The following is a 144,179-nucleotide window of genomic DNA, read 5'->3' on the forward strand; positions in this document are numbered from 1 at the left end:
GGAAGGAAGGAAGGAAGGAAGGAAGGAAGGAAGGAAGGAAGGAAGAAAGGAAGGAAGGAAGGAAGACTGGGGGCTTGCTTATGGCTTCCGGGGACTTAGTTGATCATCATCATGATGGAAAGTATGATGGTACGTATGTATGGTGCTAAGAGCTACGTCTAGATCCGTAGACCGAGAGGGAGGAGGAGAAGAGAGAGAGAGGAAAGGAGGGGCAGAGGAAGGGAGGGAAAGAGAGCGATGGTGGGAGAAAGAGAGAGAGGGGAGAGGGAGAAAGGGAGGGAAAAAGAGAGGAGGAGAGGGAATGAGAGAGAAGGAAAGAGAAAGAGAGAAAGGGAGGGAGGGAGAGAGCGCACACATGACTGGGTCTGGCATGGACTTTTGAAGCCTCAAAGCCCACCCCCAGTGGCACACTTCCTTCTAATCCTTTCAAATAGTGCCACACATTTGAAAGAGCATTCAAATAGATTAGCCTATGAGGGCCATTTGTATTCAAGCCACCACATACTCCATTGGAGAAAACTCCTTCCCACTCTCCCATGAGCTATCCATTGTAAATAACTTCTAAGTGGGATCGCCCCCGCCCCTCCTTATCCATGCTGGCATTTTGTCATGTAGTTCTTGTGTGTGCTATCACACAAGATTATATGTGCATCAGCCCTCTTGTGTCTGGAAGATGCTGTCTCCTTGGAGTCCTCCTCCACCTCTGCATATTACGACCATCCTAACTCCTCTGAAGCATAGACCACTAAGCCTCAAGGTGGGAGGCTTGATAAAAACTTCCCATTTGGGGCTGAATACTCTACAGTTTCCCAGTCTCTGAACAATGTCCACTTGTGTTGCTCTGCAATAATCCATCTACTGCAAGCAGAAGCTTCTCTGTTGAGGGCTGAGCAATGCATTGGTCTATGGGGGTAGCAATGTGTCATTATGAGTTATTTTATTGCCCTGTTCATTTAGCAGAATAATAGTAGTAGGTTATCCCTAGCCACACACACCGGAAAAATGGTAGTAATGAGTCACAGGGAAAATCCACTTGTCTTAAAATAGAGTATCACTATACACCCTATTTGAGTGGCTGGAACTCATGGAGATCTATCTGCCTCTTCCTCCTGGGTGATGAGATTAAAGGCATGTACTATAACACCTATTTATTTATTTTTAATTACTTGCATGGGTGTGAGGCTGTGTATGTGCATGTGAGTGCAGGTGCCGAAGGAGGCCAGAAGAGGTCACTGTTTCTGCCCTGGAGCTGGAGTTATGGACATCCCAGCTGTCTAATGTGGGTGCTGGGAATTGAACTCAGGTCTTCTACAAAACCAATACAGCACTCCTACCTGTTGAGCCATCTCTCCAGATTCTCAGCTATAAATTCTGATAGCCAAAACTCACCTGTATACTTACAGTTCTACATGAGGTCATCAATTTCGATATCTTGGAGGGAAAAAAAAGATAAGGACAGACACTATGTTTACTAGCATAGTTGGAGACTTTAATTGCACCTACACCTTTTAGATTACCTCAGTGTTTCCCCAAGTGTAAAAAGCACACCAATGGTGGTATAAAGATGCTGTTTAAGTGGCACATGGATGAAAGGTTTTAATGATTTTGTGTTTGAATGTGTAGTAGAACAGACACCTAACTATTATACTAAACCAGATGCTTCACAGATATTGTTGCTTAGAGCAGCAATATCTCCTGTATTGCAGAGATTGTTTTAAGTAAAAAGATTAAGAAGATAATATACCCATGAGTGCTGTATTAAAACATATGAGCAAAAAACATTGAGATGGTTTTCAAATGGCTGGAATTTGAAAATTAATGGACTAATTTCTTACAACCAGAGTTTGAGGAGGTAGGAAAGAAGAAGTTAGGAGCCACAAATTAGTACATGTGTTCCAAGGCCCCACTCACACTGTTTCTTCCAAAGCAGCAGACGCACTGACCTCACGAAGCTGTGTGTGCCCAGGAACAATGTTGCGCAGGGCTGTAAAGCATTCTTGCATGGTGAGCACATACACCATCTCCATCAAGAGGTCTGGCTTTGATGTGCAAGTGTTTTCTTTGTGGATGAGTAACACTAAGCTTCCAAGAAGCATCAATTCCAAGGGGGAAAGTTTTCGATTATTGTACTGTGGATAGTACTCTCGTGTGGTTTCAAAGTTTAGCTACACTTAAGAATTTTTTTCAAAGCATTTCTAAGTTAAAAACTATAAATTAAGGCAAGTCGTATGACAAATGGGGCACAGGGGGGCAAGTAACAGCACAAGAAAATAGGGTAATTTGCTATTATCTCACCCTTTCGTTAACTGGAATGGAATTCCAATATGGCAGGCAGAGTGTCTGGTTAAGGAGTTGGGAACAATCCAAAGTTAAGTCTTACAGGAAATTATTGTTTACGGTGGGTGGTTTGGGTTAAAATTAATAAATCACACAGGACATTTTCATTTTTCAGTTTTATTTTTATCAAAACAAAATAATTTAACCATATAAAGAAGGAGGAACATTCATCAACCAAGAAGCCAAGCGCTTCCCCATCATGAACAAGGGGTAGAGCTGTGAGCCCCAACTATCTGCCTGTGTGATCTGGTGAGTCACTCTCTAATGCTCCCAGTGGCCAGGACTGACTCTCTCCCAGGCTCCTTCTCCCCAGGGTGATACAATATGCTCACAGGTCTGTGTACCCCTTCAGAACAAATTATGCATATCACCACATCAATGCAAGGTATGGAGAATACGACACAGGGTTGAGATTCAGCACTCAAGGGTGTTCTAGATCCTGACATCTATATTTAGTGAGTTTTGAAAGAGACAAACAAATGTAGTGTTCCAGAGGTGGTGCTTCCTAAACCGGGGACCAACGACTATAGTAAAAAAACAAAAACAAAAACAAAAACAAAACCACACGAGCTTCCCTTGCCGCAATTGTAGGGCTGTGACTGCCCAGAGCCAGGTGAACCATGTTCCCCCTTCACCTATTAAATGACATCAAGGGAGCTGAGTGCCGCACGTTCCTGTAACTATAAAAATCTGCTGTACCAGGCAGATTTTGTGCAAAATGCAAATTTCTATGCTGGGGGAAGAAATGAATGAATGATGCTATCATTGTAAGTGATGGATGTGAGCTCGAGGAAATACTTTTTGGCATGAGACTGGGAACCGTTTGTCATTCCCGTGGAGGACAACGGCCACCGGCACTGTGGCAAAGCTGGCGTCCTTCAGATCCAGCTTTAGAAGGGCAGCACTCAGGAAAGGGAAGTTCTAGTTGGCTCTGAGTTACCCACCAAGTTGTTGGCTGTGCGTCTATTAGAATCCAGAAGATTCTCTCCTTCTCTCTCTCTCTCTCTCTCTTTCTCTCTCTCTCTCTCTCTCTCTCTCTCTTTCACACACACACACACACACACACACACATCCCCCTCTCTCTCCCCCATCTCTCTGCCCCCCCTTTCCCGTCCCCTTCTTTGTGATCCCTCTCTGTTTCTTTCCCTCCATCCCCCTCCCCTCCCTCTCTCTGTTTCTCTCCCTCTCCCAACACCACAGACTGTCCTGGTTACTGTGAGGTGTAAGCCTTGGGTCTTAGGCCTTTGCTTCCTCTAAAATGCCAAGTTTAGACTTAACAGGAGGGAAGAACGATTCCTACGGCACCTTACAACAAGGAGGATGAGTCTGGCCACCAAAACTCACAAATCTTTAAGAGTTGGCCAAGTGGAGAGAGATGCCTTGTCCTTCCATGCACCTCATAGTGTGGCCAGGCACAGAAGTTAAGGGAGACAGTCAGTGACCAGTGGCAGGCACCATGAGCAATGACACTTGCCTGGCAAAGAACCTGAAGCCCTCTTTCTCACAGTCCACGCAGGTAACCCTGGAGAGGATATTTGTGCAGGAAGCTGAAGCACCCGTTGCTTCAGCCTCCTCCATGAGGGTCCACAGGAGTAGCGGTGCAGGCAAAGAATGCACTGACCTTGCTGTGAAGCAGTTTTTATGTGTGGAGGTGGGCACTGAACCCAGGGCTTCATGCTTGCCAGGCAAGCACTCTACCACCGAGCTGCATCCTCAGCACTGGAAATAGATGTGCTTTGCCTGAACCGCCATGTGATATGTACTTGGGATATTGTCAAACGGCAGCAAGGACCAACTGGAAATACTAGAAGTTTAATAACTCAAGCTGAGTTTTGGGTTCTATAGGTAAATGTTTTCTTATAATTTTCTTATCATTGTACTTTGCCTTAAGAAAGTTAGATTTATAAAAAACGAGGGACCATGTGTTATATTACATATTGTATATATATATATATATATATATATATATATATATATATATAATTTATATTATATAAAGGACTCCCCATTAAAACCAAACCAAACAATATCTTACTTGAGGATATTTTTCAGCAGCTAGCTCCTCCCAAGGTCCTTCAAAACAAATGTCTGATAAAAAAAAAATCCATCGAAATACAAGGTTCACAAATTCACGTTGGTTTAAAGTAAAGGACTCCTGGCAGGACTGGCACTCACCAAATGACCAGGTGGAGCAGGGGGCCTGGCAAGCTGCCTGCCTCTGCCATAGACACAGGGCTTTAAAGAGATGGAGTCAATACTTTGTAACGTTGGATATAGGCTAGGGGGTGGCAGCTGCCTATAGTGACCCGCAAGAGACAGTGCTCCCACTGTGACATGTGGCATCGTGTGCTTTTTAGGGCTATTCCTATGAGATGGGCCTGGTGACACTCTTAGATCTGAGCAGTCACCTGGAAATCAGGGTCTAGAACAGCGGTTCTCAACCTTCCTGACAGTGTGACCTTTAATACAGTCCGTCACGTTTATGGTAAGCCCCGACCATAAAATCATTTTCGTGACTAACCCATAACTGTAATTTTGTTACTGTTATGAATCATGATGTAAAATCTGTGTTTTCTGATGGTCTTAGGTGACACTGTGAAGGGGTCATTTGGCCTCCCCAGTGGGGTCTTAACCCCCCAGGTTGAGACCCACTGATCTAAAAGGTAATTTTTCTTCCCTTGACCTGCACCTTCTGAGGCAAAGGAGCCAGTTCCACCTACATACATGTTCCACATACATACATGTTCTCTTCCACTCAGTTTTATCTTCATTGTTTCATAAATTCTGATTTATAAGGTAGGTAATTATACTCCAATGATGTGGAATGTCATTCTGTATATGTGTTGCTTTTATTGGCTAATGAACAAAACTGTTTTGACCTATGGCAGGGCAGAATATATCCAGACTGGAAGAGATAGGGAGAGAGTAGGTGGAGTCAGGGAAACGCCATGGAGCTGCCAAAGGTGACAGACACCAGACCTTTACTAGTAAGCCATAGCCTTGTACCAGCACACAGATTAGTAGAAATGGATTAATTTAAGATGTAAGAGTTAGTTAATAAGAAACTTGACCTAATAGATCAAACAATGTTGTAATTAATATAGTTTCTGTGTGATTATTTGGGTCTGGACAGCCAGGAAACTAAATGCAGCCTCTGCATGTAAAATGGTGCCCAATGTGGGGCCTGAACCCATGACCTTGAGATGAAGAGTCTCATGCTCCCCTAAATCAGGAATTCCAGTGGAGGAGGAATTAGATGACCCTTCCCTCAGTTTAACATACTACATAGCAGTAGTAACCTAACAATATCTGTGAATCAGTGCCCCAAAATGACAACTCTGGAGCAATGGCTTCCAAGGGGACATTTCCAGACTATGAAGACACAGCTGCTCCCACAAGGATTCCGCCCTGTAGACACAAGGGAGCTCCTCTGACCAGGTCTCGTTGTGAGGCACAGAGACAGCCATCCCCAAGGTCTCGCCGCCAAAGACTGGGTCGGGACTATGTCCCTCCTAGAGCTCTCCCTCAGCTGCCTGTCTCCGGCACAGGCCAGGGCAGAGATCACTGCGTCATTATCATTTGCTTTAAGAAGCACACAGAGGTCACGGCTAGTTCTTTTCAACTCCTGTGGGCTGGGTTTGCGATCAGTGAGCTAACTGAACATGTATGTGATGGCCATAGACAGAAGGACCTAATAAGAGGAAGTTACTTTTGCTATAGCATTGAAGTTCTCAGTGAATAACTGAGAAACTGGAAAGATGGCATGAAAAACACTCAAAAGTGTATCAAACTTTCTCACAGGTAAGGACTTAGGAAACTAGGCTCATGCCTGTGAGATGCTTCTCGTGGCTGCCTTGCCTGGGAGCACAAGATGTCACGTGAGCATCGTTACCTTAGAGTTAAAGCCAAACATTCGGCCAGAAATCACAAATTGTACAAAATCAACCAAGGCAAGTAGAAAATTGTAGAGGAATGAGCAATGTAAACTTCTTTAAGTTTCTCCCTTGCACTCAAGGGGACGAAGAGGAAGTCTGGGAACCTGAGGCCTGCGTAGAGGGTTGGCTGGCGCGGGGGGTACACCGGTTTGGAATACTGGGGGATTTGATCCGTGCTGTTCTGAAATGCCCAACACAAAGGCTGATTTAATTTGACAGCAAAATAACACCAAGTCCCCAAAATAAAATTACCAAGATGTAAAACAGTATCAAAACTCCAATTAGTTTTATGTCCTGGAAGCTTCTAGAGGAAGCCTAAAAGACTCCGTCATGAGGAACAGGCATCAGTTCAATCTGTACAGATTGCTAAAATGTAACCCTCTAATTGAAATTGCTCAGAGCCCAACATGACGAAAATAATCAGAGGAAAATAAGTGAATTTTCCCCCTTTTAAAAAATGAGTCATGGCGGTGACTATTTTCCTGACTTAATGCAGTGTTCCTTTGCAAGATCTAAAAAAAGAAAAAACAAAAACACAAGACTTTTTTGGCACTGGGGGGGTCTCACAGGAAAGGCACATGGACAAGGGCCATACGTGCTTGTGTTACTGGCGCAGAGACAGGTACTGACCGTTTGCGCAACACTTAAAGGGCCTTAGGCGTTATGACGTATTTACACGGTCCCCTGGCATGGCTGCCCCTGACCAGTTTTGAATGCATCTAGACTTAGTCTCTAAAGTTCACAGAACCATCTTGGTGCCCAGTTCGTACCCCATTCTTTTTCCTCAAGACACCCCAGTGACCCCAAGTATGTTTGCCACTCTTCACTTAGTGATGGAGATATCAGGAGCTTGACCATGTGGGGTCTCCCTGGTCAGGAACAATGTCACATTCGGCTCTTCCAGTTGGTGCCACTGGACTGGATGAAGCAGGTGCAGATGGCTGTGTCAGGCTGGAGCAGCTGTGTATGCTGAGCTTCTTGAGATGGTCAGTCTGGCCATCTTGGCTCTTCCAGGTCAATGTGGAAGAGTCCAAAGTCTGTCTGAGAGGCGCTGGAGAAAGGTATGGCTGGATCTGGGCATGGTGTTGGTTAGAGCTGGCTTGAAGGAACCTCACAGCTTTCACAGCTTATGGATGTTGTATGAGTGGTGACATTATCTCCGAGGATCCCCAGTCCTTGGCCATGGCCACCATCTTTCTCCTGAAGCACATCATACCTCTATAACCAGTCTGTCTTCATCATCACTGCTGGTATCGCTCAACTCCACCCGAGTCTGTTTTCTCATTCCTTCCAAACTCCTTTTTCGGATGGACCTCAAGGGGGCTTCAGAGACCTCTGAGGGCTGACCTTGGTCAGAAGGAGCCATGACACTCCTGGGGGTAATGAATCCTTCTGTGCAACAGGTGCGACTCTCACCTCCTAAAGCTGCACATGGGACGCTCACTTCCCCATGCCCATACTGGGTCCAGGAAGGAACATCTGCCTGGGGTCTCACTTCCTCCTGGTGTGAACTAGTTGAACTTGAACCAGATGGCAGCATTTCTAAATGTGTTCTTCCAGGTGATATTGGGCTAGGTGAGGGTCTCCTAGGCAGGAGTGCCTGCACTATGCTCTCTGGAATGGCTCTTCTATCTGGGGAGCTTTGGGACTCCACACTGTGGGCCTCCAGTGTTCTGTGTCCTGTTCGTGTCCCCGCAGAAACACAGATGGCTGCCACAGAGGTAGCAATGTCACAGTGGGGAAATGTTCCTTTCGATCTAAGGGATGGAGGCGGCTTTGAGTCATCTGGGGAGATACACAGGCTGGCAACTACAGAGACTTGATCCTGGGAAGGCAGCAGCGGAGTCCCTGGGGGTCTCACATCAGAACCCTTACCCTGGGGCAGGGGATCCTCCTGAAAGATTGTCAAGCACACATTGGATTGCAGAGATTGTCCTGACCCATTGGCATGCTCCTTCTCCTGAGAACAGTCATTATGCTCACCAGCAGATGGAGAAACACCCTATGACAAAGAGCAAAGGGGGAAAGGTTAATTGGCACAAAGAAAACTGTGATCTGAAACACGGTCTGCCATGAAAGCAAGGTCTTGAGGTCCCGATGACGCCTCCCTGAGCGTGAACCTCAATAGGAAGTCCTCAATAAGCTTCCATTAATAACTGATCAGCCCATTAACCTCAGCCAAGCCCCTGACTGATACAAAAGAGGTCTCTGTGTAAAGCCAAATAGCTCCGTTACCCAGCTGGTCTCACACTTCCTGTCTCCTGGTCTGCCTAGGGTGCTTTCGCATTGCAGTGACACCCAACATATGCTAAGCATCTTTCTTCTGGGGGAACTAAACACGCAGACTCGGGGTTTTCAAGAAAACCTGCCAACAGTTTCACAACCAAAGTCAACCAGTTGCTTTGTGACATGGGAAAGTCCGAGGATAGCCTCGGGTGTAGGTCAACTGTCTACCTGGCTTACAACAGGCTTTCTTGGTTGTTTCCCACTGCTGGCACCAGAACTTATAGGGGTTTTCCTGTCTCTGCCTCCCATCTCCCTGTAGGAGTGCTGGGTTAGACCCTCAAGATGTGTATCCAGCCTTGATGTGGGTGCTCAGGTCCTCACACTTGAATGGCAAGTGTTTTACTTACTTTTACTGGGGACCATCTCCCCAGCTCCAAAGGTGGCTAATTTTTCAGTATGGAATGTTTGGGATTTTTTTTTCTGGTTTTAGGTTCTGGGGAGTCCTAGAAGGAGATCAGGTAATTTTACCACATAGACAGTGAAATGGAAATAAAAGCATAAGTCGAGATGATGGGTAGATACTGGTGCCTAAGAATGGTGGTTCCCACCTTTAGAGTCAAATTGTCTCTTTCCAAGATAGTTTTTGTGTCAGGGGAGACGGGTTCTGAAGGTTGTTGGCAGTCACCTTCCTTCTCTTTGCTCCCATGACCAACAGGCAGGTTTACACTGGCACAGGATGGCTCTCCTTGCAGATGCAGACCTGCAAGAAGGAGCGTATTTTATATATACAATCATGAAGTGGACCAAGAACAACGAGGAGGCGGTCCAAGTCTCCACAGCGAGCCCCCATTCACACAGTGTGTCCAGGACTCTGATCACCTCCAATTCACACTCAGATGAATGCATTGTCTTCACGTCCTCCAAGGAAGGAAACAGGAACGCCAAGACACCAAGGTGATGACTCCATAACCACACACATTGTACACAGAGTTCGGCATGGTGCCCACTCTCGTCATAGCGCCACCGCCAAATGGGCTTCTTGGGGTTAATTTGAGATCATTTAGAGTAACCTGGTCCTGGAGTCAGGGGGCAAGAGTAGAGAACTTGCTAGACCATGGATAAGAACTCCTTGGTGGTGACATGCCTTGGCCACCACCAGAGTGCCAGGCATCAGGGGGAGAGGTGGGCTGGGATGCTGTCATTTGCTGTGGCTGATGTCACCATGTGGGAAAGGAAGAGACAGAAAAGCCTCTCACAGCTGCTCGCCCTTGTCCCCCTTACTCTCTCATTCACTTCCTCGCAGGACCCCACAATCAGGACAAAAGGACCATAGGGTGGTCCTTCCCAAGAAGGCAGACTGCATTATGAGATGAGCTGATTAAAAAAAAAACTTTCTAGAATGCCTGGATCCCTGGAAGATGCACTGGGCACTGTCAAATCTGCTCTTATTTTGATTAAAGTTATACATGCCAGAGTTTGAAAACCTCAAACCTTTCTACTTGTTAGGAAAGCTAGCAACCCCTGCTGCCCGCCCAGCCATCCTTTTTCATTTGGAGCACTTAGAGCTCCATCTCTCTCCCTCCTGTTGCTATGCTTACAGGTTGACCTAAGACCTCCTTCAAGGCCAGGAGAGAGCAGCTATTCTTCTAAGACCTTCGTTCCAAGCTGGGACGCAGCACACTTGCCTCGCTCAATCCTCTTGACCTTCATGTGCACAGCCCTGACTCCACGCCCTGTGTAGGTGGTGATTCTAAGTCACCACTGAACTGGTAGAACACTGAAACTGCATTGCCTTATATAAGCAAAATTGTTTGCCTCAGAGTTAATAAGTTTTGAGGTCCCAACCTCAACCTCTGTTTACCTTTCTGCAGATACATCACTCCCAAGACTCCCAAATGGCCTCACACTTGAGTTCTCTCTGGACGAGCTAAAGCTCACGCCTTAAGCCTCAAGCTTGTAGTAAATTTTGTGGATTCCCTCTTCCCATTAAAAAAATGGAAGAAAAGGAAGGTGGGAGGGAGGGAATAAGGAAGGGAAGAAGCGAAGGAGAGAAGGAGAAGAGGGAGGGGGAGGAGGAAGAAGGTGGGAAGGAGGAAGAGACAAGAAAATTGAAAGAGGGAAGAGTGAATGAAGGAGGGAAAAGACAAAAAATGATAATGATGATGATATTGATAATGATAATAATGAACAATTTGGTGGTCTTCCTCAGTAGTTTTTCCATTGTAGGCCTTACTATTATAGGATCATCTGGCCACATTGTCAATTCAGAGACCTACAACCAATGCTGGGTGCAACGTTAGGCACTTAGAATCCCTGCAGCAGGTAAGCAGAGACAGGAGGGTTCCCGGGCCTTGCTGGTTGACCAGTCGAGCCCAATGAGTAAGCTCTAGACCAAGGGGAATCTCTATCTAAAAATAAACCCGGTCAATGGCACCTGATGTCCTCTGGTCACACATGGCATCGCCTGCCCAAACCATCTCCTATGGGCATGGGTATCACAAACCATTAGATGCCTAAATCTTCCTGGGCTTCTAAAAGCAAACAAGGTCTGTAGAAATATGCTGTCCCTTAGAGTGGAGTGCGATCATCGATAAAGGTCTTCTCTTTCCACCGTCAGTTTGTAGATTTACTGTGTATGCTCTCCTGAGCAAACCAGCTTTGGTAAAGAACAGAGAAAGACAAAGGTTTAGAAAGTGGTAGGTTCCCCTTCAACACTGCCTCCGCGAGCACCTATGTGTCAGAGCTGTCAGCGACGAAGACACCAGCTGCTGTCTGAACCTCCTCTGTTCAGCAAGTGCGGCCTTGGTCTTCAGCAAAGCAGGCGCTGCACTTCCCGAAAACTCAGAGACAACACAACAGAGATGAGTCTGGTCCTCAGAGGATCCTGTGCTAATGGGGACAGAGATATAGGACGGGGGAGAGACACAGAAAAGAGTTTGAGATAGTGCAGGGCTCGTGAAGCAACAAGGCAGAGGGTAGGGGTATGGCAGAGAGTGGCAATTAGGAGCTGTTGTGGACAGAACAGGAGGTAAGGGAGAAACTGGCCATAAAGGCGGGGAAATACTAGAGAGAGATGATAAATGATGTTGAGAGTGATTGCACTGTCCACATGCAAAGGATACTCTAGAGGAAGGAGAAACAACAGCTAGGAAAGAACCTAGGGACCAAGAGACTGCAGCTGGGCCAATGACACCAGTGTGGGAGGAGGGTGTAAGCAAAGGCAGGGCTGTCAAGAGGTATTTTCATCTCAGAGTACAAATGACTTCTTGGGAAAAGCCAATGTTTTCAGTGTGGATTGATGATGTGGGGGGACTTATGTATACTGTGAATATGGTTTATTATTAGTTGGTTAATAAAGAAACTAATCTGGTCGGTAGCCATGTAGAATACAGTTAGGTGGGAAATTTGAGCAAAAATACAGGGAAAAAGAAGGCAGAGTCAGGGAGATGCCAACAGCCCCTGGAGAACCAAGATGTGAGGTAACACCCAGAAACATGTGGCAATACATAGATTAATAGAAATGGGTTAATTTAAGAGATAAGAGCCAGTTAAAAATAAGCCTGAGCAACAGGCCAAACCATCTGTAATTAATATTAAGCCTCGGAGTGTTTATTTGGGAACTGGCAGGCAGGAGAGAAACCTCCAGTTACAGATTGACATTTGTGTTTTCAAAAATACATGTTGATGCCACCTGAAGATTGGCTTGCAGGGAGAAAAGCATCAGAGATAAGAAGCCAGTTCCCAGGTCTCCAGGGTCTCCTTGGTGGGGGGCAGATTCCATGTCCCAACCAGGGTGATGAAGGAGTGGAGAAAGAGGGTTGGACTTGGGAACTGCTTCTTTCCTCCTCAGGAAGCTGCCACAATAGCCATGTCTATGGCTCCATGGTTGCCAAGGACAGCCACTCACTCTAAGTGGATAGCGCTTCATCCCCACGGTGACAAAATGACCAGGCAATTCATTCAATTTAATGAAGAAATAAAACCAATTAGTATAGGGAAAATAATCAGATTGGCCAAACATCTTTCCAACAGGTTGTTTGTGTCTTTAAGCTTGAGCAGAAAGGTCGTGGGCACATTTGACCGGTAGCTTCTGGCTCATCCGAGAGAGCAAAGGAAGAAAATCTATTGATTTAATTTGCTTTCAACCCTACAGTCTACAGAGAAAAGTGAATTATCTCTAATAATTGTGAAAAATGTCCAAAAAATGTCACTGAAGTGTGTTAAACTAATTTGGATTATTGAAGCAGGACACTAACTTGCTTTGAAATGAATGGCCCCTTTCAAAAAGCAAGCCTGGCTCTGGTCAGACCTTAAAGTGCAAAATGCCATCTGTTTGGGCTTCATCTCCACACACTCTGAGTCACCCCCCATCTTCAGAATCACGGATTCTACCGTCTCCATGCGTCTGCAGGGCCCGACTGCCCACACTCAATTACAGGAATCTTATTAGAGAATTCTCTCACCCAGGCTCTCTGCTGTGTGATCTTCCCCTGATTAAAGGCTGCACTCTTAATAATTTCTCTCAGAAATAATTGCCATGCCATGTCAGGAGGAAGAGACTGCTTAAGCAGTTACAGCAACTGCGAATTTAGCCGTCTTGAAAAGGCTATGAGAGACTGTAAAATAGTTAAAAAGAAAGCGCAGGCAGAGACAACATGACAAAACTGACAGTGGGATTATGGGCCTCTTTAATGTCAAATCTGCTTTGGGCTGTCGCATTTCCAGGCCTTATTAAAATGCTAATAAATGTATTACTCAAATATCATTATCTCAAAATGTGCGTAATTTGAATAATTTCTTTTGGTTTGTCCCAATAGCTCCCCAAATTCCATTCATGTGGAGTCCACAGACTCAAAAATCTGAGGTAGGAATGTCAGCCTCCAGGATCAGCCTGCTGCCCTTCTAAGCAAGCGGAAATTATAAACAGGAAGGTGGGTTTGGCTCTGGAACTCATAATTGATTTGAGATTAAATTGTTCAAAAGTGTCTCTGTCATTAAGGAACACACAATGTGCTGGCAATTAAAACAAGCAATCAGTTAAAAGAGAGCTGGGCAGATCTTTAAAACTAATCATACCGTGAATAGTTATTTGCTCATTTATTCAAGTATTTATTGAATCCATTGTAAGTCTATATTTTTGAACTCTTCCTGTTGAATTGCAGTATTGACCGAACACTGAGTGTGGCCAAAACTGCTCCCAGAGCAGTAAGGGAGGTTGATACCCCTCATGGAAATTACAGTCTAATAGGGGACAGAGATTCATTTCATTCTTCACACATTTTTTATTATTGTCGGGGGCAACATGTACCACAGCGCACATGTGGAGGTCAGAAACAACTTTCAGGGGTCAGTTCACTCCTTCCACCATGTGGGTCCTGGGATTGAACTCAGGTCTTTAGGTTGGATGACAAATGTCATACTCACACACACAAAAATGTCACCAAGCAGGGGTTATCAACACCGTGAAAGACTAGCAAGTACATGCTCAGATAGTAAGGTGATGTCCCAACCTCACGTCTATCCACAGAAAGACTTGAAACCACCACCACCAGGAGGCACACACCTTTAATCCCAGCACTCATGAGATCTCTGTGAGTTCGAGACCAGCCTGATCTATAAGAGCTAATTCCAGGACAGGCTCCAAAGCTATAGAGAAACCCTGTCTCAAAAAATCAAAAAAAATAAAAATAAAAATAAAGACTTGAAACCAAACCATCCAGGCAGTGCCTGTCCCTAGGGGGCTGTGTCACGAATAAATCTGAGTATTCAGCTATCTAACTACCCTACCATTTTCTTGAAGTCCCTGCTGTATACCCTGTATACCTGGTGTGTTGTTTGAGTAGCTACCTTCATGTGTTACTGACGTCTTATTGTTCATGTAATCTCTTTAGGACACAGTATGGTGCAAAGTGGTGGCAGAGGCCTTCGGTCCTCTCAGCCAAAGAAGATGGGCGATTTTGGATGCTGACGGCAGCCAGGAAGTGATGGGAAGCCTAGAAGCCCGTGGGCGGTTGGAGAGCTGGCAGAAACAGCATCAGCCTCCAGCTCTACCAGCAGGAGGGACCCAAAAGAGGGCCAGAAAAGTCTTTTTAACAAGGGGAGCCTCTGGTATTTCTGCTCTAATGCAATCTTTGGAAAGTTCTCCTCAGAGTCATCAGGAGCCTTTTCTTTCAGGGTCACTTTCTCAGAGGCTCTCATCCCCTCGCCTTCTCTGATGAAAGGCAATCAGGCTCCACTCCCCTCACGGACAACCTGTACCTTGACTATGTTTAGGACAAAAACGGTACTTAAAATCTTGCCGGGACTCTTTTTTTTAAAAAAAAAAAATTTTTTAACCTGTCCATTCTGTAAAAGTGAACCCTTCAATACAGAGTGGAGATGGGATTCTGAAACCATAATGGGTGGTGATTAGAGAGATTGCAGGAGTTAAATGCCGAGGTGAACCAAGACTGGCACTTTGCACACCCTGGGTTTTAAAGTCTCTTGTTGCTAAGTGAAGATTGTGTGCGGCTCTCTTCCTGGGATGCAATCAACACACCTGCAGCAGAGGGTCATCACTCCTGAAGATTTACTCACCCGGGAGCGGGGAGAAATTACTTTGTCTCAGCAATTCCAGAGAACTGTGATTTAACTAAGAGTTGTAGAGAAAGAATTAACACTCCTCCATTAATCCTAATAATAATAAAAAAAAGTATAGGAAGGGCATTAAACGAGACATAGGGGAGCCTGTCAGAGAGGGAAGGTCTTCCAGACCCCAGAAACCCCTTCTGGGGGAACCCCAAGGCCAGCCCAGAGGCTGGGAGCAGCTGCCATACCCAAGATGGGCACAGCAGCCAACCAAGGCAGGGCCTAATTTTTTACCGGGATTATATGCAGCCATGTGTATATAGTATTTAAGAAATTGTAGCCTTGCTATGTGTGTTATTAGAAAACTTTTACTTTAGAACCACCTGTTACTGTCATCACCCACAAGTCTCATTCCAAGGATGACTCAGCATGTCTGTATCACACTATCCTCTCTGCTAGTTTCAATTCTGTGAGTGGAGTTGGTTTGAAATGTTTTGAAAGCTGGTTATGAGCCAGACCTTTAATCCCAGCCTTTAAAGGTGGCGCACGCCTTTAATCCCAGCACTCGGGAGGGAGAGGCAAGCAGATCTCTGTGAGTTCGAGGCCAGCTTGATCTACAGAGCTAGTTCCAGGACAACCAGGGCTGTCATATAGAGAAACCCCGTCTTGCAAAACAAACAAACAAGCAAACAAAAAAGATTTATTTTCATACAAAAATCTCCAACGTAATCCACCATATAAACCAAAGACTTTGACAAAATTCAACACCCCTTCATGATAAAAGTCTTGGAGAGAACAGGGATACATGGAATGTATCTAAACATAATAAAAGCAATATATAGCAAACCAACATCCAACATCAAACTAAATGGAGAGAAACTCAAAGCAATCCCACTGAAATCAGGAACTAGACAATGTTGTTCACTCTCTCCATATCTATTGAATACAGAACTTGAAGTAAGACAGCAAAAGGAGATCAAGAGGATACAAATCAGAAAAGAAGAAGTCAAACTCTCACCGTTTGCTGGCAATACAATAGTATAAATAAGTGACACCAAAACTTTTACCGGGGAACTTGTACAACTCATAAACACCTTCAGTAATGAAGCAGGATACAAGATTAACTCAAAAAAAATCAGTAAGTCCTCCTTTATACAGATGATAAACGAGTTGAGAAAGAAACCCTTCACAATGGCCACAAATAAAATATGTTGAGGTAACTCTAACCAAACAAGTGAAAGATCTGTATGATAAGAACTTTAAATTTTTGAAGAAAGAAATTGAAGAAGACATCAGAAAATGGAAAGATTTCCCATGCTTTTGGATAGGTAGAATTAACATAGTAAAAATGGCAATTTTACCAAAAGCAGTCTACAGATTCAAGGCAATGCCCATCAAAATCCCAGCAGAATTCTTCACAGACCTCAAAAGAACAGTACTCAACTTCATAGGGAAAAATAAAAAAATCCAGCATAGCCCAAACAATCATGTACAAGAAAGAAACTTCTGGAGAAACCACAAACCCTGACTTCAAACTATACTACAGAGCTACAGGAATGAAAACAGGCCAGTACTGGCATAGAAACAGACAGGAGGACCAATGGAATCAAATACCCGGAAATTGATCCACACACCTACAGACACCTGATTTTTGAGAAAGCAGCTAAAAATACAAAATGAAAAAAAGAAAGCATATTCAACAAATGGTGCTGACATAACTGGATATCAACATATAGAAGAATGAAAATAGATCCATATCTGTCACCAAGCACAAAACTCAAGTCCAAATGGATCAAAGACCTCAACATAAAGCCAACCACACTGAACCTTATAGAAGAGAAAGTGGGAGGTACGCTTGAATGCATTGGCACCGGAGACTACTTCCTAAATATAATCTCAGTAGCACAGACACTGAGAGCAACAATTAATAAATGGAACCTCCTGAAACTGAGAAGCTTCTGTAAAGCAAAGGACATGGTCAACAAACCAAAACAGTAGCTTACAGGATGAAAAAAGATCTTTACCAAACCCATAACGGACAGAGGGCTGATCTCCAAAATATATACAGAACTCAAGAAACTTGACATCAAAAGAACAAATAATCCAATAAGAAATAGGGTACAGACCTAAACAGAGAACTCTCAGCAGACAAATCTCAAAGGGCTGAAAGACACTTATGGAAATGCTCAACTTCCTTAAGAAAACACATCAGAAAACACAAATCAAAACAACTCTGAGATTCCATCTTATACCTGTCAGAATGACCAAGATCAAAAACACTGATGACAACTTATGCTGGAGAGAATGTGGGGTAAGGGGAACACTCCTCCATTGCTGGTGGGAATGCAAACTTGTACAGCTGCTTTGGAAATCAGTATGGCTATTTCTCAGAAAATTAGGAAACAACCTACCTCAAGACCCAGCAACACCACTTTTGGGTATATACCTAAAGGATGCTCAATCAAGGACATGTGCTCAACTATGTTTATTGCAGCATTATTTGTAATAGCCAGAACCTGGAAACAACCCAGAAGCCCTTCAACCAAAGAGTGGATAAAGAAAATATGGTGCATTTACACAATGGAGTACCATGCAGCAGAAAAAAAATAATGACATCTTGAAATTTGCATGCAAGTGGATGGCTCTAGGAAAACAACATATTGAGTGAGATAACCCAGACCCAGAAAGACAAATAGAATATGTATTCACCCATAAGAGGCTTTTAGACATCAAGCAAAGAAAAAATTCAACCTACAGTCCACAACCCCAGACAACTTAGACAATAAAGAGGACCGACCCTAAGAGAGACATACATGAATCTACATAGGAAGGTGAAAAATATCAGATCTCCTGAGAAATTGGGAGCCTGGGGATCACAGGAGAGGGTAGAAGGGGAAGGGAGGGGAGCGGAGAAATATGTATAGCTCAATAAAAACAATTTTTAAAAAGCTGGTTGTGGGATCGAATTCAACCCTGCCAGTGAATTAAACAAACTGTCCGGGGACCATTGTTGGATGGTTTGTCTTTGGTTTTCCTGAGGAAAAATACCTACACAGTCTAGGTGGTCTGTGTGAAACGTTGGTTCCCAAGCAGAGAGGACTGAAGAGTGTGGGCTGCTCCCAAGGCATCCTCACTGGAAAAGACCTAACAGACAGCACATTCAGAGAGGCTACCTGGACGCAGGGACATCGTGACCAAACTCCTGGAGACCCGACCCTCGCTCGGATCCAGCAGAGAGAGGCAGGGAGGACAGGGGTTCTCACTCATCATATCTGCCCAGAGAATGCAAGGAAAAAACTAGAAATTTGTATTTTATGTGCCTTTTGTCATCGTTATTTTCTAAACAAACATCTCTGTGACCTGAATTTGGTCATTAGAGGTCAGCACTGTGACCCAGCTTCCTCCCCTTTAGTATTTTAGACAACTGAGTACAAGGACCATGAGGGCAAACTTAGCCTTGGGTTTCCCTTTGCAAAAACATTATGTAGCCAGGCATGGTGGGCCTCCGGGACATAGAAGTTAGAGGGAAGAGGATCGGCTATGTGGTGAGTTTGGGACCAGCTTGGGCTACAGGAAGCACTGGAAAGGAAAGGAAAGGAAAGGAAAGGAAAGGAAAGGAAAGGAAAGGAAAGGAAAGGAAAGGAAAGGAAAGGAAAGGAAAGGAAAGGAAAGGAAAGGAAAGGAAAGGAAAGGACTGTGAAAATTGCATTGGGAGATAATTTGGTAGCCTCCTAAACTGAGATAACACTGACAACAGCATCCAAGAGACAAAATGGTTCCTGGAGTGAGAATGTTGGTTAGAAGAAAAGGCAGGGAGACAGTAGGAACCGAAATCAGAAACAGCGATCAGCAGAGTAAAGGTTGGGGAACTAAATGACAAGGTCCCTCACGGAAAGACTTTCTGCCACTGTATAAATAGCATACGGTATATATTATGTGGACAGAGAGAAGTTTGCATAAGATGTAAGAAGGAGGACAGAGCTGCTGGCTGCTGCTCACCTTAGTTCATTAGCTACTGGGACTAAAAGTTTTGACAAAGCGACTTACAGGAGAAAGGGTTCAGTCTGGCTCCTGTTACAGGCACAGCCCATTCTGGGGAGCAGTGCAGGCAGCCAGAGCTCGAAGCATCTCATCATACAGTCAGGAAGCCCAGGGCAGTGAGCATCATCTCACTGTCTCCTTCTGTATGGTCCACAGTCCCTTGTCCAGGGAATGGCACAGTGGGCTACCTACCTAAACTAAAGAGTTCAAAGCACCTCCTTCTTTGTGTGTGCATGTGTGTGTGTGTCTGTCTGTGTCTCTGTGTATGTGTCCATGTGTTTACTTATGGGTATATATGTGTATGTCTGTGTGTGTGCATATGCATGCGTGTGTTTGTATGTATGTGTAACTGTGTATTTGTGTGTCTGTGTGTGTGTGTGTGTCTGTAGTGTGAGTGAGGCCAGGAGCTGGTGGATTTTTCTTTGCTCTTTGCTATTTCTTTTTATTGTAAAGAAAAACTAAAAGGTAAATTATGATGTTGCCTCTAAAATTGGGACTGGAAACCATGAGGATCCCTCCCAGCAGGTGCCCACATGTGTTCAGATGCACTTAAAAGTCAATGAGCACTGTCATTGTCAGAGGGCCAGAAGGGGTTGCTGAGAGTGAGCTAGACCTTCTCAGGTCAGAACGGGCTGCTGAGAGTGAGCTAGACCTTCTCAGGTCAGAACGGGCTGCTGAGAGTGAGCTAGACCTTCTCAGGTCAGAACGGGCTGCTGAGAGTGAGCTAGACCCTCACAGGTCAGAACGGGCTGCTGAGAGTGAGATAGACCTTCACAGGTCAGTAACTAAAGCATGGGTTCTCTAGCAGAGCTAAAAGACTCATGAAAAGAAGAGAAAAGAAGTGTTATTATTTCATCTCTAACCAAATCCGTGATTTTTTTTTACTGACTTTTTCCAGCCTTGCCTCTCCCAAACCATCTTTTGATTCTCTCTCTTATTTTTCTTCTCTTCTTTGATGATAGTTAATCCATCCGAGGAAACTTATTTACCATTCTTCCCCCGCTCAACAAAAAAATCACCATATCAGAGTGGGGAAGTATACTTAAAATCTTCTGCTAAGTCAAAGCTTTAACCATGCCCAGACAAGAAGAGAATACTCCAAAATAACGAAAGGACAAATTACGGAGAAGAAAGGAAACCAAATGAAGTGTGTGGGGGGAGAGACTGCTAATATTATTTGAATTCTTTAGTGTCAAAATTAATTCAAGAGAATCTACTTTATGGGTCACTAATTTCAAACTTTCTTAACTCTAAATGAAATGGTAGAGAGAAAAGTTCAGGCTTGGGAATATAATTGATGTGTTTAAGCCATTGCTTCATCGTTCCTGAAGATTTACAGCCTGCAGAAGGAGGGGTTATCCTGCTTCAGCAACTCTGCAAGCAATAGTGCTTAAATAATGGCTTTGGGAAAGAATATCTCCTATTAATTCTGACAGGAAAAATAATGTTGCAGACCCATTAGCTCTCATCAGAGAAAAGGAGGGAGTCCGTGGGTGAGGGAGCCCTGCAGTTCAGGCTGCCATCTTGATTCTGCTAGAGAAAACATCCTGGAATGGTGCATGACAGTGTGTAGGCCTCTGTGTCCAACCTCCATCTCTTCATGGTACTCACAGGTTGTAACAGACACACACGTAACACCTGGTTCTTCTGCCTCTTATGCATAATAGATAAACATTTTCATCTCTGAATGCCCCAGTCAGAGCAGAAAGGCAACTACATAGGCGTGTGTGTGTGTGTGTGTGAGTACATGAATGCATGTTGTGTATGCATGTGTTTGTGTGTCTGTGTGCACGTATTTGTATGTTTGTATGTATGTGTGCATGTGTTTGTGTGTGCATGCACAAGTGTGTTCATATGTTTGTGCGTGTGCACTTGTGTGTGCATTTAAGAACTTCAGTTAGTTATGTGACAGTTCCATGAAGTGCATGCAGACAAGGAGTAAGAACAGGAGACCTCCCTCTCCCTGCCCTGGCCTGGAATTAAATACAGGTTCATTGCTAATAATTGAAGGAATGAAATTCTGCAGTTGATGTAGAGTACACATGACTGAAGAGAAAGAATTAAACCTAATTATAATTCCTTTGCTCCATGGCAAATGCCACAAAGAGATGGGCTGCAAATCAAGCCATAAGAGCTCCCCCTCTGGTTCAGGTGTCAGAGACGGACACCTACGGAGTCACAGAAATGTCGCCTCCCAAAACCACTCGAGGAAGGACACTATGGCCATGGAGCCTCTGCTCCAGCTCCCCAGAGAGATGAGGTCAGAGGAACAGAGAAGCAGCTTTCAAACTCTCACTTTGTAGCTAGACATTCCCTCTTCCATCACGTGAGGTTTGGAAAGTTGCTCTCTGAAGTAATCATACATTTTACTGTAGAGACCGTCTTTCTTAGTAGGGCTTAGTTCCTTGATATTTAACATTTAATTTAGCTAATTAATTTAACATTTCTCTTTTGAAGGTTATTTTTCCCTGTTTCTGAAATATGTATCAATGTATATACAATCATGTTCACAATCAGCCCTCAAGTTAAAGCTTTTGCCCAAATCATGGCCTACCCCTAAAAATACAACAAGAAGAAGAGGGTGGTGGAGGAGGAGATAGGGAGGACAATCAGAGGAGAAGCAGGAAGAGGAAGAAGTAGGAATGCCATTGTTGAAATACTCTTTGAGATCTGTAATGCCAGAGCCAAACTCCAATGATCTTAGGCTGAAGGGGTAGCTCAGGAGGAGAACACTTGCCCTGCAAACGTGACAGCCTGAATTGTGATTCCCTGCAGGGTGTGTGGCCCTGTGCACTTGTAATCTCAGTGCTGGGGAGGTGGACACGGGCGACTTGGCTGTCCAGCCTAGTTGAGCCCCAGGTCCCAGGGAAAGAGCCTGTCTCAAAACACAAGGTGGACAGCTACTGAGAAATGACACCTAAGGCTGACCTCTCAGCTCCATGCTTCTATGCCCACATACACATTTGTGTACAGACACATGTGCGTGCACACACACATACACACACCTCACACACTCACACACACACACACACACACACACACACACACACACACACACTGGATCATTTTTAATGCTTCTTGCAATCGAATGAGCCTGTGAAAGGCAGGCCCATTTCTCAAAGCATAACTGAGTTATTTGGGAGTGCTCATTTTTCCTTGCATCCTTAAAAAGGAGAAATTGATCCATTTCAATGATAATAGCCTAGCCAGGGAGAAAAAGCTTCCCTCAGTTCCCCATTAATCCTGAGGGTGTGGGTTGGGGAGGGGGGACAGGCTTACGTCAAAGGAAGGGCAGAGGCAAAAAAGAAGACCTGGGAGCTGGTCCCATCAATTTTGGTTTTCCAATCACCTTAGGGAGAGACAAAATTAGGTGCAGTCTCTGAGGAAAGATAAATGTTCAGAGAGAATCATGGTCTTTGATCAATCCCAAATTTCAGAGAAGCAGCGAGGGTGGGGGTGCCGTTGTTCTGACTCGTTCTGAGTGTAGGGCTTAGTGGCTTTCTCCACTATGGCGCTGGCTCTTGCCATCCCTTCTTTCTGAGCGGTAGTAGGAGGGAGGCCTTGGGAAAGCCGGCACCCAGAAACTTCTAAACAGTATTAGTGGAAGGGTGGAGGCCTGAAATCCCTTTCAGAGCCAGGGAACTGAGAAAAAGGGAGAAGAATGAAAGTTGACCAAACTCTTCTTTAGAAAGGAGAAATGTTCGAGCTGAAACTCGCTTGAGAACTCTTTCTGACTTACGAGTGTGTAAAAGAAATTAACCGGGTGGACAAAGGAGCCGCTGGAGTGTTTTCAGCCTGGCTTCAGCTTGCAATCCGGCTGCGCAGCAACCCACTGAAGTACTGTTTTCTCAGCAGAAGCATGGGGTGGTTTCTATGGATCCCCTTTACAAAATAAAGGGGACAGTCATGAGTTCTTTCAGACCAAAGTGGAGAACGAACTCTCAAGAGTCAGCTGAGCTGGATCAGAAGTGGATCACGTGGTCTCGAACTCGGAGGTAGGACCTGATGCTTAAAAGCCCAGGCAGCGCTCACAAAGCAAGACTGATAATGGGACAGATGGGCCCTGATTCCTGGAGAATCCTACAAAGTCACTTTACAAACTCACACCAGCTTTAGAAATTCCCTCTTTTGTGACAGGAAAGTGGAGGTGGAGCACTTGGTAGGCTCACTCTAATGCAATCAGTCTGAGTAAAACTGCACTTGCAATCCAAAGCCTTAGTAGCTCACAAGCTTTGAGTGAACCCAGAAACACAGGTGGGCAAAGAGATGCATTGCAAAATTCTGAGAGAAGACCAACAGTAAAGTACAGCTTGGTTGATAAGGTGCTCACCCACAAACAAAACGACCCCTATATTAAAAAAGAAGGAAAGAAAGAAAGAAAGAAAAGAAAAGAAAGAAAGAGAAAGGAAAGAAAAGAAAAGAAAAGAAAAGAAAAGAAAAGAAAAGAAAGACAAGACAAACAAACTTGGTATGGCAGTATCTGCTGTAATCCCAGAGCTGGGGAGGCGGGGACAGGCAGGTCTGGTCTTTGGGGCTCACTGGCCAGTTCCAGACCAATGAGACACCCTGTCTCAAAAAACAAAGTGGGTCAGGCGATTGTGGGCCATGCTTTTAACTCCAGCACTCTGGAGGCAGCAGCAGGTGGATCTCTGTGAGTTCAAGGTCAGCCTGGTCTACAGGGTGAGTTCCAGAACAACCAGGGCTACATAGAGAGACCCTGTCTCAAAAAAAGAAAAAGTTGAGGTGGGGGGGAGAGTGAAAAGCAACTGAGGGACAACACCCTGGATTGACCTACCTGTGACCTGCACATGTGCGCAAGCAGGCACACACACACACACACACACACACACACACACGATACCTAACAAGCAAAATCATCAACATATTGCCGAAGCTTTCCTTTCCCTCTCTTTAAAGAGCAGCAGCTGACAACCACTAACCACCTAGAAGCATACACAGTGGTGTATAAAAAGCAAGTAGCAAACCATCAACTCAGGAAAGCAGAATGGTTCATCTGGTACAGGAGCGGGCCACCAAGCTGGAGAACCTGAGTTCAGTCCCTGGAACCTGTGCGGTAGGAGCGAACCCAATCTCACCGTTGTCCTCGGACCTCCACACATTCACGCTGTGGCATGACCAACATCCCCAGTTCCCACGTGCAAATGAAGAAATGTGATAAAAGGAAGCCTGGTCTTTCCCAAAAGATTTTGCTCCAGCACTCACCAGTGGAGTTTGTTCTGTGACTGAAGAGGCTTGCAGGGAAGAATGTGGAAGGGGCCTTTCCCTTGGGGAAGGAGTGTAAGCTACACAGGTACCCTGACTATTCCTTGGGGCTGGCAGGTGTTGGGAGGTGAATCTTGGAGTCTATACAGAGAAACTGAAGGCCTATGGTTTAAAAAAAAAAAGAACAAAAAAATACTCAGGCCTTCCTAGAGAAAGAGAAGGCAACGAGCAGAAACTTTCAGCTGTTCCAGGCTCTCCTCTCATGGGACGGTCTTGGGCAGAGCCGAGGCAATATGGCTAGCCTGCACCCACACATACCTGTCTACTTGGATGTTTTCCCCAAAGTAGAGACAGTCATGCATACAAGGCAACCCTCCTCCAACTGTCCCCTGATGGGAGTCAAAGGCCTTCTGACCACACCCACAGAGAACACTGACAGCCAAATGGACAGACCCTAACTTGGACCCCATAGAGGCAGAGAAAGGAGACGTGAAAGTCAGACCTGGCTGCTGAGATTTTACAGAGGGACTCACCCTGGTTTGTAAAACACGGAAGTCATAAATTCAACCCAGAAAAGGCATACGCAGCTCAGGGGCTCATAAACTAGCACAATGGTCTGGAAATAAAGCAGCTCACACGGTTTGCATGGATGCTGACAGAAGTATAACGAGAAAATTCATGAGGGACTGTCAAGGAATGAGGGTTGGAAACACGGGAAGTGGGCTGCATTGAGCTTCCTCTCTTGGGCCCCTAATGACATCAGAACAGTGCAGGTAGCAGCTGGGAAAGTGAGGTAAGGAGTGGACCATGGGAGGGACACCCCAGGGTCTTCTGGGGAAGAATGTCGTAAAAACGACACTCCCCCTGCACGCCTGCTCATCACCTCAAGCTTAGCCTAGGCTACCCCAGCTCCTTGTCCCCTCCAGAGGAAAACAGAGCTAAGTGATTTCTCACAAGGACACCCTCCAGTCCCATGTGTGCTGCAAAGGACTTTCAAGCATACTTCATTATGGCAGAAGTTCCATCCGGGAAAGAAACCCATCCGCAGGCTCTAATAAATACAAGGTGGAGAGGATCCGAGGAGACGAAATAGCATGAGGTGGATAATAAGGAGCGGAGTGGGTTCTCCTGTGGAGATACACCCTTCCTATGTGCTCAGAGTTCCTGATTGCCCTGAGTCTTTCTCAACCCTCAGTCCCACCTTTGACATCCTCCTCATCCATTTCAAAGAGCACAGGCCATTAACCCTTCCCCTTCTGCGTGCTAGCTTTTTCGGAAAGGGAGAAAGGGGATGTGACTTTTCAGGGTGGACATCTTCCAGCCTTCGGCCAGCCACAGTGCCCTGCTGAGGTGGACGCGTCCTGAGCAGGCGATAAGCTCATCAAAGCCTAGACAACCAGGTGGACAGAAAAGAGAGACAAATCAAAAGCACTGATTTCAGAGACCCCAGGGGGGCAGGATGCCCGGCAGGTGGGAAGCAGTTTCCTGTCTCCTAAGAGGTAATCAGCTAAGTATAGGAATAACAGCCTAGAAATCAACCTTGCTGGAAGAAAAACCCCAGGCAGCCTGGGCAGACATGAGCGAGAAGTCTCCAACTGACCTGGACAGAGAAGAGAAATCAGATTTGAAACTCCCCACAGGGAGAGCTATGCCAGAGCATGAGAGATGCTAACCCCTCTGTGTTGCTATAGGGGAGAATTGCCAAGAAAATATGGGTGTCTGGTCCATATGAACCACAGGCATATAACAGTTCATTGTGAACACACACACACACGTTATATAATATTTGAGACTTATTTATGCTTAAAAATATACACACCACGGTGGAGAGTTGGCCCTGGGTTAAGAGCACTAGCTGCTTTGGCCAAGGAAATGGACTTGGTTGCCAGCACCCATATGGTGGCTCACTACCATCTTTAGCGCCACCTCCAGGCAAACCAATGCGCTCTCCTGACCTCCATGGGCAACAGGCATGAATGTGGTACACACACACATGCAGGCAAAACCCTCACACGTATAAAACAATTAAATCTAAAACAAAAATTAAAGAAACATATACAAGCCTGTTGTCCATTTAGAATTCAAATTTCACATCTAGAATTCAACTTTAAATGGTATCTGGTATTTTTATTTGCTTGATCTAACCACCCTACCTTAGGATGGAGGGCGGGGACATGGGTCAAAAAGCAATTTGTTTGAGGACTGAGTAGAAGAGCCAACCACTGTACTCACCCATGCCCAAAGCTCTGTATCATTAAGAGACTGGGGTTGGCTATGGCCAGTTAACTTGGAATGAGCCATAATTATCAATAAATATACCTTTATTGAAGCGGGCACTTAACAAAACCCTCTAAGTGGGAGAATTCTTGATGGGCCTCAGAAGAAAACAGCTTTTGAAGAGGGCATTGAAAGACTCAAGGCACCATGTTGCCAGGGAAAAGTCAAGATGAAGCAGTACATGACCAGCATGATCCTCACACCCTTTCTCTGTGGTGGATGGGCATCTGTGTGTTTAAGACCAGCATGAAAAATAACCTTCAAAAAGTCTATTTGAAAAATGATTAGTACATCTGATCTCAAAAAACTTTTCTGTTCTGGCCATTATTGGAGAACCCAAGGCTATCCATTTTCTTCCCAGTGGCCCCTAACCACTACGAGAGACTAGTAAATACTGTCTATTACTTTGAAGATTCTTTCAGAGTGAAGAGCCCGAACCAGCCTCCCCTAAACCCCAGGGAAAGCATGAGAGAGCTCAGTGGCCGGATGGGAATAATAACCTTTAAAAAGCGCATTAGAGACAAACAACCTGTGGGTTCCCAACAGGGCGGCCAAGCTCCAGTATTGCAGGTTTGAGGACATTTTCTACATGAGAGCTTTGTTATGCTCCTAACTTTCCCCTCAAGATCTTTAAAATGGAGGAGAAAAAAAAAGAAAAAGAAGCAAAGGGCCTTCTCTTAAACTAGGATGGAACAAGAACCAAAAAGAAAAAGGGAAAACCCACAGACTTTGGCTTTTGTGGCCGAACTTGTCCACAGCACACAGCTTGAGACAAGCAAATGCAAACTTTCCCCACCAGAAACATCTTTGCTCAACATCTGAGGTCAAGGGGTAAGAAAACCCTCAGGCTCACAGGAAAAAGAAGGATTGGTACTCAAGAGGAAAGATCTTTGAAGGGTTAAGTCAAGACCTCTCTGCCAGCTGGACCTGGTGGCTCACATCTGTCATCCCAGTACCCAGGAGGCTGAAGCAAGAACATTGCTGTGAGTTCCAGGCCGGCCTGGTCTGAAAACTGAGTTCCAAACCAGCCAGGGCTCTGAATAAGATGGCGTCTCAGCACAAACCGAGACCCATCAGCAGCCGTTTCTTCCTCCACACCTAGAGAGGAGACGGGAGAAGAAAGATGTCATATAAAGTGGAGTATTGACTGAACTAAGGGCATCTAGACCCGGATGAATGCATCTTGTGGCTGCATATATCTAGAAAAGGGTACAACCTAGCCGTGGCAGAGAGGCCTTGGGTAGATCCAGGAGGAGGGACGCATCTATAAGGTCCAAACAGACTCAGGAAGCCACCATAAGGTTGATAGTTGATGAGAGAGAGGTGCGGGCTGAGCAATGGCCAGGATGGGAAAAGTCAGTTTCTGCAGTAACCTCAAGAGGCCATCTCCAAGTCATTTGAAACTTTTGTATACAAATTCAACCTTCAAAAGCCCTATCTTAAAAAGTATTAGTCTATTTGCTTTCAAAATATGTCTCCCGCCTTACGAAGGCCTAGGGCTTATCCATCTTTCTACAGTAAACATCACCGGCTCCTGCTTGCTGAGAGAAAATCCACTCAGGAGCTGCTATTAGGGTGCCTATTTGAAGGAGAAAGCTATACCCACCTTCTGATAAATAGGGAGCGAGGAGCCAGGAGCTGATGGAATAGTACGGGGTAAATAATAAAACTTTAAAGTAGGATTTTGCGCAGGAATGTACCCCGTGGTTCTTTATGTTTTATAGACATCATCTTCTCTCTGATTATAGGTTTGGGGTGTATTTTCTCGGTGAGGATTTTAATGTGGTTCTTATCAAATACTTTGAAGGAAAATATAAGTAATTTACTTCTCCAGCCGCAGTTTGGTTTGGTAAAGACTGTGGTGGCCTCAGCTTCACACTGTAGCTCTGAAAAAGCAGGCACTGACATTGGTACAGGAATACTAACTATGTCTCATGTCAGAGGAAACAGGAGTGGGGTGCAGAGGAGACCCCAAGGCTGGAGGGCAGAGTGCAGAGGAGACCCCGAGGCTGGAGGGCAGAGTGTGCCTTCGGGGGAACACTTTGGAAGGAGGGAGGATGACACTGGCATTGTAGGTTTCTAGGAGACAAAAAACCTGACCCTGGAGACTCCAAGTGTGACCTTGGCCAGGTGGTCAGGGACAAGCACCACAGATTTGGTAAAATGGCTTTCCTTTCTGTGGCCCACTTTCTTAGCTCCACAGACCCTGTCCATACATGAGGAAACATCAGGCAAGATCACCAGCATTCCTGCAACCATCATCACAGAGACTGTAAAGGAAAAAAAAAATATATATACCACTCTTGATGCTGGAATGCAGGGCCTTAGAAATAAACAATTCAGGCCCCTTGCTGTAAGGGAGGGGAAGGGAGCCTTTAGTCCTGTGACAGGATGTGAGTCAGGATATTTACAGTCGGCCATCAGGTCTCCAGCTAGGAAGGCAGAAAGAGATAAGAAAAACAGGTAGCACAACCCCCTCCTTGGTATCCAGGTGGGTCTCCAGCCAGGACAGGAAGCCCCTGGACAACCCCCCTCCTTGGTATTTAGATGAAAGGTCAAGAATGTGCCACTCAGCTTAGCCTTATTTAAATTGACCAATGGAATGAATCCCCGTAACCACGCTTTTTTTGCTTCTGTACCCGCGCTTTTGCTCTCCTATAAGAACCCCTCACCCCCAACCTGGGGGCGCGCAAGTCTTCCGAGAGACTCTGTCGCCCCAGGTACCTGCGTATTCAATAAACCTCTTGCTGATTGCATCCGGCCGCGTGTTTTCGACTGATCTTTGGGCACGGGGTCTCTCCCGAAGGAAGACGCCCTCGGGAGTCTTTCAAGACGTTCAGAAAAATGGCTCCAGCCAAGAGGAGCCCAGAGATACAGCTATGCGTCACGTGGTGTTCAAGATGGGATTCTATGTTAAGGAAAAGGTAGTGACATTTCTTAATGATCGTGGGTTAATAGAATTTCAGTAGTTATCCCACAACCACCATGCGCCCAGAAGATGTTTACCACAGGGGAAACCGAGTGCATGTCACAGCCTCTCTAAGGGTGTGTTTAAAGACAAAAAACAGCCCACACCCCAAATGGCCTTCCCTTTTCTCTGTGGGAGAAGTTGGAAGCAGTATCTCAGAAGACAGACTCCAGGAATCTTCCAGAAGTCCACATCCTCTTGTTCTCTTCTAAGACGTGACCATGCAGTACCACCCTTCCCTGATAGTCTTAGAAATCAGCACACATTTGCTTTCTGTCTCCATTTTCAGCGTTCTTCTTTAACAGTCTTGGGGACACTGTACTGTCAGGACCACCAGCTGGTGGGGCTCCCACCAGTAAATATGCGAGGCCTTAATTCAAAAGCAGCAAGAATTTCAGCGCTGGGAAGTTGACTTCATTGGTAAAGTGTGCTTGCCTTGCACATAGGACCTGAAGTGAGCTTCATGATCCAAGTAAGAAAGCTGGGCGTGGTAACATGTGCTTAATCCCAGCACTGGGGTGATGGAGATAGGAGGATCCCTGGACTTGGTGGGAGCCAGGCTAGACCATCTGCAGATCTCCAGGCCAGTGGAAGACCCTGTCTCAAAAACCAGGGTGATGGTCTCTGAAGAGCAAGCGCTAATGTGATTTCTTACACACACACACACACACACACACACACACAGAGAGAGAGAGAGAGAGAGAGAGAGAGAGAGAGAGAGAATCAGCAACAATCCAGAAGCAAACCTAGTGAAAGGCTTGGACCTGCCCCTATGAGACAGTTAACACAGAAGGGATTGGTTGCTTATGATGAAGGTCTGATGCCAGCAATGTCAATCAACAGAACAGAAAGCTCAAGAGATGTCCCAAGAGCATATGGCATACAGGCAGACCACGCCCTCCAGTCACCAGTGCACACCACAGGGGGGTAAATCGTCCTCTACTCTCTTTTAGAAGATAGGGGGTGTGGCCCCCCAAACACCTGCCCTAAATTAAGTCATCAACAACAGCCATGAATGAGCACAGTCATGGTTTCTGGCCCACAAGACTGAAGAGGCTCCAGGACACTCTTCAAAGGCCTTCCCTTGGCGCCTACTGCACGTTCAAGATGAAGCAAAAGTATGAGGTAAGCTGTGGCCACCGTCCACGCAGAGGGGTAAGCTTCTTGAGGATGTCTGCTCGCTGGTCTTGTCTAACAAACACAACTTTAGGATGGGTTGATCTGGGCTCATAGTCCCAGGGTCCAGTCCATTACAGCAGGTGAGTCATGGCGGTAGGAGCGTGAGGCAGCCAGTCCGCTCGCTGTCACAGGCAGGAAGCAGAGAGAGGTGAACGCTAGTCCTCCACTCGCTGTCACCTTCTTATTTACTCTGTCTCTGTGCATCTGGCGCCATCCATGTTTAGAGTAGGCCTTCCCATCTCACTCTGGAAACGGCCTCATAGACATGCCTAGGGATTTGTCTCCTCGGTGGGTTCCAGGTCCTGCCCATTGGTGACTGATGGTAACCCTCACACCCAAACCCCAGGAGGAAAGCACAGAGCTGACACTGTGACTCTTTCCTGCTCATTCCTCAACAGTGACCCTCACCACCGGCATAAATCCTTTCCTTCTAGCTCATCGACAGCTACTTGAGTGCTTGGTCTCAGTCAACACAGTCCCTAATATGGGTACTAATTCAAAAGCAGTTCAGGCCTTAGGGGGATGGCTCAGAGGGTGAAGAGGCTTGCCATCAACTGCTGGCTGGAGTTTTATCCTTGGACCCTCTTGGTGCAAGGAGAAAGTCAAGTCCTGAGAGTTGTCTCCTGACTCCTGACCAGCAATAAAATGGATTTCATGGATGAAACCCAGCCTGTCTGTCATTTTCAGAATCCCAGACCCAGGCTCCTCATGAAGCACAACCCCCTCCCCCATGTTTATCAAGACTCCATAGATAATGAAGGAGGCTTGTCCCAAGGCAGACTAAGAAACAGCATCTGAGGGAGTCCAGGGCTGAGGTGGGCTCCAGGGAGACAGCATAGTCAGATCAGCATTAGGGAAAATTTTCTTTTTCTGATTACTCTGGAGCGGCTCTCCCCTCCCATCCGTGAGCGAGAGCGATAATGATGGACTAGGTCCCTCTCTTCCCCTCTCTTCTCGCTGATTATAATGATATTGTAAACCCTGATCATTTTTTTTTTCAAGCTCCCTTTAATGTCGGGTGTGCATTCATCAAGGGTTGTTGTTGTTTTTCTTCCTTCTTTAAAAGAAGTAGTTTTATTTAAAGGCTACGAAGTTTAAAGGTAACTGAAGGTGTTTGAAAAGCACCTCTGATTACCAGCCTCAGGATAGCAGGCACCTGCTGGGACAGGAAGTACCAGCCCACTCAGGCCTGTTGCACCCTGGCTGATGGCGGTGGGGGGAGGGTCTCTCTCCTCACAGTGTAGATAGACTTCTCAGTGGCTCTCCCTGAGTGACAGGTGAAGTGGGGGGTGGGGGGGGCTGGGAAGGAGAATGAACATGAAGAAATAATAGGACACTTTCCTGAAGTTTTGACGGAATCTCACGCCTTATTCTGTATAAACAATAGCAAGGTGTTTCACTGCTGTTATTACTGAGGCTCACCGTATAATTTGAGTCTTCTGCTGTGGTTGACAGTGGGAAGCAACAGCAACAGCGTGGAAAAAGACACAGGGCCAACCACTGCAGTATGGAGACAGGGAGAAACGTTACTCTTCGGGGTACAGGAGAGGAAACAGGAGGTAGAAGAGGAAGGGTCCCCAAGTTCATGAACAGTGTGACGCATTTGATAACAAAACCTTTAAATAGGCGTCAAAGAAAGACGGGAGGTGGTGGCACACACCTTTAATCCGAGTATTTGGGAGGCAGAGGCAGGTGGATCTCTATAAGTTCAAGGCCAGCCTGGTCTACAGAGCAAGTTCCAGGACAGCCAGGGTTACACAGAGAAACCCTGTCTCAAAATATATATATACATATATGTAAACATATATATATATATATATACATACATAGAAAGAGAACGAGAGAGAGGTGTCAAAGAAACAGAGCCATGCTGCTGACCAGAACTTCAAAGCCCTTTCTCTCTCTCCAGTTTGACCTTCACTGTCCCAGGACTGCACTCATGAATAAGTCTGCTGTGCTTGGAGAGACACAAGGCCCAGGCCTTGCCAGTCTGAGTCAAAGAGATGGGAAGTCAAGAAGATGTAAAGAGACCTCTGGAGTCAGTCAGTCAACTCCAACAAGACAGCATCACCGGGCCAGACACTAAACAGGTGGAGACTCTTGAGACCTCCTGACTGTATCTCGGCTTCTGAGGCAGAGCTCTGAGTGGCTTCCTCCTGGCCTCCGGCCTTGCCATTGTAGGGTGCCACTTCCCAGCGGGTGCCCAGGTCTGTTGGGTCTGAAACCTGTTTACTGCCATTTCGCTCCAGCCTGGGCGCCATGATAGAAGCAGGCACACAATTGACAAGGCAAGCCTCTCTCGGGAGTGAGGCTGCCCTCTCCTTTCTCTCACCAGTCACTAGAGCACAGACCCAACAACAGCAACTGCTACAGCCATGCTAGGGTGTGAGAAAGGAAACCTATGGTGGAGAGAGCAGATGGCTAAGGGGACCCGGGCACACAGCACGCCACGACGTCCTGTACGAGACCTCAACCATTTCCACCCCAGTGGTTATTGGTGAGAGAAACAGAACTTCCTAAACCCATTGTGGTTTTTGGTTTTTTAGGAGAGAAGTCCAGACTCGGTCATATTTAATTCTACAACAACGTAAAGCATCCGTGAAAGCCCCGCCCTTCGTCTGCTCCCCTAATACCACCATCTGCCTATGTCCTTGGCGAATAAGCCTTGTCTGAGGATCCCCAAATATGAAGCGTTTACCATTGCATCACATCCGTAGCTTCTCTGGAACAGCAACCAGCAAACAACAGTCTGAAGAGCAAACCTGGGCTGCTTGTTTTTGTAAACAAAGTTTGATTGGCACACATTCACACCTGTTCACATCTGTTCACACCTGTTCACTGCTAGATGCTTTCTCCAACGGTGCAGTTGAATGCTTGCCATAGGGACGGGTGGGGCTTCCCGTCACAAATCATCATGACTTGATTTTCACAGCAGAAGTTTGCCAACTCTTGATCTAGATAATTGCATGCCAAGGTTTAACGAAATCTCCTTTTCATTTAAATAGCGTATGTGTGTACACATTTGTGGGTGCGGGTACACACGCATGTATGTATGTGAGACATGCACCAGAGGTCAGCCTGGGGTGTCATTTCTCAGAAACTATACACCCTCACAAATTAACTTTTGGGAACGTCATATACAAGCATTGTGTTTACGTCATTTCTGCTCCTCCTTCTTCCCCTCGCCCTCCTCCCATGCACTCCTTCTCAAAAGCATGACTTCTCCTATAGCTATATATCCATGTATAAAAATATCTATCGATATAGATAAACTACTGACCCCACTTAGTGTTGATCGTACATACAGGGCCTCTTCCTGGTCTAGAACTCACGGTGTAGGCTAGACTGCCTGGCTGGGGAGCCCCAGTCAACCACCTGCCTCTGCCTCCACACTGCTGGGCTTACAATCTCTTGCCACACAGCAGCTTTTTTCCATGGCTTCTGGGGGTCACATACACTTCACCAACCGAGTCAGCTCTAGGCCCTAAACGAGATCATTGACAGTCAAACTTTGCATCCTTCACCGTCTGAACTGAAAGACTTGCAAGGTCAGGGCACCGGGCAGCCACCTTCCCACTCCTACCCTCCCTCTTCTTACCAACAAAAGCCCGGTGCTGTTGGGAGCTTTCTAGAACACTATTTTGGACTCTGCAGCCAGGTGACCTCTTGACCAGATCCAGACAGCAGCCAACATAGGGATGGCTGGAAGTCCTACAGAAAGCCATCCCCCAGCAGCAGCGCACCACTGTGGGGCTAAACTGCCACTTCCCAGTTTTTCTTGTAGCCAAGGGTGGCCACCCTGCTTCTTGAGTTCATGTCCTTTCTCCGTCTCACACAAACATGGGAGCCTCAAGGTGCAGCAGTGACCCTGCTACCCACAGGAAGTGCACCATACACAGGTGAGCCAGAGGATGCAGGGCACTGATGAGGTCGTCAATTAGCCTTACTGGCCATATTCTCATATTAGAAGGAGTGTTTAAACACACCTGTATTCTTGTCAAAAGGAAGGGAGAGAGGGAGAAAGGAAGGGGGAAAAAAAACGCTTAACCATGCAGCTAGACATGACAGCTGAGTGGCTAAGAGCACTGGCTGCTCTTCCAGAAGACCTGAGTTCAGCTCCCAGGACCCAGATCAAGGAGCTCCCAACCACCTGGAACGCTGATAGAGCTCATTGCTGTAATTAGTCTAGAGTAAGTGCTCCATGGACATTAGGTAAGAGGACCCTGGGCTTGACCCTTGTTAGAGCATACAAGACAATAGAGACGGATGACGTCATGCTGAGCAGTGTACAACCCTGAACTGCTAAAACAAAACATTCATAATGGGGGTAGGGAGATGGCTATTGGTCAAGTTCATACCATACAGGCATGAGGATTTAGGTTTAATCTCCAGAACCCATGAACAAGCACTAAGGAGTCAGAGACATGCCCCAAGGCTCACTGATCAGCAAGTTTGAGGCTCAGTGGGGAGACCCTGTCCTAAAGTGGAGCCTATGAGGGAGACACCTGAAGTCAGCCTCTGGCCTCTATATCATGCACATTCTTTTCATACCTTGTATTCTGGTTATGGGTTCACCTCTCCTACTCTTCCTAGGTCCTCCCAACCTCCTCCTCTTCCAGATCTGCCTCGCATTAGAAAACAAACAGGCATCTAAAGAATAATAATAATAAAATAAAATAAGATAAAAACAAAAACAAAGAAATCAGAAAGGACAAAACAACCAAACAAGAAAAAGATCCAAAGAAAAAGCACAAGAAACACAGATAGATACAGAGGCATATGAGTTCCTATATACAGGAATCCCATAAAAACACAAAATCAGCCAAGTGGTGGTGGCGCACGCCTTTAATCCCAGCACTCGGAAGCAGAGGCAGGCAGATCTCTGTGAGTTCGAGGCCAGCCTGGTCTACAGAGCAAGTTCCAGGACAGGCTCCAAAACTACACAGAGAAACCCTGTCTCGAAAAACCAAAATAAATAAAGAAATAGATACATAGGTAAATAAAAACACAGAATCAGAAGCCATAATGTATACACAAAGGATGGGTAAGGTTTAAAAGAAAATACTCTGATTATGAAATTATGAAACAAAGAAATCTCCAAAATGACATTGAGTTCATTTTGTGTTGATCATCGCTGCTGGGCCTAAAGCCAACTGTTAACAGTGGTTTGTATCCCTTGGAGAACGCTATTGTTCATTTTCAAGTGGCTATCAACTGGATATAGTTCCCAGGCTAGAGAAGAGGCCATGTGCCTACCTCTCCTTTTAGCTCCAGGACCCCATCTGGTGCAGACTCATGTAGGCCCTGTGCACGCTGCTCCAGTCTCCGTGACTTTATATGTGTGCCAGCCCAGGTGACACGCACATGCTTAAGGAAGGTTAAAATGGATAACTGTTTAAAATAACACACAGAAGTAGGACTCATCCTAAGCAGCCATGTGCAGGGCACTGTTTAGGTGGTAAGCTTTCAGTTTATATTAGAATAAAGCAAACATTTCTGCCCCACATCGTCGAACCTCATCTGACCTTTGTGGCACTCTAGTCTAGCAAGACTCTAGCCCATTCCAGTCCCTTTGGGCCTCTCCAAGGACATGCTGTGCTAAAGACTATCCCAAAAGTTACCCTCAGAACAGAGGCCATGGCCAAACCCATGTAGTCTCCCATTTTACAGGAAGCGCTCTCAATCACCAAATGGTTTGCATCTTGCAATAGGTTGCCTTGGTGACTACACCTTCACACGGGTGAAAATGTAACATGCATTCAGTTTTCTCTGAGCATCACCCATTTTGGTGCTGAATCCGTGGGGCCCTACAGTCTCATAAAGGTGACAGCAACCACTAGTCAGCCCCACCACCACGAAGGACAACAATGGACACCCCACAGAGTCCCGTGTCAAGGACAGATACATGGTGGGTAAGGTAGGAATTTGGGCTTTAGGTGTTCTCAACTTAGCCATGGGCATATCAGGACACAGCCCCATCCTGAGCTGAGGAACATGAGTCCTTCACTTTGAATTACAAAAATGCTACTCAGAAAAACACATTAGCCTGATATGACGCCAATGGATGCTGGTTTGGTTTATTCAGAGACATTATCTGAGAAAATTAGTTTTGGAAAAGGTAATAGGGGGTGATTTTAACACAAATACAGTCATTAGTCCCAGACATTTGGGATACAATTATAAGCCCTACATGTTGCTCCAAACAAATCTCTTGAAGGCCGCCGTAGAAAAGCAAAATAGAACATATTTTGTGAAAATTGCGAACAGGCATCTACTGGAAAAATGAAAGTGACTGTCCTAATGTTGAGTGAAAATGGGCTCTTAGGGCTGAGGATAAATCTCTATGATGGCATTGTCCTCGGGTTCTAAAGGTACTAAATCTCAAAGAGCTGGGATGAAAGCAGAGAGCTGTGCTCTGAAAGCTACATTAGGTGACTCAAGCCAGCGGCTCTGGCGATGACAAAGACGTTATTAAAGACGCACATTGCAAGTTCAGCTCAGCTGTCTCGTGAAATGTGAGCAGAACACATGTCACCAACTAACACTTTATGTAACAGGGACTTCAGGGGACCCAGGCCACCAGAGTAATCAATTAAGTGTTGGAAGTGGAAGTTGGCCTGTTTCGTCTAATCTCCGTTATGTTTTAGGTTGTCCCCCAGACTCTGTCTTGTGTTGAGAGAGAAAAAAAAAGTATGGAGCCTGTATGGTACTGTATGGTACAGGGCTCCATCTTGGAACTTAGAACTGGTGTCCAGTTCTCCTGGAAATGATTTTCCATGTGCTCCTGGGAGAAGTCCATACAGGAAGAAGCTAGAGACGGATGAAGAGCTATCCTTCAGAGAGGTGAGGGCTGTAGACAGGGAATGGGAATGAGAACCACCTGTGTTAGTGTCCGGCATCTACTGTGACCCCACGTGTGGCCCATAGAGTGCAGAATAAAGTTCACTGGCTGTGAAAACTCTCGCTCTCCTCTTCCTCTCTGGAAGTGAAAGGACCCCCAACATCTGTTGCCTTCTCTTCAACAGGGTGACCCACTGAACTCTCACCTCCCACCTGGCCAAGGAGGCTATTTACAGCCAGATCTCCCTTAATTAGACTCCATGCTGGAACTTTGGCTAAGACTCTCCCTACTGGAATTACTAAGTGGGGAGGATTCTGTGGGGCCACTAGAAGCCACTGGGAAGTCATCAGAAAGGGCCAGAGGTATCCAAGAAGGATACTAACTCTGATTTTAGGAAGATATGTAGGGACATGGCTTAAGTCCCCAGTTCAGCTAAATACCCAAACAGATTTGCTTTGTACCTACCTAGGTTTTTTTGAGTTGGATTTTAGGCCCTTGGTACCAGGAGTAGTGATGGGTATTCAATCATTCTCCCAACCCACAAGGACACTGGCATTTCCTTAGACCCCAGAGGATGAAGTAGGTGTTTACCTTGCAAGCCAGATGACCCCCAGCACCTTCTGCTCACACCAAAAGGGGGGTGAAAGATTTACCTAACATTACCTAATGGCAGGCACAAAATGCAAGGCTTGGTCATCCGCCCCTGTCCCCCAGGACGTATCTAATGGAACTGCATCTGAGAAACAAATCACAGACCAAGGGTCTTTTCTAGAAATAGCCAATTCCAGCCGACATCGATTCCTATGGCTTCCCAGTCTGCCTTGCACACTGAGAGAAGCCATCAATTCCTTCCTTATCTAACTCCTCAGATGACCACATGGCAGATCCTCAAATTTATGGAGAGCCCAGATGAGGAGTGAAGGAGAGGCAAGCCCCATGTCCTCGGGATCTAGAAACTCAAGCGGATGAAACTCAGACAGACAAAGTGAGCACAAAACCAAACAAAACGAGAAGCCAGATCCTGCCCTTCAGAGAAGTTTCCAGAACATGCCAGATCCCTGTTCATTCTGAACTTCAAAATGCAGTTACTCAGGCTGGACTAAAAAGATTTCTCATTTTTTCCCCCAATTTTTCTAAATTATGCATCACATTTATAATGAAATGTCACTTCAATTAATTAAAATTAAATACAGCAGAACACAACAGATAGAAACTAATGGCTGAAAATGAAGAGCTTCCTCTGCATCTCGCTCTACAGTGCAAGAAGGGAGGAGCAAAAATTACAGAAATGAAATCTCTGCAGGACCCAGAAGCAACTGTAAAAGGAAAATAATTGCTTTAGGATGAAAACATATACCAGCAGCTTCCTCTGAGTCATTAACCTGTGGGTGTGTGAAAGCCAACGTCATACTCTACTGAACCCATTCGGGCAGAGGTCGATGCGTATGTGTCCTTTCTTGATGGTTTGTGATGTCTCCATTGCAGTGTTCAATACTTTAGGATGCAATGGGGAGCCAGTAAGATGTTCCGTTGCCCTTTGTAAGAAGCAATATGAAAAGCCCGGTGGGGTAGCAACTATGAGGCAGGAGGATTATCACAAGTTTGAGGCAGTATGGACTGTCTAGCCAGATCTTATGTCAAGAGGGGAAAAAAAGGAAGGAACAATTAGAACCCAAGCAGCTCCCTAGGAAATGGCTGCCAGACAGGAATGCCTGTCTGCGGTGTTAAAGCAACAGGGTGCTATGCTGGAGTCCACCACCAGAGGCACCAGAACACCAGGTCCTACCATCAAGAGGGGCGGAAGGCGCCTAGGCTGGATCAGAGCCCTGCTCTCAGGTGCACCCGCGCAGGAACCTTCAGTATACCCAGGAAGTCCGTCTTGGAAAACATGCCCCCAAACCACAAATGAACCTTTGGAGCCAAGTACCAAACCTGAAATGGGCCTGGTGCAATGAAAAGTTGGGAAGGAAGCATACCCACCAGGAGGGGAGGGGTATGGACGCCCCCCCCCATAAGAAGAGAAAGCGCCCCTCCCCAAGTTCAACCACATCCCCAAGGGACCTCTAGAGAGTTGCCTGTGTGGAACAGCTGCTGTTTCGCCCTACAGTCTCCCAGGCGGGAGGGGGGGGGGCGGGAGGCAGAAGGAAAAGGAATGGTTTCCCCTCCAAACCAACCCATGGACCCCAAAAGAGCTACAACCACAGTGGTTTTGGCATTTGGCTTTTCTGGGCTGGATGCTGCACGTGTCAGTGTCAGGTGACAAGGAGAAATGGCAGTGAGTCCCCCACCAACCACGACCTCAGTAACAAAGACAGGTGTGTATGCGCGCGCACATCATGTAAACATTGGACCATCTCTATAATGTCAAATTCTAGATTTCCCCATAGAGATCAGAGCAGACTTTCTCCATGTATAGGAGCTGAGATTACCAGGACGCTACGAGCTGTTTCCCATAATAAGGGTTGTTTTTTTGGGTTTTTTTTTTTTTTGCTTGTTTATTTTCAGCACTGTCGTTATTTTTTTTTTTTTCCAGGTGGGACACTGAGGCACAGAAGCATAGCTGGGTCCTCAGCAACAGGACTCCAGGTGTGAGGGCCCAGGGGCCCATAGCGAGCCGCTGATGGCTGCTGCCTCTGCTGGGCAGGCTGCAGAGCTGGCTCCCGTCTGCCTCGGCTTTACATTTGCTTTCTGAACAGTGGTTTTTTTTTCTCCCCGTGTGCTTCGTAAAAACATGTTTAGTTTTGAACGAAAGCCGGTGTTTCAAAGTTGGGCGGGGGACCACATCCATCCTCCTCACAGGGACCCTCACCCCATCGCCAGGTCCTTCCTAGTCGGTCGGTCCTTCCCCTTTGCCCACCTCTCCCCCTGCTCTCTGCAATGTTCAACTTCTCTGAGTCTCCGTCTCCTACGAGGCCCCCGGCCTGCACTCCTGTCCTTTTTTCCTTTGCGGAAGAGGGGGGTCATCATTCTTCCCTCAGTACATCTGGGTGGCATTTACGTGAAAGCAGCGAAAAGGAATAAACAAGCAAGGGTCGCCTGCGTGCTCAGACTGTGAGCACCGCCTGTTCTGCAGGGGTCCAGCTCAAGCTGGCAGCACAAGCCCAGCTGGCAATCGGCCTGCTCTTGATTTAGCCACTTGAGCTCTGAAGAATATAAACTAAGGCCCGACAAGGGGTCCAGGTTTGGGTTCGGAGCAGACCCGGGATGCAGTGGTGGGGGTCCAGACAACCGTTGGGGACCAGGTCCCCGGCAGCCTGTAGCCCTCAACTCCTGCAGCACTTGGTGCCCGCCATTCCTTGCAGGAGGCGGTAGGGGGAGCCGTTGAAACTTGGAAGACGATTTTCCAGCAAATACAGTCATGCTTCTTCTTTTTTTTTTTTTTTTTCTTCCCGGATAATAAATCCACAGAGCTTGTTTTTAACCCCCAACAGAGGTTAAAATAGTTTCATAAAAAGTTTTTGGTAAATTCATGGGTAACTTTTTGAGGTTATGTAAGGTTTTTATCGAAAAAAAAAAAGAAAAAGAAAAGGGAAAAGAGAAAAACAGCTTTTAGTTGTTGTTGTTCCGTCTCTGCTCATGTAAGACCAGAGTCACAGGAGAGCGGATGGGAGGGGGCTTGGAGCTCTGTGTTTTTCCAGAACAGTCCACACTCAGCAGCAGCTCCCCAGTCCCCCCGGAAGTCAGTCCGGGGGGGTCGGGGACCGTGGGCGGCTGCCCAGGGTGTGCTCTGCACCCAGCCTGCAGCCACCTGCCAGACAGCTGCCCCCTGTCTCTGCCCGCTCCCAGGCGGCTGTGACGCCGCTGCTTTCTCGATATTTCTAAGGCTTCCGGGCTTCCAGCCCGCAGCCCCCTGCCCAAGGAGAGTGGGGGGTGTAGGGAGAGCTGTTAGCGGCTTCTGCATGCATCTTCCAAGTGGAAGTCAGAGTAAGGGTTAAAAAGGAATAAGAAGTTTATCCGATTGATAAGAAAGGCGACAGGAGGAGGCAGAGGGAAACAGCGCAGTTAAGGGAGGGGGCATCATAAATTAACTATGATTCAGAGACTCAAATAAGGGGAGTTCGTTTTTCATCTGCCTTTAGCTAAAAGAAAAAAAAAAGGAAATTATAGAAAATTGAGAAGCAAACATCCCTGAGAGTGCTGTGCACCCGGGGGTGCTTTAATGAACACTTAATAATTTTGAACGCTTGTGCTTAGAAGTGGCTTTTGTCCGTCTCCGGCATGCCAGGTGCCTTGTAGCCATCAAATGCTAATTGAGGCTGGGACAGAAAAAAAAATCTGAAAGTTAAAGAAATAAACCAACATTTTAAGAGTTTTGGGGGGGGGTATCTAGGGAACCTCCATGTATGTATTTGGGCAAGACTCCCTGTCAGTGAGGATGGGGAGGGGGTGGCCTTGACAGACCCCTCGGACCCCATGGGCCATATTGAAAATCAAATGAGGGGAAACATTGGATGAAAACCCTCAAATGAGGAAGCAGGAAGCTGCTTGTTGTTGGAGCTGATTCTCTAACCTCCCTGCCAGCATCCAAGGTTGGGGTGAAAGACAGCAGGAGTAGGGGCGCTAAGGACCTTGAGCAGAGCACCGGGGACTCTTTGGACTCCGTCTGGGACAGCCATCGGAGGTGTTCATGAAGCGTAACCCCTAGCCTTCCCTGCGTCTCACTAGATACCCACTCACTCTTTGGCCGCAGAACAGGATTTCACAGCTCGGGGCTCACCCCGTGGCCTTAAGACATCGTCTCTGGGGCAAAAACGGTAGTGCGCCTCCTACTGTCTGCCACCATCGTCATCATGTTACTGAGTACATTCTGTAACAGCAATAGGACCTCTGGAGCATGAGGACCCCTGTAAGGTGGGGCTCCCACAGCAGTCCTGACCCCCACCCCCCGCGCGCCCCCTTGGTGTGAGGCTGAACTTCTAGACAAGAGCCAGATTAGATGAATCAGAGGCAGTAGCTAGACACCATTTTACAGAGGGGCCTAGGGCAAAAAGAGACAGATGTCCCTTGACTTAGAAACAAATGAATTCTAAGTCCACAAATGAAATTACCGGTCTTTGTGTGCCCCCCTCCCGCTCCCGCCCCCAGGCTTCACAGGAAGCTGAGAGGCAAGGACAACGGTTTCCCAGGTGAGTTGGGTACAAGTTGAGGGATTTCAAGGCAAAACATTGGGGCAGCAGATGCTCTGACAAAAACAAGTTTCATCAAAACAACCTTGTTCTCAGCTCCCAGCCAGATGTGGACACCTAACCCCTCTTGATGCAAAGGGATTAGAAAAAGGTCAGGCAGGTGGCGAAGCGCTATTAGCATCAAAATCAAACGTTCCCCGTGACGTCATCAAGGGGGCTTAAAGGACTGAACAGCAAATCCCCTTCTCCTTGTGATTCTGTCACCTAAGGTTGGTGGCATATCACCTAACATGTCTCCTCCAGGACAACACTGTAGAGGACCTGCTCTATCTCACCTTCCTGCTAGCACCTTAGTTAGGATTAGTCCCAAAGCGTCTAACCAAAAAGGCTGCTTGAGAACGGGAGGGGTGGTGGATGAGAGTGGAGGACCCAACAGGGATGAGGATGCTCTTCATCCTACTTCATCTTCTGCTTTCATTTTTTTGCTTCTGCTAACATTCCACATGAGAAAATTCTAGAACAAAATTCAGACAGCATTTGTAGGACCTTTGGGAAGGGACTCTCCTAAGCCTCCCTTCCCACCTCCTAGCTGATATGGTCATTAGTACCTAGAGGCATCTTTGCCTTCCCACTTTCTGTGTGGGCGGGGGCATCAAGCTTCTGAAGGCTGGGGATGTGGCTCAGTCAGTAGAGTGTTTGCCTAGCATACACAACGCCCTGAGTTCAATCCCCAGCACTGCTTAGACCAGACTTGATGGTGCACAGCTGTCAACCCAGTACTGAAGGTAGAAGCAGGAAGATCAGAAGTTCAAGATTATCCTGGATGATGTAAGGAGTTCAAGGCCAGCCTGGGTTACGTGAGACCCTGACTCAAAAAAATAAAAACAAAACCAAAAAACAAAACAGAGGAGGGAGGGAGGGATGAGAGAGAGAGTGAGCGAGCTAGTTATTCCAGTAAACAAGACTCTGTTAATGATTGCTAAGGAAACAGAGTTTTAGATAAACAAGTAAATAGCAGTTAAGTGCTGTTTGCCTCTGCTGCTGTTTTAGCATGTCCGTGTTTTTTTTTTTTTTAATCTTTTATGATTCGAGGAGAGAAGCGAGGAGGATGGAGATAGCAGCCAGCCCCCAGGCCCCAGCCCTCCATCTGCAGTGGGGGCTGGATGGAGAGGCCTTGGGGACAGGTGCGGATGCTGCAGCCCCCCCTCCAGTTCCTGTTTGTGCCGTGGCGCTGCTCTCCTCCTCCAGCCGGCCTTGTCAAGACCCCTCATTCAGAAGCTTAATCACATCAGCAAGCTCATGGCGCTGCATCTGTAATGACTTGTTTACCAGTCTCTGTCGGCTCCCCTTGCCAGACCCAGCTCTCCCAAAGGACAAGAGCCATGTCGTGTTCTCATTTGCTTGTCTTCTGCTCCCACACACTGCCTGGCACACAGCAGGGCCGGTAATTGCATGCAAACCTCAGGACTCATCTCCTTGGGAAAGGCATCATGGCCCTCTCCCTAGTTCCTAGCACCTAGAGGAGAGCCCACAGCATCTTCTGCCTCCCTCCTCTCTCTCACGGGGTGTCAAGGCACACACCTGCTTGTAAAAGCATGCTTCCTAGCATTAGGCTAGGGGTGAGATGTCATCCCCAAGTTTGTACGGATGAACAACGTCTCTTGTCACTTGCCTGACCCCCTCCTCTTTGACGCAGCCGTCTCTCCTTTGCTCTCAACAGCTCCACAGAGGTGATTAAATCCCCAGGGCTGGCTGTACAGTATCTCAGTGGCTGGATTAAAGGCAGGCAGTGACCCAGAGTAGGCCTGAAAGATTTAGTTTTGGGCTGGGACAAGCAGCTGAGATCGCAGAAGCTCTGGGAGGCTGTGGAGGTTCCCGAAGCCTAGAGACCCAAGTCCGGCGGACATCAGTAGAAACTGGACCCAGATAAACCTGAAACCATTTTTTTATAGTTTTGTTCTACATGAGAGAATGACTCCTTTCTTCCTCCTCTTGCCACCCTCTTGTTGCGTGTGCGTGCCTGCGTGTGTGCGTGCATGTTTGAGTGCGTGTGTACGTGTGTGTGTGTGTGTGTGTGCGCATGTATAGACAAATTGGAATCAAACCTCCTTTCCTCACACAGAATCTTCCTAACCTAGGTATACAATGTTCAGTGCTCAAACCAGTTGGTCAACAAGCCAAGCTCTACAGAGCTTGGGTGATGGCTTGTCCCTCAAACATGGGGCCCTGAGTCCCACTTCCAGCACCCCCATAGAAATGTCTATGCTAAGTTAGATGAGAATTTGAGGGAAATTTTTGGTTAGTTAGCCTAGTGACCCTGACTCAAAATTAAGGTGGAGAGGGTTCGAAGGGTTAGGACATACTATTCTTGCAGAGGACCAGAATTTGATTCCCAACACCCACACCAGGCCTGTAACTCCAGCTCCAGGGGATCTGAGAGCCCCCTGACCTCCCTCCTTCTTCTCTTACATCTGTGCGTGTACACACACACACACACACACACACACACACAAATAAGTAATAATTTTAAAATAAGAGAGAGAAAGACAAAGGAAGGGAGGGAGGGAGGGAGGGAGGAAGGAAGGAAGGAAGGAAGGAAGGAAGGAAAGAAGGAAGAAAAAAGAAAGAAAATTGCTCAACTGTACATGGTGTTATACACTTTTAATCCCAGTTCACTGGGGAGGCAGAGGCAGCCCAGATTGATCTACACAGTGAGTTCAAGGACAGCCAGAACTATATAGTGAGACCCTGTCTCAGAAATAAAAAAAAAAAGAAAACAAAAGAGAAAAAAAAGATGGCGCATATGTGTATTTGCACACACACACATACACACTGATATGTACACAGACATACACACATATACACACACAGGTACACACACACATACACACACACACCATAAAGAATTGAGAAATTCACATTTTCTATAACCAGTCTTCTCACTTTGTCCCAGAAGTCCCTACTGTGGGCCTGCATACAACCCTGACCCAGAAAGGACTGAGACAGCCATGTCTAAGCTCCTGTTTATGAGGAAAAATGAAGCACCCCCACCCCCGCCTGTCTTTGCCCACAGCCTTCCACAGTGCTGTTGGCTCTCTTGGGTTCCCAGGGTGGGCAGTGCTTCTCTGAGCTTGCTGCCAGGAGGGAGCTGACTAACACTCAGGGCTCAGCAGCCTGCAAATCAATTAATCTCTTTTGCAAATTGCTAACCGGGTCTAATGAATTGGCCAGGCACAGAGGAAGTCCTGTGTGGCTCTGTGTCCTTAGCAGTGACAAGACTGTCCCTGAGCAGGGCTGAGACATCATGCCTCCGCCGGAGAACAAATCAATTAATATTTGGAAGGAACATCAAATTGTGCCCAGTGGACTTCAAGTTTGCTCTGGAGAAACTTCTCTGAGCTCTAAACAGAAAGACTGTGAGCAGAACTCTCGGGTTCCTGCCTGTGATGACGCTCACAACTCTGAGATGTGAAGAGGAGACCCCGAGAGAAGCAAGTCCAGAGGCCTGGGCTTTATGAGTTCCCAGAGAAGCATGCCCCACACAATGGGGATCAGAGGCTACAGCTGGCTGAGACGAAGGGGCAGAAGGATCTTCTAATAAGCTACTGGCAGAGATTAATTAGCAAGCAATTTGGGAGTCTCTGCTGAAACTGCAGCAGGAGGCTAAGGGGATAGCTTGGTGGTTACCACACAATCACAGGACCAGAGTTCATCCAGGTACACAAGGAGAGGCCAGGCATAGCATCCTGCATCTACAGTCAGCCCCAACTCTGGGGAGGTAGAGACAAGCAACTCTCTGGCGGCTTATTGGCCAGCCAACCTAGATGTATCTTCAAGCTTCAGGTTCAGTGATCAGCCCTGTCTTAAAAGTAAGGTGGCAAACAATTGGGAAAGACACCCAGCATCAACTTCTATCCTCCATACCAATACCACATGACCCCTCCGCAACACACAGATTCTCCAATCTCCAATTTCAGCAGCAGAGGTGCTGGTTGGACGGGTGGGCTGCCCAAGTCTTAGCCTCATTTATTATTGTATCGCAACATTTTGGAAATGGTATATCCATGACTATGGAAGTCATTAAAGAGAAATCATCTCTTTCTCTTCTTTCTTCTCTCTCCTCTCTCTTCTCTGTCTTTCTTCTCCCTCCCCCTCTTTCTACTCTCTCTCTCTTTTCTCTATCTTCTTTCTCTCCCTTTCTCTCCTCTCTCTTCTCTTTCTTCTCTCTCCTCTCTCTTTTCTCTATCTTCTCTCTTCCTTCTCTCTTCTCTCCTCTTTTTCTATCTTCTCTCTTCCTTCTTTCCCTCTCTCTTCTCTCTGTCTTTTCTCTCTTCTCTTTTCCTTCTCTATCTTCTCTCTTCCTTCTATTTTCTCTCTTCCTTCCCTCTTCTTTCTTTCTTCTTTCTCTCCCGCCTCTTCTCTCTCTTTTCCCTTCTTTCTGCTCTCTCTTCTCTCCCTCTTTTCTCTTCTCTTCACCTTGCCTCTCCTCTCTTCCTCCTCTCTCTCTCTCTCTCTCTCTCTCTCTCTCTCTCTCTCTCTCTCTAACTTAGAAGACAAAATCTCAATACTAGTTCCCTCCAGATCCATTTGAATTTGTGCCCGGTGAATACCACCAGTGTCACAGGCAGGAATTGGGGTGCAGGGGGCACACACTGTCACTTCGAGATCCCTGTGTCCAGAACAAGGAGAATTGGACCAGGAACACATGGAGATAGCAGGGAAGCTTTGATAAAGGTGACACATCTGGGGCTCCATGGGAGGCACTGTTGAAAAGACAGAGACCCGCTTTGGATTTCTCTCCGTGGTACGCACTTCTGCTCACCTCTGTTCCTGAGAGCCTTGGCGGGGCAGCGTTTCTCTGCCAACAGGAAGGCTTCCCAATCCTAATTTGTACCCTCCTCTCCTGCTGCACCGACCTATTTCCTCCCAACATTTACCTCCTACAGAAAGGTCTCAACCAGTCTCTGACACTCCCCACACTAGCAAAGTCCTTCAGAGGCACAAAGCAACTTCAGCTCACGGGCCTGAGCTCAGAGGACTCACCAGCCTTGCTTACGGTGTTTATCTTTGGTGCACTGCCTTAGGGCACACACCATATCACCGTTTCAGTCTTCTGCTTGCTGAAATGGTAAGCAGCCCCTGTTTAAAATAAATGTAAGGTTGGGGGGGGTTGTTTGGGGTTGGGTTTTTTTTTTTTTGGTTTCTTGAGTGATCTTGAAAGAGAACACAAGTAAATAATTATTGAGGGGTCATGTGGATGCCACCCTGTTTTGTTTTGTTCCTTTCTCTTTGTTTGCTTTGTTTGTTTTGGGCTTTGTTATTGTTGGGTTTTGATACTTTTTGAGCAGCATCTTATTCCATAGTTCAGGCTGTTCTCAACCTCACAATAATCCTCCTGCATCTGCCTCTCCAGGTCTGGGAGAACTGTGAGCGTGCGTGTGTGTGCGTGTGCGTGCATGTGCGTGTGTGTTCACCCACTCCATTTCAGCACCATTTCTGAGGGTCCACGTGAATGGCTTGAACTGAGTAAAGCCCACTGCTGTGCTGTCCACCAGATTCCTCATCTGAGTGATTCCACGCAGGTTGCTAGACACACGTCGCCGAGCCTCAGTTTCCCTTTGTGCTCAATGAGGACAAGAGTCATTCCTCCTAAGTTTCCCCAAAGGTATAGACATAGATGAGTCTTCTAGATTTCAGAGACTGCTTCCTAAGCTTAAACTTGAGAGCATTTTCTAAAGACTCCCTTTAGAGACGCAGCAAGAACATGACCATGTTTACTGCTGTAAACCATGCTGAATGCCGGAAGCTGCAGACCATAAACCCAATGTACTTCTTCTCATTCCATAAAACAGCTCCTTCCATCAGCGTGACTTCAGATGTGTCATCGGGCACAAGGCCACACTCAGTTCCTCTTTGGTGTTCCAATTTTAGTCTGTGTAATGAGAAGAGTGGCAGGCCTTCCAATCCACCCAGAAAAATAAAAAACCCAAATAATTAACCTCCATTACATCAATGTTCTCCCTCCACTTCTGCAAAATTCGTTTCTAAGGAAATATATAAGAGTAATCATTCTCCCACAGAATGTTCTAATGTACCCCAGCCCCAGCTCCAGAGTAAACAGGACAGGGCTCACTTAATGGAAAAGGCCTTTTTGCTGCAAGAAATCTCAATAATAATAATAATCAAAGCGGATGTGCCGTCCATTCGAGAGAGATGTGCATAGGAGCACAACAGCGGGCCCAGCTAATTACCAGATTCTTTTTGCAGCCCTGGGTCAATAACTGTGATTTTAGGCGAATGATAATGAGGCTGGGAGTGCGTCGCTTCCAGCTCACCGGGAAGAAAATGTCCCACTGGAAACACAAACAAGTCCCAGAGATGTGGCACCCACCTCCACCTCCACCAGTTATGCTCTGAAAGCCAGGGTGTCGCACATATGCTGTGTCATGCAACAAGAGGCACGCGTGTGCTGTGTCACGCAACAAGAGGCACACATGTGCTGTGTCACACAACAAGAGGCGCACATGTGCTTTGCCACACAACAAGAGACATACATGTGCTGTGTCTCACAACAAGAGACATACATGTACTATGTCATATAACAAGAACGCCTCAACAGCCTTGCTCAGGTGGGGCCAGCCCTTTGTCTGTACCGACTGATAGGGCTTTCAGTTGCTTTTTTCTTTTCTTTTCTTCCTTTGTGTGTACATATGTGCAGGTACAGATGTGGGCGTGCATGTGAAGGCCAGAGGCTAACCTGGGGTGTTGTCCATTCTCTTTATTGAGATAAGGTTGGACCCTGTTTAGACTGACTGACCATTGAGCCCCAGAGATCTTCCTGTCTGTACCTCCCCAACACTGGGATAGGTGCACCCCATCACACTCAGCTTTTAAAATAGGAAAAAGTGCTGTGTGTGTGCGTGTAAGGCTGTATGCATGTGAGCGCAGGTGCCTGGAGAGGCTGGAGGAGGGTTTCAGATCCCCAAGCTGGAGTTACAGACAATAATAGCGAGTTGCCTGCAGTGTATGCTGGGAAAGCAACTCAGGTTCTCTGCAAGAGCAGTCCATGGTCTTAAGTACTGAGGATTGAACTCAGGCCTTCACTCTTGTGTGACTGTACTGGCTGAGTCATCTCCCAGCCCCGTAGCTGATTTTTTTTAATGGGAACTTGACCCCAGAGCCTGCGATTGAATGTCCATGCACACGCACACGCTGTGCTCTCATGGCTTCTCAAGTGAGACCCCGCCTTGGGCAACACAGTGGAAAAATCATTTTCAGAACACTGTTTGTTTGTGAACTTCCCCCATGGCTTTGAAAGGTCAGTCTTGAGCTAGCTGGCTCCAGCTGGCTCAAGCTGGCACTTGGTGGAAAATTGCCCCCTGCCTCCAAGCTGGTAAGAAAAGACTCAGGGCAAAGGCTGGACCCCATCACATATACATGCAAATGACGTCGGGACACCTGCCGCTCAACCTCCCCTGACCCAGGAAGACTGCAACTTTATTAGTTTTCTAATCCCCACCACAACAAACCACTCCCTGAAGATGTCACAGGCCTTTCAGAGGCTTAGTGCTAAAACCAAAAGGCCCACGCCACGAACAGAAGGGGGGACACTTGAGACTTCCTCACGCCCCTGTCTTCTGTGACTGGATTTACTGCTTAGCTGCAGAGGGGCCCAGGTGGGTGGTTGGCCGCATGGCCTTTCTTTGCCTCCTTTTAGTTTATCCGCCAAAACACGTGAACATTTCTGTTTCCGCTTGTGCACACAATTCATACCCGAGAATGGATTTTTCAAGATTTTCAAAGATAATTTTCATTATGGGTGATTTTTTTCCCCATAGGGGCTGGCATTGGAAAAAATAAAGCCATCCTTGAAGACTCTGGTCCCAGTACAGTGTAGGAGAGGCCCGAAGAGGACAAAAAGGCGTTCACAGGCTGGCCCCAGCTACCTCCACCCCTCCAGAGTTTCCATCTGCAGAAATGAGGTGACAGCCCATGCACCCTAAGATTGAAGATTATGATTCTGTGAAATTGAATTATGCTGGCCTGCCCACTGCCAACCACACTAGACACCTGCTGTCTGGGTTCTTCCATGATTGACACAACTTGAAAGCACAACCAGAAACCAAATGCCCAAGTCTATACTTGGTCTTATTCAATCTTACTTACATACTAATTATTTGTTGATTAGAGGCAGGCTCTTCTGGATCCCAGGCTAGTCTCAAACTGGCTATGTAGCTGAGGATAGTCTTGAACCCCTGATCCTACTGCCTTAACCCCTGAGTGCTGGCATTGCTGGCACATGCCACTATGTGTGGTTTGACTTCATTTATCTATACTTATATTTATCTATTGATTTATTATTGATGTGCTAGGGATCTAATCCAGGGTCTCACACATGCTAGGCAAAGGCTTGACCATTGGCTTACAGCCCAGTCCTTCCTGCTCAGTCTTGAAGATCTGGGAACTGGGTTGTGACTGTCCTGTCTGATGACATTCAGCTGCCGGTGCAGACCCTTGGTTCAGGTATGTGCTTGGTGGACACAAGCTCACCATGGAAGTAGGCACAGGGGCCACCAGCATGGCCAGTCTGAGGCCACGGCTGCTGAGAAAGTGACTGAGGTGAACAGTGGGGCCAAGACCTCACTGTGCGTAGAGAAGGACTCATCACTCTCATTGTCCTGAAAAACAATGTAGTCTAAAGGTGGGGAAGGAAAAAAAAGAAACAACAGAAACCTAAGATGAAGAGCCCACAAAGATAAAATCAAAGTAAACCCACTAACAGAGATTATAATAGCAAACTCTGCGTTAACAGGGAATATCAATAAAAGCCAATTAGGTATTGGTGAACGTGGAGTCTGCTGTGACACCTAACTATGAGGCGTCAAGGGGCTTCCTTCACTTCTAATTGACTTCTGTAGCAAGTCTTCCTAGAAGGATGCATTTTTTTCTTTCCCTTCATAAACACATTATAGGATTTCATCAACTTCTTTGAGGTGCTTCTCTGGAGCTGAGACCCCCAGTATCTCTCCCCGCTGCCATCCTCATTGGGTTTCTCCTGTTCGCTTTTCACCTGAGACCCCTGACCTGATTCCCCCCACGAGTGTGAATGAAGTGGGTTGAAGTGGGCTTCATTCACACCCTCTCTCATCACCCCGACGACCCTCAGCACCCTGGCTCTAGTTTTCACTTAATAATCACTACACAACCATCCCTTATGCGCAGAGAACATGTGTGAAGACTCACCATGGGTGACCAGGACTTTAGCCAGTACCAAGCCCCAAATAGACTCTGTGTCTACCTGGACACCATTGCCTACAATAGTGTACAGTTTGTAAATTAGGATCATGGAAGAGATTAGCTAGAAATAAAGTTGAATATTTATAGCAATATACTGTTATGAAAGTGGCCGAGAACTTGCGAACTGTTTATTTCTAGAACTTTCCACTTAATACTTTCACCACTACTCTAGGTGATGGGCAAGCAAAATGGCAGAAGGTATTGCTGTGGAGAAGGAGCATTCATTTGAAAATTATTCTGAAGAGCATGTGTGAGGGCAGGTTGAGGACAGAGAGGAGAAGCAGAGACTGGGAAGTAGGAGGGAATCCGCAGGGAGGGAAGAGGAGAGGCATGGAGGGAAGTGGGGAAGGAAGACGAGAGGAAGGGGAGCCTAGATTTACCAGCATTCATCTCATTAGAGGGAGTTGGGGAGGTTCCCCTGTTCCCAGCTAAGCAGCCACCCTCATGGTTGGGGCACCCCAACCATCTGCTGGTACCCCAACCATCTGGATTATAAAGTGCTGTCTTGGGATACTCAGTGACTTGACTTGCTATTTAAAAACCAGTCTTTTGAATGAGGCAGTTCAAGCCTGCTAGATTAAATCTACAAAACTGCTTCCTGTGATTGGATGCACATGCAGACACATAGACACAGACACACAGACACAGACCCACACAGAGACATACACACACACACACACACACACACACACACACACACACACACATAGAGACATAGACACAGACCCACACAGAGACATACACACACACACACACACACACACACATAGATACAGACACACACACAGACACATAGACACAGACCCACACAGAGACATACACACACACACACACACAGACACATAGACACATAGACACAGACCCACACAGAGACATACACACACACAGACCTACACACACAGAGATGCACAGACACATAGACACACAGAGATACACACACACACACACACACGTTCACACTTACTGGACGGGGAGGCCTAGTAAGTCTTATATCTACCTAGAAAGTTGTAGACCCCTCCTTGCCTTGCTGAAAAGTTGGCTGAGGTAGTGTTGGATTTAGGTTTAAGGAATTTTAAAAAGGCTCCGCTCTCAGGAGTATCTCGCAGCCTGGAGTCAGTGTAGAGTCGTGTGCCTTAAGTTCCCTGGCCTTCTGCTTACAGATGGCTTCATCCCACACCATCTGTTAATCTGACTGATTAGCTCCAAGCGATTGAAACGGTTTAGACAGAAATCAAACATCTTTAAAAATATTTTTAAAAAACCATCCTCTCACTCCATCTCATCCTAAATTATTGACAGGAAGAGAATTCAAAAAAAGGAAAAAATATTAAATCTAACTTGTTTTTGGATATGCGTGCTCTTGACCAATATTTGAAAATGTCTATTTCTTGGGAGCCTCCAGGGAGAAAACCCACAGTTTTCCTACCTTAAAACCAGCAAATTCCTTATCCCAAAGTAACGGGATTTTCAATTTCTTCTCTTGATTCCATCAATTTTCTCCAATTACAGCCTCTTGGACGGCCCACAACAAATCACCACATATCACCCCACCCTGGGATGCAGTTCCTCCTCTCTCCTTCATACAGACACATGATCACCTGTACATTTAGTTACAGGCACACACAGTCACAGGTACACACAACCATAGACACACAAAGTCACAGGCACATAGTCACAGGTAAACACAGTCACAGGTATACACAGTCACAGGTATACACAGTCACAGTTACACACATTTATAGGCACACACAGTCACAGGCACATATAGTCACAGGTACACACAACCATAGACACACAAAGTCACAGGCACACAGTCACAGGTACACAGTCACAGACACACAGTCAGGCATACACAGTCCCAGGTACACAGTCACAGGCACACACAGTCACAGGTACGCACAGTCACAGAGACACAGTCACAGGCACACACAGTCACAAGTACACACAGTCACAGAGACACAGTCACAGGCAGACACAGTCACAGGCACACACAGTCACAGGTATGCACAGTCACAGAGACATAGTCACAGGCACACACAGTCACAGGCACACACAGTCACAGGTACACACAGTCACAGGTACACACAGTCACAGACACATAGTCACAGATACACAGTCATAGGTACACACAGTCACAGAGACACAGTCACAGGTACACAGTCACAGGTACACAGTCAGGCACACACAGTCATTTATAGTTAGAGGACCACCACGGCCCAGCACGGCATCCTTTGAAGTTAGAACAGGCTGAGTTCCGCGACCTTGCCCCCTCTGAACCCTCTTCTCTTCATGGTCATATTGTCTTGCAGCAGGAATGAAGCCCTTTGGCCCTTAGGTTTATAAGCAGTGTTTACTTTGACAAGCATTCCCATCCCCAGCTCAGGTGTTCATCACACTCTGTCAACCCCAGCTGCCCTGCCACCCTTTCTGAAGTCTCCTCTGACACTTCAATAAAGATACACAGTGATTAATTCTTCCCAGGCCAGGCCAGTGTGCAGACCTTGCTAGGCAGACTAACACCTGTCCTGCAATGGCTTCCAGTTCTTTCTAACTGAAGGGGCAGGAGGTCTTTGGAAATGGGTACTAGGACCCCATCCCCGGGCTCAGTCTGCTACTCAAATATCAGACAGAAGAGTTAGACACCTAGAACTGTGCAGGCTGGTCAGGATACCACTATGCATATGGGTGTGAGCTGGGAGTTGGGTCCCTGTTGGGAGAATTAACTTAGCTTTCTCTATCCTTGGGTTCTGTTTCTGCTGAGACCTGGTCTTATTCATTAACTCACAACTTTATTCTTAGAACTGTGCCAAAGTCATGGAAGGCTACTGTTGACTTTGGACTATACAGAATAGATTGCCCCCAAATGGAGGGACATGGGGGGATATCTGGGGACTCTCAGACACCCTGCGGGGTAGGTACAAAGCCTCCCTTGAGGTCGAGAGGAGCTTTTAAGAAGATGGAAGGGGCCACTCTGGTTATGAGAGTCCTGGATCTCAATGATCAAGCCAGTGCATGTCCCATGAGCAGGGCCCAAATGAGAGTAGATGCTCTTTTCTTTGACTTGCATAATTCCTACGGCTGGGGCCAGAGGGTAAGGCTAGGCACACTCTAGGGGAATGTTGGGCTGAATGTTGTGTCTACACAGCCCACAAAGCCCACATGTGGAGGCTCTGCTTATGACTCTCCCAGCCAGTCTGTCCCCCAAGCTTCTCTTTAAAGGGACACGAATGTGCCCCATGACTACTGACAGGGATGCTACCTGAAGTCTGAGAATTCTGCACCCCCAAGTATTACAGAGTCTGACGCTAAGGGTCAGTGGAGGTGGGGGCTGTGTGTGAGTGTGTGAGTATGTTATTGTTATTGTTGTTGTTGTTGTTGATGATGATGATGTCGGTAGAAGTCTGTCTGAAGTCAACATCAGAGTCTCCTGCAATTACTTGCCACCTTATCTTTTGAGAGAGGGTTTCTCAATGAACCTGTAGCTCATCAATTTGGCCAAATTGACTTCTCAGTGAACCCCAGAGATTCTCCTGTATCTACCTCCCCCGTGCTGACATTACGTGGTTGACTTTTCATTTGGATATCAGGAACTGAACTCAGGCCTACACCCTTACCCAGCAAGCACTTTACCTAGTGAGCAATTTCCCCAGTCCATGGTTCTGTCTGTATGGCTTAGGCTAACTGGAATATTCTGCCAAATGGGTTTACTGTCATGGCGATCCCAGGTGGCATGTCCACACTGATGCCTGCATGCGCCATGGCCTTTTGTCATCTAAGAAGACATTTGCATTCACTGATGCGGGACTGGATGAGAGCGAATTACAAAGGCTGAACACCCCTGGGGATCGGTGAAAACGATGTTGCTAGGTCTGCAGAACTCACTAATTCAGGGTTCTTAAGATGAAGGGACCCTAGGTTTAGTGAGGATCATGAACCCAATGACAGGTGTCCTTGTAAGAAGAAGGCTGAGGGCGGTCCTACCTATGGTGACACAGGAGATAAAGCCCTGTGAAAATGGAGCCAGCTACTGGAAAGGTGAGGCCACAGGCCAAAGAAACTAGGATCATGGGGACGGAGGAGCAGGGAGAAGCCTCTCCCTGAACCTTTGGGGAACACGAGGCTCGGGGGCTTCCTGGGAGAACCATGAGGGGACCGGAAGACCTGGGTTTATGATGGCGTTGTATGGGAAACCAATATGAGCTTCCTGCATCCCATAGGCGTACTGGATGATGATACACCCTTAATTAGACCACCCCACATGACTGCTCCTGCACTGTCCCCCACATTCCTCCTTCCTGAGGAGTTTCCTCCACATGCCCAGTAGTCAGCCAGAAAGCCATACCCACCTCCTACCAAGACTCAGGAGAGTGGCCTCACAGTCCTCTTGCAAGCATGAGGACTAGTCGCCATGGCCTCTCTTTCACTCGGCATTCTGCACACACCACTGTCACACATCTGTGCATGTAACAACCAACATCATTGGCTACTTCGGATGCTGCGAAGGAAGACCGCACGGAGAAGCTACTGCCACCTCACACGGAGCATCTGGGTCTATAGGCCAGAGCATATGTATCTAAGCTTTACCATCAAAATCCTCCACGGGGAAGCGAACAGGTGACCGATGACATTCCCAGTGTGGTCAAAGATGGACAAGGAGCCAGGAGGCCTGTTATCAAGAGCAGGGGTTCTCTCTGCCCCTCCCAGCGGCACAACACAGAGTCTAGGGCCATGGCTAGGCTGGTGTAAGCACCCAACACAGCTAGATTCACCATCCCAAAGTTGTTTGGGAAGAGAGCTGGAGACCTCCATTCTGGAGAACAACGGGCAGAGTTGGGTTGGTTCCACTTGTGCCACCTGTGGCTGTTGGCAACCTCTTGCCCGTAGACAGCCATAGACAGCTCATTCGCGGTGTCCCATCAGGGATGATAGTTATCGGAGCTTCAGGCCACATCGAGAAAAACCCTAGAACCAAACTCTCTGAGAACATGGGAGGATGGGGTCATGCTAATCAGGAATGAAGAGCCAGACGGCAGGGGCCATGGCTCCAACATGGAGTCCTTTCATCGTGGGACTGCTCTGCCTACAGCTCCTCACCTTCCAGCGCTCTGAGATCTGGGTTCCCAACAATGGGATGCAAGTTGAAGAACCACTCAAGGAATGGGAGGAGCCCATGCCCTGAGAGTCTAGAAAGCACAGAGGCCATCAATACTGTCGTATGAAGGCCCACTGAGAAAGCATAGTCACACAGTATTCAGCCTTCCCCCTTGAAATTCTTCCACAAAGGGAGAATTTTGCCATCTGCAGCTGGCCATCCAACAGTAAGTGTGAATAACTATGAAGAGTTGGTTCTGAGTAGCAAAGTTCCTCTCTCCGTGAAGAAAAGACTTTGGGGACAGGGGAAGGGGGAAGAGGGGTGGAGCAAGTGCCATTTGCCTGTAGGGGGTGCTGGTGGAGAAGTAAATGCCCCCACCAGGGGTCCAAAGGACAAAGCTCAGGGTCAGCTCTCAACCCAACCAGTCCACAATCAGTTACAAACTCAGATGCTGCTGGCCAGATGGCCCCCACAACCTCTCACAGGAGGCCCCATTTCTCCCAGTCAAAGCCTGTGCAAGCAAGAGCAAGGCCGGAGTCACCGCTGTCAGGTGAAAGGGACATGGTGACCCAGAAAATCTCCCTGACTTGTCCTAGCTGCCCAGGGACGGAAGCTTGAACGATCTCTTTTCCAGAAAATAGCTTCTTTGAGTTCGGACTGCATTTCTCTCTGGGCCTGGTCCTCATTGCTGCCCAGGTAAGCATTGCACACGGAACCATCGTACCTGCCCATGGCTCTGACACCAACCACAGCCTCTGCTGCCCCCTCCCCAGAGCCTTACTATGATGGCGTCTTGTCTACAGATGGGGGAAGCGCCAAGGACTCCTAGTGAACACATCCCCAGATCGCTCCCAGATCCCAGAGGGAATCTATACCTGCACAGAGCCTGCTGTTGCAGGCCTGGTGTTTGTACTGCCCAGAACTTGTATCTTGGTGTCGTACCCCTTGCCATTTCTATAGATCAAGTCTGATTGTCTCACAGATCAAAACCTCATCATGGCCCTTCATACAAGTGGCCCCTCTGGATCTGGCCTGGCACTGGCATAAATGCCATGGTGTGGTGCGTTTGTTCTCTATATCCGGGACTCGCTGCCAGGCAAGTGTTACCTGCCGCTTCTGATGAAGCCTTCCCAAGGGTCCCTCGTGGCTCCAATCCCTCAGGTCGGTGGGGGAGACAGCTTCTTCTTGGCAACCAGGGTGGCTTGCACAGTCGTTTGGTTCTCTGCCAGAAACTTCCTTCATATCTGTGGGGCAGAGCAATGCATACGTAGCCATCAGGTAGAAGAGTATGATCCAGGAAAGCCAGAGAGGCCCTGAGGGTGGCTAAGAATCTTGGGGCTGGACTTGAAGTGGTTGATCAACTCTGAGCACCTCCTCACCCTCCCCCACCCCACTCATCTCTTCTCACCCTCCCCCACCCCACTCATCTCTTCTCACCCCCTCTCCCAACTCACCTTCTAACCCCAGGATGTGAGGACAGAAAGCACAAGCCACGAGGCTGTGTGAGATGAGGCTGATGTTTTGTTTTGAAACAAGCTCAAATGGAGACCAACTTGGCCTTGAACTTTCTACATCATAGCTGAGGATGATCTCGCACTTCTGATCCTCCTGCCTCAGCCTTCTGAGTCCTGGGATCACAGGTGAGCATTAGCATGCTTAGTGTGTGCAATGCCGAGGCCAGAGCCCAGGACTTCGTGCGCGTGAGGAAGGCACTCTACCCAGGGAGGCACATCCCCAGCCTGAGATTATGTTCACATGCCATGCTGCCTAGGAACAGTTTAGGGAAATGGCTCTTCAGGTAGATATGGATGTTAGATTCTGGTCCTTTGCTACTTGCTAACCGCCTGGCTGCAGAGAACCTTGTACAAAGATGAAAATGTTTTGCAATCAGCATAGACCTGTATGTTAGCTGCTATCTTCCTGGGGCTACTGAGCATGTCAACGACAGTTATGTTAAGAGTCACACATGGTCACTAATGCCACAATAGGTGGTGGTGACAGCCTGCATCTTGGGGTCTACACAGATTCCCCATCAGTGAGCCCCAGTCAGAACATCTGATCTAATGGTCCCCAAAACAAAATGTCACTCACAATCCAGAGGAAAGACATTACAAGGCTGGAGAAAGAGAAAAGGCTGGGAGTTCACTTGCACTGATTGTCATGGAGACTTCCCACCCCTCTCAGTGCTGGTGCATGTCCAGTGAGCAATCTGCTAATGTCCTTATAGCCCTTTCTTTGAATGCTGGTTCACCGTGTTCTACTGACGAGCAGGTACAGCCCTAAATGGACCCACCATCTGGTCTAGTGCTCATAGTTTGCAGGTAAGCAAACTGAGATGAAGGCTTACAACCACATGCCTTAAGCCCCTTTGAAAGCTCTTTGCCCTGTTTGCAGACACTTGTGGGAGCCCCCTCCCTGTGCAGGCGTCAGTTGCCAAGCACTCGACTCCCATGGAGCTCCACAGACCTTTTGGAGAGGAAGCAACCTGCATAGCCACTCTTCTGCCTCGACTGCTTAAGCTTCTGCAAAGACCCAGGCACCTGAGCGAGTCACAGGGCTGCCTGCAGGATTTCAATAAGGGCTGGAGAGCACAGCATCCTCCCAGATGTGCCTTTTTCTGGCACCAACAATAAGAAGGTGGCTTTCTGTTTATCTTTCCAGGTGTCTACATTTGAGAAAAAATAAAAACTTGCTTTCCCTGCCTGGATCAGGAGTTGTGGCTCCTAAGGGTTGGGGTGGGGGTACCTGGAACAGGAACTGCCCACCCCTGGCTCCTTCCCTGAAGCCTCTGTACCATTTGTCCAGACCACAAGTTCCTTAAAGAGCCATCAGGGAAGGGGGGACGGGCTGCTACCTCATTCATCATAAACCACCCCCACCCCACCCCACTGGAGCTCCTGCAGCGTGGTTTCAAAGCACATAGACAAAAGAAGGAAGGAAAGTGGGACCTGTGGGAAATGTCTGCCAGCAAGTGTGCAGGGTCACCTTTGCCCCCAAGACCATGGTAACCGCTGCGGGCTTGCAGGCGTGAAGGACGGCACATGACCTGAACCTTGGGGACGTCATTCCATCAAAGTTGCTATGGGGTCTGTCAGGAGAGTTCCTGGTCCCTGAGGCCTGGATGTTGTTATTCTTAAGGAGTGCCCACATGGACTTTGGGGCTGCTGTGGGCTGGGGTATTCCTATCTATCTCTCTGTGATCCTCTCAGGGGTCTTTGTCTGCAGTCCTTCCCCCCAAGCAGCTGCATTCAGAAAATGAGCCTGGTGGGGCAGTTCTTCAGGGACGCCCAAGGCATGTCAGGCTCTATGAGGCAACATCCAACTATTCTCCCTGAGACTACACATTTCTGTCCCCTCCACCGTGGTGTGGGAACATGCATGTCCTTGGGTGAGCGGTGACTCACTTGCTTTTGGATGCCTGGGAAATCTCCCATCTCACCTCCATTCCCTTGCAGCGGGGACCGGGTCATGTTGGATGAGGCAGTCCAGTTACACACTCACCTCTAGTACAATCTATATGGTACAATTCCGTCTCTAGAGGCCCTGGGGGCCCAGGTTGAGGCCCCCGTGATATTACAACCCAGCTCCACTCCCTTCTCCCTGCCCTCCCTGCCTCCCACAGCCTTCCTGCCCTAAGAGCTCACCCTCCCCAGTTGCTTACCCTCAAACCCTCACCCCAAGCTCCACTTTCTAAGAAACACTCAGGGTTGGATGAGTGGCCTCCTACTCAACATGCTTGCTTTGGTCTGAAGGACTTCAAGCACGCACGTGACCGATACTAAGTACATGTCAACTTCGTACGTGACACTAGACCTGTCCCTTCCCGTTTCTGTTTCCTCACCGCTGGGTTTAAGATCGCTTCAATTTTCCAAGGTCATGTCTAGTTTGCCACACTGAGCTGATCCATCTTCTCATTTATACTTTTAAAAGGAAGCCCCTTGAGATTCGGATTTTGAGCTGGGTTCTCAGGCTCCAAGCAAGCTTCTCTATCCTTCGTGTTCTCTTTATGTATTCCATAATACGTTTATTCCCAGTCTTATGGAAACCAGTCATTGTAAGCATTTCCTGCCCAGGTCAGTCCAGCAGGAACTCCTGAAGACTGCTAGGTTAAGGTATTGAGCTAAGGGGAAAGAGGAGGATTGAGGTTATTGTCGTGAATCTTGACAGTGGTTGAAGTGTATTAACCCCTTGCTGCTCTAAACATCGCTGTGAGCTTAGGTATCTAAGGACAACTGAGACCAGCCTCACATGAGTTCACCCAGTCAAAGACCGTGCTCCAGCCCATCGTTAGTGCCACCCAGCTCCTCTCACAGCCCCAAGGACATGGCGAAGCAAAGAGCAGAAGCTGAGAGAGACCAAACTCAAAGCTCTGGTCCTGTGGGTGACCGATCACAAGGTCTTAGACACACATGCAGCAGAGGTCATATGAGCTCAGGACCACCAGTGATCAGCCTGCCTCTATTCTTATACCTCACAGATTTCTCTAACTGAATAAATCGCATAATGACAGAAGAACAGCCCCACAGCCCTAAACAGGAACCATAAATACATAAGGAAGACCCTCACAATGAATAGAATTCTGTCCTGGGGCCCTAGGTGAGCCTCACTCCTTCAGGGGAGTGTGTGCCTAGTAAGACTGCCCTTCTCCTGCGGGGCTTGACTTGGGGCTATCTAAGCTGCATTTGCCGGAAGCTTCCTCTGCCAAGCCTCTCAGCACTTCAAGCTTGTACACAGCCATGAATTAATCAATAAAACCCAATTCCATGGTTCAGTGCTTGTTGTGGGCCTGGCACAGATGGAGTCTGAGAACTTCGTGAGTCTCTGGGCCTCAAGTTAACACAGGAGTAATTAGGCATGCAAGCATGAAGTTTCTACATGTTTTCATGGCTTCTCTCAAGATGGACCCCTGTGTTTTAGACATGTGGGGTAGCTAACATGTGTAGCTTCATTAATGAAACAACAATTTCATTGTAGTGTTGGAGGAGAGAGAGAGAGAGAGAGAGAGAGAGAGAGAGAGAGAGAGAACAGAATGGAAAGTCCTGAGATGAACTTCAAGTATAAACAGGGAGCTAAAATCAGCAAAAAGATGCAGGACCCTCAACTGATATATGGGTCCGAGGGGTTTCTATGTAAATTCCACATAATGTTTTAGAGTTTTCCAATCAAATAAAATCTCTATCTGTGAAATATGTGTGAACAATATATAAGCAAATATGTAGTTTCAAAAATATAAAGTCATACCCAGTTGCTAAAACAAGTGAAAAATCACATTTTGATCCATGCTCCCAGGTTGGCTAGGTCACAAACCAAATCCTTTCATAGATAGGAGTGCATATATTTATATATATTAAAAAAAATATCAGAGGGAATCGTCGTATGCTCCTGACATTAGGAGACCGAGAGTGAGGGAAGACTTTTTAACAAGTTGCTGAAGAAAAGGCAGCTTTGTGGATCTATGAAAATGTGTAACTTCTAACACACCATCCCAGTTCTCAGGAGCTCAGGCAGGAGGATCAAAGGTTTGAGACCGGCCTGGTCACGTTACCAAAATCACAGCTTAAAAAATAATAAGAACAAAAACAAACTCCTTCTGTTTGTCTTCTCGAAACAGGGTTTCTCTGTGCAATACCATGGCTGTCCTGGAGCTCTCTCTGTGGATCAGACTGTCCTCAAACTCACAAGAGATCCACCTGCCTTCCAAGTGCTAGGATTAAAGGTGTGCACTGCCATGCCAGCAAAAACAACTTCTTCCTGGTAAGGTACAGCAAATTAAATGAGAACTCCTGACCTAACATTCCAATTTCATTACAGCCCACCTTATACTGAAAATACAATTCAGTTGTTCTTTTTTTAATATTTATTTTGTATTTTATTGCTCTGGTGTTTCGCCTGCATGTCTGTCTGCATGAGGGTGTCAGATCCCCTGTAACCGGAGTTACAGACAGCTGTGAGCCGCCACGTGGGTGCCGGGAACTGAACCTGGATCCTCTGGAAGAGTGTCAGTTCTCATAACCACTGATCCATCTCTCCAGCCCCAATTAAGTTTTTCTTCAAAATTAAATATACTTAAATGTATTGATAGTCTGATTGAAGCCTCAAAGCAGCTAACATTCACAAGAAAGAAAACCTGGGCAGGTGAGATTGTTTTCTTCTTGGTGGTTTTGCCAGACCAGGTGAATTCTATATTCCCTTGCTCAGGTAGGGCAGGACCTTAGTAGAAGTCAAGGGCGGTTTCTGCTGCTGTAGAGACCTAAGGCCACAGCAGGCCATGCAGCCACCATAGGACGACTGAGAAGTGAGTGCTCCCAGAGGGAACCGGGAGAAATCCCTCATCAGTTTCATAAAGAGAAGACACCTTCCTTAACTCCTAGGGACTGAGACCAGGAAAACCTTCAGTCCAGTTCTTGACTTATCTCAGAATCTGACAGGCACTTAGCAGGAGCAAATCAAGTACTCTCCCTCCTCCCCAAGAACAGTGCTTGCAACTCAAGTCTCAAAGTTCCAATACCGTGAACACAAGGAATTCAGATGCTGTGAGAGCCAATGTGTAAAACAGAGGCACACATGGAGGCTTCACATGTGGGGATCATCAAGAGCAAACTCTGAAAGTGTGGTTTAAAAAGGAAAGGATCGAGGGCCCAGGATGGGTGGCTAAGTCGGTGAGGCACTTGCCAGGCTAAGCACAGGCACTCAGTTCAGATCCACAGCACCATGCAAAACCGTAGGTGGTGGGAACTGGGGTTGCAGACAGCTGTGAGCTGCCATGTGGATGCTAGGAATTGAACCAGTGCTCTTAACTGCTGAGCCATCACTCCAGTCTGAAATGCAGCTATTTCAAACTGATAACAGGGGTAGGCTTCTTCTCTCCTGGAATTCTGGACAGTGTGCTTTGGGAAGAAGAAAATACCAGAAGAATGGTCCAAAATGAATCAAGGGATGAAAAGGTAGTTTGGGGCAATTCTGTAGGCCAAGATAAATAAATGGGATTTAAAAATTAAATGCTAGACAGAAGAATGCATACATGACTTTTAACATGTAAGAATCTATATAATACATATACTCTCACGGGCTCCTATAAATTACGTTCGTCATTTAAAAGATTAAAAACAACCAACATTAATAAGCATTTTTAAAAAAGCATAATGAAGGCCAGATTCACTCACAGTATGTAACACCTCATAGCAAATGTCAGAAAAATGTTAGGTAAGTAGGTAGATTTGTAGTTAGAATGAAAGCAAGGAAGGAAGAAAGGAAGATGATACATAGATGAGATAGATGATTGATAGATAAATGGATGAATGGATAAATAGATTAGATAAATGCCTGACCTGGATGAATGGATGGATGGACGGATGATGATTGATATGATATATACGTGGGTGGATAAGTAGATAGATGGGTGGATGAATATATGAACTTCTGTTCCAGTGTCATATCTGCCTGCTTGTTATCATACTCCCCACCAACATAGTCATTGACCCCACCTCTCTGGAGTCATCACCCCCAAATTAAGCACTTTCTTTTATAAGCTGCCTTAGTCATGATGTTTATCAAATAATTAAAAAGTAACTAAGACAAGGTCCTTTCTCAGGACTTCCTTGTTCCTCTTTGCCCCAACTCTACATGTTCATCTTTAAGGTGCTTATATCTGCTGATAGAGATGCCCTCTTTTGACTCCCACAAGGTCAACTCTTAAGATCTTCAAAATACAAGTGTTTGTGGGGGTAAGCATATAGCAGCTGAGAAACATAAATGAAAATCCAATGCTGGAGAAAGATGGGAACTGAGACATTCACAATGCATAGCTCTCACCCTACCAAAATGTCTACTACTCCTCTCTGGCCTCCTATGGCCACTCAAGAAGGCAAGTCCCATGTCCTCAGAACTTCTGATAACTTGAGAGGAATGGAAGATTCCTCCGTGTGAAATCTGATTTTTATGATGTTGCTGTAATTTTTATGGAGACCTCTTGCTCGATGGACTTGTCCTAAGAGCTGCTGCTGAGCTCTTAAGGCCTCCTAAAAGATGTCCTCCATCTTGTCTAGAAGACAGTGCCTCTGAATGTTCAGAGAATTATCCTCAAGTCTTGATATTGTTAAGAGATTCTCTTTGCTTCCCTGGATTTTTAATTTTTTTCTCAAAAGACACATTTGTTTGCAAATATTAAAAATGTGTTAAAAGCAATAATTAGCACATTCTTTCTCAGGACTAAAATTAGATAGACATATTTTCAGCCTGATTATCTCAGATATTTACTATGTTCCTGCCTTAGAAAGACAGCAGTGAATAATTAAATGATCAGTGGGATCATGCTGGGTAGGTTATGGGTAATGGAGGCAGATCTGGAGCCATAGAACTCCAGACCAATGGAATAGAAACCTCCCTCTGGGGGTGAGCTGTCATTTGAATGCCACATTCAGTTCCTGGGTTCCTGATATCAGGCCAACATGGAGGGGGAAGAGGAAGCCACATATCTTACCTCTTGGAATGAAGCTTCAGTTTCTTCTTCTTGCTGATCTCATGAGATATCTTCACCCTCCTATGGCACAGTCCTTTCTTCCACTGTGGACTGGATACCTGGTCCTGGGCCCTTGTCCCTGAGACTGTTGGGTAAGGAAGCTGAAAATACCAAGCATGTTGTCATTGTGCCATTCAAAGCCCTCGTTTTGGGGACACCATGATGGGTTCTCTCTCTAGAGACAAAATGCCTATCTATGGAAATTAAGGCATCAAAATGTTGTAGTACCAAATGGCCTGAACCTATGAGACATTTTTACCACACAACTAGTCGTATGCCACAATGAAAACTTCCAGAACTGTGGCTAGACTGGACCTCCAGTGGAAATACCAGACCTTTGATGTGAGTGGAAAGTTACCTAGCGCCATAGTCCACATCACCAACCTCAGGAATCCGCACAATTTGGAGAGAGGAGATTTAAACCAGACCTTGAATCCCCACCTCCGGCCCCTGGAGATTGCTTGCAAGTCTTGGGTCCCATCCTTGTCTTTGTTCCATACAGCCCATTTAGGACTGAGGCCTCCATGCCTGTCAGCTCCCAACCCAAGCTGTCTCCTAACAGGATAAATGCTGTCAGACAGGGCCGTAAACTCACAACTTAATTCCCTGGTAAGATTGTCCTTGAACTTTTATCACTTTCTCCTTCTTATCATTGTTCCTAAAAACCTGAGAGTTAGGTCTGAGTGTGGTTACTGTGATTATAGTGGAGCGATTTCTCCAGCGCACCCAAGATAATGAGCTTCTCCGCTTATTTCATTCCCTTTTGGTTCTGCTTTGGTTTTCTGTCTGGAGTGTTCTGTCAACATGAGTTTTCAGTTCCTGGAGAGATGGTCCAGTAGTTAGGAGCCCTTGCTGCTCCTGTAAACAACCCAGATTTGAGTCCCAGTGCCAAACATGGAGGAGCTCACAACCGCTGGCAACTCTAGCTCCAGAGGAGCTGATGACTGGGAATCACCTACCCCACATACATAACTGAAAATAAAATTTCTTTTTAAAATATAGTTTTGATTCTTAGATGACCTAGAGAGTTGTGTGCAGGTGGTGCGATTTATTTTTTCATTTTTGCCTGTTTCCAGGAATAGAAAAGATGAAATTTTATGTCTAATTGCAAGTATCTTATCTGGATGCTCTCTCTCTCTCTCTCTCTCTCTCTCTCTCTCTCTCTCTCTCTCTCTGTGTGTGTGTGTGTGTGTGTGTGTTGCTTCCCAGTGCTGGGATTGGAGATGCCTGCCATCATGCCTGGCTTTTTAAATGTAGGTCCTCGGGTCCTCAAACTTGTAAAGCAAGCACTTTACAAGATTCAGCCATGACCCAGACCCCAGCACAGCAGCTCTTTGCCATTCTATTTTTGTAAATTTGTTTAGTTTTGTTCCTATCTAGGACCCTTACTTCTTCTTGCTCCACATATGGCAACCCTAGTCTCCTTTGGGGACAGAAAATGTCACAATGGTGGTAATATCCACAGGGATAGATCCATTAGCTCTCTCTCTCCCTCCCTATTTACCCCTTCCCTCCCTCCCCCTCTCCATGTCTCACTCCCATGCTGCCCAAGTCCCCAGCCCTCCCCGTGTTACCTCAGGTGCCTGCGTGGTCCCTCCTCCTCCTTGGTTTGTCTTGGTCCTTCCTCCCCTGCTCTTGGGAGGCAGCACTTTGCTGCTCTTTCCCTGGAGGCTTCTATCAGATGAGTGTGAAGCCAAGTCCCTGGGAGCTGCCCTCTGCTGCTCTGCAGGCCGGGGCAGGCTGCTATTCAAGCAACACCAGGTGAGTTGGGGCTCCGCCTTAAGTGAGGGGAAGGAGCATGGGGCTTCACAGCTTTTGGGGGTCCCTAAGTGGTGTGACAAGGCCAGGTTCTGCTGGCCCAGAGATAAACCCTGGGGCCTTGTGAAAGATGTGAAGAAACAATGCGCTTGGGAGGGAAAGCAGGCAGGCAGCCTTTCCTTGGTCTCTGAAGAAGGACTTTCTAGGGCGTTCTTAGGTGACCCCAGTTTCTGGGACGATGTCCAAGGGTTCAAGAGATTGTCGTATATTCTCGATTTTGCTAGTGGGCTGTCTATGCAAAGGCAATAGATGGCATGGGTCTCATTCACTACATCCTTGGTCACATGAGTATCACATGTGTGAGCAGGCAGGATAGAGGCTGTCTCCTGGGTGGTGCCGGTGTTGGGGTCAGAAGAGAGTTCAGCTGTGGGGATGTTGCTATTGGTCCTGTCTCTTTTCTCTCTTCCTGTCTGTGTGTCTTTTCTTCCATCCATTGACCTGGAACAGCTAGGGTCCTCTGGGCTACCACCTGCCTCAGCTGGGCCTGACGATGCTCTAGGTGGCCCATTCACTCCCAATTCTGACTCAACAAGAAGGGCCTGTTCTTCAGGCTGTGCAGTTGTACACAGAGGGTCTGGACCTTTCCCAGGCCTGGGAGCAACCTGTGGTGAGGGCTTCTCTCCCTGGGGTAACCTGAGCAGGTACTTGGGAGCAAAGGAGCCACTTGACACAGCAGCAGGGACACCAGGATCCTGGAGCTGAGCAGGCAGCAGGGAGAGCCCAGGAGTCCTAGGTACAGAAGTCAATGTGGGATCTTTGCCCCCTATCCCTGGCCGCCTCAGGGCAACAGCAACAACAGCTGAGGAGGCATTAGAAGACTCCAGGGCCATTGTCACATGCTGGATACCCTCATTTGAGCTATTCAGGACCTCCTCAGAGGTTTTGTCCTGTTTCTGGGGTGGTTGGGAGTCAGCCCGCAAGGAACAACTTGAGGGCTCAGCTTCCAGAGGCCCTGGTTGCTCCTTGTGATCCAGCCCCTCCACCTTCAGTCTCTTTCTCTCTGAGGGTAACTTATCTTCTACAAGTTGGAGACCCACAGACCCCCCACTGGGCTGTCTGAGGATAGTTTGGTCCGGAGGGCAGGTTTCTTTTGTAACTTCCCCACTGCGATCTGGCAAAGCCACCCCAGGGGCTTTTAAGTCTCTTCCTTGGAGGCACACAGGCTCTGGAGGCAACTGGCTTCCCAGGTCTGATTTCCCATGGGGAGAGAGCAGAGGGCCCTTACTGTTCAGACAAAGGGCCTCTGTGCTGCCAAGGGTGGGAGATGACTTGGCTCTGGCCACTGCCTTCAGTTGCTTAGGAAACTCAGTCTCTAATGAGCCTTCCAGGGACAGCCGACCTCCCCAAGGTCCTGGCTTTGCCCCTACTGTAGTGTCCCCAAGGACAGGGACTCTATTGTCCTGAGACAGGCCTGCACCCTCAGCCCCTGCTACCTCTTCCTGGGAGGGCAGGTCCAGTTCCGACCCCTGGCCCTGCTTCATGTCCCTGTGTTTCTGTCCTCCCTGGTGGCTGGTCTTCATTTTCTGGTATATTCTCTTGAACGTCTCATTCCCGTACACCTGCCATTTCTCCTGAGAGAACATCCTTCGTTTCTTCTGGCCATACTTCCTACTGGCCCTGCCCCGGCACGCCATCCCCTCCTTCACCACAGATCTCTTTCCGGCTGGGTCTTCGGCAACAGCTGAGGGGTCTCCAGTAGGGGTACAGGGCAGATCCTCCACAGCAGCCTGCCTCACCAGGGCCCGAGGGTGACCGCTGGGGATGCCTGCCAAGGTCAGTCCTGGGCGGTCCCCTAGCCGGGCTGGGGTGAGCCTGGGGCTCAGGGACTTCTGCATCATAGGGAAGGCATCCTGTGTGTCCCGTGACTCTGGCCACAACTTAGAACCCTCAATGAAAGGCAGTGAGTTGCTTCTGGTGACAGGGACACACTCCACAGTGGTGGAGAGCTGGGTGGGAACCGAGTGGAAGAAGAGGGGTCTGGCCTTCTCCAGGGGTGTGAAGGTAGAGCGAGCTGGGCTGAGGGCAGCCCTCCTGCGGTTTGGCTCCAGTGCCCGGATGTCAAAGTGGAAGGAATCCTTGTAGGTATAGGGCATGGGCAGATCAATGCTACCCTGCTTGGATAGCACAGTCTTGCGGGGCCGCACGTGGTCCAGCTGCGGGTCGTCTACCACTGCCTGGTTGTGGGAGATGAGCTGGGCAATGCGTTCCTCCAGCCTCTTCTTCTCCAGCTCCAGGCTGGATCCTGGTGTTCCCTGCTCCGCCCTGTTGCCTGCGGACCCACAGCCAGGCCCTCCTTCCCCCTCAGACTCTGCACTGTGCTCCGACAGACTGTGCAAGGGGCTGGAGGCAAGGGGAGGCTGCTCCACACTGTCTGAGCGTGACAGGTAGCCCGAGTCTGTGCTCTCACACTTCCTCAGCTGGCCCTCCATGGCCTTGGAGTCCCAGGGCTTCTCTGAGCACGTCTCCTGCTGTCTCTGCAGGGAGGATGGCTTTGATTCTGGCAACTTCCGCCTAGGCTGCGGGCTGACTAGTGGAAACTCGGGCGATACCATCTGGGTCTGGTCCACAGGAGCCTCTTTGTGGGCAAGGGTGGCCCCTAGAGAGGGAGTCGCTTCTACCACCATTTCCCTGTTCCTAGTAGCGAGGGTGGGGTGGGCACCAGGTGAAAGAGCGTTCTCTGGTGCTCCTTCGTCTCCCCTGCTATCCAGTGAGGCGGTCTCTCCAGACCTGTCTCCATCTCCCAGAAGGCTGCTCCCACTCCCCTCAGACTCTAAAGACAGTCGAGAGTTGTTGAGATGTGTCTGTGTTCGTCTGTGTTTATAAAGGTTGCTCTGGGTCTTAAAGGCGATGCCACAGGTGGTGCACGGGAAAGGTCTCTCACCCGTGTGGGACCGGATGTGTTTCTCCAGCACACTGGGCTTCAAGCAGTCCCGGCCACAGTGCGGGCACAGGTACTTGCCAGCGTTCTTCAGTCTGCCTGTGCTGACCAGTGTGGACCCCACACCTGGGGAAAGTACAGGCAGTGTGCCCACGATGTTCACGGTCAGGGCTGGGGTGGCTGGCTTGCCCATCTGGGTGGGACTGGGCCCTTCTGGCTGCAGCAAGGGGCTGAGGATGAAGGGCACACTGGCCCCCTCCAGGCTGCCTGTCACCAGGGGCGCACGTGGTTGGAGGCCCCCGGGAGGTACTGTGTGGTACAGTGGGACAGGCAAGGCCTTTAGGAACACAGTTGGGGGCAGTCCCTGCTCTGGCGGCAGGATGACCGGAGCCAGCGTCAGGCGAGGTGAGGCCTGCCCACCTGGGCCCCCCGGAACTCGAGGAGCAGGAGCTGACTGGTCGCTGGCAGGTAGGGTGGGTTGGGTAGGTTCTGAAGCCTCCATTCCTCATCACCTCTGTGGGCCAGGATTGGTGTCAACCTGTGAACGAGAACCATGCTTGACCATGGGTGTCTTTCTTCTTCCTCCCAGAAGGTGTTACAGTACCCCTAGAATCCCCAACAACAAGCCTGCAGCACTCTTGTCCCCAAGTTAAGAAAAGTGTTGCCAAAAAGTAATCCTAGTTATCCAAAAGATTGAGGCAGGAGGATTACAAGTTCTAGCTCTGTTTGGATGAGAGTGAGACCCTGTCTCTAAATAAAACATACAAAAAGGGTTGGGTATGTAGTAGCTCAGTGATAGAGCACTTGCCTGGCATGTAACAAGAGTCTCAGTTGAATCCCCAGTCTCTCTTCTCTCTCTCTGTCTCTCTCTGTCTCTGTCTCTCTCTCTCTTTCTCTCTCTCTCTCTCTCTCTCTCTCTCTCTCTCTCTCACACACACACACACACACACATACACACCCTACACGTATACATACATACACACACATATATTCTACACACATACACACACAGAAGTCACACCCACCCACCGTAATCCACAGTGGTTACTCTAGCAGGTTCAAATCCCTTCCTTGTCTAGGAGGACATTTCTAGATCCGTGAAATGTCCAGATCCAGATCCTTCCCCCCACTGCGGTTCTGAGCCATACGTCAAGACGACGACAGTAGGAACCAGAACTGACTTTGGTGGGGGACTTCCTAAATTAGGAAGCTAAAATGCAGGACTGCAAGATAAACTTGAATATCAGAAAAATTGCGTATCATTCTTTCAACCCACAGAAGTATGGCCCAAAGAGTACATGATGAATTCTCAAGGTATAAGCTTCTCCCCAAAGACAATGGGTCTGTGTATGCTAAAATATTATGATTGTGTCACGTTCTCTCATGAAGCTATAAGGAGCTCTCATCCAACCTCAGGATGAAGTTTAGGTCTCTACTCAAAGCCCTGTTACAAACAGTTGAGATTAAGTCAGTTGTCACTAGGCCAGGAGGAGATAAACTAACACCACGTCACATTCTATTCTTCAAGCCACGAAGGGCAAGCCAGAGACTGGAGGGAAATGTTAGGTGGGCCGGCGACAGTCACCCCTTGGCTGAGTTTCTATGAGCATTGTACCACCCTCCTGAGAGTTCCTCTGGGCACCTACGACCTTCAGTCTTCTGAACATTATCTATGCCCCAGGTGGTTAGAGTGCTGGGGTGACAGGGCCAACCTGAGCCAGCACTGGCTTCAGAAAACTGTTGTGAGAGCTTCCAGGAAGCTTGCAAGCTAGCTTTTCTTAATCAAATGGTGCCAGATAGTGTGCTATACGCCTGTGAGCCCGGCATCTGGGGGACCGAAGTGGGAGGATCAGGAATTCTGGGTCAACCTGAGCTAAATAACAAAGCCCTCATTTTAAAAATGGGGGGGGGGAAGAAATTATATAAATATGCTATGAAATAAATCATATTGAAAGGAAAGATACTAAAACTACACACTTTTTTTAAAAAAAAAAAAGCTGGCATTACTCTGTGTGTGTATGTACACTGTATGGGGGAGCAGAGAGGTCAGAGGGTGACTCTGAGGGATCAGTTCTGTCCTTCTACCTTCATGTGAGTCCCAGGATTGAAATGATGCTGGGCTTTCACAGCAAACCCCGTTACCTGCCAAGTCTCACAACCTTAGGCCGTGTGTGTTTGTGTGTGTGTGTGTGTGTGTGTGTGTGTGTGTGTGCGTGTGTGCTAGATATATAACTCAAGTTGGCCTCTGCTTCATGCCATCTGAAAAAGAATAATTCAGAAACAGATCAGAGGCATAAATGAAAGATCAAAAGCTGTGAGTCTCTTAGAAGATATGGAGTGAAATCTGGACTTTGCATTTGGCAAGGGCTCCCAGATGCGATGCCAGAAGCACAGGCAGCAAAAGGAAAAGCAGGAAAAAATGACTGATTAAAACATCTGTGAATCAGAAACACTACCAAGAAAATGGAAGGCTGTGCAATGGAGAGACTTAGGCTGAGGCGATGGCTCAGTTAGGGAAGTGTCCGCCATGTAGGCACCAGGACCTGAGCTTGGATACCCAGAATCTGTGCGAAAGCCAGGTGCATGGTACACCTGCCATTCCAGAGCTGGGAAGGCGGAGACGGGCAGATCCCCGGAGCTCGATGCCCAGTCATTCTAGCCAAATCAGGGAGCTCCACATTCAGTGAGAGGCTCTGTTGCAAATAATAAGATGATGGAGGGGCCAGCAATGCCATTCAGAAGGCAAAGGTGCTCACTGCACAAGCTTAATGACCCAAGTTCGATCCCCAGAACCCACACAAAGGTAGAAAGAAAGAATTGACTCCATGTGATTGTCTTCTGGCCTTCACACATACTCTCTGGCACATGTACATCATACCCTATCATACACACACTCTCATAATAATGGTAAATAAAAAGCAAAAAGTCTTCAAAATAATAAAAATAAAGTGGTAAGAGGTTGACGAAGATGTCCAGAGTTAACCTCTGACCTTCATACAGATGCACACATGTGATCACGGGCATGTACGCACACATACATGTACAGAATTTTATAACTCGATGACAAATGAACTCCATTTTAAAAAGAGCAAGATTTGCAAGATGGCTCAGCAGGTAATGGCCCTTGCTGCCAATGTTGACAGAGTGAATTATATTCCTGGGACACCCATGTGGAAGGAGAGAACTGACCACCACAAATAGTCCCCTTACCTCCATACATGCACCATGTCACAGTACATGCCCACACATACACAGATAAATAAATTAACTAAATGAACAAAGGTATTGGCCAGGCTGAGATTAGAGAGTCCCAAGGTTGAGGCTAGTCTAAGCTATCTAGGACGACCCTATCTCAAAACAAGTTTGGAAGGAAAAAACTGGTCAAATGACTTCCCAGACTCACTAGCACAGCACAGTAAAGGCAATGCACTGAAAATAACAGATCTTTGCAAGAGTTTGGAGGATGGGAAATCCTCACACACTGTGGCCAGCAGGAGTGACCCCATGTGGCTTCATTTCTCTGAATTCAAACACTCTCTTCTGCAGGAAGGAAGTAGGCGTCTTGGATTCAAGGCTTGTGTGTGGTGATATTTGTCTGTAATCTAACAAATAAAGTTTGCCTGAAGATCAGAATGGAGCAAACCCTTAGTTATTCATAAAGGTCAGGCAGTGGTGGTGCACACCTTTAATCCCAGCATTTGGAAAGAGGCAGATGGATCTCTCTGAGTTCAAGGCTACCCTGGGCTATACTAGATCGATTCAATCTAAAAGAGAAATGGAGCCAGGCTGTGGTGGCTCACACCTTTAATTCCAACACTTGGGAATCATACACCTTTAATCCCAGCACTAGAGAGACAGAGACAGGAAGGGATACGACTGGGTGGAAAAAGGAATAAAAGGCAGAGGAGACAGGAGCTCAGGGCATTCAGTCTGAGGATTCGTGGGGACAGGGTCTTGCCCCCTTTGGTCTGAGGATTCAGGAGAGGTAAAAAGTCTCTCTAGCGGCTGACTGTTTTACTTCTCTAATCTTTCAGCATTTAACCCGATATCTGACTCTGGGTTTTTATTCTTAAAACCAATTAGAATTCTCCCAATACTGGTGAAGTCGCCTGGGCCCACTCTGAAGCTATGCACACAGTAGCAGGTGCTGGAAGGGAAGACTCTTTGTTGGAGTTACCTGTGCGTAAGCTCTAGGGAGGTGGCTCTCCCCTGTGTGTCACCCATGTTGGGGTGGGCTTTTGATGGTGTGGCTGCCTTTAAGTCACTAAGCTACTTTAACCCCAATAAGCTCATTAGCTCATCAAGTTTTTTTCATTTTGTCCTGTTTTGTTTTGAGATAAGGTCGTCAGTCTGACTTTGAATATATATAGCAATGTCCCCTGCCTCCCCCCACCCCTTACCCCCAACCCCTCATCCCCCGCCTTGGTCTCATGGGATGACAGGCATGTGCCACCATGCCCAACTTAATTCATTTTCTTCCTTCCTTCCTTCCTTTGTTAATATTGAGTTAAGGTCTTGCTGCATAGTCCAGGCTGGCCTGGAATTCACCATCCCCCTGTCTCAGCACTCTGGATATTGGGATTACAGATGTGTGCCACCAGGATTGGTGGATGAAATAATCTACATAAAAACACAGAGTGCTCTCTGCCTACCACAGATAAGAGTTTGATTCTTTTGTGTTTTCAGTAACAAAGCATAATATTTTAAATTATTACCCAGTGGTTCTTCCTACCCTTGTCTTTTCCTCTCTCCCTCAGCCAAGCAGTCCCCACTTATTCCTGGGATGCATCTCTAGTGTAGCTCCCAGGGACAGGTCATTCCATGATACACTCAAGAGGAGCTGGAAGGCTGCCAAGTGTATGTCACCCCACAGGTCCCACCGTGGACCTCGGACTGCCCTGGGGTGACACTGTCACCTGGCACCCGAGTACTACAGCAGGCTCTGGGGTCCCTCCTGTCTAGCAGGCGAGGCTGGCCTGATTGGTTCTGATGTGGGAGGCTACTCTCGGAGTCCTTGTGGCAGACCCGGAGTCAAGACGCCTGAGTTCTGAGCCCTAATCCTAAGGAAGGAAGTGTAATAAGCAGAGACTGAGCGACTAACTAATGCTTCTCTGATAGTTTCAGTGGGTGGGTGGGGAGGAAGTGGAAGGGAGGAGAGCCAGAAGGAAGGGAGGAGTGCTTCCCACCTCAGCCTGCCTCATGGGGAGTTGAGAGAGAGGTAAGTGGGACCCCATGCCAGGCAGTTTGCACAGAGCAGCAAGTGTCCTGATGGGAAGAGGAAGGCAGCCCACAGAGTGCTCTGCTAGGGAATAACCCGCAGACCCCGTGTCCTCCCACAGAGCTGTATCCCTGCTGCTGAAGGGCGGGCTCTCAGCAGGTACCCGGGGAGCTGAAGCCCAGTGACAGGTGGCTCCAGCAAACACAGGAGCCCATTACCAGGGAGAACAAAAATCGCAGCCAGAACTGCCTGTCGTGGGTAGGAGGCTTGGTTCTTTGAAATGCTGCAGACCCACCTGCCACCCTTACAGCGCTCTTCTCTCAAGCCTGATCTGTAATTATAGCCGATTCCTGCTGTGACCGAGTAAATGGATGCCCTCATCTTGGGAAACTGCCACTCCTGTCCCAGGCAAACTTAACACAGGACACAGCTGATTTTAACCAAGGAGGGACCAGTGGTGCCTCCCCTGTTGGACTGACAGTGATTGATAGGAAGGAGGAGCAGGATCCAGAGTCCCCTGTCACCCCAACTGGCCCAGTGTCAAGTGTGCACCCTGCTGTTATCTTGAGGGCTGTCACACAGAAAACAGGACTCACACCCTTGTCCTGCCTACTGAGGATCATGCTCTCCAATATAAACACGTGGTTTTATGGAGGAGAGGTGGTCCCAGAGAAGGTATGTGGAAGAAAGGAATGATGATTTCCAAAGTTTTCAGTAGCAAAAGCAGCCCCCTCAGTGGGCCAGGGCAGAGAGGAGACTCAATGAAAGAGACTCAGTGAAAGAGGAGACTCTGCAAGATGGGCTTGCAGAATCCATAGTCAAGGTGAGCTGCAAGAGAGGCAGCAGAGAAGCCCACTGATGGAAGCGTGTTGGAAGGGGCTGGACGCAGAGGTAGAGGCTTCTGAAACAGCACTAGCTAATTCCAGCCCATCATGTGCCCCAGTCACCGGCTCGGCCACCGGGTCAGCGCTCTCAGCTTTGATAGCTTTTCCTTCCTACTTAAATCCCACTTTTGCCAGAAGACCCCTTTTAAGAAGAAATGGCATACCCAAGAGCGTGAACGGGATGCGACCCTTTTATGTTACATAGCATCTACTATGACTTTCAGAGACAAAAAATCATCCTTCCGCAATGGGCTGGAGACTTGATGTTCACACAAAAACTGGCACCCAGATGATTAATGTTGGTTGTTCATTACTGTGAAAAGCGGGGAGCGCCTGAGATGTCCTTCGGTGTGCGAAAGAATAAACAGACATTGTCATAGCCAGACAATAGAGTGTTATTCAGGCATAAGAAGAAATGAGCCATCAGGCTCTGAAGAGACACAAGCAACGGTGTATGCTGCTAAGTGAAAGAAGCCACGCTCAACAGGCTGCTTCCTGTTGCAGACACTCTAAAACAAACAGAACTGTAGGATCTGTGCGTACCACAGCTGGAGGGGAAGAAGGAATGAAGAGACATGGCCAAAGGGCATTTGCAGCAGTGAAACCATCTGTGTGATACTGTCAAGGGTTACCAGGCCAGCCACTCTCAAAACTCAGAGTGTGGAGCTGGCTCCGTGGATAAGGCATTTGCTGTTGCAAGTGTTAAGGACCTGAGTTTGGATTCCAGGAAGGCACTTAAAAATAAAGCATGGCAGAGCCCACCTATAATCCCAACATCAGGGCTGGGGTGGAGACAGGAGGATCCCTGGAGCTCACTGAACAGGCTGTCACCAAATCACTGAGCCATAGGTTTGGTGAGAGACTTTGCCTCAAAACTTAAGGTGGGCAGTAAACCAAGAAATACACCCGACATCAACCCCTGGCCTCTACATGTGCATAGACACATGTGAAAACACAAACAAAGCCATATACACCATGGGAAGGCTCTCAGGTAAGCATGGACCTCTGTGGCATAGCTGGGGCTCACGAGCTGTCACATACAGATTGCACCAACCCAAGACACTGGTAGCAGGAGGAACTGCTTAAAGGATGGATTTCAGCACAGCAGCTCCCAACTCCCCAGGCTTCCCTTCACAGTTTTCAATTGTTTTTGCTTTTGTGAAATGGGATCTCATTTTCCAACATGTACCATCACACCCAGTTTTAGATGTAGGTTCTAGGGATTCAAAGGTCAAGCTCCCTGGCCTTTGAGATAAGTATGTCACTGATGGAGCCTTTCCCCAGTCTCAGCCGTTTCCCCAGTCACTTTTTAATTGGCCTAAAACTGGTCTCAAAATGTTATCATCTAACCCTTTTTTAAATCCAGGCAATGTTTAGGAGAGCTAAGCATGAATTGGCTGGCATCCATCCTTACTACAACAGCATGCACCACATTGCAGGGCTTTGTCAGTAGAGGGGCCACTAAAATAAACAGCCAGCTAGACGGCTCTAAGTGTGTGTGTCAGGGGCTGCTGCGTGTGCTCTGTGCTCTGTGACTTCTTCTCTAACTTAAACTCCCTCAGTTCCTCCCTTTTCTGGGCACCCACAGTAGTAGCAAAGGCTTCATACTCAGTTGTCTGGCATCGAGCTGGTTTGCTCTGGGGGAGACGCTGCAGATTAAAAGGGGGGAAGGTGGGTATTAGCTCTGATGGCCTCTGGCTACACTTCTTCCAGGAGGTCCCCTCCCATCCTAATCATGGTTCCGAGATGACAACACCCTTCCTCCACAGCTCTGCTACCGTCTAAATGTCCACAGCCCTCAAGGAGGCCCACTCTGTACAAACAGCCCCCCCACCACACTCTGAACTGTTTATGCAAGCAAGTCTCTTCTCCATCCCTTCTCTCTCTCTCTCTCTCTCTCTCTCTCTCTCTCTCTCTCTCTCCTTCTGCATGTTTGACCTTCCAGGGCCCACAGTGAATTTGGAACTTAAATTATGTGTATTGTGAATTTTCCCACAGAAAAGGGCCTCTGTAACTTTTGTCATGGTCAAGAAGGACCTAGCAGAGTCTGTCTAATGGTGGGGCTTCCTGGTTCTGTATGCCATTCCCTGAACATGAGGACCAAAGATGCCCAGGACCTGTCAGGCCCAATTGCTTGTTAGTCAGACTACAGCTTCACCTAAATTAATTCTGTTTGGTGATGAAATTATGTTTTGCTTAAACAAATTAAGATAACTGGGCAGGCCAAGAGAGAGTTTACAAAGACACAATGCGCAGAAAGAGAGTGAGTGAGTCCAAGCACAAAGCCACTCCCTTGTTCTCATGCGCAAATGGCGTGGTTTGTGTGAAGATGGGCAACGGATTGCAGATGTTTAGAGGAGAAACCCTGATGTCCAGCTGGCTTTGCCGCAGGCAGGGCCTGGGTTCTGGGCTCAGTTGGGAAAGAAAACCTAAGCTCAGACCCCAGCTTTGGCCTGTACCCATTCAGATTGCTTATCAACTTGACAAGATCTAGAATTTCCTAGAAGATGAACTTCTGGGAACCTCTGTAGGAGAGTATCTACACTGGGCCGATTGTGGTGGGAAGACCCACCCCTGAAGGTGAGAGGCTCTATTCTCCAGGGATGAGGTGCCGGACTGAATCAAAAGACTTGAGCACCAGTGTTCCTCTCTCGCTGCTTCCGGGCTGTGGATGTCTTGTGACCAAATGTCTCAAGCTTTCACCATTGTAACTTTTCTGCCATGATGGATTGTATACGCTCAAATACAGGGGAGTTGAGCCAAGACAAACTTTCTTTCCTGAAGTTTCTTTTGTCAGACATTTTGTTGCTTCAAAGAGACAAGTAACTGGTACAGCCCCTATGGACTTGCGTAGCTCAGGAAGTTTCTGGAGGCTTAGGGATCAGTGAGAGTTGAATGGATGCTCTCCCAAAGTTCCTGTCTCACACTTTGCTGTTCCCAGGTCACTCAACTTCACCACAGCCACCTCGAGGCTGGTACTCTGTCTGCACGGAGCCACACAGTTATTAGCTCTGAGTCCCCTGAACTCCCAAACTCTACAGCAACAGTGCAAACTGAACCCTGGAGTTCATCCATGGGTTACACACAAAAAGGAGACGGCCATTTCCACCGGGCACTGCACAAGTCAGCAGCCAGTGAGCACAGAGCCAAAGGAAAGGAGGAGATGTCATCCCAGACTCCCTAAGTGGGGTCCCCACTTCCACCCCACACATTGAATGCTGCTTTGGTGTACGGAAGTATTCAGGCTACAGTGTGCATCAAACACAAGCCTTCACTGCATCTGTTGAATTGACCAAGATACAGCACAGGGCCCGGGAGACAGCTCAGTGGATTAAAGGTGCCTGTTGTCAACCAAGCCTGATGACCTGAGTTTGATCCCAAGGATCTATTTAGTAGAAGGAGAGACATGACCATCCTCTGAGCTCCACACAAGAGACCGCCCCTCTCATACATACACTAAAACAAATAAATACAATGAAAAAATATTTCAGTGACTATGGAGAAATTCAAAATAGAGGGCAGCCAGATGGGGTCAGAGTACTAAAAATACGCTATTTTTAGCCAGCTCCCAACAGCCTCAACCTCCACTTCTCCATCCCCACCTCAGAGCTTGGCTGTTCCTGGCATAGACACACGGTGGCTTTTTCACCACTCCTCAGGGTTGGGTAGGCCACGAACGTCATGATGCTGTGCCTCGGACTCAAGATGCTTAAAACAGTCTGCCCTGCCTTGGTCAGAAGAACTAGCCCAGGCCAGTGCACTGGGTGGTAAGTGGCCACATGAAATCACAGCAGACATACCCATAAGTCCCGCGACACAAAATAAAGCTCTCTCTGGGAAAGCCTCTCTGGACGTCCCCACAGATTGACAGGACAAATATGAGATAGGCGTTCTACTCTGATATATTTGGGACTGTTTGCTAGACAGAAATATCCAGATGATTTGCCCAAGGACAGCCTCCTAAAGAGCATTAAGGGTCATTCAGACTAAGGGTATCTTGGCCTTACTACCAGCTGACATTCACTTTCCCAGGATGCATTGCTAGAACAGGTCTCAAACTAATGGATGTTAGAAGGCACCCTCAGCTCTGAGAGCCCCCAGCTGGACCATGCAGATAACAGTGTGCATCTTCTTCAGCTATCCAAGGTCTCTGCACAGCATGAACCTGATCAGAGTGCCTTCAGCCTGAGGGAACTCAAGGCCAGTGCGGCAGCCTGCACATTCCCATCTGCTTCCTCAAGGGCCTTGGATGGTCTGCTGATAGCATTAACATCAGGAGCATTCCCCACCTTGGTTTTTTGTCTCCATCCAACTCAATCATTTGTATCCTTTTTTCTTTTGGGGGGGTGGTATGTATGTGTGAGTGTGTGTGTGTGTGTGTGTGTGTGTGTGTGTGTGTGTGTGTGTGTTCATGTGTATACACGTGTAAGGACATACCCATGGAGGCCGGAAGTCAAGTCTGGATATAGCACCTCAGGCACTGTCCACTTTATTTGAACCAGTTGAGGTCTCTCCCGAAACTTATCCATCAGACTAGGCTGACTGATTAGCATGCCCCAGAGACCCATATGTCTCTATCTCCCAAGTACTCAGGTTACTAGCACATGTAACCACACCTGGCTTTTACATGCAGGTGGAGATCAAAGTCAGGCCCTCCTGCTAGTATGGCAAGCATCTCCCCCGCCAATGCTTGGATACTTATTTTTTTTTAAAAAAAATTAACTATTTAACATACACTGGGACTTTACCTGCCTGTCTGTCTGTCTGAGGATATCAGGTCTCCTGGAACTAGGGTTACAGACAGGTGCGAACTGCCATGTGGGTGCTGGGAATTCAATACTGGTCCTCTGGAAGAGCAACCAGCACTCTTAACCACTGAGCATCTCTCCAGTCCTGGTTAGATACTTTTGGACACCATTTTGGGCCAAACATTTTTCTGGAATTCAAGAAAGCAAGAGAGAGGGACAGCAAGACTTCACGACACCAAACGGGAGTGGAGCTGGTGACATGGAAATGGCTTAGGTCCTGTGGCACACGGAGTCTGCTGCACCGTGGCTCATCAGTTGGCACCACTTAGGACTCTTGCTTTCTCAGATCAGTGAGTTGATATAGTGGCAATAAAGTGATGCTCAGAAGGACATCGAACAGGCCTGTGTTTTACAAAACCCAGGCAACTCTTCCAATGCAGCCTCCACCTGCAAAAAAATCCGTTCATTCCATGGCGGCATTCGCTGAATGCCAGCTTAGAGCGAAGCACTGCCTTGTGCGTCGGCAGTAGCGGATCCCGTTTCTGCTGGGCAGAGGGAGCGCTAAGGATGAGGGGCTTGCCACTGTAGGACACCGCTAAATGAAAGAACCTCCTACTGCGGGACTCATGGTTAGTGAAGCGGCAAGAGATTGCATTTTAAAAGTAATTATATAACGTGTTGGAAAATAATACATCATGGAAAAGGGGTGAGTGAGGTCTCACATAGAAACGTGAGCGGGGAAGGAAGGACTTGAAGGCAGCAGTTTTACGTGGAATGGGCTGGGTGAGTCTCACTGAGAAAGCTAAACAAACCTGCTGGAAATTCGACAAAGGAGCACACGTGAGTACTTGGGGGAAGACGCAAACGGAAGACCGAAACCAAATGCAGACGACAGCGGTGCAATATGACCCCGAGCCAGGAGCACACCTCACGTTTGAGACATGTACATATATCATGTCCTGGGGATTTCAGGCCCTCACACATGCTAGGCAAGTACTCTTCCACTGAACCACAGTCTTGGACCTAAGGATTAGCCCTCTAAGTTAAAGGAACTACATTTGTAGATGCTAGATGATTTTTTGCAATTCTTTCTGGGCAAATCTTTTATTTCTCTGGGGCTTTGGGGGAAAAGGAAAGGGAGAGAGAGAGAGAGAGAGAGAGAGAGAGAGAGAGAGGGAGGGAGGGAGGGAGGGAGGGAGAGAAGAAGAAGAAGAAGAAGAAGAAGAAGAAGAAGAAGAAGAAGAAGAAGAAGAAGAAGAAGAAGAAGAAGAAGAAGAAGGAGAAAGGGAGGGAGGGAGGGAAGGAGGAGGGAAGGAAGGAACGCAGGAAGGGACAGACCAGTCCACGTACAAAACGTCCTGAAGTGGGAGAATCTTGAGACTGTACTGTGTTCAATGACAAGGGAGGGGACAGGTCTCAGAACTGGATAGTTTTTTTCTGAGTGGTAAATGGGGAAAGCAGGTCTTAAGCCTTTCTACTCGCTGGAAGAGGGTGCTGAGACCAAAGCCACCACCCGGGCTGTTCTCCTTCCTCCAGTGAACACAGAGCCTCACAGACCCCGCGGCCAGCTGGAGGCTGTCCACATGTCCCTGAAGCCTAGAACATGTCAGATAAAAAGATGCTGCTCCCAGTTGCCGTGGGCTATAAGCAGGGTTGGGAGATAATGCAATTCAGAGCGCTCGCTGTATTGGGGATGGTTATTGTTTCATATAATTACAATAATTTGCCAGGAAACCAGCAAACAGATAACATGCTGAGTTCAAAGGGAGATAGGAACAAGTCCCTGCAGCCTGCATGAGTCAGAGTTCCAGAAACCTTAACCCCCTGTGGTGGTTAATTCCACTGTCACCTTGATTGGATGAAGAAAAATGTTTGGCCACTCTGGGCGATGCTGTCGCCTACAGAGTTTATGCTTGGAAACCGGGCAATCAAGTTAAAACAACAAACAAGTCTCACTTAGAACGATGTTAAAGGTTTGTCTAGGACTGCATTCACAGTTAAGGCTGGGGCTGGACACTCCCAGCATAGAGTGCTCTTAGCTGTACGTACGGCTTGGGTGAGTTGAACTTCTCTGTCAGTTTGGCAGGATTCAGAACCACCTAGGAGACACATCTCTGGGTGCACCTCTGAGGGCCCTCCAGGGGACTAACTGCGGAGGGAACACATACCCTGAACGCAGGAAGTACCAGTCCAAACTGAGCACAGATGGGAAAAGGAGGAAGCTGGATGAACATTAGCCTTCATCTCTCTCTGTTCTTGATTCAGTCAGAGGTGAGCAAGCCACGGCTCTCTCCTGCTGCCCTGCCTTACCTGCCGTAAAGAACCAACCCTCAAACCCTGATCCAAAATAAACCCTTCCTCTCCTGTTCCTTTTGTCAGAACGACAGAGAAAGTAGTCTGTGCACCATGTTAGTATGTTCCATACAAACATTGCATCTGCAATAAACACGCCACATAGAAATGCATCATGGAAGCTGAGGCTTTACACTTGAAAAGCTGAAACCAGGATCCTTTGACTACAGACTGAGGGAGATAAGTAGTCAGCTCTCCAATTCTCCTTGTTCCTACAGAAAGCTGGCCTTTAATCAAGCCCCATGCACATGCAGCTAAGTTTATCTTTCCAAGTGTACAGTTTTGTGCGTTTGGACAAGCAGGTATGGCAGCATAACCTCCAATACAATAAAGATAAGAGGCATTCCCCCCAAAAGCTCCCCAGACCGTGCTGTGGTGAGCCCCTTCCTCCCACTCCAAACTCTGGTGACCTCTGTTTCTAGGCCCAAAGTGTGCCTTTTCTAGACTATCATGTAAACGGAGGCGCGGGTGAAATAGCTTGTTCAGCCCAGCCTCTGCTGTCTGACACAATGCTGTGAAGACTCGCCCACACCGTCGTGTGCTCCAATCCTTCCCACTGTCAAAGGGAACTCCACTGGGGAGGTGTGCTACACTGTGTTCGCACTGTGAGGGCAGGTTGCACCGGGCAGGGACAAGACAGGCTTTCTGTCTCCGACAGGGAGGCAGGGATGAAGGCGCAGCAGGAGGATAGAAAAGCTGATCAAGGAGCCTGCATTCCAGCCACCCCTTCCCCTGCAGATCAAAGGAAGGTAGGAGCATAAGGGAGTGGCAATCACGGACACTGGGACTGTGTGGCTGAGATCCTACATCTCCACCAGTACAGAAGCTGGTTGCACCAACACTCCCTCCTTTTCACTTCTATCTGGGCCTGCAGCCCCCAGGACAGAGTTTCCCATGTCCACTCAGCTAATCCGCTCTAGAAATGCACCCGCAGGTGTGCCCAGAGGACCTCTCCTAAGAGCTCAGGTGTTTCCTGACCTAATCAAGTCAGTAAGGGAAAGAGACAATCACACCAGCTATAGCAGAGCGTTCGGTGGGCTTGGGCTCTTACAACAGAATCCCCCAAGTACCCCCCAAATCATGGCATATCAAGACCCAGGAGTACCCCAAAGTGAGTGGAACAGGGAGCTAGAGAGACAATGCCAAGGATGAGAGACATCAGCTATCTGGCCATCGATTCTCTGGCCTAATCGCACTTCTTGGAGTAACACTTGGGAATAAATCCTGAGCACATGGAAATGGGAAGACGGGCAAAGAAATCAAAGACTGTTAAAACAGTCATCTTTAGAAGGACAGAAAAAAACCCGCTATAACCAAAAGTTTTCAAGCTCAGCAGCAAACAGCAGGGACCAAGTGACAAGAAGAACTAGAGATCTGGAGACAGACAATCAAGGCAAAGCTCTTTGGACAACATAAAGAAACACATAAGGAAGTAGAGACAGAAGGGCCAGAGGCCCAGGAGACTAAAAAGGATCTGACATTTGTGACATCAGGATTCTGAAAAAACAGGAAAGGGAAAGAGGGACTTACAAAATATGAAGATGTCTGAAGATGGCTGAGGGGATGAACGTCCTTGCCATGCCATCAGGACCTGATTTTGACACCAAAGAACTTGTGTGAAGCTGGGTGTGGCCACACACGTGCAGTCTTGGCACCTTCATGGCAAGGTGGGAGCAGGGCCAGGAGTATTGAACATGGCTGAGGGCCGGGTGGTCTGGCCAGAGTAACAAAGAGCGAAACAAACACCACCTTAAACAAGGTGGCTGCCCTCTGACCTTCACAGGCACTCCTTGGCATGTGAGACACCACCTTAAACAAGGTGGCTGCCCTCTGACCTCCACAGGCACTCCTTGGCATGTGAGCACCTGTATTCATGTGTATAAACATGTGCAGACACATGAACATCATACACATGAAAAGATACATTTACAAAATGACGAATGGCTTGTTAGTGAACTCCAGTAGTCCTAGCATGTAAGAGGTTGAGGCAGGAGGATTGCAGGTTCAACATTAGCCTAGGCTATAGGGCAAGATCATCTCTCAAAACACAAAATTTAAAAAAAAAAGTTTTCAAGAAAGAATAATGGAAACTCCAATACAGCAAAAGGCATAAATCTATATCTACAAAAAGTAAAGTGAACACTAACCTGACATTTTATACAAACATTAGCCCAAATCTAAATCTAAGCCCAACCCAAGACTTACCCTAAACACTAAGCTAAGAATAACAACTAGCCCCTAATCTGAACACTAGCCCTACCCTAACCCAAAGAATGCCAGCACCAAACTTCTGCCACTAAAGATGGAGAAATTTGACCAAACTGAAGCACCTTTACCATGGGTAGCAGGGGAGGGGACAGGGCTAGCCAGTGGTTCCTCAGACTTCAGAGGCCAGCAGAAAGAGTAAGACATTTTCCACAGGGTGAAAGAAGAAATAACCAACTCTATCCCTATATCCAGTGATTCTTCCACACACGAAGAAGAAATCAAGATGGCCTCAAACAAAGGAATGAAAGAAAGCCGTGGTTCTCAACCTGTTGAGTTGCATAGCAGATATCCTGAATATCAGATGTTTACATTAGGACTCATAACAGTAGAAAAATTACAGTTATGAAGTAGCAAAAAATAATTTTATGGCTGAGGGGTCACCACAGCATGAGGAACTGTATTAAAGGGACGCAGCGTTAAGAAGGTTGAGAACCACTGGGTTAGCTCTTCAAAAGGAGTGGGAATGAGTAACAAGGAAAAGAGGGAAACACCCTGGAACTGCAGAAAGAAACAACGATGGAAGAAGTAAACGTACGGGTAAAACATTTACTTTTCAGTTTTTGAATTCTATTTGACGGTAAAGGCGTTAGAATATGATTTGATACAGTTTTAAGTCTATGTGCAGAAAATAAACGCAGTGACATAGAGAAGGGGCAGGCTGTGGATCTGACTCAGTGGGTCAAGCATGCTGTACAAACATGAAAACCTGATTTGGGTTCCCAAAAACCACAGATTAAAATTGAGCATGGCAAAGTGTTCCTGTAACTCCAACTTTAAGGATCAGGGTAGTGGAGGCAAGTTGTGGATCCCTGAAGGTCATTGGCCAACTGGTCTACCCAAAGTGATGAGACTCCAGTTCAGTGGGAGACTGTCTCAAAATACAGAAGCAGAGAGCAACCAAAGAAAAACACCTAATGTTAACCTCAGGCCTCCACGTCCACATGATAGCTTGTGCACATGCATTCATACATATACATGTGCATACGCATGCATAAAACACCACACACATGCACAAAAATTAAAAATAGAGGTTTCCACACTTTAACAAAGAATCAGTGATGCTCACTCACTGTGGCAAGTTTTACACATGCAGACCAAGTCATCCCCAGTGTGCACAGGGATTGGCCCAAGGCTATCCCAACCTGGGAATGCTCAGGTCTGTCATGTAGACTACGTATCACTTTGCATAAAAGCCATGCACATCCTTTGCTATCTTTAGATCAAAGCTAAAAGACCTACAGTACCAAGCATAAGTAGTTACTATGTAAATGGATGTTGTACTGTTTTGTTTGAGGGTAACATGAAGGAAGCAGTCTTTGCTGATTCAGTTCTTACTTTCTTCATGCATGTCTGGTGTATGTGCATATACATATGTGAGCAGTCATGTGTGAGCAAATATGGAGTCCATAGACTGAAGTTGACTGTCATCACTCCAAGTCACTCTCCACCATGTTTTTTGAAGCCAGATCTCTCACTGAACCTGGAGCTCACCAATTTGCTAGGCTGGTTGGCCAGTGAACTCCAGAGATCTGTCTGTCCCTGCATCCCCAGGGCTGGAATTATAGGCACAAGCTTCTATGTCAGACTTTATACACAGGGTACTGTGGGATTAATCCTCTTGTATACTGTAAAGATCTGTCACTTGAATTGATTCAATAAAATGTTGATTTTTCAGTAGCCAGGCAGGAAGTATAGGTGGGGAAAAAAACTAAGAATTATAGGAAGAGTGAGGAGTCACCAGCCAGACACAGGGAGCAGTAGATGAATGTGCCAAGCTAATAAAGGTACCACCATGTGGCAGACCATAAATATGGGTTAATTTAGCCATAAGAGTTAGCTGGTAACAAGCCTGAGCTATTGACCAAGCATTTGTAATTGATAGAAGCCTCTGTGTTGGTTATTTGGGAGCAGGCAGTCAAGACAGGAAATGTCCACTTACAGCTGGGGATCCCAAGTCAAGATTTAGTGCTTGACTAGTAGGCACTGTGCCCAAAGAACGTTTTCTTTTTCCTGAGTTACCTCCTTTTCAAATACGTTTGATCCATAGTTGTTTGAATCCACACAGAGCTATACCTGACTGCACCTGACTTGATACCTACAACAGTGACAACACTGATGTAGGACCATCCCCTGAAACTTAACTTGCTGTGATTGCTTTCCAGATACATTGATTGTCATTCCTCCAGCTCCCAGATCAGCCCTATCTGCTCAAATCATGGGACTGGACCCCTCTCTGATAGTCTAAACCACAGCTTCCCCAGGAGGTCAGAAGCCCACCACCCACATGTGCCCTTTCAGGTCACTGCCTAGAGCCCCTTGACATCTAAGAGCTGTTCTCTGATTGTCACACTTCCCAACATGACTTCCAGGGTAGTTGTAATCTTCTGATTAGTTCCAGAATGTCCAGACTTGCTCATGGAAACACGGTCCCACGGATAGATTCCTATGGGATATTGGGATGGACTTTATGATGGCTATGGGCTCAAACAGGATGCTAAGTTCCTTTCCAATGAGAAATTTGAGTCTTGCAACCCATGGCATGCCAGGGCATCAAAATTAATCAAGCTGTCAACTGGGGTCAATTGAGATAAAGTGACAACCAGAGCAGGTGGCCTGGGAGCTGGAGCGGTGGCCATGTACACGGCAGTGGTGGCGCATGTGAAGACTGAGGTGTTAAATGGATTTTCCTAAGAGGCCTTGAGTGCTTCCACAGAGAAAATGACAAATCTCAGCTCCATTAACTCACAGCTCAAGTCATGCTCTGAAGTCAGATAGCTTCCGTGACAGCCCTGAAGAATTTCTTGTTTCGTGGAGCTGTGGGGCCGACATAGCTGAAAATCAAACAGAATTTACTGGTGCAAGTTGATGAGTTCAAAGTCTTGCCAAGCTTTTCATGTGAGAATCGGCGGGGAGCGGGGCGTGTTAGTGGGAATCCTGGAACTTGGAACGAGGACATCTCAGACTCACAAGAAAGAATTGGATTGAGTCAGCTGCTCTGAACCCTCCTGTGTCTCCCTCTCTTAGCAGAGTTACCTTCCTCAGCTGGGGATTCCTGTGAGACCCTCAGTTGGGGCAGAAACCTTGTAAGGGATAGCTAAGCCTTCCTGGAAGACACCATGACCATCCCCCATGTGTCAAGACTCATGAGCAGGGTGGCTGGGATCAAGCACCCAATATAACCCAGGAAGAAATAGGTGAACAATCATGGAACCCATGCTTGTACCACCTACCAGCAGACACCAAGCACCATATGCAAATGGGCCTGAGGGTTTCCATGAGAGACAGCAGGGACCACCAGTACTGATCCCAAGAGTCCATTGACACAGATGATTGTCCCAGAGATTCTTGGGTTTAATGTGACTAAATTGCTAGATATAGCTTTAACTGTGTCTCTGGATGTGCCAGGAGGTCTCTGGTTGTGACAGTGGCCTCCAGCTAATGAAGTTAGAGTATCACTGCTTCCCTCCCATGACAAGGATAAGGGAATTTAAAGGCCTAGATCAACCACACTTCTCACGAAGATTCATAAGTGCTCCTGGGTGGAGCACTGAGATGTCCAGGGGAGCACCCACATCCTCCCAAAACAACCACAGGGAGAACTGTGGGTGATTACCTTAGGAAGAGTACTTCTACCATCATGAGGCAGAGGTGATCTCAGAATAGTAGAGCAAGGGCCAGATGTGGTAGCACTTGGTTGTCAAAGGAAAAATTGGCTTGTCAACTACAGGTAATGGCGACATACCCACAAGGCGAGCTCTCTGGCACATGCAGGCTTGTGACAGCAACTGCCAAGCCATGGTGTCCCTAGCAGTTGAAGAATTATCAGCCTGCTAAATATTGGTACTTTTGTATGAGAAAATCGCTAGCGCAAAAGCAAAGGGCCTGACTCCAGTGCCCAGGTAGGGAGCCATAGCTTTCGTGTCCCTCCCCCCTCACAAAGGATGTCTGCAGCAACAGAAGAGGGACTCTTCAGAGTCTTCAGAATTAGCTGAGGCTCCAAGAAGCAAAGAGCAATGGAGAGGAAGCTGTGGAATGGCTGGTGAAGAACAAAGCCAAATCTCTGAACTGTAGCTCACTGGCAGCTACTCACTTGGGAAGCCACTGGGATGACTTTGGACACTATGCATAAATATCTTTATCTCTGTTTGACCAGGCTGCACTTCTTGGCTCTGCTTCTAATTTTTGAGTTTCATACATGAGATGCTGGTGCTTAATTTTACAACTTGGTCTTCAGTGAGGAAAGCATTCAGTGAGACCCTCATTGAGTTAGTAGAGTGACGAGCAGGGTCTTGGCAGCAGACAGCACCTCCGTCTTCTCACCCTTAAGATAGTTAAGAGCTTCCTCAGCAGGACAGAGGCTCACTTCTTGCGAGGCAAAAGCAGAGACCTGCTCTGTTGGAAGGAAGTTCGCCATGTAGAAGAGCAGATGCGGCTGCACGCCTGTTATGATCGCATCAATTACAAACGTACCGTCACTCAGCACCCCACACACCCTTTGCTGTGTGCTGTCTGGGAAACAGTGCAATTCTACTCAGCAGGGCATGTTAAAGGGATATACTTCAAGAGAAAGAAGTTTCCTGAACATTCCAAGTTGAGGGCCTTCAGTGTGGGCATGGGGTAGGCCATGGAACTATCCTAGCACAGGCCTCTAAACATACTTCCTCAGCACCAGGACAGCTTGTCCAAGAAGCAACCTGTGCACAATACCCACAGCACAGACCCGGAGCTCAGTCTCAACAGCCTCCTGAGGTCTAGTATCTCAGAAACATCTGCCATCTGGGCAGTCTCTCTCTGGCTAGCACATCTGTGGAGAACAGCCCTGTTCTCATCTGTGACCTGTGAGCTCAGAAGACCCATATGCCCCATACCCAGGCTCTCAGCACACACCTCTGTCTCTAGCTGGGAGTGGACTGTCTCCAGCTTACATGCTGGAAGGTTACCCACTGTGTGCCTGGCAACTCCCTACAAGTTGCGGTCAGGTGACAGGAGCCAAGAGCTCCACTGCCCCAATGTCCAGCTCTGCTACCCCGGTGTCCAGTTTTACCCCCACATTTCTCCTTTCTTGGTGCTCTCGTTGTCACCCATGGGACACTACTGTGTCTCAGCGCTAGTCATTCTCTACTAAATGTTTTCTGTGTGCCTACTGTGTGGCCTCTGCATCTTCAATAGATCTAAACAGGTACCCAAAGAGAGGCCGCTACCAGTCATGAAGTAGCCTAAGGAGATTTAAAGAATTAAAATAAGACCAAGTATGTTCTTAAACAATATCAAATAACACTAGAAATCAATAAGAGAAAGGAAACTGGAAAAACTCCAAATGCTTGGAAACTAAATGCAACCTATGGGCCAAAGAAGCTGTCTCAGAGGCAATCAAAAGCACATTGCTGAGACAAAGCAAAAAGGCAGTGGAGCACACCTCAGAGAACACCGAGGGGAAGTTTGCAGCGTGGAATGTTAGCGTTAGAAAGAGGGCTTGAGGGGGAAGTGTCACATTCCTTCTGCAATCTAGCACCACACACACACAGACACACACACCAAACGCACACACACATACCACAGCAAACACACACACACATACCACACCACACCAAACACACACCACAAACACACACACACCACAGAAGCACACACACTATAATAATCCTAAAGCAGAAGGAAGAAAATAATAATGGTTGAGGAAGAAATCAATAAAACTGAAACAAAAATAACAGAGGAAAAAAAAATCGATGAAACAGAAAGCTTGTTCTTAGACAAGTTTAATAAAATTGATTTAGAATCTCTTCAAAGACAGACAAAGGAAAAAATCAGGCAAGACACAAACCATCAATATCAGAAATGAACCAGGGGCTATCACTACAGACCCCATAGACTTCAAAAGGTTCACAAGGGAATCATTCAACCCCCACGCACTCAATAATGTGCATGAAATGAACCAGTTCTCCAAAAGGCATAAACTGCCACACTCCACCTCATCTGAAATCAATACTACGAACAGTTCTCTAACTATTATCAAATTGAATTTGTAATTTCAAAACTCACAAATAAGAAGTCTCTAGGTGCTGGTGTAGAGAATTAATTTCACAGTGAAATTAATACCAGCTCTATCTGAAAACTGAACAAAAGAGAGTGTTTTATGTACCCAGATACCATCCTGACATCTATAGTGTGAAGAGAGTCAAGCAGAAAACAACACCCTTCGTGAATCTAGACACAAACCCTTGGCAAAGCATTATTAATGAAATAGTAAGACATTAAAAAAAATCACACACCATGACCAAGGGTTTGTGATATATCCAATGTGCTCTACCACATTAACAGAGTAAAGAAGGAGGCCATGTAGTTATAGCCAAGGTCCATTACTGAAAGAAAAAACCTCCTCATCTCAGTGTGACAAGTGCCATTCATAATGCTACAAAGTAAACATTAGCCAGCAAGATGAACTAGCGAGGGAGAGGGAGGTGTCCATTGCTCTGAACCAATACCTCTCAAGCTTCAGCCAGTGAACTAAAGTGGGAAAAGAAATGATACAAAATACAGACAACAGAAAGACACACAGACAGCAAAGGAAGAACTAAAAGCGTACCCATTGGCAGGGAGCACAACTGTTTAGGTATAAAGTCCTAAAAAATTAAACAAACAGCAACAGCAAAAAAACCCTTTAGGATAAGAAGTTCCGCAGGCACAAGATGAACATACAAACATTAATTATGTGTCTATGCTGCCTGTGAATTCCATCAAAATTCAAATTACAATGTCATTTATACTCAAAACTACTTACACAAAACTCTAATAAAACATGCCAAGGCCTCAGAGATTGCATCTTACAGAACATTGACAAAATAACTCAAAGAAAATATAAATAATAAAAAGACTTATTGGGTCCCTGGATTAGAAGATTCAACCTAGCAAAAATTTCAATTATCCCCCTAATTGGTATAAAGATGTAGATCAGATATTATAAAATTCAAGTAAGAATTTCTTAACATCTAAAAGGACAATAAAAAAGGAAAACACTGACATACATGGTTTGAAAACTCATTGTAGAGCCATGGTAACCAAGGCTGTGCTTTCAAGAGAACAGATATACTGGTCAATGACATGTCATCCTAACACAAAGTAGAAACAGGCCTGTATAAAGAGCCCAGCTAAGACAAGGTCTCAGTGTGTAGAAAAGACTGGTCTCAAGTCACAGCAATCCACCTGCCTCTGTCTCCCTGGTGCAGGGTTAAAGGTGTGTGCCACCACACCCCAGTTGATTTTTGACAAGGCAGTTCAGTGCAGAAAAGCCTAGCTTTGCCACACATGGCACTGAGGTATTAGCTCTTTGGAATGAGGAATCAATTCTTGTGCACAAAAGCAGGCAGAGAAATTCCAGTCTGAGCTTACTTAGTTAGACAAAATGAACTCAAACTGGGAAATGAGCTTAAGCACAGATGGTGAAACTTGGAGGGAAAGGGACCAGGGGAAACCCTTCACATCTAAGATGGGAGTCACTCACACAGCAGGGACTATGAGACAAGGTTAGACCTTTGCTAGGTTAGACCTCAACAAAATTAAAATTCTTTGTTCTGTAAATGCCTCTGCTTATAAAAGGAGAAGAAAACCAGAACCACATACATGGGAAAAATAGCTACAATTAACAGAGCTACCAAAGGACTCATGTCTAGAATATATAAAGAGCTATGAAAACTTAACTGTGAAAAAAATCAATTATTAATCCAGATAGAAAATTAGTGAAAAGCATAACAGACAGGTCTCTAAAGATGTACTCATGGCAGCCAGCTCATGAACGTTCTAGAAAACCATGCGGTTGTTACAAACGTGCAGTTAGCTACCTTCTCCTGCATAACACTACTGCTTCCCAAAGAGAAGATAGCAGACTCTCACCAAAGCCTGCAACACACATGTTATCCCAGCTCCATTCTCCACAGCCCAAGACAGTAGCCCATTTGATCTTCCCCAGACACATGTCTAAGCTAACTGTGCATATCTGTGTCACAGAATCTTACTCAGTAATAAGAAGACAGACTGGAGATTGGGAGGTATCACAATTGGTTAAGCACCTGCCGGGCAAGCACGAGGATTCTAAACCCCAATTGAAGAAAGATGGGCATGGTGATACACACTTATAACCCTATCACCAGAGAGGCAAAGACAAGAGAGTCCCTGGGGCTCATTCATCAACTATCTTAATCTACTTGGCAGGTTCTAAGCATGAACATGACACTTCCCACAGCCCCAATACCTGCACATGCAGGAGCACACACACCAAAATAAATCTAAAGCAGAAATAAAAAATAAGAGAATGAAATAAAAGTTGGGTGAATCTCCAGAGAATTAGGCTACACAGTATGCAACCTTCTTTATAAAATATTCTTTTAAAAATTTTATGAAGTAGAATTGGAAGTTAAATGCATTAATTTGCTGTGCATTTGTTTATCTTGTGTGCATATGTGCAGGTCTACGGGTATGAACATGGCACATCATAAATGTGGAGGCCAGAGGAAAATCTCCTTCTTCCATGGGGGTCCCAGGCACCAAAATCTGTTATCAAGTTTGGCAGCAAGTACCTTTACCTGCTGGGTCATCCCACACCCTTGTATAAAGCATTCCTAAAGTGGAAAACTGTGGGGCAAGGGAACAGAAGAATGGTTACTGAGGTGGGGAGAAGGGCAGGGGATGGAACGGCAGAGTAGAGTCAGTTGGCCACCAGTGGGGTCAGTTGGCCACCAGCGGGGTCAGTTGGCCACCAGCGGAGTCAGTTGGCCACCAGCGGGACCTTGACATGGCCAGCGGGGAAACTGGATGAAGTACACAAAGGGAGTCTGCTCATTTCTCACAAGTCTGCAATTACTTCCATAAAAGACTAATTCATTAAGATAAAAGCAAGTTAATAAATAGAGTCAAAATGAAAAGCCCATGCTGTGTAGTCGAATGAGCACAGAGTATTGACTGAGCACCTTCAGCCATGTGTCCCACTGACTGGCTCTGACCAACCGTTTTCTGTACCATAGGCTGGTTTACAGACCAGACTGTCCTGGAACTTCCAGTGATGTTCCTTTCTGAAGCTCCCAAGTCAGAACGACTGGCAAAATTCATATCCCACTAATAGTCTTCTTAATTCTAGCTCACTTTACTTTCTTCTGAGCTTCCTTATATTGGAAGGAAATACACATTACTACCACACATGGAAGTGCTTCAGTGTGGCTGTGAGCTGCAGACCATCACAACTGTCCTCTGGTGTGAAGGGGACACTCAAGGCCTTGCCTGGGGTAGTCACCCATTGCCTGATCTGCACTGTAGACCTGCTGAGAAATATAGACACTTCTGTCCCAAGACCAGCTGTTTGCCACTCCCGTGCTCCAGGGTGACAGAGTCCTGAGACCCCAGAGATAATCCCTGTTCTTGCATCTTTCCTACCTACGGACCTCAGACTTCTGTTCTCTGGGGTGTTTGCCGTGTCTCACAATAGGTTCTCAGGCCTTTGTTCACAGGGTCGGGTTAGACAGCAGCTGTGACTGACCACCCAAGCTCACTCCCCCTCGGCTTGCCCCTGCATCAAGCCAAGGCCTTCTCACCTTCCTTTTCCAGGCCTGGATCTGTGTACACAATGTTTGTGGCCTCTGCCAGGGGAAAGGTGTCTCTGGCTGGTGACCCCTGGCCCCTCACCGTGAGCTCATTTCCCCCAGGCAGCTGTGCAGCAGACACTGGGGCCCTTTTGGGTAACCCTGAGAGCATGGGGCTCCTCCTTTGTGGCCATCCCTCCCCTGGCTGCCCAGCCAAGTGCCAAAGGAAACCAGATTCACACCCTGGTCTTGGAGTCTCCTTGCAGAACCTGAGATGGCTCCGAACTCAAGGTCCTGCTCTGATTGCATTCACCTGTGATCCCAAACTTGCTCTTCACAGGGATAATGGGTAGGGTGTCCAGGGCCCACAGCACTATTTTAAACCAGTCCAAACATTTACTCTGCCTGCTGGGAGCTCACTGCACCTCTCTCAGTCACATCCTGTCCTTTGCTTGGTCAGCAGTTGGAGTTAGCATCTTGGCCTTAAACTATGCACTTTCTCCAAGGAGAGGAGAGGTTTGTTATCCTCAGACCTGCTTCCCAGGCTTATCTGAGATTCTCTCCAACTCAGCCATCTGAAAGTCTGGGAAGCCAAGCCTGTGAAAGCCTCACTGAAAAATGGTTCTGCTGGGTGGTTGATGGGAATGCCTGTAAATACTGTTACTATCAGATACTTGGATTCTTAGGGGTGGATGTGGGGGTGTGAGGTGTGTATATATGGGTGTACTTTACAAACTCTTAGGCTAATATATGTTTCTAGCCAATTCACGTCTTTGGTTTAATTAGGCCACTTTTGGTGAGGGCCAGCTAATAAAACAATGTGTCTATTAATCTTTAAAACTGCAGATCACTTTCCTTCATGTATATGAGTATTTTGCCTGTATGTCCATATGTGTACCGTATGTGTGCCTGATTTCCAAGGAGGAGAGAAGAGGGCATTGGATCACTTGGGACAGGAGTCCCGGGTGGCTAGTATCCTCCCTCTTGGTCCTGGGAATCCAACACAGGTCTTCTGCAGGAGTGACACTGCTCTTAACTGCTGAGACCTCTCTCCAGCCCCCTATTTGTCTTTTTCTGCTCAGCAGAACATCAGCCGTGGGCCTGGCTTCTGACAACCATTATGAGTTGTAGTAAACATGTTGAGAGATGCAGCGGTGGAGGTAAGCACACCGGAGGCAAAGGAGCTTGCTGTTTAAAAACACTGCGAGCAGCTTCCATGTGTTGATGCCCTTTAACTCCCACGTACCTTTACGAAGGATGGTGAGGTCTCAGCCAGTGAATCTCTGCTCTAAAGCCAGGTGGCCCAGGCCAGTCCTGAGAGATACAGTCACAGGTCCATGGAGGTGAAGGGAGCCTAGAAGCTTGCTCGTTTGCTTGCTCTCTCTCTTCCCCCTCCCCCACTCATCTTCTGGGGAAGTTGCTACTCTGCCAGGGAGGTATCTTGTCACTCTCGATTGGTGCCTGATGCACAAGCAGTCTCAGCACAGAAAGACGCCCTGCACACACCCCACACACACCTCAGCAAAGAGGAGGAAAGAGAACAAGACGCTGCCCCAGAAGCTGGCGGCTGAGTCAACTCCATGTATCTCTGAAGAAAGCAAATAAAGCATCTTGAGAAGCCTGGAGGACACTCCAGTGGAGATGAGGCTCGGTCTGCCTCAGAAAAAGGAAGTAAATTGTTTTCTGTGCTTTACTTAACGCGGCAGTGGCAACACTTAGAAAACAGGAAGCAGAGACTTCAAACATCTCCTCTCCGGGGACCGTAACTATTGATCTGGAAACTCAAGAGGCCCTGAAAGTGCCAGTGCAACATTCGAGACTATAGATGAGTTTGTTCTGGGGCTGAGTGAGAGCCAGGGCGTTGGTCTTCCTGGAGATGGTGCCCGACATGAGCATCCTCAAGGCTCAGTGTGAGTACTTCCACTGCAGACGACCATGGCAGGGAGCACGAGCGGGGAGCATCCCTTCATCCCTGGAGTGTCATTTTCAGCTAAAATGCTGTGAAGTTGTTCAATATGGTTATGTTTGCAGTCATTTTCATCTTAGACTATTGCACCAAAATGATCTCCCTCCAGAGGAGTTTCTTCCTCTGCTCTCTCTGACCATGGCAGTGGCAAAGCAGTGATTACTGTACTGGCCTTCAAACAACAGTTTCTCTAGGTGCAATCTGGAAAGCAGAGAAGGGTCTAGTCAAAAGAAAAGGTCCTAAGACATGGCCGGCCAGAAGCCCTACTGGCTGTGGGCTCCTACAGGCTGATTGATCATGACTTGGAAACTCAATGACGGCCACAGATTCGCTCCATTTTGATTGACATCAGTTGTTTCCAGGTGGTTGGAAGCTTCAGCCTGGCTCTCAGCTAGATCAGGAGGGGGATGTGTCCTCTGGGCTTTGGAAGGATCAGACGGAGCAAATTCCCATGACCTCTTGCCTGAGCCATGCAAGTCACCACAGGTATAAGAAGCCTCGGAAACATGAAACTGGGGAAGGAACGACGCCGCAGGGCCAGGTTTAGTACCCAGCAAGCACAGGGCCTTGCTGCAGCCACAGTATGTCTCACAAGGGCCTCCAGCGCCTCCTCTGCAGCACATGAGGAAGCTACCAGTCTCTTGCGTCAGCATCCCCTCTGATTTATTGGGACTCACTATAGCGTATGTGTGTGTGTCCAAGTGTATTTGCATGTGTTCATGGTGTGTATGTGTACATGGTGCAAATGCTTGTATGAGGTATTGTGCATCTGTAGCCCCAGCACTCAAGGAGGGAGGCAGGAGGAGACATCAGGGTCATTCTCATCTACAGTGGGACTTTGAAGTCAACTTGAAACACATGAGATGCCATCAAAAAAAAAAAAAAACCCTGATAAAACAATAAAAACGAAAGGGTGAGCTGTGTGGTATGCGAATCCTATCAAAGCATGAAGAAATTCTGCTAAGATCACAACAGGGCTGGTCCACAACATGCAGCCGGCACCCAAGCAGCTTTGATGGCCGTAGTCATCAAAGAAAACCAACCAGAACACTTCAGAGCTAACTTGCTTTCTGAGGTCATTTCCCCAGCTCACATAAGAATAAAGGATTCTTATTTTCTCAAATAAGAAATCAACAAGAGGTAGGAAATAGACAAGAGTCCCAGGTAACCTCGGGTGCATGGGGGGGGGGGCGGGAGGGTTGTTGGAAGGGGAGAGGGTTAGAGAGAAGGGAGTAGGGGAGGAATGGGGAAAGCTCGGTGGCCTGGGTGGGGGAGAGTGAGGAAGGATGAATATGGGATCAGGGAAGATTATATTTCAAATAAGGGAGTCATTTTAGGGTTTACAGGAGACTTGATTATATATGGGATCCCAGGTCCAAGGAGAGATCCCCAGATTGTTCTCTGGACAGAGGAGAGGGTGCCTGAACCGGCCGTGGCCCATAACCATACTGATATATATTTTGCTTATCACCACAGATCCTTCATCTGGCGAAGGACGGCGATACAGACGGAGACCCACATTGGAGCACCAGACTGAGCTCCCCAAGGTCCAAATGAGGAGCAGAAGGAGGAAGAACATGAAAAAGAAAATCAGGACTGCGAGGGATGCTATCACCCACTGATACAAGGGAACGGATCTAATGAGAGTTTACCAAGGCCAGTTGGACTGGGACTGAACGAGGACGTGATCTAACCAGATTCTCGGAATTTGGCCGGATTCTCTGAATGTGGCTGGCCCGAAGTCTTTCTGAAAAGCCATTGACTATGATACTGGGACTTGTTTCCTCTGCATATACTGGATTTTTGGGATCCAGTCTGTTTGGATACTCACCTGCCTGGACCTGGAGGGAAGGGGGAGGAACTTGAACTTCCCACAGGGCAGGAAACCCTGACTGCCCTAAGGGACGAAGAGGGAGGAGGAGAGGGAGTGGGGGGAGTGGGAGGGTGTTGGGAAGAGGGGCGGAAATGGAAACTTTTATAATTTAATAAAATTTACTCTCAAAAAAAAAAAAAAAGAAATCAACAAGAAAGATAAATTGCTCCATACTAGGATCAAGGCTCTTTGGGCAGATTGCAGTTCATATAGACTGCCTTTAAAGGTAAAACACTCTAATACAGCCAAGTGACTGGGACACAGACTACGAGAGGACCCCAGAAGCCCGTGCTCAAGGGCCACAGCTGGAAGGGCACTCTCAGGGTCCTGGCTTTGCTGCTGTCATGTCATGGCTCCTTGGTCCCTGTAGGCAGCTGTGTTGGGAGCAACAATGGGCTACCTTGTCTTTGGGAGCTCAGGGTTCAATTGCAGGGCTTCCCTAATCCCACATGACAGACACCGAGCGTGGGTATTCAAGATGGAATCACAAAGCAGAGCGAGGTGCAAGGCTTCTGGTGTTCCCGTGAGTCACATCCGTGGTCTGTGCTCTGTGCAGGAGCCAGGGCCCCGTCACCACCCACATCTCTCTGTGCTCTTTGAAGGACCAAATTCACGACTCTCAAAGTATGTGCTGACCAGAAGAGTGGAGTCGGGCAGTGTTCTCACTTGTTCAGTGCTGATGTTTAAACCACAGGACACAATCTGAGAAGCGCTGGCACCCCACACCCAGCTGTGAGAAACAGCTGTTCACTGTCTTCAGGATGGCCAGCAGCTGACTCTGGGTTCCCACCCCTTCTCTAGCTTATTAACCCCATGTTCTGTCAGAGATTTGAGCATCCACCTCACACAGAGGGTTACCCGTTCAGCTCTGGGTCCCCAGTAACCTTTCAGAGAACAAACTTAACTCTCAGGCGACATCCACTGCTGAATGATGCTGGGGAAAAGCTCCTTTCCCTGACATGACTAGGAGACACTTAAAACACACGCCAGGTGGAAACTCTGCATAGTGGGAGACCTCAAAGGCTTCAAAAAAAAGAAAAAAAAAACCCAGTCAGGAAACAAAGAGAAGAGCTGTCACACCCCATATTAGGCTTCTCGGTGGGGTTTAACAACACCCTGCTTTGTAAACACATATACCAGGGCTTCACATTGAGCTGGAGCCCTATGGGGGTCCGGTCCCCCTGTCAGCCTCTGTGGGGTTCCTTCCAGTGTCAAAAGCAGGGACTAATCACCACCCTTGTGTCCTGAGAAAAAACAGGCTGTGCATGTGGAGTCTCTTTTTGGAGGAGCCCTCACAGATGTGCGGCAGCGTGCCGAGGGCTGTTGTTCTGCCAGCACACACAGAAAAGTGCCTCTCCCCAAGTGTAATTGGACCAGCACCCCATGCAATTACCTGTCTGCACGTCCTCTGGCCAGGTAAATGATGTTTTTATCTAAAGCGTGATGCATGCAGCCAGTTTTTGATTACCCGTGGTAATGGTGGTCAAGGGTCAGCTGGATCATTGGAACAGAACCTTTATTCCGCCTGGAAGTTTCTCTCTGTTCCCTACCCCCTTCCTCCCATGGCTCCCCAGCTGGGGTGTGGGTCCTCATGGAGCACTTAGGCAACACCAAAGTGAGATCAAAGGGACGCAGTGCCTCAAATCCAATCCCAGCGCAGCCAGGACAGGGCTCTGACCTTGCAGAATGACAAGGTAGCAGCCCAGCCTCCCAGTGGATCTGTGAAGGCAATAAATGTCCCGTTCTAAAAGCTCACTCCCTCTGACTTCTTATTTGTGTGCAGGAAACCTTTATTCCTGCCGACTTGCTTTTATCATTTAATTTGTCCCAAGCTGTACTTTATAATAATGTATTTTAGTTATATCCATTGAGATATTCCATAATCATGGCGGGGTATGTGTGTATAGGAGCACACACACTCACCTGCACATGTAGATGACAGAAGTTGACACTGTGTGTCTTCCTCAACAGCTCTCAACCTTGTTTTCGGAGACAGGGTCTCTTGCTGAACCTGGAGGTCACTGCAGCAGCTAGTCTGACTGGCCAACAAGCTCTGGGGACCTGTCTCGCTGGGACGCAGACACACGCCACTATGCCTGGCATTTGCATGGGTGCTGGGGATCCGAACGCAGGCCTTTGCACTTAGAAGTGAATCTCTTAATCCACCAAGCCATCTCTCCCCAGCCCTATGTAGTACACTTCTTTTAAAGAGTCGTGTTGTTTGGGCCTAAGAGATGTCTCAGTGTTTAAGAGCACTGGCTGTTCTTCCAAAGGACTCAGGTCTGATTCCCAGCACCTGCCTGACAACTCACAACTGTCTGGAACTTCATTTTCAGGGGATCTTATGCACTCAATACAGACATTAGAAGGCAAACAAAACACCAATGCAAATAAAATAAAATACATATTAAAAAAAAGAGAGCTGTGCTATAAAAGGCGCCGGCAAGCACAGCTTGAAGTGAGAGCTGGAGGGTCGTATCCAGGAGACAGGGAGACGTGGGAGACAGCTGGCCTCAGTCTTTGCGTCTCTCAGCTACGGCCAATGGCACATGAGGGTCACAGTGTCCAGGGGAAAAAGGACACTTGTGGTAAGTTTGCAAACTGTCTACAAATCTAAAACAATTCCAAAATAAGTTCAAAGGCTACAATAATTTTATATTTAACAATACATATTTAATAGTCATTTAGTAATGTGTTTATTGTTAATAATAATTATCATTATTAATAGATGTCCCTTCTAAAGTTAAAAAGAGAAGTTACAAAAAGAAAAAATAAAAATTTACCCAGTACCCAGAGAGCTTTACAGACCAACCTTGGGGGAATGTTAGACCAGATTGTACATCTGAGAACCCCCATACATCCAATAATCAGGTAGGTTGCACTGGGGTTGGTCTCTCTGGCCCAAAACTCTGTAGGGACAGTGGTGATAGATAGCAGAGAGATGGACCCTCCATAGTACCATCACAGAGACCCAGTGGGCTCAGAATGGGCCATATCTCTAAAGAAAAGATCCTTCTGACCCCCCTAACAGTCAACTTTACCCACAATGTACCGCTCACCTCCTCTGACCCGCGGCCCCATCCTATCCCCGGGTAGCCAAGGCTGTTTGGGAAATAAATGCCCCTGGGGCTCATTTTGGAACAGTTCCCCTCACATTGGCAGAGCTGGCTCCATCAAGTGGGAGGCTGTGGCTGGTGCTCTGGGGGAAAGGTACAATGGCTCACCTCCCAGGGTTGGCACACCAATGTTCTTTCGCAGGTAATTGCCCAAACTATCGCTGCGGGTTGAGCTCACGCAGTGCCACATGTAATGAAGGTGGCTGAGTGACAGACGAAAAATCAGGGAAAAGCAGAGCGTTTCTGTCCCTAAGACCATGTCCCTGCTCAGGAAGCTGTGGTGTAGCTCTTGAGCACTTGGCTCTCTCCCACTTCAAATTACAGAGTGTAAAAACAAAATTGTTTTTTCGGCACCGGAAGTGATTTCGCTGGCATCATCCACTGTTTGGTAAATTAAATTTTTGAGGCCAGAAAGAAAGAAAGAAAAAAAGAAAGAAAAATCTTGAAATTTCAGTGAAATCAAACAAACAACCAAATCTTGCTCCCTTCCCTCCTTATGTTGCAAAGTTCCCTGAGGAAGGAGTTGTTTCCTTTTTATTTTTGAGAGATGGGTTCATCAGTCCAGATGGGGACCAATATGGCTGGCTGAGACCCTGACACACCGCCATGGTGGGGTGGGGGAGCTGGTTAAATCAGTGCCTGTTGAGTATATTTATAAAAGCAGCATGTTTAAACATTTCAATAAACAGATTAAAACACAGATTTGTGTGTTGGCCTCAGCCAGCCATCTCTACAAGACAAGAAGCCTTTTGTCTTTGTGAAACCCATTGACAACAGGCCCCTGAATCCAAAGGCCGCTCTGGGAGGCCTTGACCCTCCTTGGGACTTTGATTTGCGGCTCTTGAGCTCTCCCTGTGGCTTATTTCCCACTCTCCTCTGGTTGTGTTCTTACTCTAAGTCCCTTCAAATCCTTTTGTTGCAAAGACTCAGAACTCAGATCAAAAGGCACTCGATTTGACTTCTAAGTGAAAGCTCAGAAGCACATCTTGGGGGCTGGGGTGGGGAGCTGGTGTGACCTCATCTCTTTCCTAAGAGCAGGGCTCACCAGCTGGCTCCCACTAGGACTTTGTTTTTATTTTTATATATTTTTATTCTTCATTAAAAGCACTTTATGGAAACAGTCATCCATTCTTTAAGGAACAGAAGGCACCCTGGCCTTCGCAGCAGGACAGAGACATTGACGACACTGCACTAAGGGAAACAAGCCAGGCATGAAGACCACAAGTTCCGCATCCTGTCCCACGGGCCGGAGTTAAATGACAACGAGTAGGAGATGGTGGCTGCAGCTGTTAGAGGGACGGACGCTCTATTAGCTAATTAGTTATCAGTTACTTCTCCTGCTTCCGTGGCAAGACGACCTGACCAAGGCAACTGGGAGGAGAGTGATTTCAGCCCAGAGCTCAAGGGTCCAGTCCATCATGGTGGGGAAGTCACACTGGCAGCAGCTGGAAGCGGCTGACTGGTTCCCATCACATTCACAGCTGGGCAGCAGAGAACAATGCACTCTTGTCCTCAGCTCGCTTTGCCGACCCCAGCTTGTGAGCCCGTCTTCCCCTGCAATTACCCTAATCCTGATAATAACCCATGGGCGTGCCCAGAGGCTTGTCTTGTAGGTGATTTGACCGTGACAAATGCCTTCCAGAGATCTGTACAAGCTGGCCACTGCAGCTAACAGTCCTTGCGGGACCACAAGGACCTTCTAAAGGAATGGAACCAAGAAATGCTTTCCTACAACCAATGTCTCAATGAGAGAAGAATCTATAGAAGGTGGCAGATGTTCCAGTTACCAGTCACCTTAATGTTTTAAATGTTTCATAGGTGTGTGTGTGTGTGTGTGTGTGTGTGTGTGTGTGTTTATCCCCCAAATGATCCAGTGCATACAGTTTTTCTAAGGATTCACTTTTCAGTGCTGAAAATTCAGAGAAATGGTGAAATTCATGCCTTCATCATCCAAGGGACGATCACCTCCCACTGTCCCCAAGGGTATTCCTCCTATGTCCTCCAAAGCCAAGTCCAGGAGAAAGAGACCCCTCCCTGCTCTCAGAGTCTCCAACTCAACTCTTGTTCCCAGAACATGAGGGGAGTCTAGAGCTGAGCACCAACAGTGCCTTGGAGATCTGAGTGCCAGCGGTGCCATGGAGATGAATCAAGCAAGGTCAAGTTCAGTCCAGCATCCCTCCTTCCTCCGACACTTAAGGCAGGCGTTGCTGAGCGACATGATTTTCCCATCACTTCCCAGTCAGAGTTAGCATCTGAGCTAAAACCAATTTATCACCTTCTTATCTTAAAGGTCATGAAGCAGAGAAGAAAGTTGACCAGCTAGTGGGCACGTGGAAGAAGCCCCGCCTCTCACCAGACCCTCAACCGTTGTCCACACCATCGTTCCAGCGCTCCTGTTCAGACCAATGTGTTCTGAGCACACGTGCAAACACAGACATACAGGTGTGTGCAGATAAAAAAAAATCAGCGTGTTTTGTGTGTCCAGCATTACCTACTTCCTTGTGGCTAAAAGGAGCCCTGACTTTTTCCAATTTGTTCCAACTCTTTCCTCCTGCCAAGGACACTTTTGTCCTTGCTCAACTCTGCTGTCATCTTTTGAGTGGCGCATAATCAGGATAATTAGAGAGAACAACAGATGACAAAAACCCAAATGGGCAGCTTCTAACCCCAAAAATCCAGAAGGGGAGAACACACAGACTCTCCCAGGTGCCAGGCAATCATCACATTCAGCCATCATGCACTTGCTCAACAAATCCAGGTGAAAGCCAGATTATTCCTAGGCTTCCTGGAAGCTAGAGGACCAGTTGGGAAGAACATGGGTCAGGTGCCTTTTTACATAGACTGACCGTCCCATAGAGTTGCCCATAAATAAGAAAATATATTAAATTGAGTAAACTCCTTGTTTACTTAATACAAGGGAGAGGGGAATTGAGTTAAAAGGAGCAGCTGGCACAGTGAGGTCATTACAGTGAACCTACGAAATAGGTTCGTACGACACAGGAGGCCCAACCACAGGCATCTGAGGACACGGGCAGAGAAAACAGCAAACACAAAGACCTTGAAATGGCCCATTGCTTACAAGTCACAAAAGCCAACCAGAGGCTAGTGAGGACAGTGATGGGAGAAGCCAGAGGGCGTACAGGGGACAAGTGACACAAAGTCTCCAAGGTGAATGATCTGCCAAATAGTATAGGACTTGGCATGGAGTGGGGTAGGGGCATGATTGAGAGAAACGCCTGGGTCAGGACAGAAGGAGGAAAACATGGATGTTGGCGTTTTCTTGGGATGGCGGACAGGGTGATTAAAGCAGATGTTCTGGAGGGTTGACATGGACCTGTTCCTTCACAAGAGACACGGGGAAGAGCTAGAGTCATCAAGTCTCTGTTTTTACCTTCAGGGCTGTTGTTCAGAGACCAACTCGGAGACTGGAGCTCCATTTCCTGTGGGGTTACGTGTGCATTCTATAGAGTTCACTGCTGTGTGTGGAAATGTATATCAGGTATCTTTGGAGAAGGGCCAGTTTCTGGATGCATCTGTTTCCTCCCGGTGAAGTGAGAAAAACAGATCCAGGCCCCAAATGTTCCTCTCTATAAGACCTGACGCAGCCAAAAGGCACAGGGAGTCACGCCTGCCTCTAGGGTCTCATTGTCCCTGGCACAGTCTCAACACTCTGAAACCTTAGGTCAAGCTTCTCCACAAAACCATGCTCTCCTTGAAAATGTGGAGAAAAAAAAAACTAGCTTGCTTCAGTTAATTCCAAGTAGGCACATGGTAAGCAACTGCTCAGGGAAGCCATGCTCTGTGGAAGTGAAGATTGCCTGGGGCTGTATCTAAGAATGAGTTTCTTCACTACCACACAAAGAACATGGAAGTCATTTGCTCTCCAAGACCACAGTGACCAAAATCCTCTTCTGCCCTGCCCTTGACCTTCTAGAGATCAGGGAAACATACACCATCACGGCCTGGCACTCTCTAAGACATGCTGGTAGCCCTAGGGAGAAGCAAACTCAATCTTCCGGCCTCATGATCAGAAATCTTGGCTGTGAGAGACCTAGACAGGCCAGACAGGGTGGCACAAACAGGCATTTCACCCTGGATGCCTTAGAGTCCATTCTGCGTGAAGCAATCCCAGCTTCTGCCAAGCCTCCTGCTCCTCATGGAACCACTCTGTGAGGATACACCCAGCCCAGCCAGAAGGGCCAGACAGAAGTCACTCTCTGACCTTCGTGAAAGCTAGGGACCAGGTCATAAGCATGTTTAATATTTTGTGGATTTCCTGTTCTCTTTGGTGAAGTTCCTTGAGATCTGGCTCAAGTAGAAGGAACTCGGAGCTGGATGGCCAGAGCCAATACACGTGTTCTCTGGAGCCACGGTGCTGGGGGCCAAGTGTGACACAGAGCTTAGGAGCGGAGTTTGTCCAAGACACTGTCTGGCGAGTCTCTGAGGACTCCGGGCTGAGAGCAAGAAGCCAAGGGAGATTTCAGTCAAGGTGTTCAGGGAACATGCCTTTCCCCTCAGAGGCAAAGAGAAAGCTTGTGCAAATGAAGTTACACCCCCATCCCAAGGGTCATCTCTATGAGACAGTGATGTTCCCTGGACCAGAAGGTCCTGCACTTGCTGCCTCCGTTTACCTCCCATCTACAGCAAAGCCATGCATTGGCCTCTAGCTTCTTGAGTTCCTGCCTGTATCAGCATCCCCGGAGAGCCACACTTGTGGCCTGGGATGCTCTTTCCAGCCCTCCTTACTTCCCGTTGACCTTTCACATCCTTAGGGAAGCCCTGCCTCAGTGGTTCTTAGTCTTCCAAAGGCTGTGACCCTTTAATATAATTTCTCATGCTGTGGTGATCCCCAACCATAAAATATTTTTATTGCTACTTTATAACTTTAATTTTGGTACTCTTATGAATTGTAATGTAAGTATCTGGATATGCAGGGTATCTGATACGCGACCCCAAAGGGGTCGTGACCCACAGGTTGAAAACCACTGCCCAGGCTGCTGCTACAACCATCTCAGATCCTCAAGCGCACATTAATACAGTGATAATTACTTAATGTACTTATCGTCTCTTGGTTTCCACAGGGCAACATATTCTCTTACCTGTTCCACACTCACGGCCAGAGATGGCTGTGTTGGTGGGTAGATGCATGTTGGAGAGTCACAGATGGATAGGAGACTGGATGGATGAATGAGTGGTAGATGGGTACATAGATGACCCATCTATGTACTGGCTGGGTGATGAGTGGGTAGGTGGGTGGGTACGGGAACGAGTAGATGGATAAGTAGATGACTGGTGTGGCAACTTCGATGCCAACTATAGTTTCTCCTCTTCCAAAGTCTCCTCCACAGTTGGTAGATGCTGCCCCTTCCACCTGGAACGACCATCCTGTCCTGCATTCACATGCCCAAAGCCTATCCTCCCCTACGCGGTGGATCCCAGGGGTTGCCTCCTCAAGAAAGGCCTTAAGGAGTCTCTTCCTAACTAGAAATGATCTTTCCATATCCTGAACACTGCCAACACCATCTCTATGAGTTTCTTGGGTGAATGTTCGCCTGCCTTGTGTTGCAGTGGGCTCAGCTTTGTTCATAGACCTCTAAGATCTTCAAAGGCGAGAAACACTCCTTTGTCTCTCTACACTACCAGGTATGACCAGCTAATGATATGCCTGGGAGAACTCCACACTACATGGGACAAAAACACCTCAGCAGACGTACCGTGCCACAAATGGAGATAAGAAGCCCAGAGCAGTAACTTACCCTAAACCAGCCAGCAAGGAATCAGTAAGGACAACTACGGGTTCAGGCTTCATGACCCATTTTCTAACTTACAAAAAGTAAGGCTGACCTTGGGTGGGGGACGCCTTTCCCTCATACTGCCAGATGGAAAATCCAGAGACGATCCTCTTCTGGGAGTCACCCACAGCTCAGACTCCTGTCCAGGACAGTATCTCCCAACATATAATGTCACTGAGAACCAACCTTGGAGATCAACCTACTAACTCTAAAAGTACAAATCCCCAAAAAACCTTTGTCACGACTTATACAAACTACCATGGAACCTTCTTTCTGTGGTAAGTCCATGCCAGGATGCAGCATGCCATACCCTTCTGCTCCTCCATGCTAAGATGCATGGCCAAACTACAGAGCAGCTTCTGCAGCTGAATCTTGGCTTAACATGCCATTAATTGTGGGCAAGTGGCTGTACGTTCCCCGCTGTCACTGTATCTAAGTATCAAATGCCAACTACTGGGTATACAGTTAGGGCAGCACAAACCCTGGGGCCTATAGAACTAAGCACAAGGTGCACACCCCAGGGCCAGGTGTAGCATCAGTCCCTGCCGATGCCTATAGCAGTGTTGTTGCGTCAGGATTGGTCTCCAAGGGTATCTCAGTAGAGGAATTCCAGGAAAGACTGCTTTCTTCTCTCTGGGGGAGGTCATCCCAGGAGACAGGAGCCATGTGGCTTGCTGGGAAGACACAGATCAAGGTGGCAGGTCACGCACATATCACCACGCCCCACAGCCTCAAGCATCCACCTCCACACCAGCCCCCTCACATCCGCATCCACGCCGAGAGAACACGGGAACACGTGTGTGCATTTACCCCAGCCCACGTGTGCAGGGAACTCAGGCCTCCCAGGGCTCCGGCGGCTATCAGCTTGCTACACTTGCCCATACTAGAAACCCCCATGGACAACTGGAGACTGTGCTCCTGGGTCTCCCACCTAGGTGAACCTGCCAGGAGGGCCAAGTGTATTTGCATATAATTTGCATGTGTTAATACAGCCCTCTCCATCTCTGCACAGAGCTTTCCCAAGTTAACCTGTTATTACTGCCTCTCTGAAGTGGGCGCCACTTAACCCACCCACCACCAGGGAAACTGGCTGGGAGCTGCAGATTAGTGGTTCACACCAGCCTCCCAGCCTCAGTTTCTCCTCTGGGCAATGGACACCGAGACAGCTGCATATAAAAACTCCTGACATAAGGTGTTCCAGAGGAAAGTACTGCTAACGAGTAGAGAGCCCATTTGTATCGAAGGGCCAAGAGTTGGGCTAGGTGAGGAAGCGGGTCCCCTAGGCCTTGGGGACCTGTTGTCATGTACCCAAAAGTACAGGACTCTTGGTTAAATTTCTATTCCAAGGGAATGGTGAGTAATGTCTTAGAAAGAGCAGCTTCTGTACAATCCTCTATCTAGACAATTGTCACTGCCTAACTGAAATTCAAAAGTTAGCCAGGTGACCTAGATTTTATAAAAACACCATACCTGGGGCTGAGGCCCCAGGGCTCCAGTTATTACTAATATCCTGTTTTCTCGCTGGTCTCCCAGAGATCAAGGGTGCATGGTCCCCATTTCCTAAATGCCCTGCTTCCTACTCTGGGATAGGAAGGGGGGCAGGAGGCTTCATGGGAGGCACGTTGAGAGTTGCTGAGGGGGGAGGGGAAAGAATGTGGGCTTCCTAACCTAGGTATGGAGCTAAAGGGTGCTCCCCTCCATTCTGTGTGAGGAGCCTGGCAGTTATCACTGCGAACGTGAGGCCACGCTTCCTGTGGTGAAGAGCACGCGTGTTTTCATCAACAGAGCTCGTTTCTAGGGCCTCCTCACAGGATGTGAGGCCCGTGGCAGGTCACAGAGGAAGAGGGCGAGCCATGGCGGGGGTTGGAGCTTGGTGGGGGGAGCACGTGGGCCAGGCTGCTTCAGTCCAGGGGCTGGAGAAGGAGTCCAACCTGTAGTTACCTAGAGATCCCTCCATCGGCCTTCAGTTCTCTGGACCCCTTCAGAGAGTTCGGAGCGATACTCGCTTTATTTGATTACAGTCTTTATCTAAGCTGGGCACCATGTGGTGTGGGGCAGAAACCAGTACCTGAGTTCAAGTCCAGCTCCATTAGTTCCTGAGAGCCACTAGGAAGGGAGTTAGGGGGCCATGTGTGGCTCAGGAGGAAGAGAGCTTATCGAGTGTGCACAAGGGCCCTGAGTGTGTGATCTGCAGCACTGCATGACACACCTGTCACCCCAGCATCGGAAGGTGGAGGCTGGAAGAAAGTTCCAGGCCATCCATCCTAGGCTGCCTGAGACCCGAGACAGAGGGGAAAGAGAAGAGAATACACATGAGCCCTGTGTGGTAACTAGGGCATCAGCTCTGCGCCTAAAGGCTTTGGCAGGCCCTGGCTTTGCACACTGGGGAGCAGGGACACTATTGGTAAACATGTACCTCACCCAAGAGTGACTGCTTTCCTTCGAGATTTATGGAGAAGAGAACCTGTATGGTAAGACCAGAGGCTATGTTATGGAGTGTAGTACCAGATAAAATCCCAGATTCAAAGCATAAGCCTTCCATGCTTCCATAAAAAAGTGCTGGGAAGGCCCCCATTCTTTAGGCAAGTTGCAAAGATGACGTAACACAAATCTCCCCCTTTCCCTGACATCACCAGCCTTGATGAGACCTTCTTTCTGGGAACTTAGGTTTCCACTGAATCGGAGCCTGTGGGATCTGCTTCTGTGTGGATGGTTAAACCCTAAGTAGCAAAGGCAGCTAGAGCATTGAAGAAGCCACCAGACTCTCAGCAGAGTTGCTAATAGCATGCTATTGCTATGGTCACACCTCCAACAGAGAGAGGCCAGGGGTCTAAAGTCACCTTCCTGTTCGGACTGGCAAGATGTAACCACAGATCTGTAATTACAAGTACGGCCAGCCTAGAAAGGACTAGGGACCTTTTCATGACCATTAGAGACCCATACTCTGTCTCTGCCCTCATGGACAGTGTTCCTGGACTACAGCTTCCGTCTGGAAACTTCTCCTAGGCTGAAGGTGCTTCAGAGGGGGACTGTGGGAAAGTGATTAGAGATCCTGGGGGGAGGTTAGGGAGAGAGAACACACTCAGGCTTGTGAATCTGGGGTGGGACAGCTCAGGGTCCTTGATGCCGGCATGTGAATGCCAGGCTAGAGTGGAAGTCAGGACTCAAGACTAAAGCCAGCAGCCTGATGGTGCATACCCTCGGTTCTGGCCATTATTCTCAAAGGCTTCAGAGATTGAGGGAAGGCAATTCCTCTCCAGGGCCAGGAAATAAAACTGTCCAGGATCATCAGAATGTCTCCACACTCCAGATTTCTTCACTCAACTGTGGGGCCTCTCACGTGCCACCGGATGCAAGGGGACCTCTCCCATCCCACTCTGAAGAGCTCATCAGTGGCCCAGCCTTGGATTGGCCAACCAGAGAGCATTTATTCACTGATGAAACCTGTGTGCTGGCCTCCAAAAATATAAGACACAACCATGGAGAGTTCATGCTTACTCTTGGGTTGTAGGAAAGTGTTCTGGATCACCGAGGAGAACATAAAGGCGATCTCCTCAGACAGGACTGAGGAGAATGACTCCTGTGTTTTCATTGCCCGTGGTGATGCTAACACACCACCTCTCACAGACACTGGCTACCCCTTGGCCTTTCAATTCTCCTTCTGTCTGATGTTCAACTTTCCCATTGCCTCCATCTCCTCACGAAGCATGGCTCCATGCCAGTGACCTCTCCTGCTCAAATATGGGTCTTTATAAGAACAGACGTACCTCTTGAAACAGAAGCAAGCTTTGGGGGTGGTAATAAAACTGATTTTATCAAAGTCAGCATCCTTCTTCCTAGCAGTGGCAGAAATGCCCCAGGGTCTCCCTTTCTTTTGCCAAGCCCTGACCCAACATCTCCCCGCAACACGCACTAATTTCAGCTAGTACAACCTTTCCTTTTGGAAAAACAAGGCATAACAATTGTAGTTCTACCTTGGCCAATGGCCAGACAGCTAAGGGCTGGAGCCAAGAGACGAACGGATACACCCGGAGAGGCCAAGGGCAGAGGGCAGGACATACTGGACACGTTTTTGTCAGAGATCAGCCTGAAAGGCCTTGTGGAGAGTCTGTGCTTAAGATCAACACCTCTAGTCTGAACGGCACGCCAAGGCCCTTCAGAACCGAGTGCGGAACATGCCTGTGACATTAATTAATGCCGGGCAAACTGTAACAGCAGAGTCTGAACACTAAAAATAGAGCTTTGCCAACTGACTCATCTCTGACTGCACAGAATTCAGAGCCTTTCTCCCAGCTTCTGTTCTACATGTGCGTTTTTCTCATGTCTCTCTGTGTCTCTGTCTCTCTCTCTCTCCTCTCTCCTTCCCCATCCCTCTCTCCTCTTCCTCTCCATCTTTGTTGTCCTTCTCTTCTTTGCATTGGGAGGTTTCACTTCCGGAAGTGATGGTCCCACTCAGCTACCCTCTGACCCACAAACATGCTTAATAAGCAAGGAAATCATTGCTTTTCCTGGCTCCCAGGGTCCGAAACCGTGTCATTTGTACTTAATATTTTCCATGCGGATGCCCCTGCCTGTTACATCACATAGAACTCTATAGCTTCGCTTCCGATTACAGTCCCATCTATTTTAAACTTTGTTGATTTCTGCAAGGAAGGAAGCCTCTTTCATACAGATTAGCTGGGCAGCTGGGTCTGATTGCTTCTGATTACCGGGCTCGGGGCCACTAGGGAAAAGAGGTTTCCCAAAGCCCCTTGGATGGAGGACCATTCCATATGGCCCCCAAAGTGTGGGTCACTGCTCACTCGAGGGAGGTAGGGCCAGCAGCCTCAGTCGGAAACCAGCAGGTCAAGGCGAAGGCAGGCTCACACATTGCTCCACACCTCAGGGTTTGGAGACTGTGCTGGAAGGTGGAGGAGGGAACCCCTGGGTTCCGAGCTCCTGTGTGCCCCTGAGTGCGGGGTTGTGTCGGAAACAACTGCGTGTGTTGGAAGGAGGCACCCATCATGCCTGCCTCGCAGTCACTCGGAGGCGAGAGCCCAGGCGTAAGAATCGGAGCCCTGCACCTGGCCTTGCATCCCAGACCTCCAGGTGCACAAAGAAAGCACAAAGTCTTCTCTCACCTTTCAGTGGTCAGTCCACAGGCAGGGGGGGGCTGCCGCGCTCTCCAGAAAGCTGGTGGCTCCGAAGAGGCAGGAGCATTCTCCCTGCTCGTCCCATCTCTGCTTTCTCTCTGTGCCTCCTCTAGAGAAAACCGGGAGCTGGAGATTTAAAAAAAGAAGGATGGTGTGTGTGGAGGGTGGTGGGAGTCGGGGGTGCCGAGGCGGTGGGGGGTGGCAGAAGGACACTGGGGGGTGGTGAGGAGGCTGCCCTGGTGTGGGTTCGGGGTAATGGCCGACACAGGGGAGATGGCTTGCCTGCCGGAGCTCAGCACCACGGCAGCTTTGTGTGGGCGGCGGCAGCTCACGGCTGGGTTTCAAACCATTACACTGAACATTTGCAAACAGATAAAAAAACAAACCCATTGGGCACAAAAGGAAACTTCTGCTTTCCTTCACTCCGCACTTTCCCCTTCTCCTCTGTTCCAGGGTTTCCCAAGAGGAAGGTCAGGGTGGTTGCTGACCCCTCAGAGCTCCCCTGACAGCTTCTCCTCCACCATTCTGCCCCCATGACCACCACCACCACTGTGTGTGTAGACGGAGCCAGGGTGCAAGACCCTTCACCAAGCCTTGGGATCCATTCACTTAAACTACACTCTCTCCTCCAGGGTCCCACTCGAACCCATACGACTGAAAAGCGTCTTTGACTTTCATACTGGAAGGTGTGGTGTCTTTCTTGGTTTTGAATCTACCTTAGAACAAGTCAGCAAGAAGTCAGGTGAGAACACTGCCGCTGCCTGGTGACTTTTTTTTTCCCAAAGGACATCCCAAGAACAGTGGTAGGGGATTCTGCTCGAAAAGGAAACCGATTCCAAGTTCAAACTACTTTAAGAAGCTTCAAAGTTGTGCCCAGGAATAATCACAGTTCTTGGTAGGGAAAAGGTCTGAAAAGTCTTGCAATCAAGGCTTGTTTCACTCTGCTTAGGTATTTCTTGAATGTGTAAGACCCTAGATGAGAGAGCTCTTAGTGCAAATGAGCAGGTCAGGGTCCACCAGTTCAGGACTCTCTCTGCTTGGGACCACCGTTATCAATGAAGTGAGACCATGGCTCTGTCATAAACAAGAGCAAAATATAGATGACTCTGATTTCTCACAATTGTGAGTAGCTGCTAGGACCTCCCTTCCAGTGGGTCCCAGCTTCATTTCTACAGTTCAGAGCCCATGGGAAAAAGAAGGGTGTCCTCGGGTCTCTGTAACACCATCTCCCAGGGTCTTCCAGTCATAGACTGTGCCAAAGTTGGGAGATGGGATTTCAGAGACTGTCTCCAGGGATGGGGACGATCAGAACCTTGAAGCACAGATCCTGGAGAGGCGACTCTGGGTGACCGAAGGGTCCATACTGCGGTGACAAGGACAGAAGAAAGAAGATGGTGATGTCAGTACAGCAGGACAAAGGGGGACAGGACAGGGCCTCCCATGAGCTGGAGGATGTCTGAAGGTCCTCAGTACACATAAGGAACCCTAGTTAGTTGCTTCCTATTGCTGTGATAAATGCCACGACCAAAAGCAATAGGAGGAAGGTTTATTTCACTTTATAGTTATAGCCCACCATCAAGGGATGTCAGGGCAGGAACACAAGACAGGAACCTGGAGGCAGGAACTGAAGCAGAGACCATGGAGGATTGCTGCTTACTGGCTTGCTCCCCAAGGCTTGCTCAGACTGATTTCTTATAGAACCCAGGCCAGCAGCCCAGGGATGACCCAATCCACAGTGGTCTGGGACCTCCCACATCATACATCAATTATCAATCAAGAAAATGTCCCATGGTCTTACTTACAGAACAATCTGGTAGAGGCAATTCCTTGGGGGGACTAGTTGAAGTCCCCTCTCCCGGGGTGACTCCAGTTCGTGTTGAGTTGACAAAACCTAACCATGTAAGGCAAGAGGTGACCCCCCTCTCAACCCTCAGGGCCTCTCCCATCACATGGATGCTTCTCCTTAGCATCGAGGGGTTTGGACCAACTGTTGGCAATTGCAGGTAATTTTGTTCCTCAGGGGACACAGAAACTTTTTGTCTCTTAGAGCAAGGGGCCAAGAGTACAAACTAGGGTGCTGCCAAATGTCCTTCAGGGCACACGGCAGCCCCACAAAGAGCGTCCAGTCCCCAGCAACACCAGGCTGAGTTGGTCCTTTTGTGAGGTGCAAGTGAGGAACCTCAGGCATCTCAGAAGACAATCACACCTTAGCTAAGAAAGAAACTTCCAGGTCATTCTGACTGTTTTCAGTCACGTGGGGGACAGGATGGAAATGGGTGGAAAATAAAACCTCCATTTCTGACCCAAATGGGAGAGCGCTAGCTCTTCCTTGTAAGCAGTCCAAATTGTGTGATTAACAAAAAGGAATAATGAAAAGGAAAGAAAAAAAACTACCTCCTCTTTCATAAGTTCCTCCAACAACTTGAACTCTGTGACTAGAGTGAAACGGTACAGAAAAGCTTAGAAAAGCTTTTAAAAGCTTGGGAACACTTCAGCAGATAATCGCTCATAATTAGAGCATTTTCTAGACTCCACTAAAAAGGTTTTAAACAAAGCTGAGAATTATTTGTTGACCTCCACTCTGAAGGAGGCAAGTGGCCATGTCGGCAACACTAAATGCGCCAGGCCTGGTTGAGAATTTTCTTCTAAGTGGAGCGCTAACAGGAATCGCAGGGGTGTCTGGCACATGCCAGTTATTAACAGTCAATCACAGGAGGCCACAGCACAGATTGATGCTCTGGACACCGCACAGCCTCAGAGAAGACAATACCACACTCTGGCCTCCCACTTCCACAGGAACTCAGCGTCCAGGCCCAGGAAAGGGTTTTCTTTTTGAGTAGAGAAAAAGCAAGCAGGACACACCCTGTAGAGTTAGGTAGGCTCATGCCAGGGAGGCACAGAAAAGCCCACTTGGGCACAAGGAAGAGAAGCCACATGAGGGACACCCCCCCAAACAGTGACTCTGGAGGAAGAGTAGGCAGCCAAGTTCCCAAGGTGGCTCAGAACAGAGCTAGACAGCCTTCACATGCTGTTGGGGACCTGGACAAGGCTGGAAACATGCCTGCCATGCACCTTCCTCTAGCACATGTGTGCTCTGGTATGGAACACTAGGAAGGTGGGGGTTAAGCTCTTGGTCTCCTGAACTTGTGCTTTCCTAGGCCCTAGGAACATAATTCAAGGGGTCACAATTGGTTGGCATGAACAAAATAAAGAGGAATCCAGAAGCGATCCAAATCAATTATTGGTTGACTGACAATTGTAGCCTCCACCCTGTACCACAGAATACCTAAGAAGGGGAACATGGGCTGCTAAATTGCTATGGTATTTAGGTAGCAAAGTGCCTGTCCAGGAAGCAAGAACACCCAAGTTGGATCCCCACATAAAAACAGAAATCTATGTGTGGCTGTTAACTCCAGTCTGGGTGAGAAGACAGAACAAACAGATCCCTGGTTTATTAGACAGCAGTCTAACTCAATCCCTAAGTGACAGGCCAATGAGAGACCCTGACCTAAAGGAAGTGGACAGTGCCCCCAAAACATCAGAAGTTGACCTCTGATCTTCCCACACAGGCAACATGTGCACTTATGTCCACAAACGTGAACAAACACATAAATGGATTTTAAAAACCATTACAACAGAACAGTCTTGCTAAAGTCTGGCCTTGAGAGTCCCACTCTCATGCTCTGACCCTAGTGTAGACAGAGGTTTCTGTCCTGCCTGGTACCACAGCCGTTCAGTTCCAACAAAACACACAGAAGCTTATACTAATTATAAACCATTTGACTTATTAGCTCAGGCTTATTATTAACTCGCTCTTACAACTTAAATTAACCCACAATTCTTGTCTATGTTTAACCACGTGGCTTGGTACCTTTTCTCAGTGAGGCATTCTCATCTTGCTTTCTCTGCATCTGGTTGGTGACTGCATCTCTGCCTTTTCTCTTCCCAGAATTTTCCTAGTCTGGTTGCCCACCTATACTTCCTGCCTGGTTATTGGCCAACCAGCATTTTATTAAATCAAGATGCATGATAAATTTTTACAGTGTACAAGAGCATTATCCCTCAGCACCCAGGAACCTTCCTGCCTGTGTGGAAGGGCATGAGGAAGGACCAGGTATTGGTCTCGTTCCACTGCTTTTGGTCAAAATCATTGAACAGAATAACTTTTCCATTATGCAATGTCACGCTCCTTAGTGCCAGGTTCTGTGCACCCAAAGATCATCTTATCCCTAGCTCTCTGTGGATCCTAAGCTAAGGAGTGTGTGTGTGTGGGGGGGTGGTTATGGGGAAGGATAAGGACACATCCAGTTCTCAGGCAGTGGTGTCATTTCAATTGCGTTTTAATAAATAAAGCTTGCCTGAGGATCAGATAATAAAACAGCTCCACTGACCAGCCTTACAGACCAGGAATTGGTAACACACACCTTTAATCCCAGTAGCCACACCAGTTGCCATAGAAACCAAGTGGTACATGTCTTTAATCCCAGCCCTAGAGAGTATTAGAAAACTGGAGGAGACAGCTCTCACTCACAGTCTCATTCTGAAATTCCTGGAGGCAGGATCATCATTTTTGGACTGAGGTTGAAGTAAGAGCCGGTGGCTGGCTGTTTTGATTTTCAGATCTTCAGGTTGAACCCCAATTTCTCTCTCTGAGTTTTTATTAATCGTGTTTTGTATTGTGCCAACATGGGGCAACTTCATCCACATAAAACTTGAGGGAGCTTGAGAAGGGATTCTAGACGTAAAAGAACAGAATTAAGCACGACTTTCTTAGTAGCAGCATTTTCTCAGGCGGACTTTGTTTTCTGGAGGGGAGCAGAGGCACAGCTCCTTTAAGAGAGGCTTCTCGACTCAGCATTAGTGGCAAAAACCTTGCAACTCTTTTGAGAGACCCTGCCACAAAACACTTAAATGGTGTTTATGTACAGCCAACAACAGGCTTCTTGATAGTTGCATGGACCTAAAACTCCACAGAGTTGTAGTTAAAAAAAAAAAAAAGTGGCTCCCGCCAGTACCTCTACCATGAAGCTAGACTTTCAGGAAGTCAAGGAGGGGGGCAGATCCAGCCACCGAAGCTGTGCCTTTAAACCTTGTCATGTTGCTTAAAGACTCATGTAGTCAGACAAAGACGAGATATACAGTAAAGATAGATTCAGAGAGGAAAAAAATCTTTAAATGTTTTACAGTGTGTTTAAAAATATACATAGTCTTGGGAGAGAGAAGAAAAGGGAGAAAGTCCTTAAAAAAGAAATATAGTTGGGCGGGTGGCACACACTTTTAATCCCAGCACCTGGGAGGTAGAAGTAGGCAGATCTCTGTGAGTTGGAGGCCAGTCTAGTCTACAGAATGAGAACTGGGACAGCAAAAGATACACAGAGAAATGGTCTCTCAAAAAAATAAAAGAAATAGAGTAAAAACAAAAGAGGCTGTGTAAAGATGGAAAAATATAGAGAGTCTGGATACTGTATGTTATTGTGTTGTCTTTGAATGGTTTGACTGCTGAGGAAGGAGCAACAGCTGTTAAAAGACATTTGATTATAAATGCTGCTGGATTAAACCAACCTATATATTTTGAAAAGGCCTTCACTTCAAAATTTACGTTTCTTTGGGGAAGGGGTTTTGCTTTTGTTTCCACAGGAAGTGAAAGGCTTGGTTAAGAAAAATAAGGTTTGATATAAGAAGACCCCCTGAACAATCTCCAGTAAGTACAGATGGCCCAGATGATCCAACATTTAAAGGACCTCTGTTGCAGTTTCATCTGAGTTCTACATCCAGAACCGTCTCAAAACTGCTGGCTGAGATGTTGATTCAACCTAAAAAAAATACTCCTGTCAGGACTTGACCATAATCCTAAATTTTCTTTGTGTCCCCATAAGATTATCAGTGTCACCAATCAGCAGGAAGTATCCTAGAAAACAACGTCCACATTCCCAAAAAATGGGTTATGGATGTTTGTCTTTGTTTAGAATGGTGGTTACAAGTTGTTATGGATAATGTTCAGGAAAAAAGCTAAACAAAGGAGATTCAATTCAGAGTTTTTGTTTTGAAAAGAAAACAATTGGAAAAAGCTGTGGAATAATGCTCTTGTATCCTATAAAGATTTGTCACTTGTCTTGGTTCAATAACACTCTGATTGGTCAATAGCCAGGCAGGAAGTATTAGTGGGGTGACCAGACCCAGAGAATTCTGGGACGAGGAAATGCTCAGTGTGTAGTTGTCACCCTGGCACAGAGGAAGCAAGATGTGTATGTCTCACTGAGCAAAGGTACCAAGCCACATGTCTAACACAAATAAGAATTATGGGTTAATTTAAGTTGTAAGAGCTAGTTAATAATAAGTCTGAGCTAATAGACCTAGCAGTTTGTAATTAATATAAGCCTCTATATGTTTTGTTGGGACTGGATGGCTGTGGGACCCAGAACAGAAACTTCTGTATACATCAGGGACTTTGGAGATTGCTCAGGACCTGGGGCAGCACCAAGGCTTCTGCCAGGATCTGACCAGCACCAGTTTCCCACCCTAGATGTCCTCTGTACTTTCCATGGAAGGGGACTGCTTCCGGCACGGACTGGATCCTCTTAACTCTGATTCTTAATGGTTTCTATCAGATTCCCACTTCCAGCTATGGCCTTTCCTTTCATCTAATGCTGGATTTTGATGAGAGAGACTCTTTAGGGCTCACTTGGCCCTCATGGATGCCCTTGGCTGAGCAGAGCTCCCTCTGGGTTCCATCACCAGCAGCCATCCTCACTTGCCTACACAGAACCAACAGCTGTATCAAGTGAGCATAAGGCACACAGAGCCTTGCAAAGAGAACTTTCTCAGAGGAACCATTTCCCACAGGTTTTCTAACACGGGTGCTGGGAGGTGGGATCCTGGCTAACCTAGCAGTTTCTGTGGTTTTGACACATGGCTCAAAGATGACATCTCAGAATTGTAATAGTCATGTGCATGCTTAATGTAGCTCTGACAGTACAGAGCTAACATATAAAACTGGTATGTGTCCCCAAAGCATTAACCATCAATGTTTTATTTTCTTTTGTGTGAGTGTGTGTGTGTATGTGTGTGTGTGTGTGTGTGTGTGTGTGTGTGTGTGTGTGTGCTGTTATATAAAGCTCTCACGGACAGTCAAAGACCCAAAATGGATTTTTAAAAATGGTATTAAAAAAATTGGAAGGATCTCCATTTAATTTTAAGACTTGCTTTACTGCAACAGCAACCAGGTCAGTGTGGTACTGATGGACAGACACTGAGCTCAATAGCACAGAATGAGCGATGTGGAAATGAACACAAACATATCACTATTAAGCCACAGCCCTTCTTTTCTTATTCCCAAGATCTCACATTAAAATCATAATCCTAAAAGTTCCACGGTCTTTTCAAATTCAAACACATTAAAATTTTTATCTTTAAAATAGCCAATCTTTTTTAAAAGTTCAAGGCTTTCATCTGTGGAGTTCTTTAAAAATCAAAATTAAATTAAATACCTTCTTCAACAGGGAAGAACCAGGACACTGTCACAATCTGAACCAAGCAAAATCAAACTACAGCAGCACAACAAACTCAATGTTCAACAATCTGAGATTTGCTCATTATCTTCTGGGCTCCTCCAAGGAGCTTGAGTCGCTACTCCAGCTCCACCCTCTGCAGCACACAGCTTGTCTTCTGGGCTCAGGCTGGCTCCAACCCATTGTTGCTTCTGTTCTTGGTTGTCATGCCATGGTACCAGCATCTCCAAATTGCTGGGGTCGCATGCTGCAATTGGGCTGCACTCTCACCCATAGGCTCTCATAGGCTCTCCTCATGGAGCTAAACCTCGGCTTCTTTGCATGACCCCTTCAGTTTTGGGCTTCAATTGTCACTGGGGACTGGGGCTGCATCTTCACCAATGGCCTCTCCTGGTCTCTCTTAGTGCCAGGCCTCAGCTTCTCTCCATGACCCCTTCATACCTTCAAAACCAGTACCTGGGTAATTCCTACACATTACCAAGTCGAATTGCATGCATGACAACCACAGCCACCTCTGGAACATAGCTTCTCTGTGCTCCCGGGAAACACTTCCCAGAAGATTTCACTTGCTGCGCTCTCTCTCTCTCTCTTTCTCTCTCTCTCTCTCTCTCTCTCTCTCTCTCTTTCTCTCATTTTTTTTTCCGAGACAGGGTTTCTCTGTAGATTTGGAACCTGTACCGGAACTAGCTCTTATAGACCAGGCTGATCTTGAACTCACAGAGATCCTCTGCCTCCCGAGTGCCAGGATTAAAGGCGTATGCCACCACTACCTGGCACTGCTGGTCTCTTCTTAATCACTGCTAATTTCTTAGCTCCAGTCGACTGGCATCGAGGACTCAGCAAAATAAGGTTTCACTTGTTTCAATTCAATAGTTCATGTTGACCACAGCTGATTCTTCAGTACCAGCTGACTAGAGCACAGAATTCCAAATCAAAATAACAAATGGTCCCTATAAAATCTTAAAACTTCCTTCTAAATCTTCACAAATCAGGCCTCCATCCTCTGAACTGCTCTCAAAATTCTCAGAAAATCCCACAGACCTCTTAACACTCAATGGCTCTTCTAGCCCAAAGTTCCAAAGCTGTTCACAATCCTCCCCAAAACAAGGTCAGGTCTGTTACAGCAACACTCTACTGCACTAGTACCAACTGCCTTAGTTAGAGTTTCTATTGCTGCAACGAAACACCATCACCAAAATACAAATTGGGAAGGGAAGGGTTTATTTGACTTTTACTTCAACAATGTTGTTCATCACTGAAGGAAGTCATAACAGAAACTCAACCAGGGCAGGACCCTAGAGGCAAGAACTTGTACAGAGGCCATGGGGGGAGGAGGTGCTGCTTACTAATTTGCTTCCCATAACTTTCTCAGCCTGCTTTCTCATAGAACCCAGGACCACCAACCAGCCCAGGGATGACACCACCCACAAGGGGTTGGGCCATCCCCCATCAATCCCTAACAGAGAAAAAAAAAGTCTTACAGATAGCTCTTACGAAGCATTTCCTCAGCTGAGGCTCCTTCCTCTCTGATGACTCTAGCTTGTGTCAAGTTGACAAAAAACTAACCAGCAACACTGACCTTTCGTTATCTTGACACATAAACATCCCACTTTCAGAACCTTTAGTTCTAGTAAGTTAGAACTTTTTCTTTCTCATTTATCCCCAAGGTGCCTATTAATACCATGATATAAAACAGAATTTTAAAGGTCCCACAGTTTTTACAAATTCAAACACATTAAAAGACCAATCTCTTTAAAATGTACAGTCTCTTTAAAGAATCAAAAATCTCTTTTAAAAGTTTAAAGTCTCTCAACTGTAGGGCCCTGTAAAAAAAAAATCAAAATTTAGTTAAATTCTTCCTTCCTTCCTTCCTTCCTTCCTTCCTTCCTTCCTTCCTTTCTTTCTTTCTTTCTTTCTTTCTTTCTGAGACAGGGTTTCTCTATGTGTAGCTCTGGCTGTCCTGGAACTCACTCTGTAGACCAGGCTGGCCTCCAACTCACGAGATCCACCTGCCTCTGCCTCCTGAGTGCTGGAATTAAAGGCATACACCACCACCACTTGGCTGTCAAATACTCTCTTAATTCAAGATGGAAGAACCAGAACACAGTCACAATCAGATCAAAGCAAAACCAAACTCCAACAATGTAAACAATACAGTGTCCAATATCTGGGATCCACTCGCTATCTCCTGGCCTCCTCCAAAGGGCTCTGCCCTCTGCGACACACACAGCTTGTCTTCCAGGCTCTTCCAGGCTCTTCCAGGCTCTGCTCTACAGCTGCTGTTGTTCCTGGTGACCATTCTATGGTACAAGCATCTCCAAAATGCTGGGGTCTCTGCAGCAATCAGGCAGCACCTTCACCAATAGCCTCTCCTGAGCTCTCTTCAGGGACTCCAGCCCTGTCACTCAATGCTAAGCCTCGGCTGATCTCGGCAACCTTTTCCTACCTTCAGAATAAGTACCATCTAGGTGACTCATACTGCCAGCTTTGACTGCCAACAGGAGGTATAACCTCGGCCACTACTGGAACACAGCTTCTGTATGCTGTCCCTGAGGAAACATTTCACCTCAGTGATGCTGGTCTCTTCTTGACCACAGCTGATTCTTCAGCTCCAGCTGACCAGCATCCATCATTCCATCAAAGCAATGGTTTCACTTCAGTGGTTCTGGTCTCTTGTTAACCACAGCCAGTTCTTCAGCTCCAGCTGACCAGCGTCCATCATTCCATCAAAGCAATGGTTTCACTTCAGTGGTTCTGGTCTCTTGTTAACCACAGCCAGTTCTTCAGCTCCAGCTGACCAGACACCACAGATTCTTCATACAAATGACCCAGTAGAGTCTTTGCTTCCCTAAGAAACTTCACAAGTCAAGTTTCCATTGTCTGCATTGCTCTCAAAATTCTTATTTTCCAAGCTCCTACAGAATGGACCATCAAGTTTTCAACACTCAGTGGCTTTTTGAGCCCAAAATTGCAAAGTCCTTCCACAATCCTCTCCAAAATAATATGGTCTGTGGTAGCACGACCCCACTCCTGGTATCAATTTGTCTCAGGGTTTCCATTGCTTTGATGAAATGCTATGACCAAAATCAACTTGGAGAGGAAAGGGTTTATTTCATTCACACTTTCAAGTAGCAGTTCACCATCAAAAGCAGTGCAGGAAGGAACTCAAGCAGGTTCCTGGAAGCAGGAGCTATTGCAGAGGCCGTGTAGGATGCAGCCTGCTTTCTTATAAAAACCCAGATGCCAGCCCCAGGGTGGCCCCAAGCACAGGGGGCTGGGCCCTTCCCCGGTCACTAATTAGGAAAAGGCCCTACAGGTCTGCTTATAGCCCAACCTTATGGAGGCTTTTGTTGTTGTTTGGTTTTTTGTTTATTTGGTTTTTGGTTTTTTGAGACAGTGTTACTCTGTGTGACCCTAGGTGTCCTGGAACTCACTCTGTAGACCAGGCTGTCCTCGAACTCAGACCCACCTGCCTCTGCCTCCTGAGTGCTGGGATTAAAAGTGTGTGTGCTCTCACCACCTGACTGGAGGAATTTTGTTAATGAAAGATTCCTCATCTCAGATGATTCTAACTTGTATCAAGTTGACATAAAACTAGCCAGCATATGTACCTTACCAGACAGCTCAGCAAAATGAATCTGTGTTTCACATTCAAAACTGTTTAGAGCAAGTGAGATGGCTCAGTGAGTGGAAGACAACCCTAATGATGAGTTTGCTCCCTGGGCCCCAATGGCGATGGAAAGAACCGACTCTTACAAGTCTTACTTTGTCCTGCAAGAGAATGCTCTCTGTGTGTATGTGTTTGTATGTGTGTGTCCAAAATCATAAACAGAATACAAGGAAAGTTGCATCTGAGCATTTATAAGTGCTTTGATTTCAATAGGTCAAGACCTAAAACAACTCAAATATTGTAGACAGAAGATTCTGTCCCTCCTGGCCCCACAGTCTTTCAGTCCCCCAAAAAAACACACAGAGACTTATATTAATTATAAGCTGTTTGACCTATTAGCTCAGGCTTATTATTAACTAACTCTTACAACTTAAAATTAACCCATAATTCTTATCTATATTTAGCCATGTGACTTGGTACCTCTTATAAGTGAGGCGTTCTCATCTTGCTTCCTCTGTGCCAGGGAAGCAACTGCACACTGAGCCTTTCCTCTTCCCAGAATTCTTTTGGTCTGGTCACCCTACCTATACTTCCTGCCTGGCTACTGGTCAATCAGTGTGTTATTAAACCAATACAAGTGACAATTCTTTACAGGTACAAGAGCATTATCCCACAGCACTTTCCTTTTTTCTTTTCAAAACCAAAACTCTGAATTGAATCTCCTTTGTTTAGCTTTTTTCCCTGAATATTATCCATAACAACTTGTAACCAACACTCTAAACAAAGGCAAACATTGATAATTCATTTTTTTAAGAATGTGGGTATTGTTTTCTAGGCTACTTCCTGCTGATTGGGGGCACTAATAATCTTATGGAGACACAAAGAAAATTTAGGATTATGGTCAAGTCCTGATAGGAGTATTTTTGGGGGTTAGATCAACATCTCAGCCAGGAGTCTTGAGGCCATTCTGGATACAGAACACAGAGGAAATTGCAACAGGAATGTTCTGAAATGTTGGGTCATCTGTGATGTTCAGGGGGTCTTCCTATACCAAACCTTATTTTTCTTAACCAAGAGTAAATCCATAGTCTTTCATTTCCTGTGGAAACAAAAGCAAAACCTCTTCCCAAAAGTAACATATCTTTGACTTAAATTTTGAAGTGAAGGCATCTTCAAAATATATAGGTTGGATTAATCCAGCAGCATTTATAATCAAATGTTCACTGTTCAAAACAAAAGGAACACCTAAGACAACCCAAGCAAATGGTGAAATCTCAAGAACTGAGTGGAGAGGCTAGAGAGATGGCTCCGTGGTTACCAGCACTGGTTGTTCTTCCAGAGGACTTGGATTTAATTCCAAGCAGCCACATACAGCTCACAACTGTATGTAACTCCACTACCAGAGGATCTGATACCTTCAGAGCAACACATAAAGTTAGATAAATTATTTTTAAAAAAATGAGTAGAGAAAAGCACTCTCGTAGAATGTTCAGTGTGATAGTGTCTTCAGAATGACACAGCTAAGGAGACAGAGAAGCAAGGGGAGTCAGGTACAAGCATGAGGTTGCAGGCCAGGACCATCTTCACCCAAAAGGACAGCTCTGATGATAGACAGAACCCAGCATCACATGACCCTGAGTGAGTGGCACTATGGCATAGGACCACACACAAGCAGACACGTGAGAATGTGAACACTGGAATGCTGACTGCAGCCTTTAGGAACAGTTCCTTGTGTGGAACCTGTATCCGTTTCCTGCTTTTGATACTGTACTTCAGTATCATAAAGCCTTGCCATTCACCAGGCATGGTAGTGCAACCCTTTGCTCCCAACATTTAGGAGGCCGAGGCGGGTAGATCTCTTTGAGGTCAAGGTTATCCTTGTCTACATAGAGTTCCAGGCCTGCTAAGGCTACATAATGATACCCTCTCTTTAAACAACAAACTGTTGACTTTGGGGAAGCTGGGTGAATGGTCTGTGGGATCTCTCTAGACTCTAGAATTCTCAGTGGGCCTATTAGAAATAAGAGGCTTCACAAAAAAGCTATTCATTGAATATGCTTCAGATAATTCATGAATATAAAAAAATAAAAAACTGTAGGGTTGGGGTATATAGTCCAGTTGGTAGAGTGCTTGCAATGTATGCCCTGGGCTCCACCTGAAAAGCCATATAAAAGCTAGGGAGGCATAATGGGACATACTTGTAATTCCATCACTGGGGAGGTGGGAGCAGGAGGAATATAAGTTCAAGGACATGCTTGGATTCATATGAAGTTTGAGACCAACATGGGATACATAAGACTCTGTCTCATAGAAGAAAGAAAAGATGGAAAAAAGGAAGAAAGGGAATTGATGGGGGGAGGGGGAGGGAAATGGGAGGAGGTGGAAATTTTTAATAAAAAATTAAAAATTTGCTGGAAAAAAAGAAAGGGAATTGAAGAGAAAGAAAGGGAGGGCAATGGAAGAAGAGAAAGGAGGGAAGGGGAAAGTAGAGGAGAGATGAGAGGAAGAGAGGGGAGGAAAGGACAGGCGGGATCTGTGGTGGAGGCACCCACATGAATGTAGTCTGTGACAGCTGCTCTTGGGTGCCAGGGACCCACCCAACCAGGGCAGGGTCTCCCAGCCAGGGCAGGGTCTCCCAGCAGCAGTAACCCAGGAGCCCAGTCACATCCTCCTCCGCTGCACTGAGTCTGAAGCCTCAGGAAGCTCAGAGTCAATGGAGCCAACTTTCCAGTCTTCCACAGGCCTTCTTTGGGATGACTCAGCAGATGCCCTGGTGGTAGGGCAAGCCTCGAGGGAATGCCACATTGCCTCCGTCCCAGTCCCACAACTGCAATGAGTGTCATCGGTCTTTGTTTGCCTCTGAAAGAATACGCTGCCAATTAACCGTGGCACAATGCTTCCTTATCACTGAGAATTTTTTAATTTTACTTATTGAAAGAATTCTTTGAGACTTAATTAGACAACTTTTTATCACTTATTACCATTGGGCAGACATAAAAACCCAGATACATGCAGAATCATTGATCATCAGTCCTCAGATTGCTCTAAAGTGAACTCAACTGGCAGTTACTCTCAGCTCAGACCCATCCTAGCAGGGCTTCCATCTTCCAGCACCCCTGATGCAACAATCCTTCAAAGTATCCTTCAATGACTTCAGAGAGGAATGGGAAGATGGCTCAGTACACACAGCATGAGGGCCTGATTCAAATCCTCAGGACCCACATAAGGAAATAATCAGGTGGGAAGGGAAGGTGCTGGGAGACACAAGGATCATGGGACTTCATTGGCCAAATGTCCCAGCCTAAACCCTGAGCCCTAGACCCAGGGAGAGACTCTGTCTAAAAAACTAAGATGGAGGGAGGGTAATAGATGAAGGCCCTCGATACCGTAAACAAATAACCAAGATTAAGAATAATGGCTCCTGGGCTCTGAAATAAATTTTTGTCGGTACTTCTGCTTTGTGTCTTCCAAGCTGCCCAAACATGTCCACTTCTGTGTTCCTACAACCAAGATGCTCACAGAGATGAGAGGAGCGCCCTGCGGGCAGACTCTGCATGCACATACCATGTTTCAATGCTGCTCTCTGGCATGTGCGGCGTGTGAATGGTTCACGTCAAGCACAGAAAAAAGCTTCAGGACTGCGTGTGACCACTTGGATGTTCACACACACACACACACACACACACACACACACACACACTACAATTCAACAATGCTATGGTCTGTGTGTGCCCATTCCTGTGCCTGAAGGCAATGCACGCAAGAAGGGCAGAGGTCAACCTCATGTCGTTCCTCAACTACGATTCAGCTCTGTTTGGTTTTGTTTGATTTTAGACAGGGTCTCTCACTACCTTGGAATATGCCAAGTAAGCTAGGCTGGCTGCTCAGTGAGACCCAGGGGTCCACCTCTCTCCTCCGTCCCAGCACAAGGATTACAAATGCGTGCCACCAAGCCTACATTTATTTATTTATTCATTCATTCATTCATTCTGCATAGACTCTGGGGATCAAAGTCAGAGCTGATAATCACGCTGTCTCCCCAGTCGCTACAACATGATGTTAATAACATGCCATGGACCACGAGAGCCAGCCTCACTGGGCAGGACAAACAGGGAAAACCATGATCATCTTTGAATGAACGAAATGCAGGCATAATGGGCAAATTAAATCGTTTCAGATGGCAAATGTTTTGCCATGAAGGGAAAAAAAAAAGTAAAAACATAGTCAGGTGTGGCTCAGGGGAAGCAGATAGAAGAAAGGTATGCCTAGCTGCATTTATCAGATCGTATTAGATCACGTGGTCACACAAAACAATCCACAGTTCTCGGTGTCTTAAAATAAAAGAGCTTCACTTAAACCGCGTACTTCCTATCACAAACAGACTTCAACATCCTGGTGTCAAGACCAAGGGGATGAGCAGCTCCTGACTGGGAATCTCCAGTTGCCATGGCAAAGGAGAAAAGATGGGGTAGATTCCATGGGGTGGTGAAGCTTCTGCCCAGAAATGGCACACGTCCCTTCTGCCCACGATGCCTTAGTTACTAGGGATACCCAGTTTCAAGAGATGAGGGAGTGGAGTGTCGTCCACCATGTGCTTGGGAGAAAAAGCAAAAATATGTGGAGAGGAGCAGGTAGGATGCAACAGAGAGAGAAGGAGGGAGAAGAGGGGAAGGAGGGGGAGCAGGAGAGGAGGAGGAAGGAATGGAAACAGGAGAGGAAGAGGAGAGGAGAGGGAGGAGTGGGAGCAGGAGAGGAGAGAGAAGAGGGAGAGGAGGGGGAGCCGGAGGGGAGGGGGGAAGCAAGCACAAAGGCAGTGCGGTCTGACAAGCAGAGGGTGGACAAGCTAAGGCCAGCAGACTGGAAGAGCCCTGGCCTGCAGTCTGAGTTTGCTCTGGGAAGCTACAACTTCAACCCAGCCAGAAGCTCCAATGCCTGCAGGCAGAATTAAACAACTAATTGTGTAATGAGATAGTTTGGTTACACCTAATTGCCACATGTGCTTTCATTGAGCAAACACCACAACACTAGAACCTGGTTCTCAATCATTTAATTAGTCTTCCAAAATGTCGCCAAATCGGTATTAATACATTTAGTATAATAGTTTCAAAATAATACATTTAATGTGTCCTTAAGCCGTCAGTGGGACTCAGCATTAATCCTGTAATTAAATAATCAAGTAATTAATGACATTTGGTACCTGATGGCTGGAGATGGAAAATAATGTTCCTGAGAGCAGTTCGCCTGTGAGTGAAGGGCCTTCAGAACTCTCCCTGGATGGCCAGGGAGGGGAACACGGATTTTGACCTTGAGGCAGAAGTGACACGTGTGTTAAGATGGAGGACTCGGGATCTGAGTGCAAGGCCAGAGAAAGAAGGTCCTGATTATTTTTCTATTGCCATGAAGAGACACCATGACCAAGACAACCTATGAAAGAAAGCATGTAGTTGGGGACTTGTTACAGTTTTAGAGGGCTAATTCATAGTCGTCATGACGGGAGCATGGCAGCGGGCAGGCTGGCATGATGCTGGAAAACTGCTGAGAGCTCATCCAGAAGTTAAAGGCAGAGAGAGACCGGACCCGGCATGAGGTTTTGAGACATAAGTCCTCCAATAAGGCCACACCTTCTAACCCTTCCCAAACAGGTCTAGCATCTAGGGACCAAGCATTCACCTATATGAGCCTGTAGGGCCATTCCCATTCAAACCCCCACAGAGACTAACTTAGAAGAACACAGTGAGTCCCACCACACCCTCAGTGCCATCTGCTGCCCCCAGGCGCTGCTCGAACGTGGTTGGAGACGACAGGCTGGCCTGACTTCCTCAGTCTTCCTCCCCATTGACTTTCTGTCACTCTTCGTATCCACGGAAGCCTGAACCACTGAGAGAGACTGAAAAAGCTGGAGTTTGAGGCTGGCCACTTTGGGGGACCTACAGACATCAAGAAATGTCACCATGCTGAGCTTTCCACCGGGCTCTAGCAGTGGTCTATGTGGACCCCGTGAGAAACACGGGCATTTTGTCTGCAGGCAGCACTTTGACGATGCTCTCAGACATGCACTCAAAGGCACACTGGGAGGGCACTGACGGCGTATCAGAGTGAGTGGGCTGGAGCGTCTGGGGACTGCTGTCTGGGGACAGTTTGGACTTTCGTGATAGACACACGACCTAACAGTGAATTAATCAAGACATTAGGGTTGTTACCACCGCTGCCCCTCCTCCTGTCCTCCCTCCCCTCCTCTCCCCCCCTAACTCCCACTCCTTCTTTTCCTTCTTCTTCTATATAAAAGTACAATATAGCGACTAGGGAGATGACTCAATGGGCAAGTGCCTGCTGTGTACCTCTCAGGACCCGACCCAGATGCCCAGACCCCACATAAAGCCAGACACATCCCACATCCGTAATCACAGTATTCCTGGGCAGAAATGGGAGGCAAAGGAGGAGTCTCCAGAAGCTTCAGAACCAACTAGTCTGGTGTATGCAGCATCAAATAACAAGAAACTCTGCCTCAAGCTAGGTGGAAGGTGAGGTTGTCTCCTGGCTGCCAAATGCATGCACCTGCACTCACACACAGACACACACACACACACACACACACACATATAAACACACACTTACTCGCTCACATACACACATTACCACACACTCACACATACACACACACTCACATACATTCTCTCTCACATACACACATGACCACACATGAACACACTCTCTCACACACACACACACACACACCTCACAGCAGTCTGATCGCGGTCCTGGACTGCTTCTTATTGGTCTGTTCTCTTCTTACCAAATGGCCCAGCACACATGGACAGAACTGGCATATCACCACAGCTCACGTGGACTGAGCTGGCATCACCACGGCTCACGTGGACTGAGATGACATTACCACGGCTCACGTGGACTAAGACATCACCACTCACATGGACTGAGTTGGTGCATCACCACATCCCAGGATGGATAAACGTGGAAGGAAGGGATGTGATTCAGGATCAGAGTCAGAACCACACATCTGTGCCCAGAGCTCTCTCATGGCCCCTGCTCTGCCTAGTGCCGCTTGCTCCACATACTCAGCTGATATGGCCCTCACATGCCAGGCAGCTTGCTCAATGTGTCAATGTTGTCTTTATGACTCCTTAAAGGCTAATCATGGATTGTGTAGCTGGTGTGGGAAGTCCTTCTATGTATGTGTTGCTTTTATGGTCAATAAAGAAACTGCTTTTGGCCAATGGCTTAACAGGGAGACGCCATGTAGCTGCCCACAGGAGACAGATGCCTTCACCAGAGCCCACTGGAACCTTGTCAGTAAGTCACAGCCATGTGGTGATACACAGAATAATAGAAATGGGTTAATTTAAGGTATAAGAGTTAGCCAGAAATATGCTTAAGCTATTGGCCAAACTGTATTGCAATTAATACAGATTTCTGTGTGATTATTTTGAGTCAGGGCAGCTGGAAAATGAACTAGCAGCCTTTCCCCAACATGTAGCTCTTTGCCCAGAATCTAGACATCAGGTTGTAACTGGCTGCAAGAAAAGTAGGAAATGTCTTTTAAATATTTATTTTTATTTTATGTACATGTTTACCTGCACCTGTAAATGTGTGCTCTGTGTATGCAGTGCCCTCAGAGGTCAGAAAAAGGTATTGAGTCCCCTGTATTGCATTTGTAGATGGTTGTGAGCCACCATGTAGGTCACGGGACTCCAACTCTGCAAGAGAAGCAGGTGCTCTTTGCGGTGGCAGCCTCTCCTGTCCCTGGAAGCTTTATTTCTCTTCCGTATGATCAGAGGTCCAGCTAAAATCTGGGGAGAAGAGACATTGGGAACAATGAACAGCCTGCACCATGTTACCTTCCAGGAGCCTGGAACCTGGTGGGAAAGAACAGAATACTGCCCAATTCAGCATCTCACCTCTAAGTTCAGAGGGTGACAGACTTCAGAGATGGGAACCAAGGGAAGATCTAGCTGTCTACCATGGAAGAGTGTACTTTCAATGTCTACTCAAGAGCTCAGTGTGAAGCTGAAACCAAATATCTCCCAGGCTCCAGGGGCATGGGACAGAACTAGGTCCTGCTCATCATTTACTGAAGAGGGGTGAATGTGAGGGTCAGAGTTCTTAAGATGTCCCCAAAATATTTCTAGCCTATGTTTAGCCTACATGCTACTGCAAAGGGATCTTATGATGGCCCCTTTTATAGGGACTCTAAGATAGGAAAACTCTGGGTTATCTGGTGTGGGATTTTTCTCCATATGCTGGGAATGTGTTTTGTTAATGAATAAAGCTGATCTGGTTCTGTAACAGGGCAGACTAGAGTGAGGCAAAAATTCTAAGCAGAGACAGAGGAGAAAGTAGGCAGAGCCGGGTAGACGCCATGTAGGGCTAAAGGAGGCAGATGCCCAAGAACCTTACCAGTAAACTATAAACCTCGTAGTAAAATATAAAACAATAAAACTGGGTTCATTTAAAATATAAGAGCTATCTACCAAGTAATCTAAGTGATTGGCCAAGTAGTGTTGTAATTAATATAGTTTCTGTGTAATTATTTCCCAGTCTGGGCTGCTGGGAAATAAACGAGCAGTCTCTGCCTACAGTTATCTCCTGAGGCTGGTGTAATGCCCTGAACAGAAAAAACGGGAAACAAGACACAGAGCATGGAAATCCCTGATGTGGGATTCGCCTCTGTTTGTTGTGAATATCACTGGTGAATAAAGAAACTGCCTTGGCCTGTTAGCGCAGACCTTAGATAGGTGGGGAAAACTAAACTGAATGCTGGAAGAAAGAAGGTGGAATGGGGAGAAGCCATGGAGCTCCACCAGAGACAGATGCCAGAACATTACCCAGTCATGTGGCAATATATAGATTACTAGAAATGGTTTAAATTAATATGTAAGAGTTAGCCAATAAGAAGCTAGAGCTAATAGGCCAAGCAGTGATTTAATTAATAGAGTTCCAGTGTGGTTATTTTAGGTCTGAGCTGCCGGGTGGGCGAGAAACAAACACGCAGCCTTGCCTCATCACAACAAATTGGTGCCAATGTGGCTAACTAAAATCCACTTAAAACCTGAGAAGGTTTGGGAAGGAAGTCTAGACACTAAAAAACAAAGTTTAGCCACAATTATTTTCCTGAATGGGCTTTGCTTGCTGGTGGCATGCTGCGGCTCCTTTAAGAGAGGTTTTCATGATTCAGATCTAGCAGATAAAAAAAGCCATGGTTTAGAAATGCCGGCTATCTGGGCCATGCTGCCAGCACAAGCTCTCTTTCTGGAGGTCTGGCTATGGAGCATTTAAATGGGGTTTTGTGAGCAGAGTGCTTCAACCTGCTTAATGACATGACAGAGACCCACTGTGTACCTGGAACTGGGGCACTATGCATGGCTTGCAGAGGCAGTGAACGGACTTCCCCATCATGTCGAACTAGGCAGAGCAAGCAGGCACCACTGTATTTTCCCTGGTAATGACACCACTTAAGTTCATAAGAAGGACTTAGAATTTTAAAAAGCACTTCTGGTCAGAAAATAATTACAGATATACAATAAAGACAGATTCAGATTTTTAAAAAAGAAACCCTCTAAATGAGACACAGTGTGTTTAAAAAATGTATGTAGGCTTGGTAGAGAGAAGAGAGAAGAAAAAGAATATAGACAGTTATAAAAAGAAGTACAGATATTCATATATTAAAGGAGTAAAGATAATAAAATAAATATTAAAAACTAATAGAGTAAAAAACAAGTAAGCCACATAAAAATGGAATATACACAGAGTGTCTGGATTATGTATATTATTGTGTTTCTTTGAATTTTTTGACGGTGAAGAAGCTAAGTACAGAGAGACATTTCATTGTATGGGCTGCTAAGCTAAACCAACATACATACTTTAAAGGTATCTTGACTTTAAAATTTGGGTCTTTGGATATGCTGCTTTGGAAGAAAAGTTCTTCTATTGTTTTCACAGAGTATGAGAACCTGTGGATTGCTTCTAAACTAATGTCTTTTGATAGACCAAGACCACCAAAAGGTCACTGTAAATACCCTCAAAAATTTACTTCACCCAACAAAGAGTAGGAAGCAGTATGGAGAGAACTATATCAATATTCCCAAGTATTATCTATAAATTTTTGTTTATATTTAAAGCAGGATATGCTATAAAGATTTGCATTAGTATGGATCTTGGTTTTTTTGATACAAATTTAAGGTAAATTTTGTTATATGTGTATTTCTACTCTTGATTAAAGTATTATGTTTGTACTGCTAATTTAAAAATATAATGTATGATTAAGAAATATAGGTTAATAGATAATCATCTATAATAGTCAAGCTTGTAGTCATGTTAGATTTTTTAGATGTACAGAGATATTTCAGTTAGATAGGTATTCTCAAAATCTTTCAGAGACATTCAGAATATAACATTTAAAATATTTAGGAACTCAGGACTTTTCATGACAGTGATCCACATCTGCTCCTGGCAGCACCAATCTACTTCAAGAGGAGAATGGGCATTGAAGAGGCTCCTTATGGAGTTGGTTAGCCGTTTGGGCAAGAAACTGCTCTTGCCTGGACTGCTTGATGTTATGCTATATAAACTGGACATGCAGGACCCACAGAGAAATGACTGCTATATTTGCCTAAAGGTGAGAAAGGTCCTTCGGGGTCCCTGCTTCATAAAAGAGTCTGCAAGACATTCTTCAGGACATAGGAGAAAGTGACTGAAACTGCCAATACAGGTGGAACTGTCTTTGAAATTTCCTGCTTCATGGAGAAGTCTTCTGGATATTATGGGCCTGTAGGCTGAATATGGATGCTCCAATGATACAGATGAACTTGGGGAGACTGTCCAGGTAGCGAGATGTCTCTGTCAATTCTAGAGTTTTGGAAGTTGCTTAAAATGCACTTCCTGTTTACTTAGGTAATATTGTCCTTCTGTAGTCTTTGATATAGTTGAAGAATAGATATAGTTTTCCTTAGTCATGATAAAAGATAAAATATATATAAATATTGCAACTATTTTTCTTGCTTGATAACTGTTTTGTTATATGTAATTTGACTGTGTTACAGTTAAAACCTTCTTTTTCATTTAACCAGAAATGGGGAGGTGATGTGGGATTCTCCTCTGTATACTGTGAATACCATTGGTGAATAAAGAAACTGCCTTGGCCTGTTGATAGGGCAGAACTTAGATATGTGGGGAAAACTAAACTGAATGCTGGGAGAAAGGAGGCAGAGTGGGGAGAAGACATGTAGCCCCACCAGAGACAGACATCAGAACTTTACCCTGTAAGCCACAGCCATGTGGTGATACACAGATTACTAGAAATGGGTTAAGTTAATATGTAAGAGCTAGCCAACAAGAAGCTAGAGCTAATAGGCCAAGCAGTGATTTAATTTATACAGTTTCTGTGTGGTTATTTAAGGTCTGAGTTGCCAGGCGGCTGGAAAATGAACAAGCGGCCTCCTCACAACAAAGCTCTCGTCACTGCTGACTGCCTTCTTGGTGGAGCCAGAAGGCAACAGTGTGGCCTCCAGAAGCTGATGTCTCCTGGTCCATGGTTAGTAAGAAAAAAGACTTCAGTCCAAGAAGTACCTGGAACTGATTTTATCCAACAGCCTAAAGACCTGGGAGCATCTTCCTCTGAGAGTCTCTGGAAAAGGAGATGGATGTCCCCTTCTCAGCTTAGGGAGAGAGTTGGTTCAGAGAGCCACTGAGGTACTTTCTAACACAGTGGCCTGGGTTCAGGGTTTCAGGGGTAAACAAGACAGGCCCCACTTGAGAATTCTAGTAAGAAGGTTACTGTGGATGGAGAGAACTGGACAGCCGTTTCTGGATGAATACAGGATACCGAAACCCAGAAAAACCTTAAAGAAAAGAAGTTTATTGACTTCTCAGGGTGGAAGGTTCCAGGGCATGGTACCACCCTGAGGCATCATGTTGGCAGGGATGCCTTCAAAATTGGTGACCTGGCAAGACCATGGAGGGTCTAGGTTTTACCTTAATCTCTTAAGCATGGACCAGGATTCTCTGAAAATTGCATTGATTCCTCCCAAGCGACACAATCTAGAAACCCAACTACTTGCCATGGGTCCCCAGCTCCCAGCACCTCCCTGGGTGACCAGTGTTCCAACAAACAAGCCTTGGGGACCACACTCAGCTGTACCTCAGTCATGGCTGGCTCCTTTCAGTCGGGGGCGTAGTACTTGCTGGCCCTTGCTGAAGCAGGGAGGGGGGTTGGGAATCTGTGGACTGTCACGATGGCCGTCTGTCTGTACTCCAAAGCCAGGCTGAGCATCACTATGTGAGAGGGCTCTGCAGCAGTCCTCAGCCTACTTGGGGGCCTTCTAAGGAGGTCATAAAGAAACTTAGCCACTGGAAATAAAAAAGGTGACCCTGGGAAACAAGTTACCTCACGCTAGAGTGTTGGTCACCCTGCAGTGGCCTTGTGGTACCGATGCTCAAGCCTGGGACCTGAGACCTAACAGACTGGAAACTCTGTAAGGAAAGAGCAGGGGACCAGAGTGGCGCTCTGGCTCTGGTCGACATGGTGAATTAGTACCCTTCTCTGAGTCTCCGTTTCCGGAGCTGTGAAGGGAAGGGAGCAGGGAAGAGGAGTTTAGAAGTGTCCTTGAATTTTACTGCTCATGCGTGTGAGAATTCCTCACTTGTATCATGAACCTTTGTCTGTGCTTGCCCTGCACCCAGACCTGCACCTGGAACCATCAATCAACCCTTTCTGTATAGTTTTCCTTCTTGACAACTGCTAGACAGAGACTCACCCGGGCCCCTCAGTCAGTCCACAGGGAGGGCTGTCTGGCTCGGCTGAGACGGGGCTATATACAGAGCTGCGTTGCATTTTATTCCTGAAATCATCTTGGAAATTGACTTGGGGTGAAGGTCTGATGGGTACATGTGTTTTCCTACTGAAAAAATAAGCATAGAAACTGCCGAGACTACCCTGCCACAGTCATGTGAGACCAGAGGTTGAATGCCACCTAACATATCGCCTGAGCAGCTGGTCTCAGTCAGAAGCACAAGGGGCCACTGTCTGGCTTTGGGGGTGGCAGCACAGTAGTCCTTTAGCCTGGTGAGTCCTAGGCCTGTGTCCATGGGGCCAGCAAGCTGGAAGCAGCCTACCACCTCCTCCCCAGCTCATCAACTGCTGAAGGCTAAGATCAGGATTTATGGAGAACTTGACTTAACCCATTAGCCCGGCGATCTGGAGATTTAAACTGAGTAGGAACAAGAGATAGCAATGTGGTTCAGTGATTAAAGTGCTCACCTAGTCATCATGAGGACCTGAGCTCAATCCCCAGAATCCAGGTAAAAAGCTGGGCAGGGAGGTGCACACTTACCATTCAACACCAGGAAGGCAGAAATAAGTATGTCCTTGGGACTCCTTGACGAGCCAGCTTAGCCCTACTCCACAGTGAGAGACTCTGCCTCAAACACACAGTGTCTGAGGAATAAATGATACCTGAGGTTGAACTCTGGCCTCCACTTGCATTTGCACGCACATACTTGCGTACACACACACACATGCATGTAGATACACATAAACGTGTGCAAGCACACATACAACAAATTAGGAAGAAGACAAGATGTCCATTTCAGTAGGGGCACATGAGAAAAGACATTTCCGGGTGACATGCCACCACACCCATGGAGAATAAGTAAAGGCACGGAACCGCTCCACACATGCAAAGGAAGACAGATAAGACATGTGGCAGCGCTTATCCTATCAGAGCAGCAGCAAAGTACAGCCTGCCCCAGGTGCACCTACCCAGGAAAGGTGAGGCACAAAAAGGGCTTCTGCCCTGTGGACTGTGTGTCATGTAATATCAAAGTTTAATGTGCAAAACATCCCCCACGGGTTCACGTGTGTGAATGCTTGGCTCCCAGCTCTTCAGGAAGGTTCTGAAACCTTTGAGAAGTGGGGCCCAGCTAGAGCAAGCAGATCTCTGATGGCCTGGCGTTGGGCCTCATGTACTCTTTCCTGCATCACTTGCCGGTCCCCTGAGACATGAGCAAGCAAGCCACCCACTCCAGCTGCCACAGATGTGGCTGTCCACAATGGACCACATCCTCGCAAAGCATGAGCCAATGTAAGTCTTTGCTCTGTGAGTTGTTTCTCCTGTGTTTGGTCACAACAGCAAGGAAAGCAATTCACGCACAGGGTGAGCTTTGGGGGGACCAGGGTGTCAACACCACCACTGTGATTAACCATGGAGATGGTTTGCTGGTGTCAGACACTTGCCAAGATAGAGAGGAGAGAAGGAGAAACTTCCAACTGAGGCCTGCTTGGCTAGGGATGGCCATCATATAGTGGAACACAAGGCAGCCATTGAAAATGCTGATAAAACATTGCCTTTTTGTTGTTATTACTTAGAAAGATGTCTCTATCATATTATTGAGCAAAAAGAAAAAAATAAGGAAAAAAATCCAACAAGTTACAAAACAGCACAGGACGATGTTCCCATTTATACCAAATTACTCCCACAATGGGGCATGCGTGTGCCCACACAGCGAGACACCGGAGCAGCAGCGGACCAACGCTACCCTACGCGGAAAGAACCAGAGGGGTTTTAATTTTCATCTTTATGCTTTCCTGTGCAGTTTGAGTTCTTTACAATGATCATGCATCATTTTTATAATCAGAAAAAGTACAATAAAAACCATTTCCATTTTAAAAGAAGGGAACAAACTTAATGGAGCACAAACAGCACCATTTGCCATGGGCTCTCGCCAGGCCTGGTGGGAGATCAGCCTGAAGGGCCATTTATTGCTCAAGGGTAGGTCATGCCTCACACTTCCCTGCAGTTGCTTGGGGGCCCTCTACCCTACCCCTCTCCCAAGATTTTGCCCATATAGAAAAACAGGACTCCCTGTTCTAAGCCGGGGACTGTGAAGTGGAAAAGGAACATGACTCAGACCACCGTTGGGCACGGAACGGAAGAAATACCTTGATACCAGGGCCTCTGAAAACAGCCCAGTTAGTGGGCATGGGAAGCCATGATCTTTCTGTCAATCAAAGTATGGGGTGCCTCTTTTTAGGTGTCTCAGAAACCCCTGTGTTGGCTCACATGTAAGTTAGTGTGTGGGGACTGAAGTCTGGGCATCATCTCAAGGGTTGAATACTGCCAGTGTCATTAGCTCGAGTCATGTCTCTTCAGGACTTTTGGACTCTACCTAAAAGGCAATTTTAAGAAGGAAAGTGGTGACCCCAGTGGGTGACAGAAAGTTACAGTAAAGAAGAAGAAACAGAAGGTAAAAAAAGTAGACCCCACTGTGAGCACATCACTGCGAGGATCTTGTTCCCTGGGAGATGTCACATGGGAAGACTCAGAAACACTTCCTATTTACTGAGTTCCTACAGTGTACCACATGGGTTCTCTCTATTTGGACCTCACAGCAACCTGAAATGAGCAACTAAGCAGCTCCAGAGATGAGTGACAGCTAAAGTCATGTGACAAGTACAAGCTGGAGCATAACTCCGAATCCACACCCCAGAGTCCTAGAAACAAAGACTAAAAATCCACCCCCACAGTCCTTATACGATGGGTCCCCATCATATGCATGCATGATGGTCTCCCACAAGCCTCCAAAGCTTGCCTATCTTTACACCCAACAGGGTTCTGGGAGCTTTTTCACCCATGCAATTCCAACTTGGTTTCATCTTTCTGCCAACAGCAGCTCCCGGTGCCACTGTCTGTCTGTAACAAAGAGAGCATCTCGTATCTCTGGAGGAACCATATCCATAAATATCTATGGGCAGGTTCATAAAGCTCAGCTTCTTCATCTAGAGAGAAGGGAGCCAATGGCCTCAAACCTCTTTTTCTGGCTCCTACTGCAACCACATCTTACAGGGAAGGACCCACATCTGGTGCCTCTAATACGGTTTTTGTGTGATTATTTTGGGGCTGAGCAGTCAGAAAACGAACAAGCAGCCTATTACAACAAATTGGCACCCATACATAGGGCTAGATCCATGTAAAATCTGAGAGGACTTGGAAAGGAATTGTAGACACACACACACACACACACACACACACACACACACACACACAAAAGCCAAAAAACAAAGTTTAGCCGCATTTATTTTCCCGAATGGGCTTTGCTTGCTGGCAACATGCTGCGGTTCCTTTAAGAGAGGTTTTCCTGATTCAGTGATAGAAAAAAAAAAAAAGCTGTGGTTTCAAAAGGATGGCTTTCTGGTTCATGGTTCACCAGCACAAACAACTCTGGCTCTTTTGGGAGGTACAGCTATGGAGCACTTGAATTGGGTTTGTGGACCCAGGTACTTGTACGCCTACTTGGGAAAGTAACTGAGACCTTGCCTGTAGCTCAGCAACCCCCCTTCACCTGGGCAGGTGGCAGGATTAGGACTGCCAGGAGTGCACATGCAGGAGAGCATGGCGGATTCCCACCACCATACACAGAGATATTTCTAGGCTGTGCAATGCTCTGCATGGCAGATTTAGCTATTACTCAGATAAAAAAGGGTTTATATGCTGCATGTTCATTCTCAGAGTTAAAGTGCTGAGTGTAGCTCCTACTTGATGGTTCCAGACCAGGCAGCAATGGTACCTCCACCATTTTGAAAGTGGAGAAAGGCAGAGTCAGCATCCAGAGCCGCTGAAACCAGGCTGCTTACCATTTTAAAAGCTCTTCAAGACAGTAAAGAATTATGATAGGACAGATTCAGACATAAAAGACCTCTAAATGAGTCACAGTGTTGGATAAATGCATGTAGGCTTGGAAGAGAGAAGAAAATGAGCATAGAGAGTTATAAAAGGAAGTAAATGGTTTATAAAAATATAAAACAAAGTCTTTAAAGAGACAGAGTACAGACAGCCATAGATTAAAGTAGTAAAGATAGTAAAATAAATATTAAACTTGTATAAAAAGTAATAGAATAATAAAAGTAAGCCACATAAAGATGGACTATACACAGAGAGTCTGGATTATGTATATTATTGTGTTTTCTTTGAATTTTTTGATTATGCAGGAGCTAAGCAACCAACATATATACTTTAAAGGTATCTTGATGTCAGAATTTGAGTCTGAGGATATGTTGCTTTGTAAAAGATGTTCTTCTTTTGTTTCCACAAAAGATGGACCCTGTGGGTTGATTCCAGGTTAATGTGGTTTGATGCACCAAGACCCCCTGAAAGGTCACCATGAACACCCCCAAAAAATTACTTTGCCCAATAAACAGCAGGAAGAAGTTTGGACAGAGCTACACCAATATTTTCAAATATTGTCTATAAATGTTTATTTACATTTAAAGTATGTCCAGAACGTGACCAAATCTTGTTAAACTCTTATGACCTCTTAGTGCCATGAAGACATATACTTTTACAGATGTGTCCAACCTGAGATTCATAAGCTGCATACTCCCCAGGATAGCTACAAATCACACACACACACACAAAGAAAAAAACATAAGCTTTCTTGGAACACTGAGGTTTTGTTGATTTATTTAAATAGCTTGATTGCACAGCTCTTGGGCATAGATTTTGTGAACAATGATGCCATGCTGATGTTTCAAAAGGTTGGGCACATCTGTTGGCCTGTAGGTGGCCACAAAGACTATGGGGCATAGCCAAGGTCAATAGGGCTCATGCATTCTGCCCACTGGCTTCCTCTTATGTCCTCCTCACTAGCCTGCCACCCCCTAGACCTCCCAGTGCGGCATTAGGCCCTCTCCAGCTCTGCGTGGCTTCCTCCTCTTCTTCTGCCTTCTCTCCCACTGGGTTTTGCTCAGGTGATCGCTCTTCAGAGAGACCTTTCCCAGCTGCTGACCTCAAAAATCCTCCAAGGACTGATGAGAAAGGAAGAAAAGTGGAGGTGGCCCAGATGTGACTATAGTCGTTGGCCGTAGCTCATCAGATCTAACCATTCAATCCAGTTGAGCAGGTTACCACATGGAATTACACCAGGTTGAAACGTGACATACACAATCAAGAGCCTCCCCCACCAGTGTCCCTCTCCCTTTCCTTTGATCGTTAGTGTTGTCAGCTTGACAGAGCTAGAGTTACCTAGGAGACCAGCCTCTGAGCACACCCATGCCTGATTATCTAGATTAAGTGAATTGAGCTGGGGCCATTCCAATGCCTGGGGCCTGGACTATAACACGTGAAGAAGGGGAACAAATCAACAGCATGTGTTCCTTGCTCTCTGCTTCCCAATTGTGGAAGCATGTGACCAGCTGGGTCAAGGTCCTGTACCTCAATGTCCTCACCATGACAGACTGGACCCTAAGCAGTGATCCCAAGCCTGAACAGACTCTTTCCTGTCTCGGTCAGATGCTTTTATCAAAACATTTTATCGCAGCAACAGGAAAAGATATTTCCAAAAAAAAAAAAAAAAAAAAAAAAGTAAAAACAGAAAACATTTTTGTTGAGACTGAGTCTCGGGTAACCCAGACGAGCCTTGGGCTGCTGGTCCTCCTGCCTCCACCTCCCGAGTGCTGGGATTGTAGGCATGTGCACCACACTCAGCTTGTGTGACTCTAAACATGAAACCTAGGACTTTTAACATCCTACTCTGGCCCAGCCTCACCCTGAGTGACAGTCCTCGTGATTTGCCTTACCCTTTCTGTTGGGGTTTGCTTTTTAAGATAAGGCCTCTCACTCTGCAGCCCAGACTACCCTCAAAATCAGTCTTCTTGGGATGATAGGTGTGTGCTGCCATGACCCACTTCATCTGTTGCTTGGTGTCTGTCCTCAGCCCCACACATGTGTATCCATGCACACAGGCGCTTGTGGTGTTCTTCCTGGGCCCCGTGACCCACAGACGGCAGGAGCCAAACACTGACTGTGGACTCTGCAGCTCCTGTCCCTGCCTTGGTGCCTGACTGCTTGGGGAGCACGGAAGTCTCTGCCCCCATCTTGCCTGGGCTAGAAAGTCAGTTCACACTCAGATCCACTCACCTGGCAACTGATTTGGTACTCAGGGAAGTGGCAGACACCACAGTCACCAGAAAGCGACGGCCTGCTCTGGAAGCCACTCTCTGCTACAAAAGTCCCAGGATCAGAGCACAACGCATCCCAAGTAAGGTGTCAAAACAGACACAAAATGAGGCCCGTGTGCTGAGCATGGAAGGAGTGAGCACCAGGCACACAGGGAACTGAGAGTCAGAACCTAAACCACAGACATGTTAGAACAGCAGAGGAAGATCAAAAACCTAGGTGGCTTGAAGAGACAGGGCCAGGCAGGACAAGGACTTGGAACCCTCCCCAGGAAAGAAGGATGCCTCAGGAAGGTTTGTCCATGACCAGGGTGAACTCTGAACAACACTCACTTAGGAAGGATGGCAAGGCGGGGAATGAGAATGAAAGGCTGGCACCCAAGGGACGGCTGTGACTGGGCTTGGGAGAAGGGGTAGAGAGCTGGGATTGGTAGCAAAGGCCTATAGTCCAAGCAATCTAGAAACTGAGGCAGGAGAATTGCTACATGGTGAATACCAGAACAAGCGAAGCTACCCAGAAAGACCCTATGTCAAACAAACAGACAAGAAAGAAAGGGAGGGAGGGAGGGAAGGAGAGAGAGAGAGAGAGAGAGAGAGCATGTAGATGTAAAAGGGGGGCTAAGAAACAAACACATTGAAAATCTTCTTGAAGGGCAGAGCCGGTGGAATGAACCTGGTGGACTCCACGTAAGACACGAACTAGAGATCACAATCAGAATTCACTCCAAAAGTCTTGCATGCAGAACCGGACACAGCACTGGAATGGACTCAAACAGTGAACCTGTGGGTGTGGAAGCTCCCTGCAGAGGAATAAAGACTAAAGACAGCTGCAGCAAGGAGAGGCCCAAGATCAAGCAGAAAC

General features: G+C 47.1%; 1 protein-coding gene across 3 annotated transcripts; it reads right to left on the bottom strand.

Annotated features, from left to right (window-relative positions):
* Positions 1 to 3,476: 3,476 nt before the first annotated feature.
* On the bottom strand, positions 3,477 to 113,431 carry Znf831 (zinc finger protein 831). 3 transcript variants are annotated; one of them, XM_085696927.2, is made up of 6 exons: positions 113,227 to 113,431; positions 67,202 to 70,861; positions 65,589 to 65,728; positions 58,217 to 58,353; positions 9,107 to 9,258; positions 3,477 to 8,274 (listed from the first exon to the last, which is right to left on the bottom strand). In XM_085696927.2, the coding sequence occupies exons 2-6, from the start codon at positions 70,823 to 70,825 to the stop codon at positions 7,483 to 7,485; spliced, it is 4,845 nt and encodes a 1,614-aa protein (XP_085553053.2). In that variant the 5' UTR covers positions 70,826 to 70,861; positions 113,227 to 113,431; the 3' UTR covers positions 3,477 to 7,482. The 3 variants fall into 3 exon arrangements, with proteins under 3 accessions (XP_085553053.2, XP_048297223.3, XP_048297222.3); XM_048441266.3 differs by lacking the exon at positions 113,227 to 113,431 and adding an exon at positions 96,877 to 97,013; XM_048441265.3 differs by lacking the exon at positions 113,227 to 113,431 and adding an exon at positions 96,606 to 97,011.
* Positions 113,432 to 144,179: the final 30,748 nt, after the last annotated feature.

The sequence above is a fragment of the Myodes glareolus genome, chromosome 10 (genome assembly GCF_982192425.1).
Source record: "Myodes glareolus chromosome 10, mMyoGla1.1, whole genome shotgun sequence".
NCBI lineage: Eukaryota > Metazoa > Chordata > Mammalia > Rodentia > Cricetidae > Myodes > Myodes glareolus.

Bases quoted from the DNA above. Each gene is read 5' to 3' on its own strand.
- Znf831 (XM_085696927.2), bottom strand. From the start codon at position 70,825: ATGGAGGCTTCAGAACCTACCCAACCCACCCTACCTGCCAGCGACCAG. The intron at 58,354-65,588 runs GTAAGATATGTG...TCTGCCCCACAG, and splicing joins CTGAAGCTTCATTCCAAGAG to ATATGAAGGAAGTTTCTGGC. The intron at 9,259-58,216 runs GTAACACTTGCC...TCCTTCTTGCAG, and splicing joins GGCTTCATCAGAAGCGGCAG to GTCTGCATCTGCAAGGAGAG.